We start from the raw sequence: 143,706 nt of genomic DNA on the forward strand, positions 1-143,706 counted from the left end.
GTGACTGCTCGGAGGTGGTGCAGAGACAGTTGCTGGAGAGGTTTGGATCATAGTAATACTGAACATACAAGAGGAGCAGCATCCTTATTCCCACATATCTCTCTGTCTCCAGGAGTTATTTCCATAAGTTTCAAGTGACTTTTGATAACACGTGGTCTGATACCAATCCAGTATGTTTAGGTTTTTTCTCCAAACCAGATTCTCTTACACTGTCTTGCAGCTTTGTGCAGTCACATACCTGGCAGATTAGGGACAGACCATCTCCTCACAGACTTCAAATGCTATCTCAGTTTTAAGAGCAAGAGGTTTCACAGTTAGCAGCTTCTTTTGCCTAGTAATTGCTGTCAAGAGCTTACCTATACTTTCTGCCAGACCAGGGCCATCCTGGGAACACACTAGAAGACTAACCATAGCACAGTAAGGTCTTTGGTGGCCTCTTCTACAGCCTTCATTGCACTGCAAATTTAGGCACGTGTACAGGGTGAAGGCAAAGCTGGAAGAGGGAACACCAGTTGTTGATGTCCTTGCTCCTCCTTCCAGAAGGACTTTTCCATGCATCAAGGCAATGTCACCACTGAATGATATCACACAAAGTACGTAAACAGATAAAGGAAGCACAGGCAGATATTTTTAAGCCTTGTCAAACCAATAGATAAAACAGAGCATTCACTGGTCTTGCTCATATGTTCCTCTCCAGTCACAAGCAAGCACTTCCCAATTCTCTGAAATTCAATTCATGAAGACTCAAATGCAGAAGTAACTTTTCAAATGTCATATTTTGCTGACCCAAAGCCCTTTCCCATGAATTCTCATGTCTCTTTGGTTTTTTTGGTATATGGTCAAAAGAAGGGGTCAGGAACAACAGTGTTACAGAGAAAGATTGTGAAGAAATAGCCAGAAGAGAAAGACAGGAAAGAAGGCTTTGGTAGGAATCCAGAATCAAAGAAATCCCTGTGGTGGAAAATAACCACCCAATCAAGTAACTTGAAGCTACCACAGGGCTTTTCCCAAACTATCATACCTATGATTTTGCCTAGTCTCAGTTTAAGTCATTCAAGCTAAGGAAAATCATCCTTCAACCTGGCAGGTCCTACTACTATAAGCCCTCTCCAATAAGCTAATATGAATTTCTGGGCACCATTCCCATCTGCCTGCATTCCCAGACCTCAGCTAGTGCCTTCAACTCTTCCTCCCTCAAGCTCCACGCTTCTGCCTATACACAAGCCACAACTTCCTCAGACATCTTGAACACACTTGCAACTTGCTGGCAGAAGAAAGAGGAGCCCCTGTTCCTCAGCCTAGTTCCTTTCTCACCCTTACTTTTACATTACTTCTATCCTTCACCTAACTCTAGTTTGGCAGGATGGAGAATCAAATGAGCTTTACAATGCAGACCCTCATAGCAGGAAGTGGATGCATGAAGCTGGGAAGGGGAAAAGCTGGAGGGAAGGAGGAGGAACAGTAGTTTTTGGAGAAGTCCAGTAGTTAATTTGGCTGTTACATGGAAGCACATATTCCCTGTGTGAACCCCATGTGCTTGGCCACATCTGCTGCTCTTGCAACACGAGATCCTCAGCAGAGCTGGGATTGCACTGAGCTTCAAATATCGCTGCTTGCAAAATGCAGGAAGAGCATCATTGTTTTGAAGCGTGTAGCATGATGCAATCTTCTTCCCTCCCATCGCTAAGCAGATGGTCACATTTAACCCACCACTTCCCACTAGGGTTTACTTCCATTGGCAAGTGCCAAGAACTTTCAAGTTTAGCCTGCTGGTGCATTTAGAGTGATTGTAAGGCAGGCTTGATGAGCACTTCTGCTTGCAGGCACAACGCACCTCTGATGGGCTTCCTCAATCCCAAATGCTCTAAGAAAAGATATGGACACAGCTGCCAGCAGCTCATGGAGAGAAAGTGGCAGAAGGGAGAACAACACAGACCCTCAGACACTGTTACCATGCAGGTGGAGAGCACAGTGCCAGCTCTGGCATGCAATCCAAAATGAAATGTCACTGGATTTACATCAAGGAGCAACCAACCTGTCAGCCCTGGAGCCTCAGATCTACCACTTCAGCCAAACGCCAGGTACACAGGAACTGTCCAGGGTTCCCTCATGGATGTTCCCAGGCTCAGAAGCAGGACTTGGAGACTACTAGGGAGGTCTCCGGACCCACACACTCTCATTTGCCATGAAGGAGCAGTAAAAATGAGTTTTCAGTTCCGTTTGATAGATGTGGACTAGGGAGAGGTGACCACAGCCCTCATCTCACCCAGGAGATGTTCCTTATGTCCCTGACCTTGCTGGTTGTCCCCAGCTGGTATTGCAGAGCCTTCATCTGTGGTAAAGCAATTATCCTGCTTATCCTCTACCCTGCAGAATTATGGTTATTTGAAACAGGCTGTTGTATTTTTTTAATTTTTCTTTTAAAATCTGTGTTAAATGGTTTTTGGAAGCATCCCGAGGAGAGTGGTAGGTGCCACAATGAACAGATCACATCGATTTTCTACCATTTCCCTTTTGCCCTGGGAAGTGAGTTGGGCCCACTCTTGGACAGTCTGTGGAAGAAGGAAAGCCTGGAAAGAAAGTGGTGACTATTTCTGCAATGAAGTCTGGTTTTTCCAATAAGAGACCAAATCCCAGTACTCCCTAAAACAAAGGTGGCTGCTTAAAGGCACCTCTTCTGCTGCTGTGTCCAGAACTTTCTTCAGCCAAGCCCTTCAGTAGCTCTCCCACCATTCCCCACAGGATCCCGTGTCTAGGCAAAAGCATCTGCAAGTGGCTTTGCCCAGGCACAGGCTGTGTTTGCAGCTGAAGCTCTCACCACCTGTTTTAGTTGTGCTACTTGGACAGCATGGAGGGAAGCAAGGCCTGCCCCTGTCATTACCATGGGATATCAGGGAAGAAGTGATGATCACCACCCTACCCGGGTTAGCTGGAGAAAGCAAAGCCCTGTCCTGCCCAGGGCAAAGGAAGGGCAGAGCCAGAACCACCCACTGCTGTTGGGTGCCCATTCCCTGCTGCAAACCCACATCCAGCCAGAGCAAGCACAGCAGCCCTGAACATCCTGAAACAGTGAGTGCTTCCCTCACACATGCACCAAGGTCACGCACTGCTGCCTCCCCAGCACTCACTGCCCGAGCTGTCGGTCCCGAGGAGACCTCACGTCGCTTTGCTGCCCCTGCTTTGAACGCCCCTGTTATAGAAGATTGTTATTCACTGGCCAGTGACAAAGACAGACATGCACCTGGGGACTGAGAACTGGGGTAAGCCCAGGAATATTCCCCACCCCAAAAAAATTAAAAAATAAAGCCTGCTGTCATTACAGAGAAAAAGGTGCTATTTAAAGAATGAGAGACTGCTAAGAGTTTGGCGCTGGTCCAGAATGAACATGTTTTAGAGACACAGAAGATCTTGTGGAAAGTCACCTTTCAGCCTCGGAAGGGGCAAAGAGAAGGTGAATAGGAGAGGTGAAAAATGAGAATTCCAGCTGTTCCTTTACAGTCCTCTTTTGGGGACAGATGTAGGATCTAGAAAAGGGGAATTGCCATGTTTAAGAGGTGCACTATGCATTTTTAACATTCACTTTTTTCCAACTCCCAGCCTGAAGGCCTCTTGTAGTTCACAGGAAATGTCCCACAGGGTCTAAGCCAGTATTTAGCTCCAGTGCTGCAGTGCTACCCTTCACAGCCCCCCTGAATAGGAGCCCTCAAACCTGGGTTCATCTAGAAAGGCACATTTTTTTAGTCAGAAAGAATTACCCTTTTTTCCCAGATGAATATGAAGGAAAATTCTGAGTCTAAGTAAATGCTTAACCACAACGTCCAGCACATGGCAGGGGCATGTCAGCAAGCTGCTCCAAGGTGGTACTTTCCAGAAGGCATATCCTGGCCACTGGTCCAAGGCAGCCTAAATTTTCTTTAAAAGAAACACAAAAAAACCCCCCCAGAATGGTGCAACATGGTGAGTCTTTAATTCTTTGCATGGCTTAACATCAGAAGGCTATTATTGCAAAGTGGGAACAATCACACCCACCTCCCCATGCCATGAGCAATGCTTCCCTGCACATCTTGGAGCTGGAGGTGCTCCCTGATGGAGGACACTCTCTTCGTCCACTTGTGGGCATCCCATAGGACTTCCACAAGGAGATCCCTTTGGGATCAGTGCATGCAATCGAGCCTGGAGATTGCCGTTCTCCCCATCCATGGTTTGCAGGTTCTTGCTGCTGGATCATCATCCACTGTCGGTGAGGAGGCCTCAACTTTTTCTGTGGTATATCTCAGATGTCACTTAACTACACTGTGTATCTTTGTTTCATTTTTTAGGAAGCTGAAAGGGTTCAGAAAACTGGAAGCAATGATGAAATCCAAACATCTCAGTGCCATAGTAATTTTTTTGCTGACATAGAGGTGTCCTCCCATCTTCCTGTCCTTTTAAGTGACCCTGCAACTTTCCCCTCTGCTCCTCTACCCTTCAGGCTGGAGTAGAAGCCATTCCTCACAGACTGCAAGACAAAAGTGGGAAGGGTTTTCCCTCCCACAGGCCCAAACCTTAGGAGAGAAAAATCCCGCTTTGCTTTTAAGTATTGCCTGAGTAAATTCAGAGCTGTTCTAGAGAAAACAAAATGAAGAAGAGAAGCAGAAAAGGTCAGCAGGGTCTGCTGTCAGTGTTGAAACACCAGCAGCTTCTTTGCCCACTTCCTTTTCTGCTACTATTTTCTTTACCAGATGCTTCTCAAACTCCATATTTGCAGCAAGTGGCAGAGGAAGAGCAGATATATGAATGGGCATGCCAGAGCAAACCACTCCTGCCCAGCCCTGTGCTCCCAGCTACTTGAATTCCCCCAGGGTCCCACTCCAGCCCTCCACTCTCACTTGCCCCCAAATTCCCCAGGGACTCTGCTCTGACCCAGGTTAAATTTGTGATTGCCCTGAAATCCCCCAGGGCTGCAGTTTAAAAAATACCATTGCTGTCTCTCACAGGCATCCGGGGGGATTTTTTTTCCTTCATGTAAGAGGTGCTGGTACCTTCTGGGGTGAACCTGGGCCCAGGAGATCCAGCATAGAATCATAGAAATATAGAATCAGTTGGGTTGGAAGAGACCTCTGAGATCATCAAGTCCAACCCTTAATCCAACCCCACTTTGATTACCAGATCATGGCACTCAGTGCAATGTCCAGTCTCACCTTAAAAACCTCCAGGGTCAGAGAATCCACCACCTCCCTGGGCAGGCCATTCCAATGCCTGACCACCCTCTCTGTAAAGAACTTCTTCCTGATATCCAGCCTAAACCTCCCTTGGCAGAGCTTAAGCCCATACCCTGTGGTCCTACTGTTGGTTGCCTTAGAGAAGAGACCATGTGGAACATCAAGCGGCTGCTGGTTGTTAAAAAGGTTTGGCCTCCTCAAAGTGCAAGCCCAGCCATGCTGAATCCTGTTTCTTGCTCCTGCTTTGTGCTCCTGTCCCTTCCTCATCCACTGACTAGATTCCCTGAGCCACCTGGACACCACCATCATTAAAAATAAAATATAAAGCAAGGCAACGGGAGCATGAGGCACCTCAGAACACTACACAAAGCAGCACTACAGGACAAAGCAAAGACAAAACCTGGTTTGGGAGAGGTTTGGGGGTCACCAGGGAGCTGAGCTGGGCCACACTGGGGCTGTGGGGAGAGCACTGTCCCCAAACATGGAAGGAGATTGTCTCACTGGAGACAGTCTAGAGAAGCAGAGGCTTGAGAGATACCTCATCACTCTCTACATCTGCCTGAAGGGTTGCAGAGAGGTGGGGGCCACTCCCTTCTACCATCCCTACAGTGGGAGGACTAGAGGAAATGGCCTTAAGCTGAGACAGGGAAGATTCAGATTAGACATCAGGAAATTTTTTTCCATTTTTCGGGTGGTCAGGCATTGCAATGGGTTGCCGAGTGGTTCAGGGACCTCTCAAGAAAAAGGATTTTATGACTTCTCCATAAAGTCATAAGGTCTTTATTAAATTTTAATCAGAACTGTACTAACTTTGTATTTGATATTAATTTTTGATTTTAGCTTGTATGTTAGTTTGTCAGTGATCTTAACCATGCATAACTTTAGACAAAGAGGAATTTAACCCTGTAGCTGTAAGCTGAACTTTAAGAAATAACCCCAAACCTTGTTTATATTAAAGGCCAAGCTGCAAGAAATAAATCAGCAAACCTGCCTAAGTTGAGGTTTGAAGCTATAACATTGTTTAGTTAAAAGGAAATATAGTGCTGCAGATATAAGAGCAGTTCATCTGTGAAAAGTCACCCTAAATATCCCTGCTTAACTTTGGGGAGGGGTTATCAGTTGTAACTAAGGATATAAACCTGGAAACACAAAAGTCTGGTTGAACACGTCTTTGGCGGAATTGTCCTCCATGTTCCCAGTGCTGAATAAAAGCAAGAATTTTGTTCTATTCTATTGGTTTGATTGTTTCTTAAGTGATCAGGGAGGAGGTGGAGTCACCATCCCTGGAGCTGCTCAGGAACCGTCTGGATCTGGTGCCGGTGGATGGCTGGACTGGATGACTTGTAAGTCTCCCAACCTCGATGATTCTATGAGCTGGGAAGCACAAGAGCAAAGGCTCCTGGGGAAACAAAGACAAAATAATATGGCTTAAAATTTAACTACATTGTTGCTAGCTTTTGAATTTGCTGGGACTTTGCAGAATGTAATGTAATGTAATGTAACATAATGTAACTGTTTGCAAGTGGGCAGTTAAGATAAAAAGAGAACTAGAGCTAACTTGAGTATATGCAACCAAGAGGACTTGCTTGAATGGAGAAGCAGCTCAAAGCACATGAGAAGTGCTTTCTAACACAGAGGGGCGGGGGAAGCAGAACCTGGACATAAGGGGGAGCGGGGGATGAAGAACAGCAAACAACGTAAAACATAAACAACAAAATGTATAATTCCATGATGTAAATCTACAGAGTGCCTGTAACAGATAATATTTGGATCCAACTCCTTAAAAAGGGCAGAATTTTGTATACCCGGACACGCACTTGAGGGTATGGGCTCACTGTGTGGCCCCGGCTGTGGCCAGGCTGTAATAAAATTGTGCTTTACTATCAATATATAGTCTTTCTTGACTGGTAAAGGCTGAAGGCTCCGCTCAGGCTGCAGAAAGGAGGGGAAACACAAATCAAAGCGGGTGGGGGGGGTGGGGGGTGGGGGTGGGGGTGGTGGTGTCTGTCACAGAATCATAGAATCGATTGGGTTGGAAAAGACCTCCGAGATCATCAAGTCCAACCCTTGGTCCAACTCCAGTCCCTTTACCAGATCATGGCACTCAGTGCCACGGCCAAGCTCAGTTGAAAAACCTCCAGGGATGGGGAATCCACTCCCTCTCTGGGCAGCCCATTCCAGTGCCTGAGCACTCTCTCTGCAAAGGATTTTTTTCTGATCTCCAACTTCAATTTCCCCTGGCAGAGCTTGAGCCCATCGTGCCCCCTTGTCCTATTGCTGAGTGCCTGGGAGAAGAGACCAACCCCCACCTGGCCAGAACTTCCCTTCAGGCAGTTCCAGACAGTGCTGAGGTCACCTCTGAGCCTCCTCTTCTCCAGGCTAAACACCCCCAGCTCCCTCAGCCTCTCCCCACAGCACTTGTGCTCCAGTCCCTTCACCAGCCTTGTTGCTCTTATCTGAGCCGGACCCTGCTCCTACCCCGGACACGCTCAGCAGGAGCGGGGAGCGCCCGTGGTTTCCTTTCCCCCGTGCCAGGTTTCGACTCCCAGCGTTCGCCGATGACGACACAGCCCGGGAAATGAAACCCAGCGGGGCCTGCGGGCCGGCGCTCCGCGCGCTCCGAGCCAGGGTTGCCAGGGCAGGCCCGCGGCCAGGGGAGGCTGCGGAGCCGCCGCTGCCGGAGGCGCCGCCCCGGGGGGCCGGGGCAGGGCAGGCCGGGGGAGGCGGCCCGGGACGGGGACAGCGCTCCAGGCCGCCCAGCGCTCCGCAGGCCGCGCTGAGCCCCATGTGCCCCGGCGGCCGCTCCTGGCGCCCGGCCCGGCGGTACCTGCTGGCGGGGCTGGCGCTTCTGGCGGGGCTGGGGGCGCTCGCAGGGCTCGCTGTGTAAGTACCCGCAGGCCTTCCCTGCCCCCGCTTGTCCCCGGCGAGAGGGAGAAGCAAACCCCGAGCTCGGGAGTGGGAGGGAGCGCTCCGGCTGTTGTAGCCGGCTCGAGGAGCAGGGCCATGGGGGCCACCATGGCCTGGCCTGGCCAAAGCCGAGGAGCTCAGCATTGCCTTGCCCCATGCCCCTTTTGTACTAAGGGTCAGCCTCACCTTACCCCATACAACCCTTACTTTTGTACTCTTGAGGGTCTGCCTTACCACATACTTACCCCATACATCCCTTACTTCTGTACTGCTGAGGGTCAGCCTTGCCTTGCCCCATACTTACCCCGTACCCCTTACTTTGTACTGAGGGTCAGTCTGGCCTTACCCCATACATCCCTTACTCTTAAGGGTCAGCCTGGCCTTACTTCCATACTTTCCCGATACATCCCTTACTTTTCACAGAATCATAGAATCGATTGGGTTGGAAAAGACCTCCGAGATCATCAAGTCCAACCCTTGGTCCAACTCCAGTCCCTTTACCAGATCACGGCACTCAGTGCCACGTCTAATTTCAGTTTCAAAACCTCCAGGGAGGGGGAATCCACCCCCTCCCTGGGCAGCCCATTCCAATGTCTGATTACTCTCTCTGCAAAGAATTTTTTTCTGATCTCCAACTTCAATTTCCCCTGGCAGAACTTGAGCCCGTGCCCCCTTGTCCTGTTGCTGAGTGCCTGGGAGAAGAGATCAACCCCTACCTGGCTAGAACTTCCCTTCAGGTAGTTCTAGACAGTGACGAGGTCACCTCTGAGCCTCCTCTTCTCCCGGCTAAACTTCTGTACTCCTGACAGTCAGTCTTGCCTTACCCCATATTTACCCTGTACATCCCTTACTTTTGTACCCCTGAGGGTCAGCCTCACCTTACCCCATACATCCCTTATTTTTGTACTCCTGAGGGTCAGCCTTGGCTTGCCCCATACTTACCCCATACATCCCTTACTTTTGTACTGAGGGTCAGCCTTGCCTGACTTCCATACTTACCCCGTACCCCTTACTTTGTACTGAGGGTCAGCCTGGCCTTACCCCAGGGCACAAAAGTTGCTGTGTGCAGCTCTGAGCTACTTGCTTGTGGGCTGCCCTTAAAAAAGTGGAGATCATGGTTGAGGTCCCATAACCTGCACACACTTCTGCAGTCCCATCCATGGTTTTCAATCTTTTAGCCAGGTATGACACATGGTGTTGTCCTGGGCTGCTGCCACCTCCCAGCAGGACATGTCCAGCTGCCCCTGGCCCAGGGCTGGGCTGCCCACGAGCTGCCATGCACTTACCCACAGTGGGTGCACAAGGTCCACGGGGAAGCATGTGCTGTGCAAAAATATATCCTCTGAGTGAGACATGGGTGCTAGGCAGCATATCCAACCTGCTGGAGCTTTGCAGTACAAGCCCTTATTGAACTGGGAAAAATTTTATTTCCAATCTCCCTCTTTTTTTTTCCCCTCTTATTCCTCCCTAGTGTTTTGTACATTGAAGCAATCCTGATGCAAAAACCATGCCCTAAGGAGGTGGAAAACTACGTGGCATCAATGGTGCTGAGCGCAGTTGGTGACACGCTGGGCTACTGCAATGGGAAGTGGGAGTTCGAGTTGAGTGGCCCAGCCATCCACACGGAGCTGGCAGAGATGGGGGGACTCAACAACGTGAGCATCGAAGGTTGGAGAGTCAGTGATGATACAGTGATGCACTTGGCCACAGCTGAAGCCCTCGTAGCTGCCGGAAAAAGACCCAGGTTAAAGCATCTCTACTCTCTGCTTGCAAAGAACTACAAGGAGTGCATGAATGACATGGAGGGCAGAGCTCCAGGTAACCCTTCCATCATACTGTCTGGGCAGGGCTGTGCTGTCGCTGATGTCTCTCCTGCAGCTTAGAGCTGAGGCTGGCCCTGGCTCTGCTTTTGGCTGTTCAGAGTGTTTGACTGTATTTCATGTAAAGGCAAAAGTGTTCCATGCTCAGTACCTGCTTCAGGATGAGCTAAAGAGAACAGAATAAGGCCAGCTGAAGTGGTTTGGGCTTCTCTGAAGTAGGTGGAAAAGATACTGTTTTGCCCACATTTACAAAAGTTTCTCACAGGTGTGTTTGAGGCCCAGCCTTGTACTCAAGGGAAGGATGATGCCTTTTGCACTGGGGATGCCTGTACTCATTGGATAAAAACTGCAAATTCAACCATGTGTAATGTACACCCTCAGATGCTGTGTTAAAGCAACACATTTAAACAGAGAATTAACAGAGAATTTCTTGTAATGAATCCAATAAATTACATGAAAAAATATAGTTAAAGTCACAAAGATCTTTGCTTGGAATAATTAGATTTATTAAACCCAAAGCCTCCTTGTGGTTTTCTCCACACATCTGCTTTCTGGGACAGGACAGTCAGGCCAGTCTTCTTCTCTGAACTCTGTATTTTTATCATTTCTCTTTTCTCTGTATAGACACAGCGGTGCTGAGACTGTCACAGGCAGTGGGCCTGCATTCAGGAAGGGCACCTTCACAAGCTGCAGTAGCCAAGCCATGTACAACATATCCCCCTGTAGCACCTAGTTCACCCAAACCTGCTGACCCAGCTCTTCCCTGAGGGTCCTGTCTGTCCTTGTGCTCATGGTCCAGTCTGTTTTGGATGCTTGAGTTAAACTTAAACTGGAGCTGCTTAGGCTGGACCTCTTAATTTGACTAGTGCAGGAAGCATGAAGTATCCAGGAAACACTCAAATTCAGCAATTCTGTGCAAAGTTTAAACATTGAAAGTATGAGTATGCTTATTTGGAGTGGCCAAAATATGTCAAGAATGTTCTTGCTTGACATTAAACACAGGAAAGACCAAATGCTGCCTTGCCACTGTGCACAGTGTAATAGAACAGTGTAATTTCCAAAATAAACCAGGTTGGAAACTTGAGCAGGAATTTATTCTGCTGACCTTTCCACAGTGACCTCCTACTCATGTGTAAAGAACTAAGTTATCAGTCTTCTTTAACACAGGTAGTTCCAGTTGTTAGAGTGGCCTAATTAATAAAATATTTAGAAGGGAGTAATGATGGATAGCACGAGTCGACAGGTTGAAGTTCCAAGAGACTCACTGCTGTTTTGGCAAAGGAGCATCATTTAGTTTCCCCAGGTGATGGGGTCTGCCAAGGTAGCCTAACCACAGCTGGGAGTGAGACAGTACCTGGAGGGTATTTTCACCTCCACTATCTAAGCTTGGTCACTAAAACCTGAGATGAAAAGAAGAACCTAAAATGTAAATGTTAGTAATTAATAGCTAAGGATAACAGCACACCTATTGCACTCCTCCAGTGAGTAACTGAACTGCAATATGCCCAAAAGCAGTTTCCATTTGGAGGTGAAGAATTTGACAGCAAATTTGCGATGGACACCAAGTGGAGTGACAAGGAAAGATCAGGTTATCTAGCTAAAGAAAGGAAAGCACATTCTCTACGTGACTCCAAGGACACTTCAACATTGTAAAATTTGGGGGAAAGTGTGGAAAGAAATGTGGATAAAAATGGAAGTCTGTTGGGAATGTTTTTGAAGCAGCGTTCTGGATAGTTCCTGATGCAGCCACAGGACAGGCACTCAGTTCTGAGAGCTTAAATCCTGACCCTTAGCAGTTTAATGCCCACTGATGTGCTGTCAAAGGGAGTACCTAATCCATATCCTCAAAAGCTGTCTGCAGTCTGCCAGTCTACATGCCGTATTGATAAGTCCTAATGACAGAAGTTGCATGCCAGTAACTTCTTTTGGCAGTTCAGAACAAATAGATTGTAACTGAGAACATAAACTGTTCTGGTCTAAGTGCTCACTGGGGAATTGCAGCCCTAAAGGCTGAGAATGGAAAGTTGCTGTTGGAACTTTCACCAAACAGAGAAGAGAGTTCCCTAGAACAATGGGGAAAGTCACACTGATTTCCCACGTGATGAGGGAGTCCAGACTGAAACCCAAAAACTTCAGCAACAAAGGGATTCCCACAATGTTATGAGTCAGTGGACAGCCACAGCAGGGTCCCCCAGGGATGCAGCCCTAGGTATGAACTCACTGTCATAATTCTACAAGTTAATACCTACATTCATTATTGCTATCTGTGATGTGCCACAGCCCCAATTTCATTATTCCTTGCAGATTACAAAGCCAGTGAATTAAGCAACATAAGCATGGAGGTACTTGTTTTTTCATGGTACAACTAAATCTGCTTCTCCAGGAAGCGTTCTGATTCAAAACTCTGGTCTCTCAGGCAAAGTCCTTTCCCTGTGGAATTATTTACCACTATGTGGTTGTTCTAACTCACCTTTTTTATGTGTATTGATGAATCCCAAGCAGGTCTATGCTCATAAGTCTAGATAAGTGGAATGGAAGCCAACTGCATAGTGTTTGAAGTTTTCAGGTTGCCTTTCTTTATACACTGCTTTTTGCTTGTATTTCTGCTTTCCTTAGACCAGCACCCTCGTCAGGTTACTTTTAGTTTCCTATTATTAGTATGAAGGATCCCTAACCAGGATTTGTAGGGTTTCCAAAACAATTTCCTGATTTAAAAACTCCTACAGCAGTTTTTTTTAAAACTTGTTTTTAAAAAGAGATCTGACGTGATTCCAGCTTAGTCTTCCTAAATCGGCTTTCAAATGTTTTAATATTTTAACTGTTTAAAAGCATAAGGATAATACTTGTAATACTTCATAAATCCTCAAGAGTCTTATCTGTCATATGCTGGTTTTTTTACACAAATTTTCCACTTGCAAGTTATCAGTAGTCATCTCCTAAAATAATATGCACAGGCTTAAAGCTGCAAGAAAATTGTATAGGAAAATAATCAGTCTTTTTTCAGTCTTAATGCCTTGTCATCTTCCTCATTTTCTTTTAACTACAATTAATACAAGAACAATCTCACTTTTTATCAAGGACTGAGGTGTGTGGTCTCAACCTGCCCCAACATGTCCTGAAGTAGTAGTCAGTATTTCTTCTAAGGATTAGAGAGGAATTTAAGGAAATTGTCAAATGGTGGCTTAAAACAGAAGGAGACACCTGCCATAACAAAATTGTGGGTCTGGTTACCATGGGATGTTAAAGAAGTCTGATGGCTTGCATGGACTCATGCTCAGGAGACCAGTTATGGTGGCTCAGTCTGCTGGGGGTTACTGGTGTTCACTTTGGATCCATCTTCTGACTCAAGTGCTTCTCTGCCTGCTGGAAACCAAGTGGGTCTTTTTAGGAAATGCTGTACTTGCCTCATTTTTTATAGCCTTTTCATAGTTATCTGCTAGTGGCTGTATTTGGAGACAAGCTCGTGGGCTGGACAAACCTTTGGTCTCAGTACAGTTCTTCAGTTTATGGGAGAACAGTAAAGCCAGTTACACAGACCCTGTTGAAGTGAGGGAGGTACTACATTCAAGGCTTTCTCACAAACTTAAACGCCAGCAAGGGAGAGCTGGAAAACATTTCCTATTTGTGAGGCAGTGGGAAAGATTTCTGAGGAGGTTGTCAGGTCTCTGCCTTTAAAAGGTACTATAAATAGGCTAAAAAACTGAACAAGCAGTGTTACTTACTTGCCTTGTGTTAGGGATCCTACCTCCTTTTGAGGGTGGGGTGGGGAGAGAGGGAGAGGGAGAGAGAGAGAGAGAGAAAGAAAAGACAGAGAGATGTGTACACATCTAATCTATTAGTATATGTTTTATAAGTAAGTTATTAAATAACATGAAATGTAAATACAAACAATGCCAACAAATCAGCAGTGGAGTGTTTCTTACCCCCTAGACTTTTACTTCTTGCAAAAAGAAATTTCCAGGTCTCTTGGGGAGGATGCAGGATGCTTCAACACTTTAAGGCAGGATAAGCAGGTGAGCAGATAACTGTTTTTAAAAGGCATCTCAAATCGTTTACACAGAGTAACACTTCCTTCCTCACTAACCTTGCTTGTCTTTCCCTAGCCCCCAAGCTATGTGACCTTGTCTCCTACTGATGCATTTACGTTTGTTTTTCCTGGGCTTTGCTGCTCCTCTCCAGGTGTCACATCTCTGGAAAGCACACCGACGCTGAATCCAGGGCGGCCAGATGGGTGGAGGATCCCGTTCAACCCGCGGGGGGGAGGCTGCGGGGGTGCCATGCGCTCCATGTGCATCGGGCTGCGTTTCTACCGCCCCGATCAGCTGGACACCCTGGTTAAAGTCAGCATCGAGAGCGGCCGGATGACTCACCACCATCCCACGGGCTACCTGGGGTCCCTGACCTCAGCCCTCTTCACGGCTTACGCGGTGAACAGTGTTCCCACCCAGGCCTGGGGGAAGGGGCTGCTGGACGTGCTGCCGCAGGCGAAAGCCTACGTGTGGGGCAGCGGCTTCTTTGTGAAGGAGAACATGGAGCACTGGTGAGCATTTTCCTGAAGCTTGTGTACGACAGGGCAAGCCCTGCTTGTACTGAAGTTTCAGTGATCGCATTATGGTAAACTCCTAGAGCAGCACATGCCTGCTGTGGGGTGGAATCAATTCAGAATACCTCTAACTTGGGGGGAAAAAAGAAAGGCAGGCTGTGTTTGAGTCATGTAGTTGTGACTTTTTTTGAATCTGGTATGAGGTAGGTAGACTTGTCATCTCAAGCAACTGTGATCTGATGAAAGATTTGAAGCAGGGCTTGGGAACTGCATCAGGCTTAGGGCTGAGCTCAGTTTGAAAGTTATAACCAAATGTGTCTGCAGATCCAGTGCGGCTCTGTGTACAGGGGCACAGACAGAGGCAGAGCTACACTGAATTTGGGAGGATGACTCAGTTCTCACTCTGAGCCTTTGAATCCTGTGCAGTGTGACAGCAGCAGGTGCTGGGCTGCCTTCTCCCATGTGGCTGGAGGGAGGGGAAATCTAACTCACTGAAACATGTCCTTGTGCCTCTTACTGTAAATCATGTCCCTAGTTGGACAAATGGGGGACGCCTGCCATTTTGCGGAGCCGTTGCTCCGGGCTCTTGACATGGCGTGTTTTCCACTGGCACTTGTGCAGAGCTCAGGTATGTGCTTCTGCCCTGGGACAACTCATACAGCTGTTCCATCCCATCTCCTGTTCTGCAGGCACTACTTTGAAGTGCAATGGAAAAAATACCTGAAGGAGAGAGGCATATTGGACGGGGTCTCCTTGCCCACCTTCCCCCCAAAGTATGGTGTAGAAGAGAGAGATGAATTCTATTCATCCCTGAGCTACAATGGCTGGGCGGGCAGCAGTGGGCACGATGCCCCCATGATTGCTTACGATGCACTGCTGGGCGCAGGGGACTCCTGGACTGAGCTGGCTCACCGTGCCTTCTTCCACGGGGGCGACAGCGACTCCACTGCTGTCATTGCAGCTGGCTGGTGGGGCATCATTCACGGCTTCAAGGGGGTTCCCCTCTCCCTCTACACCCACCTGGAGTACAAGGAGCGCCTGGAGAAGGTAGCCAGGAGCTTGTACCAGCTCGTCTAGGCAAGAGCGAGCATGGGCACACCTACCCCCTGCCGCCCCTCGCTCACTCAGTTTGCAAACCTGCTGGATTAAAGCTTGTGAGTGTAAGCCAGAGCCAGGCCAAAATTTTCTCTGTGCATGTGTGTTCGCTTCAGTGGGGAGGTCATGCCAGCACTAAGCTGGGGCTGGTGGATGGAGGAAGCAGTCACAAGGTGGTTTGATGGGAGCACACAACAGTGCCTTGAAGAGCCTAGCCCTGAGACATCTCTCCTCTGCTGCAGGGTGGCTGCACATTGTCTGATCCTCAAGGGGAGCAGGAACACCCACTGCAGCACTGCTGGTCATGCTGCAGCAGCAGGACAGGCAGCAAAACTCACTTAGGCTGCCCCAAAGCAGGGTCCTGCCCATACGAGCATGCCAGGGGATCAGGGATGTGCACCTGTCCACAGGGAGTGTGTGTGGGCAGGCAGAGATGCCTCCTGGCAAAGCTGCAGCATCTGGCCCAAGCTTGTCACCTGGTAGTGTCACAGGGAGTGCCAGGAACACGCTGCCGCAGCACTGAGTGTTTGTGGAGCTAAAACCTCTGCTGCTTAGCACAGACCAGAGCAGATGCAGCCCACTGTAACCTACTGGGGGGGGGGGGGGGGGAAGTGGGGATGAGTTTTCCCATAAAATTATTTTAGCAAAGAACATTTTTTTGTTTTAAATGAATGTGGAAAAAACCCCAAACCTGACCTGTGTGAGCAGTGTGTTTTGCACAATTCCACAGCACTTCTGCAATACAGGTGGGAATGCATCATGCTACTTCCCTATTTCAGTCAATGTGGGAATTCAACACTCCTGATCAAATCCTTACTCACAGTAGAAGTGGGTAATGAGAATGAACAGGTTGCATTTTACATCAACTTCTGTAGTGAACTATATTCTTCTGCTTTCATCTGTTACTAAAGATTATATGCTTAACATTTGCTATGCATAATTCTATATAAAAAAAGGTTTTTCTTCAAATCCAAACTATTACACAGCAAAGTACTTACTGTTTTCAGAGCAACTCAAAACCAGTATACCCCATTCAATAAAAAGACCTAACAGGCCTCTTTTAAATGTTAGATTCTATTGTGGTATGAATTAAGGGATGGAAGGAAGAAGTATGAAGAGCCAGAGGGTGCAAGGTGTCTGCAAGCTCCAGCCTACAGGACAAGAGAAGCACTACCAGGGTGGGAGGGGAGTTAATGCATCAAGGAATAGTGGCAGTGGGAGAGGCTGCCCAAGAGGGGAGGGCTCAGCACACCTTTATGCAGGGAGTGCACATAAAGGCATAATGAAAGCCCAAATCTGACAAAAACCAGCAGCAACAGAATTCACAATTTCAACACAGTTTACTACAGCTCTTGGGTGTGTCGTATAAAACATGTTTTAGTGCAACATAGTACAAAGTTTTTTTTCTTTAAAAAAAAATCCCAAACATTTTTCCACATCATGCATGGATAGGGTACTTCTCTTTCTTCTTGGGTTTGTTACAGAAAGTTACAGCAGAGACAGTGGTTTGAAAAGCTCCGCATTAAAACTCGTTACAGGAAGAGTCTGCCTTATAAAAACAGAAGTTTGAGACTGGGCAATGCACTACCAGAGCAATGGAGAAATGTCACTGGCAAGGTACATTCAGGGACCAGTGTGAGAGTCACTTTCTAGGACAGCGTGGGCTCTGTGCAGGAACCACAAGGCTGGGAAGGGACCCATTCCATCCAGGGGTATGGGGCCATGGGACAGCCCTCCAGGAGAACCCTGCTCTGGGGCAGGCAGGTTGGTGAGGAGGAGCATGGTTCAGACACAGAGCAGAGTTCTCCCAGGGAAGAACAGCTCCCGCTGATTTCATTTTCTCTTCTTCCTTGAAGCTGAAATGAGTCGCGGTTCCTGCCCGGGAGCAGTATGTACAGGAGATAGTACATATGAAACAATACCCACTGGCTGCAGCTGCTGCTGTTTGCGCCTCGGTTCTTCGTGTCCATTCACTTCTCATCATACTCTTCTCTTTGCAGACATCTCAGCCAGAAAGGGAAGACAGGTGTGCGGGTGTGTGATACATACATATATAGGAGTGTGATTTTATGCATATGCTGAGGCCAGCAAGCAGTTACATCTTGGGGAGGCAGACTTCACAGGGGACAAGTGAAATTTGGGCTTCCCAGCAGAAGAAATCAATGCTGTTCTGGTGGAGGCACAGAGGTGGCGAACTGCAAATGCCTTAGCATGGGATGATCTGCAGCCATGTGGGTCTTCTCCCAGATGGGAGAGAGGCTGTGTGGTGCAGATGTACCTCAAGCTTCACCACCTCTGAAACACCAAGGCATCAGGGTCTGACTAGTGCTACAGAGCATCTGCTGAGGTCCCCTCTGTTCAAAAAGAGCAGTCCGACCCTCCCGGAGAGGACAGTGGCCGTGGGTATGGCATCTCTCACAGGCAAGGCAGGGGGGTCTTTCAGTTGTGCCTGTCTGCCCCTGGTTGGCTTCAGCCATGCTGCAAAATATGAATGGCCGGATTTGCCAGGAAGACATCAAGGAAGACAACAAAAGGCCATTTTTGGCAAACATTTTCTTCCGCCAGACGTAACACTCAGGCCGTATGGGGGAGGAGGCGGTTTCCTCCACAGGACAGGGCAGGGGTTCTTGGCATTAGGGGTACAGGAGTTCAGGTGCCCCACGTGGGGAGAGCCCTGGTTTGGTTCATAAAAGCCATATCTTTCACAGAAAGAACAGCATTTCCTGCCACAGCAGCTCTTACAAGAGCAGGTGACTTTGCCAGGAGGGGGAGCTTATGGAGAGAGATGGATTTTATCTCCTGAAGTCCCAGAAATTAAAAACGGCAGATGCACATACACATGGAGTAGAAGATTTCTCTTGGCCAAGAGGGCAGGAAAGTCCCCAGAGTACTGATGTGCTGCAGGCTCCTTGGCTTGTCCAGGCTCACACCAGGAAGTAGTGCAAGCCACAGGAAAACTCATGACCTGTGGTGGTTAACTGCACATCCCCGCTGCATGGCATGTTTACTACTGGACTCCTTGGCTGAACCATCCAGGGACTGTGAACATAACCCATGGAGCTCACCCTTTCCTCCTTTCTAGAGTCATTACTTTGGTCATGTTGTAGCCTTCAGAGACTGGATTGAGCCTCCCATTCCCAAATGACTGGGGCACAGAGGGGATCTGCCTCATCAGAGGTGGAAGTATGGACACCAGGGAGGAGCATGACTCTGGTAAGCAGGACTCTATGAGGACTCTCTTTGCTACCAACACAGTCAGGGCGCTTTCAGGTGTCCTCCTTCCTTTGCCCCCTTCAGTTCCTTGAGACAAACCAAACTGCTTTTGTCCTGATCACAAGTGCGCTGAACGTTCAGTCTCTCCAAGACCTGTGAACGCTCTCAAAATGTGAATTGCTCCCCCATGAGAGAGCAGTAAAGTGGAGACAAGAACAGGCTGAGGCTACAGCCAGTCTTTGAAATGAACCTCCCAACAGACAGCCCAGCTAACCCTTCTGGGGATAGACCTGGCTTTATCTGTTTTGGAAGAGGGAGTAGCTAGCTCAGTGCACCTTAGGAAAAGACCTTCTTCACCATGGCACTGAGTCTGAGAAGGAAAAACAGTCTGTTTTGGAAAACATATACATTTACTTCCAAACAGATTGTTCCAGGACCAAACAACCCCTGGGAACTCCACATTGTGTGGAGGGCAGGAGAAGCCTACAGTTGAGTGACTGAAAAAGAAATGATAAAAAAGTAACAGCCAAAAAGATAGCAACTGATGGGAGTCAAATTAGTCCAAGAGGAACATCTGCTATGTACAGCAAGTGCCTCTGTCCATCAGGATGAGGGGTGTATTTCCACAGGTGCTGGAAGAAGCCTCACACATTCCTGCTCCTGCTGGTTGAGCACCCCACAGAACTCAGCCTCTGTATTAGAGCACAGACAAGGAAACAAATGAAACAAAAACCACAAAACCTGCTCTGTTCCTTATGGTTCCCATTGTGTCTGCTTTTTTCCCCTCTGTGTGTCCCCCCAGGTGCCTCTGCCTCTTTAGTCCATGGTTCCCGGGTGGATGCTGAGGACTGGTGGCTCTAGGCAAGTGGGAGAGTAGTTGAGGTGGGGCTCTTTGATCCACAGCAAGGGGACCCCGTTCTTGCCCTCTGAGTTCTTGCTGGAGTTCCGGCTCTTGAATCGCACCAGGAGGATGGTGATGATTAAGATGCCGAAGATGGGGAAGGGATAGAAGAACACAAAGTAGAAGAGGGCATCATTGGAGCAGATGACGGACTGCAGGGTGGAGCCTGGGAAGACACAGGACAGTCACATTTCATGGTTTCTTTGTAATAGAGATATACAAACTTCTTCAGAAAGGTTAAAAACCAGCTTCTCATTAATCTGTGTCAATGTGGGAGGTGGGACTCTATGAAAAATATCCATGTTAAAAAACAAAGCAACAGAACAAAGTTATCACAGGGCATGTTTCAGCTTTAATGCCTCAAGAGTTTAATGAGTGATAAGAGTCCTCCCTACTGATATTTGTAGTATCTTATAAAGCAGGGAGCCTTGCAAAGCCTTGATTCCCTCAGTAGTGCTACACAAAGGCAGCAGCATTCCAGGGTACCTCCCTTAAGGGTCCACAAAACTCTCATGACCTCAGTTATCTCTGCGACTTCTACACCATCCAGTGGCTTCAAGAATTGATGTGAGAAGACCCCAGTGCCACAGCCTGCACCCTTGTGCAGAGCTAATCCAACTTCCAGGGTGTTTACCAAAGGGAAGGGTTAAACAAAGTCCGCCCCTACTGACTGAGATATACCAGGGTGTAACTGCCATGGGGTGGTGCTAAGTGCAGTGTGGATACCCACACCAAAGCAAGAGCTGGGTCATGAGCCATTGAGCTGACTGGAAAAATACTGGCAGACTTGACCTGGTACAGATGAGACCCAGTCCCATTCACTTCTTGGCCTTTTCAATTTGGCTGAACCAAAGACACAGGGGATGCCAGGGCCAAGACCCCAAGGCAGCTGTCACCTCTCCTCACCTGCATCCTGCACGTGAACAGCGACCATCCCTGACTCCTCTTCTGCCAGCCGGTACCACACGCCATTGGGGTCTGCCAGCCACTCCTCCACGCGGCACGAGTAGTTGCCTGTGTCAGCACCACCAGCCTGCAGCACCGTCAGCCGGAAAAGCACCGCCGAAAGCCTCTGGAAACGCAGGCGGCCCTCCCAGCGGCCAGCCTCGGGGCTGAACACGGCATCAAGGCCCACACTCAGCACCTCTTCCCTCTCCTCCTCCTCCTCCTGCTTCATGTGGTCGCCTGCCTCTTTGGCCCGCAGGCTGTACCATGTCACTGCAAAGTGGGATTCTGGGCTGGAGCGGGACAGGATGCTGCAATCCAGCGGGAAGGACTCCTTCTCCTGCACAGTGAGGTTGGCGGTGGCTGTGTCCACCTGCAGGGTGGGATCTGAGGTGATAAAAGGGAAGAGGTGAGCGCTGAGCAAAATGAGGTCATCAAAGCCATCCTGCAAACTGGCTGTCATGACTCTGGTGCTGGGCAGGATCCAAACAAAACCCAAAGGCTTGACGCAGCCTGCCAAGACCAACAGGTATCCCTGCGGTCAACCCTGCAGGAACAGCATCCTACCCACTGCCCATGCAGAGGGCACCAACTGAGGGGCATGTGAGAAAGGACAAAGCTGCTGCAGTTCATCCTACATGCTACAACAATGTGTCAGGGGATACAAAGGTTTGGTGCATGTGCATGTGCTGAGGAGCAAAGTGCTACTCCTCCCCAGCTACCGCTGCAAAGAGCACTGTACTACCTGCTTATTCTTTATTGCTGTAAGAGCACTCAAAGGACTTGAAAATCAGTATGAGAGAAGAGGACAGTTTCCAGCAGTTTGGAAAGTTACTTAGGTAAGAGGTTCTTCCATGGAGATGGCCTCAACACTGACGCAGCAAGGACACTCCAAAAGTCTTCCTCTCTTGGTTTTTTCCTTCCCTTTAGTGTTTTCTCCAAGGCTAAAGAGATGTTTTTACCTAACTGAGATACAGCAGCCAGAATCCAAGATGAGTTGATTAAGGGCTGACTTCAAGAGCAATTAACATCTGGTTTAGTCATCTTGCCAGGGAACACATACTCCAGGGATCACAGTCAGTCTGGATCTAAGCTTTCATTTAAAGATTAAAAAGCCCTTTCCGATGCAGCAGATGAGCAGGAAGGACAAGCCAACAGCTCAATGAAGAGAGAGGTGCTTTCTACGCCAGCAAGGATAGCTGGGCAAGACCTCCCCTTGTGCAGATCCCAGGTGTCCCTGCAAGAGGGAGCTGCTGTCCCCCAGCTCTCATCAACCACAGGGCTGCTGTGCCCAGTGGGCTTCTCATTATGGCATCTGCCCAACACTTTTTAAATAGTCCCATAAGGAAAACCTTCATTAAGGCAAGAGCTCTTCAGGCATAGTCAACTTGAGTATTTTCAGTTCACATCTTCCCCAGGAAGACTCCTGAGCAGAAAGAGAGATGAGGTAAGGTCCTGAGATTTCAGGGACTACTGAGGTGAACGGGGGAAAGGGAAGAAAAGGGCTTGTCAAAATCAAGACTCCTCCCCCATCTCAGCAGGTTAAGCAGAAAGAGCTGTCTGAAGGTGTTCAGAGGTTATTTTTTCCCCCCTTTGCTCATAATTATAGTCCTGATAGATGAGCATGGAGAGCCTCACTAATGAGGCATGAGTCACAAGCAAGATTAGTCATTTTGTTAAGTACTAACTGCTATAAAACAAACAACAACAAAGCACTTTTAGAAAAAAATTATCTTCAATTACCGCACCCCCAAATCCCTCTCTTCTTCCCACTCCACATCCTACTGCAATTCAAAATGAGGCTCAAGGATTTTCAGAGTTCATTCCCCCTCCATCAGGGCCAGCAATCAGCAGACTGGACGGAGAGCTGCACTTACAACCCAGTGTGCATGCAGGGCACAGGGACTGCCTGGGGAGGTGTCTCTCACCAAGCCACTCTGGCCAGCGAAACTTCCCAAGAAAGGACCTGGCAGATAAGAGCTCTGCTCCCATGAGAATGCTCCTCCTCTACAGTACAAATCTCTGCCAGTAATGACCACTATAGCCTTTCCAGAACTTCACATTTCTGCCAGCTCTGCTGCAGTTATGAGGCTGGCACCTCACTGGAATGGGCAGGCATGAAGCACCACAACAGTACTTGCAGAGTCGTTGCTTTACAGGCTCGAAGTACCCAGTAACTGAGAACTCTACTGTAATTTGACACACAACCTTTAAAGGCATACATTTAATCTTGATTCATATGCCTCAAAAACTAGGGATCTGTATTTTCCAAAGTAAACTGCCCTGGCAGCTTATCTGTTGCTAAAACAGACAAAATTTAGCAGAGTACTCTAGAAAACTGCTTTTGAGGGTTTAGGAGTCCATCAGTGCTGGTCAGTTTTAAGAACCACCTTTTAGAAGTACAGAAGCAGGCAATTCCACTGTGTCCTGTCAAACAAAGAGGCCAGAAGAGTAGTTTGGCTGAACAGGAAGTACTTGTGGAGTTCAAGAGGAGAAGGAAATTGTACGACCTCTGGAAGCCAGGTCAGGCTTTGCAGGAACATTACAGAGCTGTGATTCATTCATGCATGGAGAAGACACAAAAGGTCAAAGCTCAACTAGAGTTGAAACTGGCCAGTGTTGTGTCAGCTAACAGGAAGGGGTTTTTTAAGGATGTTAATAGCAAGAAGAGGTCTAAAGAAAACCTTGGACTGATACTTGTGGAAGATGGTCACCTGATTAACAGGAATGAAGAAAAAGCAGAGGCATTCAATGCTTTCCGGTTTCAGTTTTTAACAGTACTGACAGACCCTGGGGTGCCCAATCCCCACCAGTGTGGAAACAGTAACTTTTGATCTGCAGACACTGAAATTGTGAGGGATCAGCTGTATCATCTGAGTGTGCACAAGGCCAAGGGACCTGGTGGGATTCATCCCAGAATACTTTAGGAGCTAGCAGATGTTATGGCAGGACCCTTCCCCAATACAACCTAAAGGCCTTGGGAGTCTGGGGAGGTCCCTGCTGACTGGAAGCTGGCCAACATTAGACCTGTTAAGTCTAAACTCAGTTAATGAAAAAATTATGGAGAATATTATACTGGGTACTATTGAAAGGCATTTAAACAATGCAATAATCATGTACAGACAACATGAGGTCACAAAAATAAAGTCCTGTTTAACTAACTTCCTATCTTTCTATGGTAAAGTCACTCACCCAGTGGATGAAGGGAAAGCAGTGGATGCAGTATTCCTGGATTTTAGTAAGGCTTTTCATACTGTGACTTACAGCATCCTTTCACCTGTTCAGCTGGGGGATGAGTGGGTTCATGGTACACCAGGTAAAGAACTGGTTGAAGGGAAGGGCTCAAAAGGTGGTAGTGAATGAGGCTACATCTGGCTGGTGACTTATCAGCAGGGATATTCCTCAGGGTTCAATATATTTATCAAAGATCTGGATGCAGGACTTGAATGCACCATTACCAAGTTTTCCAATAATACCAAATAGAAGATTCTGTTGACTCTCTGAAGGAACAAGAGGCCTTACAGAGTGCTCAAGACAGACTGGAGAACTGGATTTTGATTAAGAGAATGATTTAACAAGTTAAAATACCTGGAGTTTGCACTTATAATAGAGCAATGTCAGGCATGAATAAAACTGGGAGAGACATGGCTGGAGAAAGGCCCTGCAGAAAGGGATCTGGGGGTCCTGGTGGACAGCAGTGTGCCTCTGCTCCCTCTTTTCATGCCCCCTGGGGCAGACACCTAAGGAAGCACAGGTAGCTTCTTCCATCTTTCTCTCAATCAAAGTGTGTGTAAACTCAGAAGCTTATCCTATCCAACCTGCAAAAAGTGCTGAAAAAAAGTAATTTGCAGATGCAGTGGTGACAAAATCCCAAGCCGATCTAGCTGTGTTTGCAGGACTTACTCTACACCGTTTCCAGAAAAGGGTTCACCCAAGAAGACAAATAAAAAACCATCAGCATGCTCTGTTGTGCAGTGGTCCTTCCCTCTGCCCTGCTGCTGACAGATGGTACCTCATACATTTGGTCCAAGAGGGCACAATGCTGCTCAAAGCTGAGGGCATGAAATCGTCCTCACCTGGCTGCTTGACTGTGAGGATGAAGAGCCCAGAGACATCATCTGCCCGCTTGTACCAGTGGTCGCTGGGGTCGAGGAGCCACTCCTCCACATGGCAGTTGTAGGCACCGCTGTCCCGCACGGTGGCGTTTTGGATGGAGAGGACGAAGAGGCCTGGGGATGGGCTCTCCAGGTGCAGTCGGCTCCGCAGGTCACCCGGCACTGCCAGGTCCCCGTAGTGCAGGGTGCTCTGCCGGCTCAGCCAGGCCACGACCTCCTTCTCTGGGTAGCCTGGCCGCCACACATACCACTCCACCAAAAGCTGGGATGAGGGGCTGGTCCGGTTGCTCACCAGGCACTCCAGGGTCACCCACTCGTTCTCCAGCACTGTGATGTTCTTGTGGGTCTGGTTCACCTGCAGGCGGTTATCTATGGGGAAAGGCCATTAGAAATGCAAGGTGACTGAGGGCTGCAAGGGTCCTCTGTCTCCCCAAAAGCCTTTTGCACAGATACCTTAAGAAGGGAGATTTTAACTCAATTATTTCTCATTTTCCTCCTGGGGCAAGGCAGTAGCCTGATCACACCCCAGGCAGTAAGCCCTCCCTGTTATGGAAATAAGGACAAAAGCAAGGCTGACAACAGACAGCTGATTCTAGGGAACCACCACTGCAAAACAAGAAGTGGCACGAGGGCAAACTGACGCACCGTGTTTTACTGCCTTGGGAATGCCCCTGGTTTTTGCTCCACAGTTTCATTGATATGGGGAGCGGGGTGACCGGAATCAGCTCTTTTATGCGAAATGACATGTCGTACACTCCTACCTCCTTCACAACTCCTTTCCAGGGGCACAGTCTGGACTTCCCTGGGACAGCTGCTGCAGCAAGCAAGAGGCACTACATTTCCCAGAGAGAGGTGAGTGATGCAAAGGAGGGGACAGATCACAGCCTCCCCCTCCCTGATCACCCCTCAGCTGTCTTGGGACTTTGTAGACAGAAATGAGGGGCTGGGACTGGCAGCAGGCAGCATTGCTGTGGCCTGCTGAGCTTCCAGAAACAGGCACCTGGAGCAAGCAAGGACAAGGCAGGCTTGCTCAAGAAGTACCAATGCTCTGCCTCAGCAGCACATACGGGGTCCAGGCTGCTCTCAGAGACAGTGCTTACCCCCTGCCTCCCCTCCCTGCACAAAGGAAGGCTCTGTCCAGCCTGTGGGGGCCATACTCTGTATTTATCTCCTCCATCAGCCCATCTTTATCAGTGCTGTTCGCTGTCACGGAAACCACCAGCAGGGATTTCTCCTTTCCTGACAGCCAGCTCCCCACCTCATTAAACTCGTTATTCCCATCTCATGTGCATAACACAGAGGGAAAAGAGACAAGGCTCCCTCCACCTGACAGGATACAGGCAGAGAGTAAAATTAAACTGTGTGCAAGACATAAAAATGCTTTCCTAGGCAGACACACACCAGTTCTCTCTCAGTAGGTCACTAGTCGACACTATTGCTACATGGATGCTCCTGAGGATAATGAAACCTGGCTGGATACAGTGGCCCTCTAGACTGTGGGGGATGAAGAGCCTTCTTGTGGGGGGACACTTAATGCACACCAGCCCAGCCTAAAGGGATGAGGGTCATATGAAAGGAGGGAAAACACTTCTTTTGTGAAGGGATGTGCAGGCATGTGGATGCAAGGAGAGGATGACAAGGCTGTAATGGAAAGAAGAGCAGAGGATCCTTTCTGCTCCAGAGAAACTTGGTGAGCTCACAAGCTGTGCATGAGTCAATGCCAAGGCAGCCCCACCGGTGCAGCACAGGGTACCTGGCAGCTTGACGGTGACCTCTGTCCGCCCCGACACCTCCTCTGCCAGCTTGTACCAGGCGTGGTTGGGGCTGAGCAGCCACTCCTCCACATGGCAGTAGTAGCTGCCACTGTCTCGGACCTCCGCCCGCTGCACTGTCAGGCTGAAGAGACCCCCAGACGCGGAGCGCTCGAACTGCAGCCGGCCCCGCAGCCCCTCCTCCTCTGCATAGGTGCCATACTCGAAAGCTGAGCTGTGGGTGGTCTTCAGGATGAGCTTGCCATCAGCATCCGAGGGCTTGTGGACGTACCACAGCACAGCAAAGTGCGAGTCTGGGCTGGTCTGGGATTTCACTGAGCAGTTGAGGGGTATCGGCCGGTTCTCCACCAGGGTGATGCTTCGCTTGGACTTGCTCACCTGCAGCTTGGTCACTGTGAGGGAGGAATAGAGAAGGATGAAGAGAGGTGGGCCAGTAACAGAAAAGAAACTCACCTGATTTAGGGTGGACCAGGGAGGTCTTGCTGGGGTCCCACTTGCCTTTAAGGCAAAGGCGTTCAGATATTCTTCTCCCAAATCTTTCCTCTTTCAACCCCTACTCTTCTGGATCCTCCCACTGTGTCCCTCAGCAGGAGGCTGCTTTTTTACAGTTTGACCTTTAGAAGTCTCTTTCTTAACTCACAGTGGTCTCAGGCACCAAACACAGAAGACTACGCCCAAACTCAGTGGGTTTTCTCATGGTGAAATCGTACCACTTGCACCTCAGGGCAATGCACTGTTGACCAATTCCAGAAAAAAACATTTTCACGATGAGTGAATTAAGCAAGACTCTATTGCTGTCATGTGCCAGCCATTTCAGTGAGACGTAACCCACACACATGCAATAGCTAGGGGAGCAAACACAGGCACAACTGGAAAAGAAGAAAGAACACCAGACTGTAAGGGATCAGCTCTGGTCCCACAGCCAGGAGACCTGGCTTCAGGTCCACCACAGACTGCAGAGTCTGGGACAAGCCACAGGCATGTCACCTCCCTTGGCTTCCCAAGCACAACCACAGTTGCCATGTAGGTAGTAGTGAAGAGGTCACACAGTGCTGAGGATGACATGGTGAAGTCACTGGCTCTTGCCTTGCACAGAGAGAGACACACAGGTTTCCAATTCCTCTCTCCCTGCAGGATCAGAAGCTGAGCCTGTGCTGCAGTGTGTGCTCAGGCTGTGCTTGTCACCCAAGCCTTGACTCAGGGCATTCCCACCAGCAGGGGAGGACCTGAAGCCTCCTCCTGTGACACTTGTGCTTGGCGTGCCATGGAGACCTGCTGGCTACGGGCCTGGGAGAAGGGTAGCTCCCACTGAGCCACACACCACTCCTTCCAGGAGCTCTGCCACCATGGTCCTCCCCTCCTCCTCCCCACCTGACATGGCAGCTCCCCTCTGAAAGGGGGAATGCTGTCTTGCCGCCAGCTGAAGGGATTCAGCTGACAAGCAGCAGATTTCTTAACAAAATCTGAGAGAACAGGGCAGAAGTGGCACAACAGAAGTGTGGCATCGCAGGCATGAACAACTGAAGGCTGACAGGGGAGCTGTGCCCATCCACACCCTGGAAACACATCCCACGCATCCTGTATTTGTGAGAAAGCAACGTTGTCGCCTCTCTCTTACTGAGGCATGGGCTCCTTGCTTTGCATCATGCTTTGCCTTCCAGCTTCCCTTGGGCACCAGGGTCGCGGATGCCTGTTGGCACAAGTGATGAGTGATGGTGCCAAGGGAGAGAATGGGCACAGGCAAACAACTTCAAATGGGAGGAACTCCCACCACAGCAACACATCCTGCTCCAACACAGCATCTGAGAGATAGGCATCCTGGTATCACATCAGATGCTCCCTCTGAAACCTAAATTGCCCATGGCTTTAATCAGTATGCTAATAAAGACTCCATGGCTGGGGTATGGCATGCAGACACTGGAGGAAGGGAAGCAGGGAAATCGTCCCTTGTTTTACATCCCTAAGGTCTTCAACCTAATGGAAAGATTCAGCATCACTCTGTTATATTTTTGCCATGCCCCAGACACACTTCTTCCCCTTTGTTTCACTTCAGGACAGCAGCTTTAGCCACCACACCCACACTCATCCCATCTTTTTGGCTCACCATTGGTTAAGAACGGTTATTTTGAGCATTAATCAATTTTCCAAGTCCCTGGGAGATGAACCAATAAAGGGGAAGGTGATTCTCAGCAGTTTCCTTTCTCCCCCAGCCCGTTTTCCAAACAGTTTATTTTTAATTGGTACTGGATTATTTTCTGCAACCGTTACTAAGGAAACCTCTGTTACTATAGCAACTGTGTATGTAAAGTCAGTAGCCCTATATCTATTAAAATGCAGTATATACACACTCTGTGTGTGGTGGGGTTGCTCAATATCAACATACCCACACAGACAAAGCCAGGGTCTGCACAGACCAGAGCTGGTGAGATGCAAGCACCCCTCCGTGCTCTTCCCACATTGTGGCACCTCCAGGGGATGAAAATGAGGAGGAAGGGCATGGAGTAATTTTAAGCCTGGTGTTTGCGGAAACAGATCTGAACCTTCTATGTGACAGATACATTTCACTGAAGAAGCAATGGATTGTTCCCAGACTATAATCACAGCAATTCTCACTGTGTAGAAACAGCACAGACTCCCGAGGTCATCCAAGGACTCTTACATGGCCTCTGTGCATCTCTCCCTGCTTCCACTCAATCCTTAGGAAGAGGTCTTCTTTTGTGGGGGTGAGAGTGATGACAAAGCAATCTTCTTAACTCTGGCAAAAATGAGATCTTAAATTACACACACACACCACAGCCCTCCAAGCCATCCCTGGCAGCCACTGCAGCCAGCAGTCAGGAATTTGCCCACACTTGCACCAGGTCCCCCAGATAGATTATTGATGAGATGATCACTTCTACTACTGCTACCAGTCCAGCAAGCTCTGGCACGGAATTACAGGTCTTCCCTTTCCTAGACTGCACACACTTGCAGAGTTTTGCAACACCGTGCATGAAGTCTTCCCTAAATTAGAGGTATCAGTGATAGGCAATGACATTCCTGGCAATGCACTTTTCATCAAACATGACTTATTTTCCTAACAGGCACACAATGGAAGATCCACGTGCAGGTTTTGCTTCCCTCCCACAGAACAGGACATTCTCAGTTTTCTCCAATCTGTGAATGCCAAATGCTTCCACATCCAGGTGCTGGCTCCTGTATAGTATATACACACCCATCTCTTCTTCATTAACATTTGCACATCCTAAAGGAATAATTCATGTCTTTTACAGACCAGAGGCTGAAAACTAGGAAGTTGTAAATGCTGTGGCACACAGGTTTACCTTGGGGCAGCTTCACCTTTGGGCTGTCAGCTGGTTTGTTTGCTCATGCAGGGGAGACGTCCTCTGCCAGCAGTCTGGTTAAGACATGGGAAGCTTTGTGGGGCAACTTGCACTTCTGCTCTCCAACACGAATGACCATCAGCCACCATTCACAGATATGCAAATTAATCCAAAAGGCTCATTTTGCATTTGGGAAAAATTATTTAAAAAGGGGGAAAAAATAAAATAATTCTGAAATAGGTGGTCCAGGCCAATGGGAATGTGACAATACAATGCCAGGGAGTCCATCTCTTCCCATTCAGCAGTAACTCTGCTCCAGTGCAAACTGGGTCTCTCTATGCCCTGTGCAGCTTGCCAGGTCTTGTTTAAAATTGCTGCCATGACATGGAATTGATTTTAGCTGCTGGTACATGAGTGAGATTGCAAGAAGTCTGACATCCCAGGCACTGAGCCAGCTAAACCTCACCCACCTGACACATGGAAAACTCCCTTTCCTGGCTTGAGGATTTGCCTAGGCAGAGAGCCAGGAAAGGGCTTGGCCCTCAAACAGGGAGTTGATCCAGTCTGCCCCAGGGGCTGGGATTTTGGTGAGCCAGGGCAGGGCTGCTCCAGCCCTCTGTCAAGCAGCAGAGGTGGTGGGGCAGCTGTGTGAACGGGCAGGGTTACATGGCATTTTCTGCTGTGCTGTCAAGAGGCTGATGTTCTCTTAACAGCCTCCTGAACATCTGCTAGTGAGGGAAACAGGTGCATGTGTCTAGGTGAAGTTATCATGCATATCATCTGCAAACCACAATCCTGTTGCCACAATGTCTCCTGGCTCCCTGGAGAGTGCCAGTAAAGAGGATATTGTACCTTGATGTACTGTAATTGGCCCTACACATGCTATTAAGGCTTTCAATTTAGACAGGCAACAAGTCATGGTTACAACCCTCTTAGTTTAAGCCAGCCCGTTCTCCCAGCCCCTGTGAAGCCATGGAACCTGTGTGAGGAACACAGGCGCTGATCCCTGCAGTGCTGCTCTGGCAGGGGCCCAGCAGGCAGCACCAGGACAGGACACACCAGTTCTCTGAGGGCATCCTAATGCAACTGCTGGAGGAGCTTCAGGAGGTTCAGTGGGTGATGATTCATGCCAGAGCCTGACCAGGACATGGGGCATGGCTGTTACATGCTTGTTGGGGTGGAGAGGCTGGCAAAGATGTTTGGTGTCTACAGCAAGCCCATACACTTACTAGACACCTCACCTCAGAAACAGTCCTCCAGCATCACAGTCTCTTTGCACTAATTCCCAGGCTGAGAAAAAATGTTCTTATTCACACAGAGACACCCTTTGTCTCAGGATGGCTGTGGCAACTTCTGGTCCTCAAAGCTTGCACCTCTAGCTGAGGGACCAGGTCAGTGACACCTTATAACCACAGCAGGCTACAACATAACTAGGTCCTCTACCAGCTGATATATAGTAGGGGTTTTCTACACATCATCAAGCAGGCAGGCAGTATCCTCAAATTGAGCATGTGGTAAGCACAGTTATACAAATATTTGGGGAAGGGAAAGCAGTCATCAGGGGAGGAGGACGGAGACAGTGATGTGATTCACAGCTTTTCTGCTGACTTGCTGCTGGCTTCCTCCCCTCTGTTTCCTAATCATCAAGCTGGGGTTACAACACTTACCTTTAGCAAAGCAGTTTGCAACCTGTATCTAAAAATGCTGTCATAAAGAGATGCTCCATTTCAGACTCCTTACTTACATCATCTTGCCTTGTAGGCAGCATGAAAATACAACAGCAGGAGTTTACTTCCCACCTGGGAGCCACTATTACCAAATCCCAGGAATGGCAATGTTTAATTGCAGCTGAAGATACTGTTCTCCCGCCCAAAAAGCCCCATACAAAACCCCAGAATGCTGCCCTGCAGGGAAGGAGGAGGGGACCGCCAGTCAGGGAAGGAGCAAGTAGCCATGGCACAGAGGGAGCGGGCAGAAGGATTGGCCAGCACCAGCCCACAGAGCCCCCAGGGAGCCCTGTCACCACAGCAGGGAGGCAGTGTTCCACTTTGGAGGTTGCTGCCCTCTGGGGAGAGCTCCTCCAGAAGACACTCTTGACTGGAGAGAACTGATGAAGTGTTCCAAAAAGTATTCCTGGGGAATGTCCTACTTTTAAAAAGCCTCCATCGGGATTTCACTGTGCTGAGGTGTGTGCACAGGGGGGAGCAGAAACGAGGCCAACCCAACCTGAACCCAGCCCTGGTTTAACACCATACACTGGGTTTAGGAGGCTGATCAGGAGAGACTCCCTTCCAGGGGAACAGCCCCAGGGTGACTTCCTGCAAGGAACACATCTCTCCCCAACATCCTCAGTGTACAACCTTGAAGGGCACTGGCCAGCTTTTTGGCACAAACTCAGCCATCCCTCCAGCCTGTGATCACAACCCAGACATGCCTCAACTTTTCTCTCACTATTGGCCTGAAAAGCACTCGGTGCCAGAATTCCCCTCAGGGCATGTTTGCCTGGGATTCAAGAGACCAGTGTGCAGGTCACTGCCACAGGTTTAGATGTGTACTAATGCTCAGTCCTCTGCCAGCCCTTCTGCCTTCCAAGAAGCATGGCCAAAGAGCCTTCTCCACAGACACTGCAAGGAGTCCCTCATCAATGACTGTGGGGAACTGGGGCAATGGGAGTCAAGCGAGTACACGTCAGGCTTCTGATTCATCAGGGTGAGAGCTGGGTGAGTCACGTTCATTAGGTTAGTTGAAAGCAAACCAGTGTTCAAAAGGGAAAGATGTGCAAGCCCTTTCAGAGAAGAGGCATCAGAGGAAAGACAGTTGCGGAAGGGAAGATGATGAGGCACTCCTTGGAGGACTGTGCTCATTAGGCTTAACCACGACATAGAAGAAATCACAGCAAAGCAAAGACAAAGACTTCCAGCACCGGGACAACCTTCCCAGAGATGGCAGGAACATGGCAGCAGAGCTCCTGACTCTGGCTATTCTCTTTTAACTGAACACAATTCCTCCTGAAACTGGATTAGCGGGATTGCAAATTGCATTAGCCAACATGAGAGGCTGCTGGTGCAACAGGAGCAGGAGAAAGGAAAATAGCATTAGACTTTTCCTGCCATTATTACTGCCATTATTAACTTGTCACTTTACTGTAGTGTTCCTATAACAATGAATTATTGCCTGCAAACAGGCTGACATGATTGAATTACTGGGAGAGCAGCTCCAGGGGAAGGAAAGACAACATTAACCCCTTCCTGAGAAAGGCTCAGCTGCTACCCCCTCCCAAGCAGGCAGACAAAAGAGCTGAGACTTTGAACACCACCAAGTGACCTGAATTTCAACATGTTCAGCAAGTTGCTGCAAAGTTCACAGCCCAGACACTCCCCAGTTTCCCAACCTGCTGCTGCAGCAGGATGAGTTGGATATTTAACTAGCCGTGCACATCCATGCTGACCATCACCCATCCAGCAGTCCCTGCCCAACATCCTTGAAGGACATTGTACTACTGCAGCTTGGGAAGTGCAGCTTGGTGCACTCAGAGTGCTGCAACAAGGTGCTGTGGAAAAGCAGAACAGGCATCTCTCCTCAAACCCTGTGGTGGACCCACTTGCTCATCTGTAACCCCACCAGCTTCAGCCCCATAGAAGATGAGCACCACAAGCAGCCCTGATGCCCTGCCCCTCCCCACGGCAGCACAGTCAGACTGCAGACCTACCAAACACAGAGGCAGTGGGTCAAGTCCATTGCTGCATGCCTCATGCTGTGGCACAAAGACTGCAGGCAGCAACAAAGACATCTGCTCGGCTTAGGAACAGCCTGGGATTACCAGACATGCCATGCTGGAGCTTGTGGAGCAGTCAGCAAACTAGCAGGTAACACCAACTGAGGCCCTGGGGAGGAATGCATGTGACCCAGAAAGTCTCTTTAAGGCCCAGAAGCCATACATCTGTCAGCATATACAGAAAAGGCTGCGTGTGTAGCTGCAAGGATGGAGAAAGCTGGGAAGCCTACAGCCTCCCAGGTCCAGCCATGGATAAGCCAGAGACCACCAGTTGGGATATGCCAATGGCCTGGAAAAAGCAAGATCTTCCCTAAGGAACTGAAATCACATCTCTGTAAAGGACAGCAAGAAACAAATATAGCCCAAAGCAAAATGCCCCACAAACCTAAAACCAGAAACCTTCCTGCAAAACCCTAAAATGCATATAAAAGTTCTGCATGAGAGGAGGGGAGGGAGGAATAAAAGATTCCCAGCATGAGTTGTGCCTGCTGTCAGAAAACAATATACGGCTCACTGATCACTTGTAAATTAAAATATGGAGATAGGATCACTGGGAGATAAATTCAGTACCAAGCTACAGCCACTGAGGATAAAGAAAGAAAAAAATAACATACCAAGATATTTAATCAACTACTTGTCAGAAAGATTTCAAACAAAGGAGTGCTCTGTCAATTAGGGGGAAAAAAAGTAATTAAATGTACCCAAAGAGCAAGTTGTAACACACACAGCAGCAGCACCACACACCAACTCCCATGCCTCCTGAGAGCTGGCCGTTAACAGCTGGATTTCCTAACAGGGTGTCACAAAAATACTCCACAATTTCATGTAGCCACCCGCCAAGAGTACAACTGCACCCTGTGGTACATGGCTGATATTTACAGGTGCTGTGCTTGACTTGGGCATTTTCAGCAGCTGCTGATGAAACGCTGACTGCTGGGCAGAGAGAGATGAGCTGCTCAGGGCAGTGTGAAATGTCATTTCCCTGCCATCCAGAGAGCAAGCTCTACAGACAGACCTCAGGCAGCATCGACCCCAGGTTGTCAGTGCTGCCCTCCATGCAAAGAGAAAGTCATCTGAGAAGGGCCCAGCTGAATCCATCCAAGCACTAACTCACTCCACTCACCCTGAACTATTCCATTCCACTGGGCTAGTTTCCTGCAGGTTTATTAACTGAGCTGGAACACAGTGGGATTGATGCTGGCACAAGGAATGGGACAGGACCATGCAGCCAGCAGTACACATCAGGGATGAGGATCACCTCCTGTGCAACCAAGGGATACATCAGCTCCACTTGCAGCCTTAATGCTCATGATGCTGCTGCCTCCCTAACAGGTAAATTCTACTGTATGGAACAACCCACCTGTTGCTTCTTAAATTGTCTTCAACTTCTTAAGAACCAAGAAGTATTTCAGCAGCATGGGCTACAGATCCATCACTATCTGCACCCCCTGTTTCTCTGCTACATGGAACTATGGAAATTCTCTTTAGCAGCATCCAAAATGCCTATTTAGGACAGGAAGATGGCCCCAAGGGACAACTTTTACATGTACATATTAAAATAAAGGACAGGTTCACCATGTTTGGGGCCTGCCATTTTGCTGTAAGGAAACAGATCTCAGGTTCAGTGAACCCAGGAATTCAGCCTTCAACCAATGTCGGAACCAGCAGAAACCACAAAATAATCAGCCCCTTATGAACCAAAGTTCTGAACAAGAACATAAATTCATATAAAAACTGTGTGTGTTTATTCTGCTGACATGGCAGTATTAACCTCTCAAGGTAAAATTGCCATGGGAAGAAATAGGTGGGTTTGTTTTATGGAAGTTGCTTTGTCTGTGTGGCCATTGCTGCACCACCTGGTTACACAGGACACTGTCACACTGGAAAGCAAAGCCACGATGGGAAGACAGTTGTGTCCCACCAGCAGAAGATGCCTCCAGACTATCAGCTGAACCAAGAGACAAAGGGTAAGGAATTGGGCAACTGGGGCTGGGCTATCTCTCTGCCTGGCTGTTCAGCACTGTTCTTCTCAAAACAGGACACATTCTGGCTGTGCAAATGACTGATGGGGAATAGGCAGGTTCTCATCCCAGGAGCAGCATTCCACACAATACAAAAGCCAGAAAAATGGTACAGGTCCCATGCACATGGATGGACAGCCAAAATGGCTGCGTGGGCAGGCTGGGAGGGACCCCTGGGCTGGGCACTGCTCTGACTGGAGGGCTGTGAGTGCAGCAAGAGAAAAATCGTGTTGCTGCAGCACTGAGCCTTCTGGCCTGAACCTCACTCACCTTGTGAAGATCAGTGAGACAGATGAGGGGCTGGGGCTCCATGTCTGGCCTGGGGAAGGCGAATGGTGGTCAACACTTGGCTGGAAACCAACTCATCACCAGTGCTCCCTCAAGGGCTGCCCCTGCTGACTCTGCTTTTGAAGCCTTCAAGGACATAAGGATTTACAAAGCTTTAGAGCTGGACACCATCTAAGTACTGTGCACTGCAGAGTATTTTAGTCCAAGAAGAGCAAATAGAGAATCGATGAGAAGCTAAAGTGTGTGGAGAGAAGCTGTTCAAAACAACATCAAAAAAATGGCATGTGCACAGACTGCAAACAGGCTGATGCCGTGGTTTTGTATATGCATGCTGCAAACGGGAGTGGAAAACTGCTCAGGAGATATCAAAGAGAGAAGCAGAGAGTGCTTTGAAATGGAAGTGAAAAAATTGGTCCTGAAAAAGTAACCATGAAGAGAGCCAATTTGAACAGAGCAGCATATCCTGAATACTGTCCAGGTCTCCTGGCCTTGTCAGTCTTGTTTGGGACTGAAAAGCAAGACTGCCTGCAGTAACATCAGTGGGCATATAAAGAGTACACTGTGTCATGTTCGGGTTCCACTACGTGCAAGGATGCCTTCCCACACTCTTCACCCTTGTGAAATGAATGCATCCAAGATGCTTCATACAATAAAAGTCATGCCTTTGGGGGCAGGGATGTTTAGAGCAGAGTGTGATGGCTAACTGTGGAGAAACAGCACCCCAGGGTGCTGGTCTGGGATAAATAACTTTGCCAAGGAGATGATAGCAAATCTCAGTGGGAAATCTGTCCCACAAGACCTGGCAAGTGTGGGGATGGAGCTCCCTGGGGTAAATGGGCAGGGGTAGGAGACCACCAGGAGTATGAAGCGGAAAAATCAAACCCACCTCTGCTACCTGGAAAAGAAAACAGGTTCCAACTGAGTCACTAATGCAGGTCTATGCAAGGGGATAGCCCTGGGTCACTTGGTGCTGAGCCCCTTCATTTTACGTGTTCAGTGTGCTGGAAGCTGACAGGAAAGGCAGAGCAGCAGGTGTTGCCGCCATGCGCTAGTGAGGACTGCACACACCAATGTGATGTAAAGCAAATCCCCAGTTTATTCAAAAACACAGGTATATATGACCTCAAGTGACCCCGCCCCAGGTGCGGTGGTCTGACTCCAATTGGTTGAGGCTGGAAACATGTCCTTTTAAGGTGAAAATGAAACCTGTAAGGTGGTCACTCAGGCCCACCTGAATCGGGCTGCAACATCTCCCCCTTTTGTTTCAAAGAACAAAGCAAAAATGCAAACAACAGAATACACATCATGCATATTGCAACTTGAACAGAAAGGCTGAAAATTTTGAAAATTGAGAAATAACATTTTGAAAATCTCAAATTTTGCTACTTCAAGACTTAACAGGGTATTTGCAGGTTACACATCCTTACCTCCTCCTCTCTTTTCAAAATAGAACTTTTGGAAGGAGGTACAGTAACCTTTGTAAACTCACACAAACTAATACATGACTAAGACATGTATGTTTGGAATTTGCAAACTTACAACTAGTGCAAAACAAGAAACTTTTCTTTCACGCGTGAAATTGTGGTCCTTCCTGTGCAGTCGTCACCACACAGACCACTGTAAACAAACTACAAATTTTATTAAATTCTGTGCATAGTGTCCAAGAGTGCAGAGTGACTTAACTTAGCAAAGAAGCAAGTTCAGTCCAGCTGAACTAAATCTCCTTATGTTCAAGGTCCATTCTCAGAACTTCTGTGTGGCCATCACAGAGGCTTGAGAATGAAGCTTTGATTTTTAGTCACCTTATAGACTCCTGGTAAATCAGTAAACAAGTGTGAATTCACAGAGGAAATTCACAAAGGCTAAACATAACCAACACTGAAAGAGACTAAGTACGCTCTCTAGAAAATGTTCAGCAGCTTAGGGGGGCAGGTATCCTTACCCCTGCAGCTTGCTGGGCAACTTGGCAGTGCAATAAGCTCAAAACTGCACTTTAACTGAAAATTTTACAGAATTTTAAAATATAGGCTAAACAACATGCTCTTGAACTAGACTGTTCTTGTTTGATTGGACAGTTAACAACTAGTTTTAGGCTACTGCTGCTTGTGGTTGTGCTTGCCATATGGGGAAGGCAGCCTGGCTCCAGTTTCCATGAGCTATTTGACCGGCTGCGCCCCATGGCTTGCAGCCCTTCTGGTTTTTTTAGAGGTCCAGCTCCCCACCCCATGTTTGTTAGAGGAGTACCATCCTTTTTATATTTAGAATGACAATCTTGGGCTTTGTGACCAAGCCTGTGACAACGGTTACATTCTCCAGTGAACCTTTGAGTTCTGCTATATTTTGGTTGTGCTGGACAAGATTTTGTTGTTAAATTCCAGGGTCTTTTCCCCCTTTTTTGGGTGGATTGTTTGCTAAGAACTGTGGCTAGAGCAGAAGCATGTAGCTTTGCTTTTTCCTCCTCTTCTACCCAGGGCAATCTGGCACAGGCTTCAATTAACTGTACCAAAGTAGCTGTGGCTGGTAGAGAGGCTATGAGCTGTTTGCATTGAAGATTGGCATTATTAATTACCAGATCTTTCAATAATACTGGTTTAATGTCAGGGGTAATATTTGGAGCAGCATCCAAAGCTTCTGTTACTTTATCTACAAATTCCATGAATGTCTGTCCAGGTTTCTGCATTATTTGCATATAGGGTAGAGAAGGTTTTCCCTTCTTAGGGAGATTAGAGAATGCAGTCAAAGCAGCATTCTTTGACTGTTGCAAAATATGAAAATGTAATGCAGCTTGTGTTTGTGGGTCTTCATAAGTTCCTGATCCCATTAGCTGGTCTAAAGATGCTAATCTTAAGGGATGTCCAGTTTCTAAGTGTATATTTTTTGCCTGTTCCTCCGTTAACTGCTCTTTCCATTTTTGTAGAAATAACATATAAGCAGCAGAAGGTAGAATAAACTCCATTAAAACCTTAGTGTCTGCTGGGATTAGGTTATTGTATTTTATGAAGGCTGTGATTTGGTTTTTTACCAAGGCATTGTCATAGCCGTATTGAAAGACTATACTGTGTATTTTTTGTGCAATTTTCCAATCAAGTGGCTCCCATTTTAAGCCTTGTGTAGTGTTAATCACAGGCGCAGAAACCAGGGGTTGCACGGAAGGTGAGGATGTACCTACTTCTGCAGCTATGGATACTAACTCTTTGTACCTTTGCTGGGTATTAAATGTGAGGTCGCGAGGTGGCTTTGTGACTCCATCTGCAGAATCTGGTACCTGGGTATCAGAAAGCTTTGAAATTAAGTTAACAGCATTGCAATTTCCATCTGCCCCCAGCATGTCCCAAACAGAGGCTTCTTTTTCTTTTGCTCTCCATTCTGGGATACAGCTGGTGGGTGTGGCTGTCGGTGATGGAGGCTGCATGTACCAGGTTGCCGGCGCAGGGGCAGTCTCTACCGGCGCGGGGGGTTCCCGTGCTGGTGTTGGCAGCTGCGGGCTGCGCACGGCTATCGGGGAGGGAGTCCCCGCTGGTGCTGCAGAGCTTGTGTCCTGCGCGACTGGCGCTGTGGGAACTCGCTCTCGGGACCCTTGCGCTATGGATGGCACGCAGTGAAGGGAACGCTCAGGGGGAGCTCCGGTGGCTCCCCTCCACTGGGGAGGAGTCTCTCCTCTCTCCATGACGCGGTCGATCCACGCAGGAGGTGGTGGGGGTGGCGCGGGAACTGATCTGCCCCCGGAGCGGGCGAATTCGGAGCCGACCCCGGCCCCTGCAGGCTGCGGCGGACCCGCGCCTGGCGCATGCGCTGTGATTTGCATGCAGTAGGAAGGGAGGTTGGGCGGTCCTGGCGCCTCGTGGTCAGGGCGCGCCGTTCCTTTGTTTGATTTCGCGGGCTTTGCCAGCACGTGGTCTCTTTGTTTTCCTGGCCACGCGGTTATGCCGGGCGACTGTAGCCCTGCTGGAATGTCTGCCGCGGCAGCCTCCTGCCGCAACGGAGCGACTCCGGCGTACCCGTGGGGCGGCGGGGAGCGCAGCGGCGGCGCGACCCCAGCCCCGAGGTACCCGCAGGGCATTGGCGGCAGCGGCGGCGTTGGCGGCGCCGAAGGTGGATGGACAGGGGCAGAGAAACTCCAAGGGGTTTGTCTCCCCCTCCACATGTCTCTCTCGGCTGAGGGCATTCCCCATCGCGCCTTCTCGGAGTTAGGATTTAAATAAAACTCACTCACGGTTTGGTTTCCTGCGGCGTGTCTCGTGGGGTTCCAAGGTTGCTGCTGAGGTCCGGCCGCTTCTACAGCGGCAGCCGGTGGTCTCATTCGCTGTACAGAGGCGACTTCTTGGCTTTTCGCGGCGACGAACGGCATGGAAAAGCTTTGATTCCATGGTTGCTGTGATTCTGTCGGGTTTTCCGGAGCGGGAGCGGGCGGTGCCGCGTCTGGGTACCGCGGCGGGTGTCCGACGGACGGCACGGGCGGCAGCGGTGTGGCAGAGGGGTACCGCGGCAGCATTTCTGCGAGCGGCGGTGCCCACGGCGGTGCAGAAGGGTGTTCAGGGGAAAAATCGCCCTGCAAAAGCTGACTGTTTTCCGTCCTCTCCGGTAGATCGAGGTTTTTACGGGCTCGTTCTACCTCTAACAGCATTTTCCTTATAGCTGCGTATGACGAAATGTGCGGCAAAAATTCGTCGGGTGCAGTTTGCGCTGAATTCCACAAATCTGCCCCAATTTTTTCCCATAATTCTATGGAAAGCATGGAATTGGCATCTGTTAAGTGCCCTTGCCTGAAGCACCATTCCAAAATATTTTGTAATGCCTGTCTTTCAATGTCCGTTTTTGTTACACGAGCTAGTTTCTCAAATTTATCAAGCAATAAGTTGGTTTTAGACGAGTTGGAATTTCCCATGTTTCTTTAACTCACCGGTTCGAAGGTCGTGGTTCCTTCAGTCCACGTTCTTTCAGCAGCTCTCAGGGCCACTACACAAAACTCCCAAGTTTACAGGAGACAGAAGCTCTCAGGGGCTTCTCCACAAAGCACCCAAAAAAACTGGGGCATAGTAGCTCTCAGGGGCCACTTCTTAAGGCTCTAGGCAGGCCTGCAGGTGGGTTTCATGTTCTGAGACACGTTGGGGTCCACCATTTGTTGCCGCCATGCGCTAGTGAGGACTGCACACACCAATGTGATGTAAAGCAAATCCCCAGTTTATTCAAAAACACAGGTATATATGACCTCAAGTGACCCCGCCCCAGGTGCGGTGGTCTGACTCCAATTGGTTGAGGCTGGAAACATGTCCTTTTAAGGTGAAAATGAAACCTGTAAGGTGGTCACTCAGGCCCACCTGAATCGGGCTGCAACAAGCAGGTCTGACCCCACTGACAGTGAAGGAAAGGAGCAAGTCCCTGAGCACACAGGGAAGAGGAGGTTGCTCTGCACCACAGTCACAGCTGCTGAAGAACAGCCTCGTCTCTGCTGAGCACTTCTTGAACTCCTTCATCACTCAAGCAGGAATACAACTATTTGCCAGATGGAGGAGGAGGCTGTAAAGCAGGGAAGCAGTGCTATTCTACAGAGCAAAACCACTCTGGGATGAAACAAGCCACAAACTTAAGTTTCCAGACTTCATTTCTGTAAGGAAGTTTCCAGCTCATTAACTTTCCTTGTTTAACTTTATTGCTAGACACTGCCAGAAGCAAGTGCCATGTTTTTAAGTAGGCACTTGGTGGCCCTTGAAAACAATTGTTTGAGCCTTCACTCTAGAGTCTGGTCAGTACTCCACTGGCCAGCCATTGTAGAAAAAGCATCTTTCACATTCATCCATGAGAGTATTCCTCTTACATTGCTATAGTGAAGAAATGAAACAGTAGATAGGCAATAACAGTAATATTTGATTTTCATTTGTTAGGGAAAGCATCTCCTTATACTCCACGAGTGTCTTGGTAATTGTTTGAAAATCAGGACTTCTCTCCCAGCATGAAGGGTGCCATAAAGCAGTCTCCTTGTCCAGTTCTCCTCTGCCTTGTTCCCTCCTCATCTTCCCAGCATTCCCATTCTGCACAGTCACAACCATTTCTGGTTTGATTGCTCACTGGTAAGACCAAGAAGGGTTTCTTGGTCTTCAGAGAGAAGGAGCACGATACCAAACAGTTCTCTCTGTGGCTGCCAGGGATGGGCTTGGACTAAGAAGTAAGGGCCCTCCACTCTCTGTTCATTATGTCTCTCTGGCCATTGCTAGCAGGCCACTGTCAGTGGTTTCCTGTGGACAGCAGGAGAGTGGCAGAGCACTCTGCGCCCAACTGAGTGCAGGGTTTCAGAGGAAGCACAGCTCTGGCTCACCCTGCTCCCAAAGTAAGGTTCAGGCAGAAGCCACCTCCAGCTTCTCCAAAGCCAGTTTGATGAGCCTCTACCCCTCCCTCCATGATGTTTTCAACGTGACAGCTCCTAATAAACCAAACTTTAAGAAGCAGCCCCTGGAGAGCCCCTGGAAGCTAATTAATGCTCTAATGAAGAGCATGACTGCCTTATTTGCTTGATAGCTCCCAGGTCAATCAATCTGCTGTAGACCGGCTTGCAAAAAAGCAGCAAGGAGCCCAGCACCCCTGGTGTCTGCTCAGTTATCATCCCCTACCATCCCTCCCCATCCCTCCTCCCATGTTCATTACTGTCAGAAACCCAGCAGCAAGAGAACAGATTTATAGAGGTGATTGCAGCTTCTCCCTGTGCACCCAATCCAGAATTAGTCATAAAGGAACTGGACGAGGGACAACACAAGGACAGGGTGGGTGGGAAAATGCATGGGGAGGTAGGTGTGTTGATGTCTGTGCCCGAGGATGAAACGGGTGAGAAGGTGCTCTGGGGGTGGGAGTGTTGCTTGTGTGAAAGCCCTGATTTTTTATTTTGCTGTTGCCACAGAGAATCCCCAGTGCTCAGAGACTCCAGGCCTTCTCAAAGCTCTGTTGAATCACCCCTTTACTTGTGCTGCAGGGGAATGGCAAGTCCAGTAAAGCACACAATGACAACAGCAATTTAATACACCAGCACAAATCTGCTGAAGCCTGCTTGCCAAAAGAGAGCCCTACCCAGACACCCTGGTCTGGCCAGACTGCAGCACAGTCCCCATAGTGCACCGTGCTGCCAGAGGCTGTCTGCTGCCCTCATCTGAGTCCTGCAGGCTGCACGGACACACACTGCTCCCAGACAGCACCTGCTGTCTCAGCCACTCCATCCCTGAAAACCTGGCAGGGAGAAATGAGATCCAAGGAAGAGATGGGAACACAGCCTGCGTGACAGTCCTCAGGTCTCCTCTAGACCCACATGCATCTACCACCTTCCTCCCTCAGGGAAGACCCAGAGCCCAAGTCCTGTTTCCCCCCATGCTGTGTGAGGAAGGGGGCAGAGAACACCAAGGAGAGCTGGCATCCCAGTGTGAGATGCACTGAGAGCTCAGCCCAAATCCAAACGATTCCAGGGTCATCTGTATTCGAAAGCAACCATCTGTATATCTGCTTTCCCTAAAACCCGAGAGATTTGTAAGTGTCACGGAGTCATCACTCCTGTCCCTTCCAAGGACAGGACTCAGCTATCCTGACAGATCTCTTCAGATCAGCCCTGTGAAGTTGCATGGTGGATGCTTTTCTCCACCTGGAGAGAGACAAGACAAAGGGCAAAGCAATGTCTCTAGAAGGGAAAATGGTGGTGAACCCTCAGGTGTGAAAGGGATGATGGCCTCAGGGATGAAAGAACCAGGTTTTCAGAGGTAGGCCAGATACCACAGTGGAAAGGGAGCCCTTAACACAACATTGCAGGAGGGAAGAAATCTCTGCACTTAGGGCTCACTCCAAATTCTGCTGGACTTTTGTGCATGGTCTCCTGCCAGATTTGGTTTTGGAGAAGCAGCTGGCATGAAGTGAGATGTACTTTTATTGTTCTTCCTCCTCTCCTCCAACATGAACTCACCAAGAAAGAAACAACAGGCAGCATGAGAGATGGAAGTAAAAAGGAAAGCACTGCACTGGAAGGACATCAAACAGCCAGTCTGGTCCACAATCATGTCCAACAGACCCTCACACCAAGGCTGGATTTCAGTACCAGCCTATGGAAGTCAAAACCCAGCACTTGCCCTAAAGCAGCACAGGCGTCTCTCCCTGCAAAGCACACACAGGTTACCTGGGCCTGTGAGCCTCTACCTGTGCATGACCCTCCTTCTACTTTGCAACCCAAGGCTTGTGTGGCACTGAGGAGCAGGCCATGAAAGGGAGCTTCACATCCCATTGCTGCTGCTGGTGAGTTTACATGATCCCTAAATTCTCTATAAGCTCTCACATACACAGCCAGCGCTCTTTATAGGCCATTTCCTCACAATGCCAGCCCTTTGAATAGCTTCATGCCCAAAGGATCAGGAATGTCACACTCAAAAGCCCAAATGTGGTCAGATGTCAGCAAGATACTTGTGTCATCCCACCTACAGACCTTGTATGCAGAGCTGGGTTAATGCTGCTATTGCCTGCCTTATTCACTCCCTCCTTCAGGACCTACATGTTTTGTTTCTCTACTACTGCTCATTTCCTCCTGGGAGTAGGAAAGAACTGGATGTTTCAAGCTGCTGACACTCCCTCAGCCTTATCTGTTGGCCATGAGGTAGCCACAGGTGAAATTACCTTGCAGCCACATTAATACATGCAATTCAAAACCAGCACTGCCACCTCTGCAGTTACTACTCAGTGGAATGACATCTAGAAACACTAACCACTGCAAGAGTGCCAAGGAAAAGACAGCCTGAGCACTGAAACAGCAAATCAACATTCCAGAAGAAGCCCCAGCAACCTATTCCTTGAGGATGTGGGATTTCACAAAGCAAGGAGATTAATGAAGCAATCAGGCAGCCACTATTTTACCTTTCTCATATATTGATTGCCATGTCTGCACCTGGAACCTGTCGAACAGAAAGGTCACTCTTGACAAACAGGGAGCAGAGGTTTAAGAGGAACTAGAATGTTAACATTAACTTACAATCTGGAAACATGCATGCTCCATTTGCCAAAAGACCTCCAGACAAGCCTTCTTGTCCACAGTGTCCCTCAGTGGATCAGTAGTTGGGACAGTTCACCCCAAGCTTACTGGCATATGGGTCAAGGCAGAAACCCGTGGCTAATGGCAAGGGAAAGAAGAAAGCTAGGACCAAGACACCAAAAAGCAGCCTGGAGTTATCTCAGATTAAGGTGCCTGTAAAGGCACAAACAGTGTCCTCAGATGCTCAGTCCTTCAGAGGTCCTGAATGAGCCTTTCTGAAGAAGCCCTGGATATTTTACAGAAACCCAGCTTTATTAGCACAGGTATTACTGTGGGGGCTCTAAGGACATTCATTCAGAAGTGTCTGAGGAAAGCGTATCCCACATCTCCCAGATCCTCTCTGGAGATCATCCAGCCAAACACCTGGCAATGACACAACATGATCTTCTGCAGCCTGCAAAATCAGATGGAACCAAAGCAGTCACTGGCAGGACTGCAAGCACTGCATTCACAGAGAACATCAATCATCTCCTCTCAGAAACTGCCTGGGACATGGAAACAAAACACAGAAAGAGTGCAACCATAATGCTGGGAACACTCTGAGAAGTCCCTCTTCTCTTCCATCCCCACTTGTGAGCCATAAAGCCTCAAACATTACGCAAGGCTCATTGAACTGACAGCTAAGATTTGTGTTGCAGTAGTTTGTTGAGCAGCTGGGAGACAGGGAGAGGTAAAAACCACGGAGACCTGCAAGACTTGTTTTGTTAAGGCATCACTTGACAGTTACTGCTCCAGCAAAGAACAACTGGCTGCCAGAGCATGGTTTAAATGTCCTCCTTGCCACCCAGAGCTATGACACACAGGCTCTCCTCTGGAAGCTGTTATCAAAGATTTCCCTTTCTCTCTCTCAGACAAGGGCTGTGAAGAACCCTATCACTCCAGGGACCACATCCGTTCAATGTTGTTTCCTAGGGAAATAGGCTAAAATGATGAACATCAACCACCTTGACCTTGCAAGCAGTAAAACATGTATTACAAGGCAGGATAATCAAGATAAATGGATAAGATTAACGTGGAGATGAGGGCGAGGAAGAGAGAAGGAAGAAAGATGACGGAGAGCTCATGAGGTGCCTACAGCTCACAGCCACCCGACTTTCTGAAGACATGATAAGGGTAGGGGAAGGTGGAAGAGAATATGGAAATAGATACAATGGGAAAAACACAAAAGCCCAAGCCAGAAGACTGACTCTCTGAAGGAGTCCTTCTGCATAGGAACACAAAAGGAGGACTAACATGCAGCTGTATTCCTGAACCAATAGTCTTGAAGGTGTTAAAAGCCTCACTCCAAGTACCAACTCCAGCTCTAACATTGAGACAGCAATAAACCATTCAGGTCAGTGATGGCCCAGAGCTACTCTGTGACCACGTATCTTTGCACTCTTCATGCACAATAGAGGCACCACCAAAGTATCAATGACAAGGCCTCCACAAGGCACCTCACTCTCTCCACTTAATTTCCAAGGGAAATTAAGCACCTTGTAGGTTTTCTGACTCCCCCTGCCACACCAGGTGTCTGTTTCCTAGCTGTTGTATGCTCTTTGTGGGCACCCGGGGCTTTGGTGACTTCCAGCCAAAAGGACTAAATTTCTGGTGGGGATGAAAGTCACACTCTTTGATCACCCTCTGCTTTTGAAGGTGCACCTGAAAACCACTTTTGTTTCACAAGAACAGTGCAGAGACTGGACTGAGCTTCAGCCACCTCACTTCCCAGAAGAAAAACCCATGAATAGCTAAAAGGAGAAAAGAAAGGGTCCAGTTCCCCAGAGGTGGATAAAGCTCCAACATATCCATGGCTAAAGAGCTGAGCAGTTCCACCTGAGCCAACTAAAAGTATGAGACATCAGTCACAGCCATAAGAGCAGTCCTAGTTCAGGAGAGACCACCACAGTACAGGTATGTACCCCATCCCCACGATATCCTCCCTCAGCCCTTCTCATGCACTCATGGCACTCACCTGGCCGCAGGACTCTGATTTCCAGCAGGTTGGAGGTCCTGTCTGCCAGCCTTGTCCAGCTGCTGTTGTAGTTCTTCCTCCAGAGCTCAGCCACACACTGGTACTTGCCGGCCTCTGTGTCGCTGGCGCGGCTGATGCTCAGGCGCACGTTGTTGGAGGACTCGGCCTTCTCGATGGCGGTGCGGGTCCGGAAGCCTGTGTACCTGTCACCCCACTGCACCCCACCATCACGGGTGAAGGTGACCAGGTCATGAAACTCGGTGCTGCCCGCTGGCTGGAAGCGCCACGTCACCGACACCGGCACCCAGGATGGGTAGTGGGGCTTGATGATGCACTGCAGGTCGAAGGACTCGTTGTAGGTCACGCCGGGGGTGCGGGAGATGGCTGTGACAGCAAAGCCAGCCTCTGTGGGAGAGAGAAAGGGGCTTTGAGAGACATCTGCCTAAGAGGCCCTGCTGTTAGCATGCAAAAGCTAGAGCGTGGTCATCCAGCTGAAGGCCTGGCATAATCAGAGCTGTGCTTGTGCTGTGTTGGCTTCTCATTTGCAAGTGCAACGTGGCATGAAAAGCAGTGGTAAAGACACACTTAAGTGCCTGCACAGTGGTGATGGCCTGAACAGCAGTGACTGCCTGCCTGAGCACTGGCTGTCAGGAGGAGGATTGTGCTCGATTTCTGCCCAGAGGAGTGGGATCCCCCGAGACCAGCCTCTGCAGGTTGCCAAAGCTCCGTACAGAAACGCGGCAGCACAGCAAGGGAGCAGGACCTGGCAGAGCAACTACCCAGCACCAGCCTGGCTGCTCTCAGACCCCATGATTCACATCTGCCTCTTGGGCGGCAGGTCCTACCCCATCCGCCACCCCAGGTCTGGGGCTGGTTGCTGCAGATGAATGAAAAATGAGGAAAGCAAGAGTAGCAGCCTTCATTCATGCATCAGAGAGGTGGCAGTGGTTACAAAACCCCAGAATGGAGGCAAATGAAAGAGAAGCTGGTTGCTCCTGTTCTTCCCACAGCACGGCTTTTGTCCTCTTCCAGATCACAGCCCCAGGACAGCTTTATGCAGTTATCCTTACATGTCTGCCACTCTGCAGGCCGGTCAATACACTTTGACTTGTCTATCACCAGCACTTTGTTTGTTTGGGGGAGTTTAAATCAGCAGTCCATTAGTAATACAACGCTAACATCTTCCCAGTTATGTCAACTGCAAGCCAGTCAGGCTTACATTTTCAGTCAGAATATTTCTATTGCTCATTTGTTCCAAGCTGCAGAGAGAAATGTTTTCTTGTCTGTCACTTCATTGTAGCAGGGACCTTGTTTTCTTCTGGCAACATCTCCAAGAAGCTCTCCCTTCCTGAGAGGCTCTGCAGGGTGTCCCACAGGGGCTGACAGTTCTCCTCCCTCTCCCTGCAGTGCTGACCATTCCAGCTCCCAGCACAGCCTCCGCTACTTGGGGAGACCCCAGACAGTGCTCAGTAGGAACAGGAACGTTTTCTGGATCAGCATGGAGCTTCAGCCTGCCACTGGCTTGCAGTTAAGTCTGAAAGATAAGCCATGAGCTCACTGCAACTCTCAGAGCTTGCTGCTGTGGGCCAGACTGGCCGCAGCATGGACATCACTGTATGTGCACACTTCCAGCAAGTGCCTCTGCAACCCCACGGCGTCACCGCACCAGAGCTCCTGGATGTGTAATTACTGAGAAAACAGGTCAATCTTCGGGATTAAAGCCTCTTGCAACATGTTCAATGATTGCCCTGGAGAGCAGAGTGAGACCCAGGCTGTCTCCCCCGCAGGACTGCTGATTTTTATCCCCATGTGAGCCCTCACTTCAGACTCTCCTGCTCCAGCAAGTGTGTTACCAGGACCAGCTCAGAGCACCACTGAGCCAGTGATGGCCCTAGAAAGACAAGTTAATTTCTCCAAGACCAGCTGACTTCAGCAAGCTTAGTCACCAGCTGTCCTGGGAAAGGAAGCTTCATGAAGGGGCTTCTCAATTGCTGTGTTAAAACCAGGTGTGTTTCTCAGGTCCTCAATTCTACCAACATGGTCATGGCACTTCAGTTACTAGGCAAAGGCCCTTCTTCTTCTGGGCCTCAGTGCAAAAGGCGAGAGAGAAGCCATGCACAAAAGTGGAGGGATTTTCTGTAGAAGCTCTATACTAGAACACAGCACTCTACTGCTCCCTCCTTCTGTGGCCAGCCAGGGACTGAACTCCCTGCCATGCACTTCAGATCCTCAAAAGTTCAGGGACATATACTCTCATTCAACTGCACATCTCTCTTCTGGCTATTGCTTCTGAACCACCCTGTAGATAGATTTATAGGTTTGCACATCATCTGTGCTGGTTCAGCTAAAGAGTTTCGCACCCTGGCAGACTGGCAAATGATTAGACTTTAACTTGAAATGTGAGTGTCACTAAATTTACTGCATTTTTTTAACTAGCAATTTCTGAACCCATAAACCTCTCTTGCTCTTTCTTAGCACCTCCTTCCCTTTGAGTTTCTCAAGACATTTCAAAAACATTGTGCTGAACAAAAAATACCAGACTCAGCAGCAAGGAAACAATACTTGGTAGTTTCTTTATTACATTTTTATGAGCTACTTTAGCCTTGCTAGTTATAGGAAGAGATCCAGGAATTTCTTAGGACTTGACAGAACATGCTCAACAGCCGGTGATTAACTCTGGGATGAAGACCAGAGGATGGGGAAACTGCTGTGCAATTCTGAGCATCTTACATTTTAACAAGAGTAAAAATATTACATTTTAAAATCTCAACATTTCTGCAGGTGGAAGACTAAAGAGAAGGGCTCATACTTGGGACTTGTAGCAGGCTTAATGCTGCTGACCTCATGAGGAAGACACTGTTGAGAAACAAGATGAGAATTTGCCTTTAGTTCTTTATAAATGAACATCCCTACCTGCTTTTGGAATCTATACAGAAAAGATTTCTAGCTCCAGACAAAACAGCCTCTGAAAGAAAGTCAAAAGTGAAGGGGAGGAAAGGAGGAAAAAAGCAAGATTTTAATCAGAATACAATATAACTTTGAAGTCTAGTCTCACATATATCTTGTCAAAGCTTAAGACTAATGCTGCAGATAACCAAAACTAGACAAAATCCCACCTGTTTTGACCTTTCAGTAGAACTCCTAGCATTCTGCAAATCAGTGGCCTCATAGAAGCAGTTATCCCTTCTTCAGCCTCCTGCAGATCACTTTAGAAACTAGCCCAGGACTCAATACAGGAAGGCCGAAGCAGGATCAGAGCAATTCACAATCCATTCAAAAATCCCTAATGCCCTACCTGCCCTCTCCTAAACTGATGTGGTTTCACTGTGTTTGAAATGGAGCAGAGCATCAGCTGCAATGATTCCAGGTACTAGTTCAGCTTGGCCATGGAAAATGCTGCAGTTCTGGGCCAGCAGCCCAGTCCTTCCTTGCAGAGGCAATGAGGACCATTCCTGACTCACGCTTTCTGCAGGCTTCTGATGCTCTCATGGATGCTCACCATTTCTTGTAGCTGAACCAACAGATGCCCAGAAGTTTGCTCTCCTGGTCTGGTGAGCAGAGGGAAGGTTTACCCAGGATAGGCAAGAAGGCTTCGATGCCCACAGGCTGCCAGTGGAGCACCACCCCTCCACTGACCATAGCCTGGCTTCAGTGCTGGGGGGGGGTCATGTCATGGGACTGGCAGCCTCTTCGCTCCAAAGGACGCTGGAAACACTGTCCCTCTACTCAGCCACCCTCCGCTTTGCTTCTGCCAGCCACAGCCACCTCTCAGACTCTGCATCCACACACAATGGTGCAAGCAGGCATTTTGCACCAACCCTACCAGGAGCTGGGTACCTCCATTCTGCTGGCAAGCGAGGGCAGGAGTGCCAAGAGCAGCTCCAGTTATTTGCAGGTGACCTTCTGCAGGACAGCCAGGCACACGGGGAGCATGGCCCCCACACCTCAAGTACTCACCCAGAGCAGTGATGGACACCGGAGTGCCCACATGCCGCTCCCCAACAATCTGCCACTCCCCATCCAGCGTCCGTGTCCACTCAGCCACTCGGCACTCATAGTGGCCCTCGTCCGCCTTGGCGCTGTTGAAGATCTCCAGGGTGAAGGAGCCAGGCCGGACCTGCTCCACCTGGATGCCCCCGTAGCTGCTGCGCTCAGCGTACGAGGGGCCGGGGTGCAGGGTGCCCTCCCGATCCAGACGCACAATTTCGCTGCGCCGGTTCAGCTTGTCCACCAGCTGCCAAGTGACAGAGAGGCGGCTCTGGGGCCCAAAGCCTGAGCGCACGTTGCAGCCAAAGCGCAGGCTCTCTCCTTCCAAGACATTGCTGGCATTGTTGATAATCTCCAAGGAGATGCTGGTCTCTAAGGAGAGAGAATGCATACACACAAGGCAGATGATACACACTCGCCACTTCTCGGGCTGCAAGAAGGACGCTGCTGGCCAGAGACGCTTTCCACCAGGTGCAGGGAACTGCCCACACATTTGGGTCCAGGCATGTCTTAACCTCATGCATGACCACATCCAAAAACAGCTTGTGGGCAGCGAGCTGCTCCTGGTGACTTGCACACTCAAAGCTGGGAGCCTGCGGCTCACGAGACATTGCTGTGTCTTCTGGTCACAGGTCCGCGATGGGTTCTCAGAAAAACTTGAGGGAATTTCTGTTGCTACAATATGCACTGCATGCAACTGGCTCTGCCAAAAAAAAAAAGCTTCCAGCTCTCTGGGCTTTTCAGTTCATGTCACCCTGATCACCATCTTGCCACATCCATTCCTGTAACACTTTTTGGGAGAAGCTCTCCCAAAATTCCACAGCTAGTGACACTACAGGTAGCTATCACTGTTTGGTAACATTTAAAAAATATCTGGTATCCTGAACTTTCCAGAGATGTAAGGCTTTATGGCTGGTTTTTCAGAGATACTGAGTGCTGGTTACTCCTGCTGTCTTCTGTCGGAGTTATGGACACTTAGCACCCTTGAAAAATCATCACATTTGTTCCTAGAGCTGGTGATTTATCAAATGGCAAGAATGAAATCTGTCTGAAGATGGCTGTGACATTTGTCCAGCGCAAGATTTCTAGCTAGAGCAATTTTCAAAGCTAAACAAATGAGACCAAACATGGGTAGAACAGAAAAGAAATAGAATTTCTATGGGAGAAATGAGAAGGGGAAAAAAAAGCTGGAGGAAAGGGCTGCATTTCTCTACAAACCTAGGAAACAAATATGGCACAAAATCCTCTTTCAGCCTGATCAAAGCCCACAGCCAGGGTAGCCTGGGCAACACATGCATGGTTCATCATGCCATGGCTACTGGAATTTCAGAGCAAAACAAGGAATGAGTGAGTGGACCCTCTTCTCTCAGTTCGGTTATTTCTGTATTTACATGTTTGTCTGGCAAACACAAAAGGCATTCAGATAAGACTCCGGCAGGTTGTTTTCACCGGGGCTGGCTGACAAACAGTGACCAGGACAAAGCTCCATGCAGAAGAGTATTGGGGCTCAAGGAGCACACAAACTCTGGTTTCTCCCGGTAGAGCTGTCCTGCAAGACAGCTGAACAACCGCGACTGAACAGTCAGCAGAAACCTCGCAGCTCTTAGGATAAACCAAGGCCAAGCTAGCTTCCCCATTAAGCCTGCTGAGTACTTCAGAGCACACAGCTCCCTGTGGAGTAAGGCAAGGAGTGAGGTGTAAGGAGCAAGTCAGAGGCTGTCACATGTACCTTCAGCTCAAGGGCAAAACTGCCATTACCAAGGTGTGGGCAAGATTCCCCACCTATGAGCCTATGACACATATCGCTCCTTTCCATACCTTCCCAACAACAAAAGGACATCTTGTCAGTTGGAACTCCAAGCCTTCACAGCATGCAAACTCTCATCCTCCCTCTTCCCCACCACCAGTGTCTGGGCACACCATGGCTTCACTAGCTGGCTGCCTAGAATAGCAACAGCCCCAGGAGAGCATGGGCAAGTCTCTACTTACTGAGTGGCATGACAGTGATGGGGATGTTCTTTGGCCGCTTGCTCTCCTTGTCAATGAAGTCCCCTGTCACGGTCTTCTCTCGCTCGGTCACCCGGCAGTTGTACTTGCCGCTGTCCTCAAGGCGGAGGCGGTAGATCTTCAGCACAAAGACATTGTCACTTTCTTTGGCCACCTTGAGCTGGCCCAGGGCCTCACGTTGAGCAAAATCATTGTTGAGCACAGGCACAGCGTTGGGTCCCAGGCTGGCGATGAGGGAGCTGTTGAAGGCCCAGGAGATGGAGAAGTAGCGGTCGGGGATGTTCTGCGCCTCCAGGATGCACCGAAACTCCACCGGTTCACCAACGATGTACGTTCGCTTCTCCGTCTCCAGCCGGACACTGAATTCCTTATCTGAGGAGAGAGACCAGCTTGCATCAGCACGGCAAAGCTTACCACCAGGAGAGCCAGCACACCTCATGTGAGGTGTTTACAACTTGCTACTCCCTGCACAGCCAGCATCGCTTGGACATGCACATCCACAGGGCAAAGGGTTGGGGACTTGCTTTTGATGTGAGAGGCCAGATGGGCCATGCTGTCAGAGAGGCAGCTTCCTGCCCAGCAAGCAAAGAGCTGCAAGGCTTCCTCAGTAACAACCCTTCCCTCCAGCCTTTCCTCCTGGGAGCAGCTCTGATGCGACAGCAACATTCAGCAGCACTGTGGAACATGACCTGGAGCCTAGCCCTACTCACACCCTGCTCAGCTGGAGTCAAGAAGCAGAGCCTTTGGGGATACCGGAGAGAAGAAAGAGCTCAGCTGGATCTTTAGATCCTTAGCAGGAACTGTGTTGTGGGCTAGAAGGGTTTTAACTTGCAAATGGACCTTGTGCAATACCAAAGTGCTTGCTGAAAGTTTTAGTTTTATTTTCTGCCATGTCACTCTTGACTCCTCAATTACCAAAATTCTCAGGTGGTTAGGGAAAATGTTTTAGCTTCTCTGTCAGCCCCAGTTCGCTGGCCACACCCAGAGACATGCAGGCCATCCAATCCCCCTTGCTGCTCTGGTGTCCCTTGACTGCTCTGTGCTGACATCTGCCATGCCCACAGACTTGGGCCATCCATTACCCTGCCAGCAGCCTCCCAAGTGGGGAGAGCAGGGAGCCTAACCCCATCCACCTAACAAGGCCCAGCCCCATTTTCTACCTCCTCCCACTACCCAGCCAAGTGAGAAAAGGCAGAGGAGACACTGACCAGTGGCTTGCACGTTCACGATGGCACCCTGGGACCGCTTGCGGGTCATGGCATACCAAGAGTCATCTGGGTCCTGGATCCACTCTGCCGCCTCGCAGTAAAACTCTCCCTGATCTGACGGGTGGAGGTTGTAGATGGTGAGCTTTGATGTGGTCTCCCCAACCTTGTCCAAGCGGACGTCCCCTGTGGCTTGTCGCTGGGCATAGGCACTGCCGGCACGCAGGACGAAGTCACGGCTGAGGGAAATGACCTCCACGGGCACCTCGCTGCCCCGCTGCCGGTACCAGGCGATGGAGACGTGGCTGTGCTGGGCTGTGCTCTTGGACACCTCGCACTTCAGCTCCAGGGAGTCATGCTCCACCTTGTTCAGTGTCTGTGGGACTGCTGTCACTCGCAGAGAGTCGGGGATCACTGCAGTAAAAGGGGACAGGGAAACACAGTCCAGAGTTAGCAATGCTGAAATGCTGAGCATAAACCCCAGAGGCACTAGAAGAGAGTTGGGGTTTCTTTTTACAGTGAAAATTAATCATTACTTATTATCCCAGTTAACTCACACCTAGCCCCTAAAAAGCAGAGAATCACTCCCAAAGTCCTTAACTGGGAGAGACCATGACCTGCTGCACATAATCTAGTGCAGTGCTTAAATTCCTGCTCACTGGGGCCCAGCAATTGAACAGTTTTCCATCATGCTACACAGCAGCATAGCTTAATATATATATCCACTTCTCATCTAGGCATTTTGTCATGAGCACCCTCCCCTTCACTGTGTGCCCCCCAGCATGCTCTGTGACCCCCCTCTTGCCCACATCCTTCAGCCTCTCCTCGGCCCTGGCATGGTCTTTGCCCTTCATCATTGGTGGGGCCAAACTGAACACATTTAGTTCCTTGAATCTTCCCTCATAAGAAAGTCAGGAGATCCAATTCCCATCTCCTTTGTTTATATCGTTTCATCTTTTAATGACCCCCTCAAGCCAAACGAAGGGGTTTCTGCATTCAGAGGGAACTGACTCCGCTGAGGGCAGCACTGCAATTGCATCCTGACCAATGCCTCCTCCCAAGACACAGCCATGTTAAGGCACCTGGTAATAAAATTGCTGGCTACTTTTCCAGTTGATTAGCCAGAGGAAAGGAAGTACAGCTGCTAAAATCAAGATAGAAAACAAAATTGCAACCCCCCCCATACCTTGCTTGATTTTAGCAAGAGGTTCTACTATGAGAAGGTAAGACTTTTTTAAAAAAAGCCTTTCTAGACTTTGCTGTCTCAAGAAACATCACGTGGAAAGAAGAATGTAGACCTTCTCCCCAGTTCTGCAGACAAGGCAGTGTTTGCAAACCTGTTAATGCCCACTGTTTTGCCACATACCAGTGGAATATAACTAACATATCTCAGTTCAGTTTCACTGACAACACTGGATGGTTTGACAAAATTAGCTGAGCTGCCAGAAGCTGCATCTGTTTCATTCAGGCACTGCTACAGAAAGCAATGAGCTGCAGTGAAGACAACTACTGGGATTATTTATGGCATAAAAGTCAAAAACAGTGGAGAGGAAAAGAAAAAGGGCACAAGTTGGGAGTAAACAAGAGGGAAATCTTCTTGCATCCAGCCTTGATGGGAGCATTTGCTTTTACCACATGTTGACTACCCAGGTTACTGCCCATAACAGGGAAAGTACCTTGTAAGGCTGTTTACGTCACAGTTATTGCCTCTGTCCCTGTGACCACATCTCCTACTCCTTCCCCACACCTTTCTTGCTGAGCTCCCATCCCCTGCTCACTGGCAACAGCTGCTGGCAGACCCTGGGATCCTGCTTGCTTCACCTCTCCCTCTCCCCGTGACCCCCAAACCACTGGTGACAGCAGCAACTAACCTTGCCAGTTCACACCGCCTGCACAATAAGCATTAAACTTCTCATTTCAAACCTTACTGAATAATTTCCAGAGCTGCACAGCTTCTTCCTCTATGCCCTCCAGCCACAGGCTCTTACAACTTTCCTTATGTTATTTAAATAAATTAAACCTGATCATCATGTTGCTGGAGTGATTTTCCCACTGAGATGCTCTGAAGGCAGAGCTCCCTGCTACACCAGCCTCCATGCAACAGCTTATGAGGTCAAAGAGGGTGAAGAAAGTGTGCCTGCTCTCCTTCCCCCAGTCTGAGAGCCCTGCACACTCCACCAGTTCCCTGTGTGTCCCCCAGCCCTACTCAGCAGCACAGCTGCTCTCTGCATAAGCACAAGGCAGAACACAGAGAGCTGCTAATGCCGGGAGCCTTCCTGGCTTTGCAGGACGAGCCAGGTCATGCTCGAGTAAGGGACAGGCACTTGGCTTGCCAGACATGGAGCTGCCCACTCCCTGGGAGTAATGCTGGGAAGCCTGGCTGAAGGTCAGCATGGGTGTCATTTTTCCAGCTGGAACCATGACTTTGTATTTCCAGGTCACAACCCAGCTGGAGGGTCAGCATCTTCTATACCACATGTGCAAGTTATTGCAAAAGGCACTCTTGGAGAAAAATCAGGTGTCAGCGTGCGGTTAAAGCTGTAATTTAACTGTGGTAATGCCTGACATATCGTGGGCATTCCTCCTGCTCTTCTGGTTAAAGAAAGTCAATCAAGATCCTCCCGGGTGGAGGAGTCAGTGAGGCTTTTTGGGTTGCACACAGCCTCGAGGCTGTTGTCTTAAATCAGCCTGGCATGGACACACATTCAGTGTCACCTTCCTAACCAGAAGGATTGGAGACATGCTTGCTAAATGAAAGCCCAGTTTCCAAAGGCTCAGATGATCATGGAGGGACAAGCTTGAGCCCAGAGGTGGCCGGGCCAGAGGGAAGGCTCTGTGCTTCACACCACCACTCTCACACTTGGCCAATGACACGCTAACAACTATTTTATTTACATTGCAAGATGTACCTTGGGTACCAGCTTTGGGGAGGGGGGGAAGTTGGTAGGAGAAAGGAGGAAAATGCTGTTCTCCAGAGGTAGCTGAACAAGGCAGCAGGTTACAGCTCATTGGAGTAGCCTAATGAGCATTTTGTTCAGAATGCTGTGCAGCACTGGGCACTCCCACAGTGGGGACGTAGGGCTGCTGGGACCCACACACCACCCCAGGGCTCAGACCCCACTGGCCCACACCAGCAAGAGGGCTACAGGCACAGCTTAGCCCATCAGGCTGGAACAGACCAGACTTGGAAGTCACAGAGAGGGAAGCAAGCAGGGAACACTGTGAAGGTGCTCACCAGGGTGGCACACAGCTTGTGGGGAGGCGCATTATCAAACAGAAGCTCCTTCCAAGCCAGTCACCCTGTTTAGGCTTCAGAGACAGCAGTTTGCTTATCAGGACATGAGTAACTCTGCATGGCCCTCACCTGGGAGCCCTGGCTCTGCTGCCAGCCATCAGGCTGCTGAGCTGCCCACACTCATCCTGCAGTCACCTGCCACAAGAAGCACCAGGTTTTCTGGGGACACTCTGCAAGCTCAGCAAGTTGGTGAGCTTAGATGAGATTCACACTTAAATCAGAGCCACACCTGAGCCAGAGACAAGAGGGATACTGCAGGACACATCCTCTTGCCCACTCTTTCCCACCAAGGTCCTGCCTGTTTCTCCCATCTTTTCAAGGTGCCACTGAAGCAGCCTGCTTTCCACGTTCCCCAGCATCCAGCCTTGCTTCCTCCTTGTCCTTCAACACACAAGGCCATCTTTGCAGCTGTCATGACCCTCACAGAGGTGTCAGCAGAACTCCCTTCTCTCCAGCATCTGTGTTAGATTTGGCAGCAAGTGGCTGGACAAGGAGATGAGCAACCGAAAAGCAATTTCTGGGCACAAACCTATTGCGCTACCACCATTCCTGATCCAGTCACGGCTGACAGGTTTGGTGCTTACAACACTGAAGAACAAGAAATACAGCATTCCCTATTAGTCCCCAATCCATGGGGCACTGCAGAGAGCACCAGGATAGGTACTTGGTGCTGGGTGGGATGCTAAGCACAGGGTGCTCACAACCACCACCAAGATTTGAAAGCTCCTGAAATATTAAATATAAATATTTCCACTAGAGGGTGTCAGGGACCCAGCCTGGGAGAGTCCCAGGGCCCAGCTGTTAGGATGAGAGGAGGAGCACGCAGCCCAGAGATACTCCCCTTTCACCAGGGCATCCCCCTTAGGAAAGCTGCACTTCCAGCTCCAGAAAAGCCCACCTCAAATGCATGCACCTCAATAACACACAATCAACAAGCACTTGGTGAGATAATTACAGCTAACTTCAGGACAAGGAACTGGCTTACAGTCTCCCAGAAAACAGGTAGAGAACAGAGACAGGACTTCCCAGTTGTGGAGTGGGTACACACCTTAACATGCTTTCCTCTGAGCCACAGGACCGACTCCATTTCCAGCAGCTCCCAGTGCCATGCTGAACTCTGCCTATGCAGACAAGGATTATTCAGGCACCTCCCTTTTCCCCAGGCTGGCTCTGGTTCACCCATGGGCATCCAAAATCCCAACCACCTCCAACGGGTAGGCTATCAAAGCTTTTATGAGCCAGACACAAACGAGAGAGCTACCAATATCTCATCTACTGCCAGGCAAGGCAGCAAACCTGCCTGAGATGCTGTTTCCTTGCTAAGTGATGCAGGAGGAGCGTCAGGCTGGGAGCCAGAGGCTCTCTAGCTCAAGCTGGTAAAACAATGCTGTGAAAATCACTTAGCACCACAGCAGACTTACACTCCAGGCTCTTCAGGAGTAAAACAACTTAGACAGGCTATTCAATACAGCTGGACCACTGTAGGACAAGAAAACCCAGCAATATCTTCCTCCCTTGGATTTCATTGTATCTTTTACTAATTGATAGACTTTAGACACACTGTGGTGCTACCCTGTGTCCCCAGCTGTACACTTCATACTTGCTGGACAGAGCTAAGCTTACCAGGTATCAAGGGTGAATTATTTAGAACGAACACATGTACTTTCTACTCCTAAGGAACTGCATCTGGCTAAGAAATACCACTTTGGATTTTGTAGGAAATTAGTGCAAGAGCTATGTTTCCATCTGCCCCACAACATGTTGTTGCCCCACAGGGATCACAGCTCAGCACCACAAACCTCCTTCGCAGACCCTCTGACTGCGTGTGCTTGAGATACAAGCTGCTCAAGAGGAACAGCAATGCCAGAGCCACCCCGGTGAACCCAGAGGTGAGCACTGGCAGGCACTGAATAGCACCTGATTGGCACCATGGGTGGGAGTTCAAGCCATGGGGACGCAGCTTTTTGTTACCAGCCTCTGCAATCTGCTAACTCTTCCGTGGCCAGCCATGCCATCCCAGGGAAGGAGGGAGGGTCTGCCACTGGAGCCACCCTGATGCCACAGAACAGTTGGAAGGGACCTGTTGTCTCCCAGTCAACACAAGCTCTCAGTGTGCCACGCTCCTTATATCCCTCCTCACAATGCTACTGATTTCCATTCTTTGGAGCATCCAAACGTGAGTGCACACCTGTGGTAGAAGGAAGGGGGTGGTGATAGGGCAGGAACAGTATGTAGATTAGCAGTGTAATCCTCTGAGCCCTCATGCCTGACAATTAGCTGTACATGCTGATCCATACCTGCTGCAGCACACCAGGCACTGCTCCTCCTCATCAGTCAAAAGTGTGTGCAATGCCTTTAGCATGGAGGAAAACACATAACTGTGTTAAGCTGCCAAACTGATGAGGACCCTCACTGTCACCTTCACAACAGGAAAAAAACTGATCACACCACTTCATCCTTCACTTGTCTAATTTTTAAGTATCAGGTAGAAACAGGTGGCTGCAGGCACAGTAAAGCTTTGTTTCTGCTGTTGCTGCTTATAAGGTTCCTTCACTGCCCATGGTCCTACCTGACACCAGACTCTGAGGAGGCAAACCGACCACCCAAAGAGGTACTTGCACTGTGACTAAAGGTGTGGGGTCTCCATGCAAAACTTTCCCTCTTCTCTTCCTTGCCTACCAACATATAGCCACAGGCTCCTCGTACCATGGGAAAAAGCAAGTGTTAATAATCTGGCTGTTTGGGGATTACTTTCCTTCAGTAAAGCCCCATCTGCACTGAAAAATAAGAATGGTTAAAGGCAGGTTTAAATGAAAGGCAGATAAAAGACTACTAATTAGTTAACAAAACTAAGAAAAAAAGAAGTAACATGCTTTTCTGAAATAGTGAATTTCCTTCAAGTTCCTGAAGGGGTGAGCAGAACTTCTACTGTGGTCTAAATAAAAGCAGTCCAAATACACTTTTGATCGTCACGGAAATATTTAAGCCTTATTTTAAAAGAGAAGTTCAACTATGAAGTCATTTTCAGTTGCTACACCATGAAGAAATGCACGATGAACTTGCTTGTATTTGTATCACTGCAGCGTTCTGGGGCAAGAGCAGAATAAAACAGAATACAATAAAATAAAATAAGCCATCCACAGTTTGCATGCTTGCAGCTTTTTAGAAGGGCTGTTTGCTACTGATTCAGCTGTTGGCAGAGGACAAGAAGGGAGCTGAAGAGTTAAGTGAGATGGCATGGCAGTTTTTTCACAGCAGTAGTAATAAATCCTCCGATTACAATGGTATCCTTGTTAGTACACTAACAACTGGCTAGAATGATTATGCCAATAGAAATGAGTTCAAGCAGCCAGTGAGAAAGGGCAAAGGAAAAAACCAGAAGTAACTAATGTAGGAGAAAGGGGAAAAGAGAATCAGACAGAAGATGCAAGAATTGGAAATTAGGTCAGCCTTCCGACTCAGGGCCTGAACTTCTCCGTGCTTGCTGCGGGCTCCGTTAGTCACGCGCTCAGCCTACCCATTTGAGGATGTGGCTGCACTCCCTCCCAGGCAGTGGCAGAGGATCCCACTGCTCAACCTGCTCTGTTTCCATGATGTGCTTTGCAAGAGGAGCGTCTCAGCCAAACTGGACACATCAGCTGTGTCAGACCCTCTAATCGGATGTCGCAGTCGGAAGCCAGTGTGCCCACCCTGAGCACACGGAATAGTGATGCTCTCCTGCAGCTTCCTAAGCCCCCAGAACACCAGTCCACAGGGTCCAACCAGCAACACCCTCCCTGTGAGCCCAGGGTGTGCGTGCAGGGGAACAGACCAGCTCAGCCCCAGCTCTGGCTTGTCCTTGATGGACCCGGGGGGGGGTGAGGATTTCCCAGTCGCCTGTGAGTGCTTCAGCTCCCAGAGAAAGGACACCTGCCCCTCGGCTTTTCCCCTGGGCTTTACTCTGCTGCTTCAGCCCTGCCAGCACAGTGCTGTTCAGATGATATCTCTGAGCTTTCTCCTGCCCAGCGAGTGGTGGACGCTACTCCAAAAATGCTGGTCCCCTTCCCTCGACTGCTTTGGGTGCAGAGTGGGAGATGCTGGGAGTACATACACTCAGAGCCACTGCCTCTGCCCTCAACTAAAGCCACTCTGAGGAACAGAAGGCAGGCAACTGCTAACAAGCTCCTCCTTTATCCACCCATGTCCCAGAGCATCCCAAGCAGCATCTGGTTACTAGGACAGCTAATTTAGGTGGAGAAGTTCAAGTAACCTCATTAAAACGGAAAAAAAAAAAGAGGAGAAACTAGAAAGGGGTGGCAAAAGGACAAGGTGGCACCCAGCAGTGAGTTTGTTTGTTAAGCAAAAATTATCTGGAGCAAACCCTGACAACAGGGAGCCCAGGGAGCAGAGACATTAGGGGAGAGGTGGTCAAACAGCACAGTGAGCTGGGTGTGTGGCAGAGAGCACAAGTTTCTCATCTACCTTCATCTCCCAGCCATGGGAGAGAGGAAAACCTTTTCTCCCTTGCACATGCAAACCTTTCTTTGCAATCCTGCTTGCCAAGGCAAATACTCCCTGTAGGAACTGTGCAAACAAGCCTGCAAGTAAAAAACATAGGCTCAAGGTGGAGGAAGAGATGATATCCAAAAGGACAGAGTTTTTTCCTTTCCTGCAACGAGGAAACTTGTGCTTGGTGACAGACTGGATGCCCCTGCTCTGCTACCTGACAGGACACAGTTCCTGGATGGGCTCTGTGGTCACAGCACACCCATTCAGCAGGCTGGCACTCCAGGCAGACCTGGACGAGATCCAGGCACACTGTGGCACTGCCCTGCTCCCACAGCTCTGCCAAAGGTGATGATGTTCACACACTGGCCTCTGCCTTGCATGACTCTGGCCCTGGGACCCTCCTGTGCTCCAACTGCATTGCTCAGTGAGACCTGGCCAGGCTGCCAGCCCAGCCCAGCACTGCCAAGCACCCACAGGCCCCTCTGAAACAGAGCCTGTGAAGACACCCAGTGAGGGCAGCAGCAGGGTGCAGACCACCATGCACCACACTGACCACTCACCTGTGCAGGCAATAAGCTCCAGCAGCATGCCAAGGTGAGTCAGCTCACAAATCCTTCCTCTGCCTCCCTCCCTTCTACAGTCTCATCTCTGCAAGGGTTTAGCTTTCCCACTGATCCCAAGCACCAGCAGTGACTACTGCAGCTTAAGGCAAGCCTAAGCCACTGCAAACATGAGGGCAGAGCACACCAGCACGCACCTCTTCCACCAAGGGTTAAGCTGATGTGTTTTACTTAACAGCACCAGTGAGCTAAGAGCAGGGATGTGGGAATTTGCTGTGGCTTAAACCAGCACAGGGCAACCCGCTAAGCCACAGCCTCCTGGAGCCTGCAGGACAGCCAGAGAAGGTAAAAAAACCAGGAAACATGGAGTTGAGGAGCTGACAAAGCCCAGGCTCCTCTGAAGCTCTGTCTGCAACACTGTCTTAATGTTTTACACCTCTGAAGCTGAAGTTAAGAAATGACAGAAATGGGAAGCTTAGAAAATCCTCTTTTCTCCACTTTATTTAAAAAGCCTGATTTCATTTGACCTAGCACACTTAGGTAGCCAACACTAACAGCAGAACAAGGAGAGTCGTGGAGTGTCATTTCAAAATGCATCCCAGACCACATTCCCCCTGGACTTATAATAATGCTTGTGGTGCTTCATAGGCAGGTAAGTCGCCCTTCTCAAAAATCAATTTTCAAGGAAGATGCATTCTACTCTACTTCATCTACACAAAAAATGCCAGGAGATAAGAGTGCAAGAGCTGCTTTCAGAGATTAGTGCCCCAGCTTCAAGAGCTCAGCAGAGATCACACAGGAGGTCAAAGTATGCATGTGAGAACTGTTTTTTCCTTCATTTATGCAATAATGAAGGTTTTGAGACCCTGCAAGTGACTTTCTCCCATCTCCTTTTGAGTATCTAACCTGTTCTTGGAGCTGCAAAGCCCAGGCCCAGACCTTCCAATGTCCCCTTCTGGCACACTCCTTAGGCTCAGCAGCAATGATCTATTTTTGCCTACAGGGTAAGACAACACAGACCAAGACACACTTGGGAGATGATTTTTGCAAGAATCAGTTCTTAAACTAATATCTCTAAAGGCTCCCAAACCAAGATTTCCACTCCATCCCTTCCAAAACCCAGTTTCCTGCTGAACATGCAAGAATGGAGCACTTCAATCCTCCCAAGAAACATACCAAAGGAAGCACAGAACCAGGTTTTATTCTCTACCACAGCCCGACTTTTTTGTTCAGCCCAGGTCTCAGTCTTAAGTTCCCATGGAAGATAAAGTAAAAATACTGACATCCTGATGCACAGGCAGGGAAGGAGAGAATCACATCGTTCACGTGCAGATTACAGAGACACAGAGTAACTAGGAAGTAGATAAGACAGTCGAAGAGATGAGCAATCTAAGACAGTGGAAATCTTCCCTTTATCTATCAGTCCCGTTTAAAGTATGGAATTTGTTCATAACACATTATACATCTTCACCAGACAATACCCATCTAGTGAGCCACAAAGTCAGCATGAGCTGGAGGGCTTTCAGGAGGCTGGAATGAAGGATGGTGGCTCTTTTGCATATTTCCAAGCTACCTTTCTCCAACAAGGTTTTGGCAGCTCAGAACAGTTATTCTGAAGCTGGCACTCTCATGATGAATGAAAGGCACAGTCTGGCTCTTGCAGGATGGAGTCCAAGCTCTCCAGCCACGAGGACCACCTGCTCTCCCCTCTGGCACTGCAGACTGAGGAAAGCAGAATCAAGACGAGTAAAGCAAATTCAGCCAAACAGTTGGCAGACTTCTGCAATCTGGTCAAGGTAATACAGATAACACCAGGTAACATCCAATTCTGCAAATCTCTTTTCCTGATGAGTGTTTTTCTACCACACTTTTGCAATTCTGCCTCTCACACATGTGGCTATGGTCATCTCTCCTCTCCAAGCTCCATGCTTCTTGTAGTGGTAATCTGGGTGACAGAGGATAAGTAGAAGGGAGGTGAAATGCTGTGCTTGAAAGGGCTTTTGAGACTGTGAAATAAAGTGTTCTGCTCCCATATAGCAATCAGCCAGTCTGACATGCACAAACAATTGACTTTCTGCATGAGAAAGCTTGGCATCATCTCTTTTGAAATCTTAATAAATGTATTTATTTTTATAAGCATCAATCCGAGCATTTCAAAGCGCACAATATCCTTCCTTTCTTCCCTTTCTCCCATTCCACTTCCTCACAGATTCCTGTGAACTTCTCTCGTTATCACCCCAATGACAGATGGCCAACATCAAGTTGCTCTCCTTGCAAAAAGGCACTGTCAGCAAGGCTCAAACAGTATTCCCATACAGCCTCAGAAGGGGACACCACCTTTTCCCTACAAACCATGCTGTATTTGAAGGAGATGAGGAAGAAGACAAGGTGTGTCAAGTCAGTGAGAAGAGCTGTGAACAAGGATCAGTTGATGGAAATAATGACAGCTCTCTGTCGTGACATTCTGCACTGTCTTGGTAAGGTAAGCGAAGAGAGACTTTTGTTCCCCCAGGTAGGTCTCCTAGGGCACAGTGCTCCAAGTTTTCCAGGACATCACAAATCCTTTGCAGGAGCCTGTGGGCACTTAAAAATAAGCATTCAGGAAATAAATCTCACATTGTAATAAGGAGAAGGTGCTTTTGGTGCACCTATCATTAACCCAGAGGCACTCCCTGTATCAAAGCAGTGCATTAAGAAACCCTCTCAATACAGTAAAGTCACAAAATAAACTAGTAAATAGGAAGTTTCTGTGATGTCTCCAGTGCAGGATCAATAGCACTGACTCCAGCAGAACCCAGGACTTTATTTATAGAGCTTCCAGCCTTCCACTGGTGAAGCCTCTGAGTGAGAGCCAAGCACAGTTGACACGCTGCTGTCCTCAGGTCTACAGACAGCTCCCATTTTCCCAGTCTGTGCTTGTTTCACCGTTGCATCTGAGTGCAAAAGGCTCTGCAAGCTGCCAGCTTCCCCCCTGCTGCTCACTGTCCTGTAGGTAAATGGCAAAAAGGCCTGTAGAAAGCATTTCACTTATGCAGCTGGTTCTCGGGAATGCCCTTGGCAGAAGTAGGCTCCGGAACTGTGACTGACTGAGACATCCAGGGAGACATGCCCAGGAACAGCAGCAGATACTCTGCTGGCTTCTGTCTGCTCAGCACACTGAGGGAAGCACAGCACAGTGGAAAGATCACCAACTCACATCAGCCTGAAAAGACTCTAAGCAGAAGGAGGGAGAGGGAAGCAGCAGTTACAAGAAGAGGGATCTCTAAATGTCCTGGACTCCTATGGAAGAAAAATGAGGGAGGAAGGCAGAAGAGAATGCTTTTAAGACTGCTGAAAGACAGGAGCCTTCAGGATAGGCTTCTCAGCACCGCAGGAGTCTTGGACAGCATCTTCTTGCATCTCTACCTTTTGTACCAGCCTCTGGCTGGTAAGAGTTCTCAGGCTGACCTCCTCCTACAGATATTTAGGCTTCCAGAGGAAACACCACCATCTGACACTGTGGTCTGGCAACCATTTCCCACCTAACTTCAGCAAGTGGTTACTGCTTTGAGAGGGGCTAAAGCTCTCCAAGTCAGAGATGGATAGGAGTTTAAGAGTAAGTTTCGCAGGTTTCATTAAATAGCTAGAGAAGTAGAGGACATACCCACCAGACAGTAGTATTTATCTGTGAGGAGCAATGCAATGTTTGGTCCACGCTCAGACACAAAAGAAGTCACCTTGGAAGACAACCGTGAGGGTACCACAATCAAGGAAAAGCAGTGATTGCACTTTGTCAGATACTTAGCTATTCAACCATGAAGCAAAACCCACAGGAAACCAAGCCTCACTAGCTCCTCTGCTCACATTTATTCTCCTTTCTTTTATAAAAATAATCTTCAAAGTTAGCACTGGTATCAGCATGTCTAAAACAGAGAACCCACTCATCCACTCAAACAAAAAAATCCCACTGAAGGCAGGCTCAGGAGCCTTGTTTTGTGGCATAGCTAGGACATGTCCTCCCTTCCTTGCTTATCAGTGTTTTGTTCCCTGTAACAAAGCAGGACAGTTTTAAAGGCTATCGTATTTCAGATCACAGCTAAATTCCTATAAACACAACCTTCAAAAAGAAATAAGAAAAGAGCTTTAGACTGCTTCCTTTCTTATGTTACATTAAAATGGCATGAAGGATTTTTTTCCCTGTTAATTATTCTGGGGATTTTTTTTTCCTAAACCCCTTGCTCAAGCATATTAGGTATTCAGGTCTCTTGTGCCCTGGCAGACTCAAGGGACACAGAAGAACTAGTGGAATCATGACAGCACAGATGGGAGAGTGGGAAAATCAATAAGGAAAGGGTACTTTGACTCTTACAGCTCCCAAGTCTTGGCTTGCTCCTATTAATAGGCACACTTGGGAAAGAAATTCCTTGGAAAAGACTCACTACCTGTGGCCCCTTACCAGAGATGGCCACACCTGAGGCTTCAAACACCTCCTCTATTCTGGTTCTTTGAAATGCCACCATTTTATAGCAGAACAGATTAGATAGCAACTCTGTACTCCCCAAAAACAAATAAGCAGGGAAATGATCTAACACAGAAAAAACCAAACAGCCTTGTTTAAGAAAAATGTCCATTCTTCTAGCCATCAGTGAAAAAAAGCCAACATAAAAGAGACAGAAAGCTATTTCCTCTTAAAATTCATAGCAAGTTTATTTGAGTACTAGATCATCCTCAGACATTCTGGATCTATTCAGGTCTGGTTTATGCTAGAAAAATCCAAAGTGATTTCAGTTAAACTGAAATCAGCCTCTTAGACTTGCTTGTTAAAACACTTTTGCAGCAGACTTTAATCCGTAGAGTTTACCTTATTAATTTAAGAAATTTAAGGGTATGTTGAGGTAATAGGATTGTGGAAAAGACACACTGGCCAAATGCAAAATTCAGTACCACCTCACAAGTTGCATGTGAAAAGCCAATTTCTTTCATGCCAGTAATGCAAATTCAACTTCCAGGAGTGCCCCAAACCAATATGAGAAATATGTGAAGGTTAAATTCCAAGGAGGTTGACAAACGCTCCTCGTTTATCCACAGAGCTGCTCAGGTGCACACCAAGACACTGAGACCATCAAGAACACAGCCTTCCACTGGCTTCAGTTAAGTCTGACTCAGGAGCTCTTTCCTATGGCCCACAAGATGTTTACACCCTGAAACACAGGCTGAGTGGGCAAGAGGCAGCTGCATCCCTGAACAATGTGCCATGTTCACCCTGAGCACAGCAGTAGAGCTGGAAGGGAGGGTGGATGTGCAGCCTAACAAGGGCTAACAGCAACGACTGGTTTGCTCAGTTTCCTTCTACAGTTTGTTTGTTTTTTACTTTAGGCTATGATCAATTAGGCCCCTGTGACTCCACCTTTTTCCTTTAAGGACAGTCACTTATCTGCTTCCCACCTGTAGAGTCCATGGTGCCTACTGCAGTCTTACCCTACGTGCTGACCAACACAGTGTTCAGAGGTTCTGAGACAGGGCTTCCCACCGAACAGAAGGATTGTCTCCCTCCTGAAAATGTCATCTCCATGGAGGGACTGACACATGCAGCCCCATCTATGCACCCACAGCATGGATAGCAGCAAGACTGTACCTGGTGGGAGTTCAGGCACACCTTAAAGAAACTCCTCCACTGGGAGAGGAGGGAAGGCAAGGTCAGTGAACTCTGTCCTTCCCCATTCTGCTGTGCACAGGTACTCAGAGTCAGTCAGCACTAAGAACATCATCCTGGCATGGGGCAACTATGCTCTTCCACCTGCCTTTCCATGGGTTAGACCTGATCATCCCCAATAATGCACATAACATCACACCTCCCCAAGCACAGTCTGACATGTTTATGCATCAGAGTCATGTCCTACCAAGCCAAAAAACTCCTCACAGTGCCAAGGATCTAAACAGTGACACAAGGTGACCATCTTACAAATCTTCACAGTAGCTCAATAGGAGGTTGGTTCACAGGCTCACAGACTGTTCTGAGTTGGAAAGGACCCCCAAGGATCATCGAGTCCAACTCTTAAGTCAATGGCTCACATAGGGGATTGAACCCATGACCTTGGCATTATTACAACCAAGTTTTAACCAACTAAGCTAATCTCAGGGTCCTCCTTAGCAATCAGGATGCCATAATCCCTCTTCCCCAAAACCACCAACCACTTCCACTGAGACAGCAAAATAGACCAAAACAGGACAAACAGCTCCCCCACAGCCCAACACTTTTGGGTGGAGAATGGCAGGATTTTCCCAAGGTATGATCAAAGTCCCTTTGCCGTGCTGTCTGGCAGGGAGCACTTTGTTTGCTGTGAAACCCCAGGTGAGCACTGAACTCTCTCCAGCTTCCCTGCATCTGGAACAAAAGCCAGCAGCTTCCTGGGATAGTCTGTGCTTAGTGTTGGCAGCAGCAGCTCCTGACATACAGTCCTCCAGGAAGAAAAGGATAGATTGCAACCTGCAGCCTCAGAGACACACAAAAAGAGGATGCTGTCAGCTATACATTCTGAGGAAACTTCACCTTATTGAAAAAATAATTGCAAGGTTTTGGCTATGTTTGTTTTTACAAAGCCCCCAGTACCTGTCACATTATTAGAGCAGATTACAGAGCATCTCTGCTGACATGCTCAATCGCACACACCTGTGAAAACCCCTCATTTTCCTTTTAAATATTTTCCTCCTTCCTGTCTTCCACTTTCTATTATTTTTGTTGTTTCTTTGCAGCCTCATTTATCTTCAGATTCAGCCATTTAGATTTTAATAAAAGGCTTCACTGTCTATTCCCTTTTTTCTTCAAAGGTCCCGATTTATTTTTCTGCCTCTTCTTGGTTCCCCCCAGCCTAATTGTTATTATTTTTAACTCTCAGTAGTTTCCTTTGCTTTCTTCTCCATTCTAATCTCTCCTTGCTCCTGTTTTCCCCTCTTTGTACTAAGCCTCTTTCATCTTCACCTCCCTCTCGCCCCCAGCCAAGCATCCAATACATGCAGAGCAAGCGTAATCAAACATAAATATGAAAGGGATCATCCAATTTCAGCAAAACGCTTGCCCCTATCTATTCAAATATTTAACTTGCAACAAGTAAGTCCAAGAAGATAGTAATTTTTTTTAACAGAGCTCTGCAGGTCTTTAATAAGCCTCAGCCTCCACCTCGATGACAGCTAGGGCTGCAGTTGCTGAGCTGTTTCCTATGCATTAAAGTAGATTTGCTCCAAGGTAAGCGAGAGGGACACACATCTGGGCTCAAATTAGAAGCAAGGAGATTTCATTCCCCAGTTGCTGGTTTATTGAAATTCAATGCCTCCCTCTCACCTGACACTTTGTTGTGCTAACCCCTTCTAGCCAGCCAAAGATTTCCAGTCCCTGGTGAAAGGCAAGCAGCCCAACTCGCATCAAACCCAGGGAACTGCATCCTGCAGGTCACACTCCCATCAGACCGGGGGAACTGGGCCCTGCAGCAAAACCTACGGGTGACACTGCCCCTTGCATGGCACATCTCTGTCACATCACCAAACCTTCTCCTCCTAAAGAGAGGCAGATATGGAGGTGTCACTAAAGGCACTTGGTGGCAGGGGACACCAGACAATGGCCACATCTGGTATCAGTCAACGAGAAGGGCACAGGAAGCTCCTACTGCCTTAGTGGGATATTCTGAACCCCCTATACAGAGCACCCATCAGGGTCTTGCACTTCTACTGCACAAAGCCTTGCTAATCCCCAAAGAGCAGGAACCACCTTTCATCCTTAATGACAAGGAGGAGAGAAAGCCATCTCCTGCTGGTAAAGGTACAGCTCCCATCACATTTCCACCTTCTGAGAAGTACAAGGGCTTGTGCACCCGACAGAGTGGCTGAGCTGGAGGAGCTCAGGGCTGAGCAGCCAGCTGGTGCCTGGGATGCCAGCTACCCCAGCCCAACTCCCCAGGGCCCTGTGCTGCACAGTGACATCTGAGAAGAAAGATTAAACCCCAGAGCATCTCACAGTGCCCTGGGATAATCACATTCGGGAGCCTCCAGCCCTCTTCACCCACTGCTCCGCCTGGGGAAAAACACAGAGGGCACAAGGAGGGCACAGTGAAGATACAGACTAGGAAACCACACTTGGTGTGTAACAGAGCCCTTGCTGGAGTGTCATACTGTACTTTGCAAACATTTCATTAAAAGTAAACACTCCTGAAGGGAAGGAAATAGCATCTTTCTATTCCAAAACAGGGGAACACTTGCAAAAGCTTTATCAATTTTATGTGCCTCTGCGTAAGGCAGTGAGACAGAGCCTATCCTACAAATGCCCATCAAGGAGTTTTGACAATTTTGACACAGCACTGGGCAAAAATCCTGCGTTTGCAGAGTGAATTGAACAAAGTAATCTCCCAACTCTCAATGTCTTCTCCCTGTTTCTAGAGGACCCAGAAGGCTGCTGCAAATCACGCTGAAGACTTCACTTGTGTCCAATCTGGGTGGACAAAGCTGGCTGAAAAAGGAAACAATATATCTGGTTGTGGTTTATCAATATTGTGAAGTAATTCCCATCTAGTCACCTAAGTTTTACACTGGCTATTTATACTTGCCTTCAGCCATGGAGATACTCTCAGGAATGTGGAAAGCCTCGAGTGAGGATTTGCTAGAGCAAGCCTACCATACCCTTCCAGATACTGCTGCCCCACAGCAATGCTGGAAGGGTCCCCTGCCTGCCCACCACACACCCCTCTACCACCAACAAGGACCTCAGGCTCCACAGGGATGAAGGTGCTCACATTTAGCATCCCCACAGGAAAAGCAGGTCTTGCTAGTACAACCAGCCCCACAGCAGCCAGCCATGAGCTCCACAGAGGGAAAGTTTTTAAAAACACACCGAATTCCCCAGCATTCCTTGGGCTGCCTTCCCACAAGGCAGACCTCAAACCAGTCTCTTGCTATGAGGAGATAAATAAAATAAAATACACCCATGTGTGGGCTCATGCAATTTTAATCAAACTAATGTCTGCAAAAGGGAGGTAGAGGGGAGGGGGCAGGGAGGGATTACAGTGCCACTTGTTCAAAGCACTCCTGTTTATTCCACATCTGCGATCCCTTTTGAGCTCCCAACAGCGGCGAGGAGTACGAGGCGTACAAAGTGAGTGTGGCGCGTGCTGAGCTGTCTCTGATCGAGTCACCGTCTGCTGCTCGTGTCAGCGAGAGAGCACCCCGGGGATCCACTCCTCGTTGCTGTGCCAGCTAATTACACACCAACAAAAGCACCTGGAGGGGGGAAAATGGAAGGGAGGAGGAAACCAAGCATCCTAAAAGAACAATGGATAACTTATGTCAAGGGGTAGGAGACAGGGAGTCCAGACCTGCTTCTCACTGGGCTGGGAGAAAGAGTAGCACATGGTGGGGACATAGAAGCATCCTGAGCTCCACTGGGAATGGTCCTGCTACACAGGTGCAAGGGTGCTGGAAGAGGGAAGGGAACAGTATGAGAGCCCTGATCAGGTAGCAAAGCCAAAGGTCAGCAGAGGAATGTTGAAGAGGCAGTTGCAGATATCTCCAGGGGTCCTGGCAGAAGTAGATTGCAACAGCCTGGAGCAGTGCCCTGAAAAGTTTTGGGGATCAGTACCTGCAGAAGTGTCAGGCAAAAAGCTGGAGCCGCAGGAGGGGGAATGAAACTGGTGGCCTGTGGGGGTATAGTGATACTTGTGCAAGCTGCGTCAATGCCTGATGTGTTTCAGAGGTAAAGGAAAGGAGCTCTTGGCAGAGGCAGGAGAAGCAGAGCTCCATCTCTCACCTGAACACGCAGCCCTGTGAGCCCCCATCCTTGTCTCTCAGGGAACACAAAATGTTTAATAACCATTTGGAAAGTGGTCTATTCACCTCAATGCCTCCCTCAGGGATACCTGAGAGCCACCAGCTGTGGGGAGACTCAGAGCTTCTCAGGAGTAGGTTCCTGTGGGGGTGCAGGTATTAACCCACCCCCAGCCCCTGGGACCTGGACACAGCTCCCAGATGGGGATTAAAGCCAGCAAAATGAGAATTTCAAACACACATCCGGCAAACCCTGCAGCGGCAAATAATCAGGTGCCAAGAAGGAGATTAACCCTGTGGGGCTGAAGGAAACAAAGGCGTAAGAGCTGGTCTGTTTAAGAAGCTGCTGCTTCTCCCAGACGAACATAAATCCGCCCAGGAGGAATCCGAGGGCAGTGCCTGCGTGAGAAATACTGATTGCTAGGAAATATAAGCCTCTGATTTCATGCAGATCCACAACCAGCAGCACGAAGATCCCTGCAATAGCTGCTATGGCAGAGGTGGTGAGTCAGGTAGTCTCCCTCACAGGTTGTAACGTGGGATGCACTGCTTTAAGAGTTTATTTTAGCTGGTGGTGAGCAGGCCACAGGGACCCATGCAGCAGTCCCTGCCCTGCTGACTCCCAGGTAGTACACAGTGCCCTTGGGCACCCACTGCCATGTCCTGGGAGATGGGCAACAGCTCTTTGTCTGGGGTCAAAGTGACACAGGCTATTGATAGAGCAGTGGGGCTATGGGGATGTCCTTCACAGGTCCCAGATGCTGATTTTTTTGGGGGACACACACACAAAACAACCAAGCTGAAGGGGTCACTGAACCTGGAGAGCTCGAAAAGCTGTGTCCTATTTCTTATTCAGGGGACCACCTGTTCAAAGCTGAAATGGGGCATCATCCAGCACAGAACCGACCCTCATTTGCAGGCAGATACAGCCAGTGGTTCTTTAGGGAGGAGGCTCTTCCTGCACTCTGCTAGCAAACTGTGAGAGACATTCACAGGCTTTCCACTCAGTGGCTAGCTGTGTGTCATGACAGGCTTCGAGAGACATATCCCTAATGTTCGTGCTGCTGCGGCTGGAACATGGTTCCCAGTCAAGCAGCCTCCAGCAATACTACCTTGGGCTGTGATCTTGTCAGGTTTCATAAGCTTAATCAGGCTCTGCTCTGGCTGGCATACAGGGGTTTCACAGGCAGGCTGGCTGGCTGTCCTACTGCTCCAGTCAGCATCTCTGAACACTCAACAGCAGTTCCATGTCCTGGCACTCAGTAGGAGGATCCACATTTCAGTCCTGACAACTTCAACCAGCAGATAATAAGAGACAGGATGGACGGCCCCTGGGCATCAGCTTACTGGACCAGTAATAGGACTGGGACTGTGGTGGCTGCCTCAAACCCATGACACTTTAGCAGTGATGGAAAGCACCTTCTAGCCTTTCGAGGAGAGATCCAAGGAGCAGAGGGTTCTACAGTGGCTTCTGGGGACACACATGTCATTTAGAACATCTTATTAGTGCAAATTGTCCACAGTTATCCAGCTTGACTTGGCTCTACCAACACATCCTGTGGCTTGAACATACCACAGGAGACAAGCCCATCTTCCTGTACTGATGGTCTGCGACAGGGCTTCCTGAAGAAGCTCATTTCACCACTGCCACAGGGCAGCTCAGCACCCCTGCAGTGCCCTGAGCCAGCACTGTGCTTAAGCTCCAAGGATGGGCACACAGCACACACTGCTCTGGCCACAGACACAAGGGAGCTGAAATGATCTGAGAGTGCTGGGCACCGGCATCTCACTCCCCACTGCTCACCAGTCCCTGTGACTCACAAAGTCACTTCAAAAGCAGCTCCTCAAAGCACCATCGCTGCCTCTGACATTCCAGTCACAAAGGGAGAGGAATAAAGGGTAGGAGGCAGCAGTGCAAAGGTAATTACTGCATCCTGACAGCCCTGATGGAAGACAGCACTGAGATCCCCATTGTCTGCTCTGGAGTCAAAAGCCTGAAACAGCATCTAGGGTACTTGAAGGACAACATGGAAAGCGTAAGGGAAGAGCCTCCACAATGCCCTGGAGAAGGAGGCCAAATGGAGAGGGAGACCCATGTCTCCAGTAGCTTTGGGCCCTCCTCCAACTGCAGGAGGGAGCAGGGACACTCCTTGCACACTAGCCATAGTGCCTCACTGGTCATTCCCACATACAGCTCTCCCTGCCCCAGTACTTCCAGGATGTCACTCTCCTACACACTCTGATGCTTTTCATGGCACAAAAACTCCTCTCCAAGGTCTTCCACCTGCCACTTTCACATTCTCTCCTTTTCTTGGTTTCCCAGTGCTGCTGTTCCTGCTCCCTTTTCAGCTCTCCTCCTTCCCTCTCCCCACCTCTTGCTTGTTTTTAACCCCCTCAACTCCATCTCCTTCAGCCTTGGATGCCTTCATTTGCTCCCCTTCACGTTGCCCAGCACTGGGATGACCACAACCTTCCCTTTCCCAAGTATGGACAGGAGCCCCATAATTCCCCCCAATCCCACTGCAACTAATGGTTTCCATCTTTGGCTCAGCCTACCTTGCACCTCAGGACTCTTCTCGGAGGCAGGAGCCCCTCATGCAAAGGGATGCTTTTCCCCAGGGTGACCTCTGCACCAGTCACTGTTCCCCTCCAAACACACCCACACACTCAGCTGTTGCACAGCTTGAGTGGGGCTTTTTGGATGACAGGCAGTGCTCCCAACTACTCATTAGATAAGCCCTGCAGAGCCACCACACAGGTGAGGCCTGAGTAGCCACCCTGGATAACGACACGTTGTCCCTGGATATGACTGCAAAAGGGAAGAGACTGAAGCATCCCTGTGGCCGCAGTGCATCTTTGGGAGTGTCCCAGAGCAGCTGCCCCTCAGGGTGGCCCTTCTGGTCAGCATCCACAACAAAGCAGCTCCTTCAAACCACAGAGCCTCTCCAAATGGTCAGCTCATGCCTCTGGTAGCCTCACCTCTCCACCTGCTTTCTCTTCCCTGCAGGTGAACATTGCCATGGCAGCACTCCCACCTTTCAGCCGTGGTGCCAGGTGGGCACCCGTCACACACAACTATCACCTGCCGTTTTCCAAGGAGTCCTATCTGTGGACAGGTGGCACCAGTACACCTGAGAGAGCTCAAAATGTGACAACAGACTGCTAGAGCGCCTGTAGTCATCTGTGGCATGCTGATGCAATTCTTCAGGAGACAGCAAGCCCAACATTAACCCTCTCCAATAAGTAACCTGCTGCTTTGGGATCTCTTCTCTTCATTTTCATACAGCAGCACAATGCCATGAAGAAAACTGATCTCTTTAAACCCTCCCACCCTCAGTATGTTTGGCATTACAAGTTACAATCAGGAAATGCTTTTGGTAAGAAAACATTTCTTACTTTATAAAAATTTTGCTCTCTCAAATAGACAGCTAAAAATGACGAATGACAGGGTCTCAGGAAGTTAAGTGCTCAGAGCACATCAAGCCTAGGACAGAGGCATCCCTGTCTGGAAAACCCTGCCTGCCATGACACACTTCCCCAAAGACAGGCATCCCTAGCTCTACATTTCTCTGCAGAGCCCTAAGCCATCATTTCAACTAGTATGCAGTAAGGAATGAAGCTCTAAAGGGCATAATATGTTGAAACACAGTGTCAAGGAACCGGAGCAGGACAGAGCAGGACACTGAAGGGCATCCAGCCCATTAGTACCAACTCAGTCAGCGATCATCCCTTAAGGCAGAGGCTCAGTCAGATTTCAAAAGGGGAGCAGAGCAGCCTCACCTCTGGCATCCGCAGGGTAAAAATGACGCTTCTCTCTGCATTCTAAAGAGCCTTTGTTCGGGTTTGCCCCGTTAGCTCTGGCTTTGCTCTTCTTTGTAGGCTCTCCAGAAACATCTCTTGTTGATGACAAGGGCAAGTGGGGCGGCTAATCCCACTCCATTAGCATCCTCTGAAATACTCCAAGGACTAGGGATGCTGCCGGGGTGCAGGTGGCCAGAAGGCGGCTCTCGCTAAGCCAGCACGACTTCTGGTTGTGTGCACACACATCCAGCCCCAGAGCCGTCTGCCATCAATAAAGCTTGCTGGAGGCAGGGACAGGATAAAGAAACAGCCCACACATGGCTCAAAAGCAGACTTTTCTCCTACAGGCATGGCTTTCCCAATGCCAAAGTTTGCCACTGCTCCTCTTTTCTGAAGGTGCCATGAAAACCTTAAATTGCAGGGAATCCTTTAATGTAAAAACAACTGGGAGTCATCCCACAAGGGCCAGGGAGGGTGGATGAGACATCCCCAGCACCCCATGCTTCTGGGGACTGCAGCAGCATAGCCTCTGGTACCCCAGGGGGCAGATCTACAGAAGCCATCCCCTCCTCAAATGATGACCTAGCACTGCCTGCAGCACTCTCACATTCCTTACAGCCCTCCTTCCCATTACATTTTCCATTTATAAACAGCTGTTTGGCAGTATTACTAATCAGTGCTGCATGGAATAATGTTACGTTTCCCACCACATTACTATTTTATCTTCTTTCCTCCCCACCTCCAGCTGCTGCTTTCCTTCCACCACCCCCAACATGGAAAGAAAAAATACATTCCTTCCTTTTGTTCAGGCTCTACTTCTCTGATAATGTAAACAATTTATTTTCAATCCATGCATAAAAAAAAAGTTTTGTTAAAAATTAAATACTGTTAAACCCACTTAAAATAAATACTTGCTGAAGGAATATCAGCTGGAGACTGCTCTCTGACTTATAATAATCCCACTGCACCCAGGGAAATCCTCTTAAATCTATATCAGATAAAGATTGTAAAACTGTTAGAGGGCTAAACTGACAGGGCAGTCACAGAATCAAGATGGAAAATTTCTCCCCCAGCTTCTCCCTGCTGAGGGGCAGCTCTGCCCCAGAGCAGGTCAGGTTTCCTTCTCAACACATGGAGCAAAACCGTGCACCACCTGGCAGGAGCTGAAGGGTGATGGGGAAAAGGCCAATCCTGCCAAGCGTTTAGACTGGAGGAGGAACAGGATGCTATGGAACCCCAAGCCTACCTCTGCACCACCGAAGAGTTGTGTTCCCTTTCCCACCTCTCCAGGAGGTAGCAGAAGCAGGGCAGAGACCCTCTGGAGCTTTAAATCTACAGAAATCAACACCTTGACCCCAGCATGCTCAACAGCAACATCTCTAAATTAACAGATAAGGATTCCAAATCATCAGAGCTGGGGGTGGGACAGAAGCAGCAGGCTTCTGAGTTTAGTGCTTTCTTATCTGAGAGGACAAAAAGGATCTGATGTAGATTGGTAATGTTGCTAGGATATTTTGGGCTTGTGCTGCTCTGTACTTTGCCTGAGCATTGGCCACCAGTCTGATTTTGTTTGTTTTGTAATTTTTCAACAAAAAGATGTGCATCCACATCACAGTGAGCATGCAGCTTTGTGGCACAGAAGCAGCCTGGCTTAGCAATGGGCACTGCACTTCCCCTCTGCTACATGGGGACTTGATTGTTCATCACCAGACCTACTTTTCTCCAAGACAACCGAAAAAAAAGCCTTGGCATCAACAGCATAAAGAAATGCCCCTGCCCCTTAGGGCAGGAGACCAACAGAAATGCAGAGCAACCAAGTCCAAGGGACTAGAAATATAGAACAAACAAACCAACCCTCCAGGGAAAACAAACTAAAAGAAAAGAAAAAGAAAGAGGAGTGGGAGGAAAAGAAAACATAACAAAAATCTTCCCAGGGAGGTAATATGAAAAGTAGGCAACTTAGAATGTGAAGTTTTGGGTGGTAATCGAATAACGGGCCGCTCCATTGCAGGATTTCTCACTGCTGCAGCTGGCTGGAGCCACGGGGACCGTATTCCACTTTCAGAGTTCACTGAGCAATTGCTAAGGCAGGGGACGGGTGCCATATGCTACCAGCTGCGCTCACAGTCATCGCTTTCCCCATTTAACGCTGAGAGACTGTTTGGAGGCACACGAGCAGGGAAACCTGCACTCTCTGTGCCTCTCCCCCGCCACCCGGTATTCTGGCCAGGCTGCCAGAAATGCCAACAGGCTCTGCCAATGAGACTGAGAGGAGGTCCCCATGCCAGGGAGTCATCAGGCTGTGCTGCCTGCTCAGTACCCATCAAAAGCAGTGAGGTGCAGGTGGAAGGGATGGATGCCCCTCAGCCCCCTTCCAAGGTGGAGGCAGCCCCTGGAAAGCTGCCAAGTGCACAGGAGGTAGGAGGCAGGTACCAGGCTCTGCCCATCCCACATTACAGCCTGCTGGCTCCACCACCTGCCTGCCTGAGCCAGACCAGCTCCTTCTGGCTCTCCTTTTGTGCTCCAGATTTTTTTTCATCTTCCACAGCTTCCCTCAGTTGTTCATGTAGTGAAAAAGTCACCATTTGTGGGAAAAAAGAGAGGTTGGGAGCTGCTCAAAGGAAATGCTAAATTCAGGATGGAAGGTACCATTAAACTGTTCTCAACACCAGACAACGTTTCCCCCAAGACTTGAACAAAGGTGCTGAGTAACCCATTTGTGGTAGAGCAAGTCTTCAAATGCACCAGGATCTCTGACTAAAGATTCTTCTATCCTAGTTAAAAACCTTTGCATTTTTTAACTCCTACCAGCACATAACACCCAGACATGATGTTAATACACAGAAAAAGCCTACACCACCAACCACTCTTCTCAGAGGGACAGACTGAGAGGCATCCTACGAAACAGTACGTCAATTAGGGTTACCAATACCTCATTTTACCAGGAACTGGCAAAGCATATGGGAAGAGCTGACAGGAGAAGCAAAAATGGCATGTGGGTTGAGCAGAGTGTTGTTTTCAGCAACTCCTTTCAGGGCAGCAGAGGACCCCAAGCCTTGCAGCCTCCAGCCTCACTGGCACTGAGGAGGCAATGGGCTTGGCAAAGGGCAAGTGCCACAGTCCCATCCATCTGAGATGTCCAAGTGGAGCCAAGCAAGGCTGGAGCAGACTAGAGGGCACGACTTGGAGCCTGCAGAAAAGAGGCTTTTCAGGAAAGATTGTTTTCGTCTTCAAAAATCACTTTAACTGACTGGTCTGATGTTACTACTCAGGCTCAGCACTGCACAGAAACCCACCCAAGCAAAACACTGCAGCTCTTTACAATCTGAAGGCAAATCAGCATTCCAGATTCTGCGCTTCCCTTCCTGACAAGTAAGGGACATAGAAAGTCTGGAAGAGAGAGGGGCTCATTTTAAAGACCAGACTACATTTGTGAGCAGAGGGCTGTGCAACTGCCTGAGGCTGTATTAATTTACATTTTTAGAAATGCATTTTAGAATAAATTTTTCCTTACAATGCACTGGCACAAGCGTACAGACATGTACAAAAAAGGACACGTATTCTTATTGTAATTCTTCTCCACACACTAGCTAAATTTAAAAAAGTACTTCTACCTCAAAAGGGACAATATAGGAAAAACATATGGAATACAGTGATGTGCCCCAATTGTGTCTGATGCCAGGTTTTTGAGAAAGGGGTAGGTGGATGGCATAAAAAAAGGAAGAATCCATTCCCCAATGGAAAACCCATTCCACAAAGCATGTCATGCCACCAAGTTGCCCATGGTTTTGAGGGACAGGGCAGAAAGGCGAGGGAGGAAGAATAAAACACCCCAAAGAAATGAGAAAGTGGATACAATGGATTATCCATTTTTTAGGCATAGCCTGCCCACAATTTGTTCCATTTCTCCTGCACAGACAGAGGTGCAGAAGTGATGTCATGTAATACAATAATAGAAAAGTAAAAATCTGGCAAGCAATTTCGACAGGAAAGAGATGGCATACTGCAACAAAACAGGAGCAATTGGAAGGGTTTAGCAGGAAAATACAGTAACAGGGGATGAGATAAAGATACACAAAATGAGTGAACCTTGTCTCACTATGCAGGGACACATACAGAGATTTCTCTTATAAGTTATCAGTTATAATCTGAATGCTATCTAAAAAAAATGTTTCAGAAAGCACAAGGAATAACCAGCCATTGGAATTTATTGCTAGATTGTACAAGACTAGAGCCAAGATTTTAAAAAAATAAAGATAAAAAAAACCATACCAAACAAAACCCCCATGAAATTTAAACAGGTCTTGGTGAGTTGTTCCTCTTACTAGCAGGACTTTTAACGTCATGGAGCCTCTGGACTGGCTTCCTGCATGTCCATGCCACAGCAGGCTGTAAGGAAGCAGCCCCTCCTGCCAGTTCCAGAGCCACCAGCCTCAGGGTTACCCAGAGCTCAGAGCTTCTGCAAGGGCAAAACTGGGGAAGCTTAGGCAGCTTTACTTTCAAGATATCAGAAATGACTAAGTAGGACTGGAGATGAATCCTATTCAGCATCATTACCAGGCAAAGCTGGAATATAAGCCTTTGTTTCTATCTCCTGCTATATGAGGAGCTCAAAGCACATCACAATTATTTAGCTTAGACTTTGTGAAAGGCTTGTATGTTATTATCCCTAATTTTACCAGCTGGAAAATAGTGAGAGAGATGGAGAGTGCCATATCCAGGGACATGCAGCAAGTTGGCAGCATGTTAGGGCTCAGTGTCTGCAGCATCACAAACCAGATACTCTGGGGTTTGTTGGTGCAATTCCCCAGTGTGTGTCCATAGGAACTGCCAGAGGTAGATACGTTTATCCCTCCTCATTCCAACCTCATTAACAGACAAACTCTTTCTTCCCATTCATAGCAGAACAGAAAGAAAAAGCAGAGGAGCAAAGGTCACACTTTTTTAAAGGTTATTACAGAGATTTGGGCATGTAAAGAAGGACAGTAAGAACAAAATACCTTATTGTCTAGCTGCAAAGGACCACCTATAAGAAGGCATTTGATTTTTTTAAAACCTCTTTTTAATGTCAGCTAAAGGGTAATTTGAAAGCGAAGGACATTTTTACTCCTCTAGGGAGCTAATTACTGCAACAAGCAAAGCCCAAACAGGCAAAGATGAACGTAATTCACAAAGCACAACACCAATCCTACAGCTTACTTTGGCTAAGTCGCATGGCTTGGCCAGATAGGGCACACACAAGCTTCACAGTGGTAGCCAAGATGTTGAGATGGCCTCAGAGATCAGGACACCTGTGCTTAGGATTTCCAAATTCTACTTTCATATACCAGAGCAGAACAATAAACTCATGCAGTCTCACTAAAGAAGTAAGAACAACAGGAAATACAAAAACGACACTAGAAAAAAAAGAATTCAGGAATGTACAATACGTCTTGCTGTTCTCATCTAGTTGAGATCACCAATGTTATGCCACTATTTAGCACTGACTCTCCAAACTCCATTCTTTAGCATCCTCCCTCCAAACTGCTGCCTAACAGTGGTTCCTACTGCATTGCAGCCAAGCAGCTCATCACAGAATCACAGGACAATTCAGGGTGGAAGGGACCTTGAGGGTCTGTAGTGCAACTACAGGGTCAAGCAGGGTCAGCTATAAGGTCAGACCAGGCTGCTCAGAGCTTGATCTTGTCAGATCTTGAAACCCTCCAGAGATGCAGCCTGTGCAACCTTTCAGGACAGGCTGAACTGCTTGTTTTGATTTTTGCCTGTTGTTGCTCATCTGCAAAAAAGCCTGGTGTCCCCAGGACACAAGCTGTTCATTCAAGTACAGTGACAAACACTTTTCTCTGTCTCTCAGGTGAAGAGGAAGAAAAAGAAAAAGGCAGCATAGAAAGAAGAACCCCCAAAGACTTCTCTTTCAAAACTGGTAGATCCTTGTCTGTGAGATAGCCATCTCTCTCTTTGACACCTCCCTCAAGCAAAGCCACCTCCAGCCCACTTGACAGCTGGAATAAACTAGCAGCCACGAGGTCCACATGCCCCACATGATCAGAAGTGACTGCTCTCACCCTGAGTTCCCACAGGTTCCCAGGAGCAGACTGTGCTCTCCCAAACCCGGCAAAACTGTGGCGTGACTTCCTCCCTCCGCTCTGTGCACAGACAGATCACGTATGGCAGCACTTGACAAAGAAGAGGGGAAGCTGCTGGCGACATGCAGCAGCAGCTGGTATGGCTAATAAAAGTTCTTTTTTTTTTCTTTGCCTGCTACGTGCTCTTTAGCTCTCAGCAGAGAGATTCTGGATGGTTTTGGTGGCAAGTTCAACAAAAGACTTGCTTTGTTCTCTTGAATGCTTGTCTGAGACACATGCAGCTCCTTTCCTTCCAGTGCTAAGTGTCTGGCCTCCATAAATCTTTCTCCAACCTTCCATGCCACCAAAGCCTCTCATATACACCCTAGAGATATCCTCCCTGTCCCAGCCATGGGACACATAGTGGCCAGATAGTTACATGCCACAACTGAAGAGCACAGAGGATCCTTTCAAGACACAATCCTAAAGGCATGGACTGATTACTCGTCTGCAGAGAGAGCTGCAAGTGACTTGGGCAACTCAGCATCAGGAGATGAGACCCCACCAAGGAGAGCCAGAAGCAGCACTGACCTCAGGCAGAGAGGCAGTTGGTTCTTCATCCCACCACTGCCCTTGCCCACCGCCCCTCCCAAGCCTGGCACAATGTTGAAACTCCCCACAGTGGGGCTGCCATCCAAAAACCCAAATGCAGCCCCTGGTAGCCATCACAGCCATACAGGACCAGGGGAACAGGGCAGAGGTCACAGCACCAGCCTATCCAGCATCATGAGATCAGTGAGAAACAGCAGAGAGCAGAAGCATGGCCAGGCTGAGAGAGCAGACAAGGGAGACACTGAAAAGCACCTCGCTACTGAAGCCTCTCTGTCCCACTTTAACCTAAGCCTGGCAGGAAGAAGATGCTGCTGACCATCCCTGCAGGCATTTCCAACTGCACAGCAGCTCCTGCTCACTGCAGAGGCTTCTGTGTCTGAGTGCTCCTTGTTTTTCAAGTCTACACTGAAATTGCTTCTTCTCAGTCTGTGGTACCATGGTCTTTCCTCCCGTCCAAACCTCTTTCATTTTTCTGCTTTAACTTGTTTAGGTTTGATGCTGTACAGCTGCTTCCCCCAAAATAAAGAGTAAAAGAGCTGCCACCCCCTCAAGTGCTTTGAAACCCGTCCTCCTGCTCTATCACTACCTGTTTAAGAAAAACCTCAAAGCTTGATTTCTTCCCTCAAATCACTTAGTCTGAAAAAGAGCTCAGCGTTTTTGGGAGCACAGATGAAAAAACAGCAAGATAAAAGTCTGAAGCTTCTGAAGGGGTTAGACCTGGGCCCCTTTGCTGTTATCTAAGTAAGGGTACAGGCACACAAACAACTTGCTGCAGAGACACAGTGGAGTACAAATCTGCAGTGACTCACGCACTCTGAAGGAACTGCCACGTGCTCAATTTTACCCCACAGCAAAACCCAAGTTTACCCATCAGCATGAGAAGTACAGGCCAGCACCTCAGTTTGCACAGCACCTCTGCAGCCTCACCACCTAAATCACTGCACAGAAAACTCCTCTTTGGAAAATACTGTTGTCCTGTCCATGATCACACTGTGCCTTCTGGGATGCTGCTTTCCTTCACCTGCAAATCCTCTGCAGTCCTTAATCTCTTCAAAAAGTGAATACACAGCACACAAACTTCTCATAGGCAGCAACAAGCAGGTCAGGATCCCAGTACAACTGCCAGCCAGGTGTGCATGGTCCCCAGATCCCCTATTTAATCAATCAAATTTAAGTGTTGTAGTTCCCCTCTTCAGTATGCTGAAGTGCCTTCCCGATTCAATCACAAAGCCAAAATTCCCATCAGTTGCTCAGAAGACCCATGGGGAAAGTTTCACAAAGTAACCAAGTCTTCAGCCACTATTTCCTAACTTGAGTCTAACATCCAGGCTCTTTCTTTAAGTGAACATGGAGAAGGAATGCACTTAATTTAAACAAAGATAGATTGATCTCCAGAGTTGTCCCTCTCTGTCCCCTGATGGCAGATACTGCCTGAACATCTACCTTAGGCAATGAGTCTGATGTCAAATGAGTGGGAGGCCACTTGTGAGATCTTTCAAAAATATTTTCTTCCCACACTGAGTAAAAGAGCATGAACCCGTCTCAGCAATTCTGCGTCAACCTCAAAAAAACTGAACTCTGAGAGCAAACAACAAAGTTGCAGAGTATATATGGGCTAATCCTTTCCATAAATCAATCACAAGGCCATGGTTCCACAATATCCTGAAGAGTTGCGAGTTTCACACTCCCCTCCATTTTTTTGTTTGGGTTTTTTTTTTTTGCCACCTCCTTCAGCACCCAAAATTCAGTCTGACATGTCTTAAACTCTTCCTCCTAGCACACCTCACAGCCCAGGTACAACTTCATCTTCCCAATAACATGGGTCAGGAGGGGATGAGGAGAGGAGCAGCAAGATGCAGAAAGGCTTGTTTTTGAAGCAGCTGAAGGAAACTGAAGACTGGTGAAAAAGATTAAGCCTTGATACACATGCTTGCATGGCAAAAGGCCCTTGAACCACAGGACTGGCCTGATTTCATAGCTTCAGTGAGATTAGCACTTGTGCTGCATGCCTAAATTCAGATAAGAGGCCCACAGAGTGTCTGGGGAGCACTTCTTACTCCAGGCCATCATAGACATCAGGTCCTCAAAGCAGTACTAGACCCTGGCCAAGATCTCAATGAAGGAAAAGGAATCTTGAGTGGAAATGCCAAAAATGGGAGAGGGATAACCAACTGTGCTTGCTGTGAGGTAGACAGAAGTGTACTTTCAAGCCTAACTGGCACATTGCTTAAGCTGGCAAGATTATTTTTTTAGCAGCTGAAGAGCCCTGGATACATGGCCCTCAAGAATGCTCATGATGACAGGAGCAGAGACACATCCCAGCTGCTCTGCTGCAGGCTGAGATGTCCCAGCACAGACAGCAGTCCCATGTGCTGCTGCACCAGTGTCCCATCCAGCTCCCCATCCCAGGGCTGTATCACACAGGCTGGAAAGGGGAGAAACTCTTCCTTCCCCTCTCTCCTCAAACCATGGGATGCAACAGCTCCAAGGTCCCAAAGCAGCAAGTCTAAAATCAACACTGCTTCAAACCCATTTCACACAAAAATGGAGAGAACAGAGATGCGAACAAACCTGTCTCCCTCCAGGCTTCAGGGCTGCCAGAAAAGAGCCACTCAATCTAATGAGTCAATTAAAAATTCATAACTGGATGAAAGAAAAAAAGAAGTTTGGTTCTGTTTCTGAGAAAATGAGAACAAGAACTCTCATTTAGCTCTTGTGTACCTCTTCTTGCATAACCTCTGCAGCAGCAAAGCCAACTTGAAAACCCAGGACCTGTAGCTGAGAGCTAAAGTGGCAGGAAAAAAGAAAGGACACGTGCTCTGTCCTGCCCTGTAGAGAGGAGCCCATTTCCCCAGCGGGACTTCAGGAGTGGGCTAAGTCAGCACTGGTTCATATGAATGGGAGCCAGAGGGAAGGCTCTTTGTAAGGGCCTATTGTCTACAGGTCATTGCAGGAAGAACTCTGAAAAAAATCCCTTTCTGTCAAAGTTTGGCTAAACCACAGAAAACACCTTACACAGATGTGCACATTCGAAACACAAGTGACCCTAAGTTCATTTCTCAAGTGAATTTTCAGAAATGAATTAAGCCAATCCAAATTAGGGCCCAAAATGCTGAGCGCAAGCATCCATGAAGGGGTATAATGTGATTTAACTAATCCCCTAAAAGTTACTCTAGATTAATTTCCTTGAGTATCTCCGACACATGTAAGCCCTGAAGCCAGTGTCCTCAAAGCACTACTCCTGGGTGTCTACAGAGTCTCAAATCTTACATGCTGTGTACCTGTGGCAAGGGTAGAACAGAGCAAAAGTGTACCACTTTATCTCTGGCTGGTCAGCAAAGCAGCTGCAGAGCTGTGGTTAAAACCATGAGTGCCTTGGCTCCCCACTGCTCAGCCATGGAATATGCTGACTGCTGCTTGCCTGCATCCCCATCCCAAACTTCACCCCACACCATGGCTAGCACAGGCACTCTCACTTCATCATAAGCCTCTCCTGTAAGGACTCAGCTCATGGGTTGGTTTGCACAGGGTGCAGCTCCCTGGCAGAGCAATCCAGCATCCAACTCTGACTGTTGCAACCTCACCCTGCCCCCAGGCACTTTTATTTTTTACCGGGTGTTGGTTTCAATTGGCTTCACTCCCTGAGGTGACTTTACAGCAGCAGTGCTGACTCAGTCTTGTTTAAACTAAAGTGGGAACTGCAAATCTGGATACCTGAAGCAAATCATGGAACTACAGAAAAGTAGAGTAATACTTAGGTGTCTACCTCCCAACTGCTCATGGACATCAGGTGGGAAAGGAGGCACCTAAATAAGCACCTGCCCCCCTACTTTGGGGCATCACCTGGCAGAGTGGCTGGGCTGGCCCCTCTGAAAAGCAGCAGCCAAGGCCACACAAGCTGGAGGTAAGAAGCACAACCCAAAGGAGGGCTATTGTGATTTAAATCACACCTTGGCTCCCTTTCACACTGGGTTCCCTGTGTCAACACAGCCGGCAACACCCTCACTGGCTTGCACGGCTCAGTAACACCAAAGGGGTTTCCAACCTGCAGGCTCACAGACATCTCATCTCCCAAGGAAAGCAAGCCTGCTTGCTGTTTGTGGGCTTAAATTTGCTAGAGAGGTGTCTCTGCTGCAAAAGAGCTCTTTTAGGGGTCCTTCAGCCGAAGAGTTTGATGGAAGCTATTTGACTGCTGTTAGCTGAGTTAGATGCTTCAAATAAAACCCTGTTTTGAGATATGGAAAGCAAAGTGATGCTTGGAAAGGTCAAATCAGCTAGTCAGAGGTGCCATGGAAATAACTCTAGATTTTAAAGAAGCTCTTTTCAATTTTTCTAACACAGATAAAAAAAGAAACAACAACCCAACAACCAACCAAACCAACTTCCCCACATTCATGTACAGACAGCTCACTGATCAGTGTGCTGGTTTCAGGCTGCATTCAGCATTGGCCTCTGTTAAGACCCTGAAGACAACCATCTCTCCCTCTTTCCTTTGCATGCTGCTCCTTGACATTCCTCTCTTCCCCACTCTGCCATTTCACCACGTTTAGCACACAGCTCTCCCCTCTGTGGCTTGTGCCATCTGATACAGACTCCCTGCTCCTCTCCCTCTGCACCAATCAGTTTCACATCCATCTGTCTTTCAGACATGGCTTCGAACGTTCCTCTCTCAGCCCAGCTATGCTGCCTGGTGTCTCATTTTTGTAAGGGCCTTATTACTGCAGAAAGCTTGGTATGTCCTACATCTCCATACCAAGATTTCCTGCAATTCATACCACTGTGCCACCTCCTCTCTGCTCCCATTCTCCTCCACAGTTGGTTTTTTCCTTCCTCTGACAGCTTATGCAGACTACTTTGCAAGGGAGATTTCAAGGATCTGTGCCGCAATTGAGTGCGGAGACACCTCATCATCCCAGACCCGCTGCTGGCAGGACAAGCTTACCCACGAGGTTCATCTTGGCGCTGTAACTCCCAAAGTACCTCTCGTCGGTGTTGGGCGTGTGGCACTCGTACTCGCCGGCGTCCCTGTCCTGCAGCTCCATGATGTGCAGCAGGACGGCGTCCCCCTGCACCCGTTCCACGAAGATGCCGCGACTGCGCACGCGCTGGGTGTAGATGGCGTAGGGGAACGAGGGGTCGATGGTGCTGACGATCTGCACTTCCCGCTCGGGGGCCGAGGGCAGGTAGATGGACCACTGGAAGTTCTGCTCTGCTGGGCCCTGGTAGCCACTCACCTTGCACCACAGCGTGACGTGGGACCCCTCTGTGCGGTAGAGGGGTCCCTGCTGCACCGTCACTTGCCGCTGGGCCAATGCCATGCCTGTGGGAGGAGAGGAGCCCAGCGTTACTTCCTGACAAGCAATCCCTGAACTTCACCATAGATATATCCACTCTACAAGCCAAGTCCTCCCACCTCATCTTACAGCTGGCACATCAGTCTCTGGCACATTGCAGCTTTCTTGCTGACTCAGTGGAAGTGTTCGTGAACATGTCTCATGAAAGCAGCAGCGCTGAAGTAACATACCCATTGTTTGGTACCATTAAGAACCCATTCATGAAAGTACTGCACAGTAACAAACCAGAAGCTCAAGGTGACAGGTCTTTGTTTCCAGTACTATGACTTTCCAGCACTATGACTTTCCAGCTCTATCACCCTGTAATCCCAGGCAGAGGTAGATGCCAGAGGGCACTAGAAGGTGTCATGGGTAGCCAGGGAGCAGTTGTTCCCTGGCGCTACTCTGTTCAGCAGTGTCTCCCTATTCTCCTGGCACAGCCCAGCTGGGATTGTCTTCTACCAGGAGACTAGCCAGGAGGCCACACTCCCTCTCCTTTGGTTTCTGGGCCACCCAACTGCAATGCCCCAAGTACCCATCTTCCATCAGCAAAACTGTCAGAGGCTTCAGCTTGTACAAAATCCCATTCTTTTTCCCACAGATCCAGCACACCTTTTCCAGCCTCTGTTATGCTTGTAAAGGCAAACAGAAAGACCAAGTTTTCAGCACTGCCTTTCCAAGTCTATTTGAAAGGTGTGTATTTAGTACATAACAAAATCAATTAAAGCTAATGGAGGGAGTGGGCATATTACACTAAGGCGTACCACCCCTGGCTGCTGAAGGCAAGACCAAGTACAGTGTGTTGTACACACACAAACCTGCGCAGCACAAAACAAAGACAACCCCGCAGCACGGTGACTGTGATCTACTGTATTTTTACACAGATTATGGATGGTTGGCCCTTGGGTTCATGGCACATTACCAGCACAGCCCTCCAGGGGCTGGATAAATTACAGCCATCTATCTTGTTTGTTGCTACATCAAAGGCTCGAGGTCTGGAGACCACGGTGGGTGTTCATCGGTTATTGAGTTACCAGCAGCATGCACACATGGCAAGGCCAATCATCCTGGCTTCTGTGACTGCTTGCTTGCCATCATAAAACAGCAATAAGCCGATTTAAAGCAGGTCCTGCATAATCACGTTTGCAAATTTCATCCTCTCTGTGCGTGTGTATGTTGGGGGTTCCCCCCCTTCTCTAATTTTCAACAACAATGTTCAAGTACAGAGGAAGCATTTAACCTTTCAGAAACTGGTAACCTGCAGGTGAAGAGATAGCCCTGCACCTGGGGATTATTGATTCAATCCCACCCTCTGGACAGGGATGTCCAGATATGAAGTTTTTCTCCACAGCCAGCCTGGACTGGAGCCAGGAGAGATGGTTCTTAGCAGCTTAAAACAAATTGTGAAAAATGGGTTCAGCACATCCACCAGGGCATGCAGCTGAACAGATGGAGTGCAATTCAAACTATTAACTTGGGCTCAGCTTGCTGCTGCTCCAAATTATGCTTCTTTTTATTCTTTATGAAATAATGTGATTTAAGGGGAGGACACAGAAAACCAGCACCTGAAACAAACAGGGAGAGAAACAGAGGCAAACACTCCCCCATTGTTTGCTGTACCAATCTTTTCATCCTAAGGAAAGACACCGCTAGAGACAACTAACACATCTAAAGTGCAGACACAGGCTCTTCTCTCACCCCATAAGGGCCACAGGACAAAAGCAAACACTACAGCCTTTGAAGTGAACTGTTTTTAAAGCAGCAGGAAGGTTAAGATCTTTATTACACACTTAAAGAAAGCTCATAATCCAATTTTGGTATGCACATGTAGCCTTGCTACAGCATACAGATACCCCACAAGCAATGACACAATTAAAATTGCACCACAAATCAAACATGCAGCAGTAAGAACTCAAAGTTGCACACACAACACCCATCCAGGTATTTGTCAGCTAAGTGCATGACCTCATTCTGCAGTCTTTTAATACAGTGCTCGACTTTTTACATAGGAATTCTTTGAGGAGTTTTCCAGCTATCTCATTGAAAAATGTAATTTTATCAGAGAAATGTATTGGCCCTTCCAAAGCTCACTGGCAAGATCGCAACCTTGGGGACCTACAGATCCCTATGCCCTGATGCAGGCAACCTCTTGGCAGATGTCAAGTCTTACCATCCTCATGGCCATCACTAACATGGGCTTCCTTCTTCCCTTGCCAGTGGTTTTTGGGATCTTGCCTGTAAGCCTAAAACCTGGAGTCCTCCTCCAGGTTTAGAAGAGACCCACTTTCTGCATTCCTCCTCTCCTATTCCCTCTTGCACAGGATTGCTGTACCTTCCTAACCCAAGCAAAAGTGAGGAATTTAAGAGCCAAACAATTCCTTTGTTCCCGTTCTGGCTCCAGGAGCCCAAGCAGCTGAGGGACAGAAGAAGACAATGCAGAGAAAGTCCTGCCCAGCTCCAGTGTGGATAGAAGACAAAATAGCCGGGTTTTTGTTACAACTCACAGTAAGTTGCTGTCCCAGAAGTGAGACACAAAGGCTCAGCAGTTGGATGAACAGGCTGGATCTCCAGAGGGGCAGGGAGCAGAACATCCACAGTTCTGTTCCCTATGCCTGGCCACAAACTGCTGCTCTGACACAGCTGGGCACAAATGCTTTTCAACACTTAAAAAGAACTCCACAGAGCAGAAGCTGAGATACTTCTCCAACAAACTATTTTCATCAAGAAAGAGAGGGAGAAAAACAATCAGCCTGAGGCAGACATCCACCACTACAAGTTTTCCTCTCAAACAGTTGCCTTTTGCATGATGTTTGGCATTTTTCAAGCCCTGGGAATTGCTGTATTGACGAAGACACAGGATCCAGAAAAGAACTGCATTTCTAAGCGAGCAAACATTCTGATTAAGAAAAATAATGCGTCTGAGATCCCATTTTAAACTCTTATCTTTCTCTCTTCAAGTGAGAGAAGAGCTCACTGGAGGAGGAGCTGTGCACTCCTCACTTCCCTAGGACGCCCAGGAGACAGTTATGGTGGCATTTGGCTGGTACTGCGCTGGCACAGCTGGCTTTTAATTGCAAATCCAATATACTTTACTGACAACGCAAGGGCTGATATGGAGGAGGTAGTGAGCCAAGTGCTACTTTAAAATTAATAAGAAATTATAGGTTTGTGAGTCTGGTTTTTTGCAAAAGACAGCAAATCCTGCGCAATAAGGAGGAAGCGTTCCCTGATCCTTATCCCCTACAGATGAAGGCTACTGTTGGCAGCCTTTTGAGTTAAGAGCAAGCCAAACAGCCAGGCAGATCTTGACACTTCCGCTGGCTTACCCATCTCCCAAGTCCCATTTGGGAGTCAGGAGGTGCATGGGAGATAAGAGGAGGCAGCAGTGGCAAGAGGGGATGGTGTAGCTGGGTAATTAGACTCAAAGTCATGAAACAAGGGACAGTGCAGGACCCAGGAACCTGCAGATGCTCAGTCCCTGCACTGCCCATACACTAACCTGCTCAGCAGACTCCAGGGCCACAACAAATATCCTGGGAAACAGCTCTGAAAAGCAGGGAAAAGGCAAGGGAGAGATGCAATGTCAGAGTGAGTCATGTGAGTCTCCCATAACAGCCAGGACTTCACTGCTTTCCTGTTATTATGGGCAAGAAAGAAGCATCAAGCATCCCTGCCAGCCAGGCATCTCACCCAAAAGTGCTGCAGCTCAGCTTCCAAGTACACAGTGTTTTTGTAAAATCTGTACCCTCACAGCAACCTCAGATAACTATGGCAAGATCTGACCTTTCCAAAGGGACACACGCAGAGCTCAGGGTTTCCACACACAATTGGTCATTTCAGGTGCCTGATTTAAAGTACCTTGAAGAAGCCCCATTTCAAAAAGTGCCAAACATTTACCCTTTGGGAAGGAGTTGGACTTTCAGGTCCTTTTCAGAAGAACAAGCGTGCAAAATCGTACCTGAGAATGTTGATTCAAGGCTTATGGCAAGGTAAATTTAATGAAAGAATGAATGGCTGAGCACACAGAAACTGCCACAGCATCAACACATCAAAAGAATAAATAGTAACTCATGACAGAATTATGAGGAACCTCTGGCACAAAAAGTCTCCCCATCTCAGAAGAGTGTAGGGTATGTTTGCATCACATCCAAAAGCACTACAACAGCAGTTGCATCAAGGTATCTTAGATATCAATAATTACTGCCAGTAGTCATTTAATCTAAAGGAGAAACTTGAGCTCTTAGGAGTATTATCTTGGGTCTCTAATCACTAGGAGCGACGAAAAAAGTCTTTATTATCTTGGATCTCTAATCACTAGGAACGACTAAAAAAGTCTTTATATTTTTTCCTTATCTTCTGTAAGTGTAGGGTTGACAGCACTGAACACCAAATGGATTATGTAGCTTGAGGGGATGTTTCTACCCCTGCAGCTTTACAGCAGTTCTCCTTCCCTGAGAAGCTCTACAGCAGTATTTGTCAATAACTGACAATACCTAACCATAATATTAATCTGAAATTTCCTGTAAAATTAATTTGTGCCTTTGTCTACAGTTATTAGACAGAAAACATTTCCAAAGAGATCCCTTTCCCTTGCCCAAATACACAGTACACATCTGGGTTTTGCTGTTGTCCATATTGTTTGTTCAATTTACAGGTGCTCCTGAGAATGTCAAGAGAAGAGCAACAATGATGACAAACACTAGGAAATGGCTTCTGTGTCAGAAATAATGGAGCCTGGAAAAAAGACGACTTGAAGAGAAATTGATAAAGGTTTACACTAATACGTGTTCCACGGAAAGGATGGTCAAGAACTGACTATTTACTCTCTCTTCTAGTTTAAAAATCAAGACTGTCAACCAAAACTGGTCAGATCCAGCTTTACAAGTGTGGCAGTTCTTGCAGCTGCACATAGCAAATCCGTGGATGTCCTTGCCAAAGGCTGCTGTGGAGTGGAAAGCTTACATGGGTTGAATATGGGTGGGACAAGTACTTGAAAGAGGACTACTAAGTTGTTAAGTCACACTGGTTTCAGGAGGCTTCCAAAACAAGCTACAATTCCACAGCTGCCTGTCTACGGCTTTTCCAGGCGTAATACCAAGCTAGGTGGAGGACTTAGTCTGAACTGTTCAAAGGAACTGGTTCAGTTGGCAATGCTCAGAGCAGAGATAGTCACACTTCTAGAGAAAAAGCTGGAATGGTGCCTTTTGTAGCTTCTGTTGTAGTACAGCTAATGCACAGGCTGCAGACTAGAAGCAAGCATGAAGAGTATAGCCTGCAATGATGTGGGTTGTGAAGGGGCATGAGGATGGCTGTACCAGTTCAGACTAAGACCTCCACCTAGCTTGGTACCACAGCATTCCAGCTTTTTCTCTAGAAGCGTGGTTATCTCTGCTCTGAACAGCACCAACCAAACCAGTTCCTTTGAAACACCCTCAGCCCTGACATGGGAGCTTGTGCTCGTATGCAGGGAAGGGAAGGGGAGCATGTATAAATCCTATTTGGCTATAACAAACTAGCATCTGCAGCAGACCACAGGACCTGGCAGAAAGTCCCCAGTAATGAAGACAATTCAGAACTAAGTGCTAAAGAGCAGTTATGCCAAAGCGTCAACTTCCTTGAGCTTGAGGGATGTTCTGGGCACACACAACTCCATGAGCAGACACCACCGCCAAGTGCACCACAGGCTGTGGCAACTGCTGCCCTCCTACAGACCTGGGGCTCGCTCAGGCATGAGTGGTGCAAGATCCTGGGCTCACCCAGCTGGCCTTTGCTCTCCCACACACGGGACGGCGCAGTTTGAGGTGAGCCAAGAGCCAGCAGAACTTCCTCCGGCTGTGCTCGGAGCCTTCAGCTCTGCCCTGACACCATGGGAGGCAGCAGGAGCACCTGCCCCATGGGCAAGGAAATGATGCCATGCCCACAAGGATGCTCTTGCTTTATTAGCCTGTGCTGTTAATTTGATGCTTCCCCCCTGCCTCCCCTATACTCACAGCCCACCACAAAGAAGGATGGCAGCACTGCGGGGTGATGCCACAGCTTGCAGCTCATGGGCAGCAGGCCATGGAGAACAGCAGGACAGGCAGAAGCAGCCTGCATCTTGTGTGTTGGCTGCCTTCACAAAGTAATGGGGCGCACTCAGCTAATTGCAGCCCAGCAGGGCTCCCCTCAGCTCACTCCTCCTCAGTGTTTCCACTCCCCCACCCCAAAACAGGAGTATCGAGCTCTGCACAGGTCTTCGCTTCCAGTGAATTACCCAAGGACAGTTAACAAACCTCCAACCTCATATTCCATCTTAATTCAGATTAATTTTTCAGTCTCCCAGGGGACAGCCCTTCTCTCCTTTCTGGCACCCAGGGAGGATGCAGACAGCTCTTGCCAAAACCAGCCCATCACTTAGACCCTGCTTTTCCTCCGGACTTCATAGTGGGGCTGATACCCACGTTTCAAGAAGGCTACTCCAAGCTCACAATTATCCAGCCACTGAGAACACTTGCCCCAAGCAGCCATCACTTTTTTTCATGAGTTGAAGACTAATATGATCTCTGAGCGAGACTCTGCCCCAAGAGGCAACACCAAAACAGAGACAATCTTCTAGCAACACATACGTCCTATTCTGTGAAGTCTCCTGTTAAGGCACACAAACAAAAATTACGTTTGAGCTTAATTCTTGCATAAATGAGTCACAGCAGGGACAATCTCTGCACATTGCAACCTGCTGCCAGATGGAAAAAAACAATGCTATCAGAAGAAAACATGTGGTAACCCTCCTCCTATTACTGTAAAGCCTCATTCTGGGAAAATATAGTATTTTGCTTAGTGTATTTTTAGTCATGCCAAGTGAGTTCAATGTACTGAAAGTCTGGCTGGAGCCACCTGCAGAACAACTCTGTCCCTATCCTCCACTCTTTTGCTTTGATGTTTAAATCATGCAACCAAGGGTGCCTGATTCTCTATTGTCCTCCACTCCTGACACCATCCCACCACTCCCAGCACATGGACCATCCTTCCTGAACCAACTCAAAAAGCAATTCATTCCTCATTCAAATTCCTCCCACTGCTAAGCCAACTAAGGATGGCTAAGTGGAGAGGTCAGCCATGGGCAATTTATACAATAATTGGTATGGAAATATCACAATCAGTGGGGAAATATCAAAGCATGGGCAAATGAGACAGGAGCTGCCAATGAAGCTCTTTGTTCTTCCAACACAACTGCCTTCACTCATGTCTGCTTGCTGCGCTGTCTCACAGCAGCTCACTTCCACTGCAGATGTTTACTGTCTTTTAAGAAAAAATGTTTTCAATAAATATGAAAGAGGTGACATTTCTTTTAATCACTATAGATTGTTGTGGCCTATGACTAGCTTTCCAAGTTCTGACTGCAAAAGAGGTCTTGTACCTCTGCTATAATTATGCATCCAGTCAGACATCCAAACCCTTGCCAACATCAGAGCCATTTCATATCCTTTGGTTCTACTCAGATCTGGTCCTTATACAGAAAGAAGATTTCCTTGCTTTCCCCAATGTGGCACTGGTATTCTAAAGATGCAGTGTGTAATTTGTTCTGCCCTTGTGATTCTCCCCCCTCCCCCTCCCCTTTTTTAAGCAAACCACATCCTATATGGATGTCACATTCCTTTAACTGCTCCTTTCTTACAATTAGGCATGGTAAAATATGCTAGTTTTAACACCACCTTAGAACAGCATATTCTTGAGCCACAGATCATCTGTACTACAACCTTTAAACGTCCAAAAATGCTGAAAGGATGAAAGAATAATTCGTTAACCACAGTGAACACTGAGAAGACATGAAACAGACTTGGACTTGAACAGCAGACATTCAGGTTGCTCATGGGAGCCAGCTACAAATTCAATTTCCCAGAAACAAGGAAAGTGAGGCACCAGAGAAACTGCTTGGTGAGGCTGAGGTCTCTCACACTACAGCTGCCTCTAATAGACAGTTACTTTCGTTAAGGATACCATAGGCATAACCTGTCCCAGGGGATGCACGACATGAGATCTCTCTCTGCTCTTACAGTTCTATGATTCTCGATCATCCCACCAGGAAGTAGATTTAAAGTTACTTTCCTGCACTGAAGTCTGAAACTACTCTTTAATCTAGTACAGCTCTACTTTGAAAAGTCACAGAGCTAAGCATCAAGAAGCCAGCCAGGCTTGTGGTCAGAAAAAAGAGCAATACCCATAATGACAGAAGGAAGGAGGATGGCTGGGCTGAGTTCTGGAGCTCAGCCTCCTTTTACTTCACATGGACTTTGAAGGAGCTGGTGGAACAAGGTGTACCTGATGTAAAAGGTGAGTAACAACACAGGCTGATGTACAAGGGAAAGACTGAGCTGGCTGCCCTGCTGTTTCAGATTCATAATGGTAAATTACTGTTGTGGGCTCAAATATCTTTGTGCAAAACACTCCCTGCCTATTACAGTTTTACTATTTTCCTACAAAGATCCAGAGAGAGAAAAAAAAACCTAAAAAAAAAAGAGGAGTCCCTAATAATGTGCAATCATTGTATTCACAGTAGGCAACAACAGCTTTGATTAACTCCATAGAATGGGAGAGAGCTCCAGTAGCACTACAGGCTCTTTTCTGTACTTAAGGTAGAGCCCATCCTACAAATCTATTTAATCAACTAATTCTCCTTCTCCAATATCAGAACTAAACTTTTGCAGCTCTGTTCCAACTCAGATCAGCATGTTCTTCACATACTACACCACTCTTACCCTTATCATTATGGGAGAAATACACGAGCAGAAGCTCCCTGGCAGATTATACTTATATTGGGAATATGCAGGCAGGAAGTGGTGGATTGCCCACGCAGTGCTTCTAACTTGCACTGCTCCTCGTGTCTTATCCTCAGGAGTTTATTCTTCCTTACAGCCCACTGAATACATGCCCTAGTGACTTATATCATTACTGCTGGTTCCAGGTTTGGTTAAGCACTACAACACACAGCAGCATTTACAGTGGTCTGCTGGAATGCCCAAGGCAATGCTTACTTTTATATTTTCCAATGAAAAGCCATGATGGCTTCATTACTGCCTTCCCAGCCTGAGCTTTGAAGCTGTAACCACAGGTACTCACCATAAGATTTAATGTAGACCTGCATGGAAAGTGAAAAGATTCCCATGTGTGGTTGTTTCTCTGTTCTTTCAGCTCTTAAAACACATGTAAGGACACACCATTTACCCTGGCATCTCTAGTACTGCTCCCAGCAGCACTGCCATGCTAGTACCAAAGTTATGAAGCATCAACAACACATTTTGGACAGCTGAACTCTCAGCTGGTTTGTGTTCCCAGCCTATGAAGAGAAGGAGGTGAAATGGAATTGTTTGAGCAACCAAGCCAGGCAGGAAATTTCTGACATAGTTCATTATGCCCTGCAGCCCCTGTATTTCTTTTTATTATCCTTCTTTAGTCTTCAAGTCCTACATGTTCAACATCCAGGGTCACTCTAAGAATTGTCAAATGTTATTCCCTGTGCGATCACTCACTCTTGGACAATAAGAAACTTCATTTTGTTTCACAGCCAATAACGTTTTAATGTCACTTTTTTTCTGTTTTCCTGCATGCTCTGCAATCCCTCCCAATATTAAACAACAGAATGTCCCTATTATTGCTGTAATTCACCTCATAACATCCTAGATGCTTAAAATACTCTCCCAGGAGAAAAGAGTGTACAGTCATAAATCTCACCTTCACATTATCCTTGCCAAAAGGAAACAGCATTTATTACCCAGCCTCTCATTAAAGGAATTCCCTCTCTTTCATGAACAGATCTCTCAAAATACTTCAGATCCATGGAGAGCCTGGCTCCTTCCCTTTTCTCAAATTCATTTTTTCTAAAGAAAAACAAAGCTTCTTGCTCTCCTCATTTGAAACAGAGGGACAAAGGACAGACACACAGATGCCTTCCTTCAGCTCCAAAATGAAACTCTAGTGTTTTGGCCCATTTTCTATACTCTCAGAAGATGCTTATTTGGCTTCCCTCCCATCCCCTTGCTCCAAGTGATTCCAAAGATTTTGCCTTACTTTGGTAGGGATGACATTTAGGAGTTCAGCACCCTTATTTTCTCTTGGACCTTTCTCTTGCGTCCTTGTGCTTCTGGGCAGGGCCAGAGTATCTCCTTTTCAACCTCCAAACTGGCAGCCTCAGGCAGCCATTTATTAACTGCTTAACCCCAAATCGATTGCCTTCTACAGAGAGAAACTTAACAATAATATGTTAAATATTGACAGGTTGGAAGAGCTGATGACAAACTGCCCTGCAGCACATCCCGCCCGACCTCCCAAAGCACACCATTCCTCCAGCATTCCAGCTTGTATTTCAGGCATGGGTCTGCACCTGCCCCCTCCTCCTTTGGAGCACACAGTTCTGCAGAAATGGCACCGCAGGAAATTATAAAGTGTAATATCTAGAAACGAATGCAGCCAAGAGCAATCTCTCACGCTTCCTTCTGGCATGCTAAAGAAACATTTGTGCCCCTCAGCCATGGCCATTAGCATGAGAGAACATTCAATTTGCAAGGCAAAGCTGCCATCTTGTACTTCTTCAGCAGAATGAGCTTTCAGGTAAACGGCGAATTGACTTATGCCCAAGGTCAAGCATATTGGCTAAAAGTACGCATTTCTCCAAAACAATTTTACCACCCCCACCATAAAGGATCACAAGAATATGGAGCACGGCCATACAACAGCAGAGAGTTTCCATTTCCTTCTCACAAATTCTTCTGTTTTCTTCCCTGTTCCTAAGTAGCAGTAAGATGCTGCCTTTCAAAACCTCTGTGATTCAGTCAGACAGCATCCCTGAAAGACAAACACAGACCCAGGAAGATTCTTCAGCTACCTGCTGCCTCATTACTAATTAAGATGTTACAACTCCTTGTCTCCTTACACTGTAATTTATTAGTTTGACATGCTGTACAGACTATCAGAACTTGTCACCAAATTACCAAGGCTCTCATTTCAAATGGGAGGACAGGTGCTCTCAAGTGTTTGAAAAAGAGGAAAACAAAGATGCAGAAGCATTTATGTTACTTCCAGTTTGGATAGGAGAAGGGTACAATCAATTCCTCAAAGCACATTCATAACACAATACTATTACTAATGACTAAGAAGGACAATCAGACGCAATTCTCCTCCCTGAGGAGGAACAAGTGACCAGCTGGAAAGCACAGGAAAATGCTTTTTATATTAAACAAACTAACAAACAAAACACAACCCACAGTTGTGAAGGGGTGACAGCACATGTGCACAGGCTGTCCAAGAGGTTGCAGAGCCTCCATCCCTGAAGTATTCAAAAACTGTCTGGATGTGATCCTGAGCAACCTGCTCTAGATGGTCCTTCTTGAGCAGGGGGCTTGGACCAGATGACCACCAGAGGTCCCTTACAATCTCAAACCTACTGTGAAGGTCACTCCAACAGGACTGCATTCACCACTGCTATCGGCCGTTCGTTTCTTTAGCTCAGCACCCAGCACCTCCTCAGAGCAGCCTCGCTGTGCCAGATCCCCTTTCAGAGAAAATAGTGGCAAAAACACCCTCAGCCCAGGAGATTCAGTTTAAAAATGTGGTTTCACAATGCAGTTAAGCTAATCTAGGTACCAGCTGCCATGGGAAAAAAAGCAGTCTTGCTTTCCCACTCACTTTATTGCTAGCAACATATGCATTCCTCTCTCCATGCTTGACCCCCATATGAGCTGAAAAAAGACTGACCCAAAGAAAGAGCAATTTGTTTTCACTGAACCAGCAGGAACACCTTTTGGGGGGGGGGGGGGGGGGGACAGGGGGGCAAAAAATCCTTTTCATTAGCAGCTGGGATATGCCACTAGCTCAGCCTTACTCTGAAATGGCACCTCCAGACAGGCAGCAAATAGGTCAGGAGAGGCCAGGGAAGAGCCGAGAGCAAGGCAGCTTGTGAGGAAGTGCCATAGTCTCTCTCTGCTGAGAGAGACTCTGATGGCAGATCTCTAACAGGCTTTGTGGCCAGGCAGCAGGTGAAGCAGCACTGCAGGTGTCACTGCAGGTTACTCCCAATCACACAGAAGAAAATAAAAGGGCTCCAAGCCACCACTTCTAGCAAACAACCATAAGAGCAGGAGACTTAATGAAGCCTAGCTTCCTATGTCTTCAGGAGGGAGGCTGTCTTTGAGACTAATGATTTGACTGCAAGCTTCAGCTGGAGCTTCTCCTACAGCTGGCACAGTCATTTGGAGGCACTGCTAAAGCCCTTGAAGAAAAGGGTCTCCAGTTCCCTGCTGCCCCCCTGACTCAGCTACTTATTCTTCACAAGACTTGCAGGAACTCGTTTATTTCCAAGCTCTCTACTCCTGTCGAATTTGCGTAAAATTGGCCAAAGGGCATCAAGGTTACCCGGAAAGGGGTGGCAGAGGCAGCACCATCAGATAAGTTGTCTTTCTCTGAGAACCCAGCCTGAGGAAACGCAAGGAGATGCAGAGGCTGGGAACCATAAACCACACAGAGGGAAGAAGCACTGAAAAAGACAAGGTAGAACAAGGCTAAGGAGGGCTTTAAAAAGGAAGACAAGCATATTGGATTTGGTACAGCAGAGGAGGAGAAACTAATTCAAGAGTTCAGGGGAATCAGCAGACAATAAAAAAACCTGAACGAATTTCAGAGGCAGAGATGGATAGGAAATGCTGCAGCTTACACTTCCTAAGCAGAAAGACCCAGGTGCATGCACATGCATATAAGTAAGCACCAGAGACTGAGGTTAAGATTTTGATTTGAACAGGAATACCTTGTATTTGAACAGGATGACCTTGTAAAATATCAGCAGAGAGAGGCCAGTCCAATTTTTATGAGTGGATAAAATTACCAGGAGGGAGGGACTGCAGGAAGAGGGGAAGAACATCACAGAATATTCCCCTTTATAGCCTCAAAAAAAGCAAACCTTGAAGCTGGGCAGGGTATACTCATGAGGACATAAGAAAAGCTCTGTCAGAGAGGCAGAAGGTGGCAAAGACAACACAACTTGGAGGAAATTTTTCCAAAAAGAGACCAAAACTGGTTATCACAAGGGCAATAGCTAAGTCAAGGAAGGTAATGCTGGATCACGACTGAGATGTAGAGCAGTGGGGGCTATTAAGAACACCCTTGCAAAGTAAATCATAGAGACAGACTAAATTGGCAGAGAGCTGGGAGGCAAAAGCTCCAGACAGAGAATCCCATGGGGCTTGTGGAGGACAGAGCAGCTGCTGAGGAGGAGGGGATAAAGCAGCTTTGCACTGAGCGAGAGAGGCTGTGAGTAGCAAAACAAATGACAGAGAAGGGAAAATGAGCTGGGACCCTTAAGACAAGCAGAGAGGTTAGAAATCTACCTTTGTGAAAAGCATGGAGAAAGAAGCAAGACTGTGCAAATTCACAGGTAGGCCCTTACTCGTATGCCAGTTCTCTCTGTAGAGTTGCTACAGTTTGAGGAGCAAATCTGAAGGTGGACAAGGGGCTATTCAGGCCTGGGGGAAGTATCATGAGCAGTACTGAGGAAATCAGAACAGCTTGAGTGTCTGAGGAACAAGGCAGAAGGAAGGAGCTGTGCTGTCTGAGACAGGGAGGTCAGCGTGGTCATGCCAGCTCCACACTACTGCATGACAGCAGGAGCAGCAGATGGTGGGGCCAGGAGATGGGAGAGAGGGCGTGAAAAGTGTCCCGGGGTGGGGGCAGATGCCACTGCACTGGGGGGTGAACAGCTATGGGGCAGAAATATTGACCAAAGAAGGGCGGGGGTAAATCCAAGTCCAAGAAAGGCTGCCCCAGGAATGGCAGGGGAGGAGGAAAGAAGAAAGACCCTGAAAGGGAAGAGTGTTGCTGGCTGAAAACCAAGATACACAAAGGCCTAGTTGGCAAGCCAGGGACCTCGTTATAGCATGGCTGATCTAGGCACAGAGAGGAATGACCCTGGACTAACCAAGACCATCTGCTGAACAAGAGGGGCCCCAGGCTTCAGCACCGAGACAAGAACTACACATAACAAATGTGACAGAGAAAGGGTACATGACCTTAATGACTGCAAGTCTCATTTGATGTATGGAGTCTGGAAAAAGCTGCAAGTTGGATTTTTTCAGGATTACCGAATCAGCTCAGCAACACTACACCTCAGGCACAAGTCCAAATGCTCTCCTGCCTCCCAGAGCAGCCCATCCCAACATCCATGTGATGAGATGGGGCAGCACAACTTGAGAGATGCTCCAAAGGCGATAAAACCTGACTTCTGCAAGAGCAGACTTGCCAATTTATAGGGCTGTGAGTTTATCTGGAGGTCTGGAAAAAAAGCAGAGCCTCAGTCTGTATACACAGACTGTGTCTGAGGGTGACTAAACAGCGTTTGTCACTACACAAAAAATGAACTGAGAAAAAGAGGTGGGGATGAGGTAAATCCTTCCTCTGCTGATACACCACACTGAGCATCCTCCTGCCTACACCCCCTGATGAGCAGATGCATGCAGAAGTTTTCATCTTCAGCTACTTACTTACCAGAGCCTAGTCCCCTCTGATCAGGGAGTTAAGGAAAGGCTTACACAGCTACCAGGGAGGGAGGGTTTTATTTATCTGATTCCAACATGCCCAAGTTATCAGACTCTAGAGGAATTCAATTAATGAGACTAAAACTCTTGTTTGATGCAAGTCTGGAAGGGTGGCATGTTTTTTTCTTTTTCTGTAAATAGCTGCACCCCAGAGATTTTTACACTGATTATAAGCCTTAACAGCGATGGACTGATCCAAGCTGAACAGATACAGCAGCCGCACCAAAATGCCACACACGCTCCAGATCTGTCGGGGACTGACAGAGCTGGAGGAGACCAGCACAAAGACAGGCAGAAGGGAGGAAGAGGGATGCAGGGTCAGGAAGCTGGAACTCCACACACCCAAGGGAGCTGCTGAGGCCATCCCTCCTCCTCAGCTCATTGCAGTGGACTGCAAGTGGTGAGGGTTGACATTGGTTGCATTTAAGCACCCACCAGCACAGCTCCATGAGTACCTGCCTGCAGCAGATGTGAAATGCCACCTCCTGGCACAGAGGCAAAATTAAATGCACTGCATAAGCTCATAAGGCAAGGCATGGGCACCACAGACACTTGGCTGCTCCCAGGCGATGTCACAAAGCACGCAAAAACCATCCCCAGTGCTCAAGCTATGGCCATCCCTGGCTGAGGAGGTGCCCCCGTGGCCCTGGGGAATGTGGCATTTTTTCCTGGATTTCCTGCCACCACAGCATCCCCTGGGTCTGCCATGAGGAGGGAGGATGACTCCTGGGGGCAGCAAGGGTGAGGGGACCAAGGCACACCCTGTCTCAGATTCCCAGGTCACTCTGGGTAAGGTGCCAAGTTGTCACCATCTGGGACAGAGCTCCCTCCCTGTCCGGCAGGCTCCATTCTCGCTGGGTCTCTCACCTACTGCAGCAACACGAATAGGGCACAGCTCATCTCCCAAGGGGCTCTGGCAAGCCCAGGGGTTGGCCCCAGCACAGCAGGTATGAAAGGCAATGGATCACATCTGGGCCCAGGCTGACCTCTGGCTCTGCAGAAAAGGGGGAAAGAAGGAATTCTGATGGCAATACAGGCTTTGGAGAATTTTACTCAGCTAATCCTCTCCTAAGGTTGGCTAGCTGGCTCTAAAGGGAACAGACAGGAAGAACACTACAAATCACCGAAACGATGGGAACCAAACACAGGGCACAAAATTCTTCTCATACAAACATTCTTTTTTTTTTTTTAAATCCTGCTATGAAGATAAGCACAGCTCCCAACACCCGCTCTCAGGCGGTGCTAGTCCTGGGAGATTCACCCATGTTTATTCAATGCACATTTCTCTAAAAACTACATGGTATATCCAGCCAGGAAACCAAACAAACATCCATAATTTCCTTTGACACCTCCTAGCTATGCTGTTCTGACAAAAACCACCAGAGCCATTCAGTATCACTGTATGCCAAAAAGAAAAAAAAAATACCAGTTCCCTTACTAAACCCCTTTAACACAGCAAGCCAGCAACAGGGAGGAATCACAGGCTGAACCAGCCAGAACATATCAGCTGATTAGGACAGCACCAATAATCCCTCCTGGCTGTATAGTTGGGAAAGACATGTAGGTGTTTCTATTGTCTACTTACGTAGAAACCTCAGGAACTCTTCCCTTTCTTCCCTAAGGGAGATTCAAGGCATTTGAGGTTTAACAGCTGCAACAAACAGTCTCCTCTTACCAGAGAAAATATTCAGGAACAAGATAACAAGAGACACAGTTACTGAAACAGGATGAAAACATGGAAAAAGCCTCTGGGGTCTAAGTGCTGCCCTAATGACTGCAGACTGCTACTCAGAAAATCTGAATTCAAGTATACAGCTCTCATCACCACTTGCAGATCAAATAGGAACGGCAAGATGCAAATCTTGCTGCCTGCAAGAGAGGTAATCTAAGACACCATTTGCGAGCAACCTGCTAGCAATGCCACAGCCCCTGCAAACACAAAGAAATAAAAAGCTGCAAACGCCCTTGATCTTGCATTCATTCCCCAGTATATTACTGTGCTGAACCCAAACATCACGACTTTTATGTCTGGGGGAGTTGAGGGCACAGTCCCCATTACACTTGAAACGGCAAGGGAATATATTCTCTTGAAATTTGATTGCAGACATGTGAGATGGGTTAAAAAGATGGGTTAGAAGGGAAATAGTTCCAGCTATTCTCCTTTAAAATACTTTTAAGAGCAGTATCTTACTTATTTCACAGCCCAGAGGTAAAGCAATTCTAGAAAGCCAACTCAAAATTAGCAGATATATTTTCCCTGTACACTAGAAAAGAATGCAGATGCTAAACCCATTATATAGACAGTGAAATGTCATCAGAGCAAAGAAGGCAAAAATAGCTAAGTTATCTGTAAGATGACTAAGCAAATGGATTTTCAAAAATATGCTTTCAAATACGACACTCTTTTCTTAGAGCTTCATACATCCGTTTAGCTTTGTTAATTTCTCAATTCCTTCTTTTGATAATTTATTTTTGGCCTCCTGCTAGCATACTTCCCCAGAAGCCTCACTTCACCCTACCCACACTCAAGATTCGCATCCACATACGGAGGATGATTTAGAAAATGATGCTGATCACCCCAGTAACTATGGAGAATCTCTATCATAGCACTTTTGCAATCATGTACATGCATTTCTCTTACATCTGTCCGCTCAATGGAAAAATGAATTCCTGCTGTCTCCCACCCTCATTTCTACCTCTTCCCCATCATCCCCACCTACCTCATCTTCATGGCTCCACATCTTCCAGGACTAATGAACCCTCACTTCTCACATAACCCTTGCTTCCACCATTTTTGCAGGTAAGAAACAATCCACCTCTTTTCTACGCCACCACCAGCACAAGAAAGAGGAGACTACATGTTGGTATCTCATGACCAGCAGTGATTAGAAGAACGGGAGCAGCAGAACTGGGTACTGCTCCTGCAGCCAGGGTGGGACCTCCAGCTCCCAGCACCTCTCCCTCCCACATGTGCTGCCAGCAGTCAGACTTAGTGGCTGCTGGCCACAGCCATGATCCTCTGCACATCTTTCTCTGCAACCAACGCCCAGGTCTGTCCATAAGGAAAATTACCCTTTTCTCAGATTACATCCCTTTAGGGATTTAGTTGGCATGTAAACTGCTGCAATCTACATTTCTGAGGTAACAGCTTGGCCAAGCCTCCCAAGTCACTGCTCTGCCATGCCAAAGCCCTGCATATGGCTGCCCTCCAGCTTTTCCTGATGGTGGGATGGGTACCTGCTGGCACCCTAAACAGGGTGATTAAACACTGGAATGGACTGCCCAGGGAGGTGGTGGAGTCACCGCTCCTGAAGGTGTTAAAGTGCCACTGGATGTGGCACTCAGTACCGTGGTCTAGTTGCCATGGTGGTGTTTGGCCAAAGGCTGGACTCAACCACCTCAGATGTCTTTTCCAACACAAATGATTCTGAGGCAGCTCCTGCTGCCTGCCCTGTCCCCTGTCAGGAACCCAGCCCTCCTCCTCCAGGAGCCCAGCACAAAGTTCTGGGCTCCCCTTCACAGCCAGCAGGTTTCCAAGGCTCAGGCCCATTACACTGAGATCATTAGGATGCTTTTAGTAATGCATCCCAGTGGATCTGCTAGAGCAGCTATGAGGCATTTGAAACACAGCAGATCTTCCCTCACACTATTCCTACATCTTCCCCTAAAACAAGGCATCCAAAAAACCCCAAGGGGACAGAAACAGCTTTGTGATCCAAATGAGAGCCAGAAGGGTGACATGAGCTTAACAAGAAGAAGAGGTAACAAACCTCTCTGAGACCAGCCTCTTGCCTGTCGTATGCCAATCCACAAAGCTCATGTCAGCCTCAGATCACAATCCCCACTATGCTAGAAGGAAACAAACCTCCTTCCCATCACATATTTGCTGCCACATTCTTTCCTGCAAAGGTTGAAAGAAAAAAAATCAGCCTAAACGTCAGGGCCAGGCACAAATCCAAATAACCACTGCAGGATGTGCAGCCCTTCCTTCACTTAGTGGTCACAGGGCAGTGAGGGTCCCCTGCCAAACTCCTTAAGAGCACCCAAGCTAAAGCAAACCTATGGCATCCCCACTGGCACAGCAACTGGCAACATTTGTCCTTTACTTCTGAAAAGTTATTCCATTTAGAAGGTAAATGGGATAATCTCCCATGACTTGCCCCACAAAGGCAGACAAAGCTACAGTTGAAGCAAGTTGTTAGCCTCACTCGTCCCACCCTCAGCAGGAGAGAGAGGTATAATTTCAAGCACATCTCAAGGGAGCTCTCACTATGGAGCGGAAAGGGGTTAACCTGTATCTGCACTGGGACCCTGCAGGCACAACTGGAAAATTCCAGAGGAGTGGATGAGGCATGAGAGCAGCAGAAACCAGGAAAGAAAAAATAAAAACTAAGCATCTCAGGCAAGACTTAAACATACACAAGGCAGAGTCCCTCTATGCTCTAATGACAAGAGCAGTACCTGAGAGATCACCTCCAAACAGCTCTACTCACATCTAGGTAAGTAGAAGGAGTTGGGAGAAAAAGTGATGTGAAATGAGAAAAAGGTGTTCTGGCATCTACATATGAAGATGAGCAGGTAGATTACACGTTCCTTGTAGCCCTTTGGACTCTGGACAATCTCTGCCTGTCTCAGCACAGGTATCCCAGGCCGAACTCTGATCCCTGCTCACAGCACCTGAAGCTGATCCTGTTCAAGTCAGCCTTATTTACAGCACAAAGGAGTAAGTGCTTGGCGACTTCAAGCATTTGGCAGCTACACAACTCTAGATTAGATTTAACTGCCAACTAGCTCATGGCATGGGACTGATTAGACATAACAGCTCCTTACATGCCAGTGACCCACAGATTAACTGCGGTGCTGTAACACTGACGGCTGGAATGAATCACTGCAGCTCCAAGTTACAGTCACATGGGCCATGCCCCACCAGCCTAATGGGGTGGCAAGGACAGCCTGGTTCCATTCATGTAGGATAAGCGAGAGAGCTTGTGTGGGTAACTAACACCATAGAGCTCAAAGTAAAAATCAATTTCCTTCTTTTCCTAACACCAAGAGTGAAATCAGTCAGGGCATAACAATCTCTTCCATCCTATATTTTCTCCCATGTGTAAGAAAAAAAGCAGCCTGTTTTCTTAAGACAGCAAGCAAGACCTCAGCCCTAACACTGCATATTTCCTCTCAAAAAAATCCCACGACACCTTTTAAGCCACTCTCTCTTCTTCAAGGAGCAGACAACAGAGACAGAGTGACTTGCCTACAGTTACATCACAAGCCAGAAGAAAGCACTGGAATTTGCATGCTGAGAGTCCTGCTGCAGGCACCGGATAACACTGCAGGCATAAAGGTCAAACCCTTCAGCAGGAGCTCTTAAGATATTGTCTGCAGGCCACAAGCAGTCAGCAGAAAGCTGGGGGATGGCACAGTGCCAGCCCAGTTTCTCCTGGTATCCATGGGCAGTTAAACAATCATCCCCTGGAAGATGGAGCAAACATCCCTCCTCCGTAATGGGATTAGATGGAAAAGCAGGAAGACGGGGGTTTGGGAACCTCCAGGAGAGGAAAGAAATGCTTGACAGCATACTCAGGAGGTGGAGGAAGCTGAGGACCAAGGACTGTATGAGAGGGGAGGGAGCAGAAAGCACTGAGTCAGGGAGATGGGATGAAATGGCATGGTGAGAAGGGGCAGAGTACTTTGAAAGAGATAAACGCATTCAGATAATTGCTTAGAAGGGAATAAATATTAGTAAGTACTATAATTACCTCGAACGCTTTACAAAGCTGTAAGAAGAAACATTACTAGAAGAAAGGCTGGCACACACACTCCACTGGTTGGGAAGCTCCTATTTCAAGCTACCAAGAAGGAACCTACAAGACCTGACACCCAGGCTGGTAATTTCAGCTTGGCAGCCAGCCAGAGCCCTTTGGCTAGATCTCAGGTACTGGGTAACTTGAGTTAATAAGTGCCAGATTCCAGCAGTATGATTTTGCAGAGTATTGAGCTTCTGGATGACTTCTGGCAACAAACAACTGCTTTCTCTTCTTGCTTTATACTGAAGGTCCAGCTTCCCTTTCAGAGTGATTTGGAACCTGGACAGATTCCTATATTGGTGGTGATGATGCTGAATGGAGACAGAATGATTAATCCAACAAGACAAAATCTCAGTTTCTCTAAGCAGCCAAATCTTGATAACCTTGCTGTCATGAGAGATCTGAGTCCTTCCTTTCCAAAGAAGCAAACAAGATCTTTTTTGGTATTTTGGGACTTATTAACTCATCTTCAAGCCTCCATTTCTCTGAGGCCTCAGAAACCATCCATTTCACACAGCAGCCTGCGTCAGTGCCGAGCTCCTCTCAAACACAGAAGAGATATTCGGCTCTACAGAGTCTGCTGAAAAACGTATCTACCTCACCCCATGTTCCCATCTCCCTTTGACAAGTTTATCAACTTCCATACAAAGCCCAGAAGTCAATCAGGCAGACAGAACAAGGATGCAGCAGGGGGTGGGGAACAATCACCAAGACAGCAAACAAAAAAGAAAACAGCCAAAACCCCCAAATGCATCACCATTCCTTGCTATTCCCCCTGTAATCACAATGACTCCAGAGGGGAAGATATTTGTTGGGAAGAAAAACTACCAGCTTTTGAGCACAGAGCAGGGAACACCAAGCAAGCTACACTAATTCCAGACTCACATCACTAGTTAAAAACCTCCCAAAACTTAGCAGTGCCACAACTATCAAAAAGTATGTCCAACCATGTCAAACTCTGATGAGCTGTTTTGCAAGGGACAGAAAAGCAATATCCAGAACACCAAACAACTGGCATCAGTGTAATGCTTGACAGTGCTAACGGCTGTGCAGCTGCCCCATGTGCTGCTCTGCAGAATACACCCTGGATCCCAGTGGGACCAACATGTAGAAACTGCACAGGAATCTCCTTATTCCTGCGCTTCAGCAGAAGCCTTGTCGCTCCCTGACTAACACAGTCTTAAGTCTGTCAGGATCAGAACAGACAGGAGAAGCACTAGATGACTTTTCAAGTCCCAGATGGAATCAGTATCTTGGCAGGAAAGAAGTCAGCCAAAAGGAGTGGTAAGTACACTGCTCAGGAACAAGATAACAAATTAGGCAGATCCCCACTATCGCTCTTTCTTTCATACTTGGGAGTCTTTGATGCTTTAAAAGCTAAGGCCATGGTGTAAGAGCCAGCATTTAGCAAGCCCCATCCTCCAGAGGCTTTTCTCTGCTTTCCGATCATTTGGCTTCTTCAGCTTCCTCCTTCTCCCACTACTTTCCCGTGGATCATCTCTTGTACAGCCTGGAGCAGAGAAGGCTCCAGGGAGACCTCACTGCAGCCTTTCAGTACTCAAAGGGGGCTTATAAAAAAGGTGGAGAACAAATTTATATATGGCCAGATGGTGACAGGATAAGTGGGAACAGTTTCAAACTAAAAAAGGGGAATTTTAAGTTAGATGTTAGGAGGAAATTCTTTACTCACAGGGTGGTGAGGCAGTGGAACAGGTTGCCCAGAGAAGTTATGGATGCCCTGTCCATAGAAGTATTCAAGATCAGGTTGGATGGGGGACCTGTGTTAGTGGGGGACATCCTTGCCCATGGCAGGGGGTGAGGTGTATTGGAATTAGATGACCTTCAAGGTCCCTTCCAACCCAAACCATTCCATGTGTTTAAATCTTTTCCCCACTCCTCCATTTAACACTGCTTCACCTCCTTCTCTGTGGACCATCATGCAAAAAGGGCTGGAAACGGACCTAGAAACACCAGGGAACCACCAACTGCAGAGTAAAATCAGAAAGAAGGAGCCACAGGAGGGTACAAGCAGTGGCTTCAGCCAGAAACTAGAGATGGAATATTATGCAGGACAGTGCAGGCAGCCTCTGCCAGGAACTGGTAACAGTTAAGCGAGAGGCTGGGGTCAAACACTGGGCTCACCTCACCCCTTCAGAGGGCTGAGCACCTGCTGGCACATCCTTGACCCAGAACTGAAGCCCACGGGCATGGAGCACACACAACCCAGCACACTGGGGTAACCCAGCCAGATGAACTTGCCATGCCCTCCAGCACACCCCCAGGCCCCCATAAACACCTGCAGGACCACATGAAAAGCAGATCTACTTTCGTATCAGACACACGACTCCAGTCCCTTTATGTATTTATTGGGTTTGCCAAGTTAGCTTTGAGGTCAAGTAAGTCCCTCCAACCAGTCCTCATGTGAAAACCATGGCTTGCACCCTCCCTTCCCTGCCAGGCTGGGCAGAAACCAGGCTGAAACACCTCCTTTCAGGAACATACCTGCTTTTCAGCATTTGTTTAAATGCTGTGCACGAATGGTACAAGTCCCGAGTGTCCAAGCATTTCCTATTTGCAAGAAAAGCTTCCCATCACTTAGCTGAGATGGTCTGGTTTTGTCCTAGTGTTCAATTACTTACTGAAATGTGACTTTAGCAGCAGCTCGAAAGGCAGGATTTCCTCTTGCCTCATTGTCATTTGCTAATTAAACCTAACAACAAAAAGCTCATTAACTTACATAATTTGAAACATGTTCTTAGTACACTGATGGAGACAAGGAGAGCAACAGGTTGGAGCTGAAAATGACATATATGCACACAGACATCCTAGACCCACCAAAGGCAGCTGCAGACCCAATTTATTTGCCTTGCAATGTGTCAAACCCTGCTTTGTGAGGAAAGGCTCCATTTTAGCCCTCACACAGCTAATAAGAAACAGATGCTAAACATCTCCTAACATTCTAACACATTCAGACACTGGCTGGAGGGCCTAAACGTCCTTGATACCAGTAGACAAGTCAAATCATGAGTTGAGGAACCCTAGCAACAAGAAGAAAACCCTTTTGTGCTTAAAAATCTTTCCCTTCCTTTCAGGCAATTTTCTTGATGCTTTAAGTTTCTGGGCAGGGTCTGCAGATTGCTAACTATCAGACAGCAAGGAGCACTTTTTCAGGTCACAGCAATCTGATTCATCTAGGGTAAACCAACAAAAACACCTCCGGCTTCATACTAGACTGTATAATCTTTAAGTCAATGGTTGAACCCATGACTGATTTTGTAGAGGTAAGAAGCCAAAACAGACCAAAAGAAAAAACTTTGAAAGAATTTTTTTTTTCAAAAAAGGCAATTTCCTGGTCAAAAAAACAACCTCTACAAGCCTTCCAGTACTGAAGTGATGTTCTCCTTATGACCCTCTCTCTCCCACCCTTTCCTGTGGTCTGCAGTGCTGTTTATTCCGCCTTTCACTTTATATAATGGGTCTGGTAAAAGTGTTCTAAGTACACATTCGATTTACAATAAAAACTGCTTTAATAAAGACATCTAACTTGACGGAAGGTCAACTAAAAGACAACAATTCGCATAAACCAAAACCTCCTGTGTAAATAAACAGGATTTGCAGGAGCCTCAGGATGTCAGACAGTCTGGCCAAGACTGCAGGGAGGGAGTCTCCCCAGGAAGAATTACATTTGGGGATGTGCAGGAGCAGAGCCTGCCAGCCCAGCACCAAAGGCCACAGCAGCCCCCCACCACCCTTGGGAAACCCACAGAGCTGCTGAATGGCATGAAGAGATGAGGCAACAGAAGGGCCATTTGCAGAGTCCTCACCCACCATGTTCCCCAAAAGAAGCAGAGCCACAGCCCACCCCAGCACACTCGGGATCAGCCCAGGTCTGGCACCGCACACCACAGCGATGTAGAGGCAGCAAACACAGGCATGAGGGCAGCAGAACTGGCTTGGAAAACGAAGCTTGCGGCGGAGGACTTTGGGCAGACGCAGATGGAGAAAGCACGATCTTGGCCACTGCTGCTAACAATGCATCGAAGAGCAGATGAGGCGCCAGCAACATTCCTGGGCTGCTAGCTGTGGTAAACAAAAACAACCCCAAACCCCGTGTGTGCAAACACCCACGATGCTGTTTGCTCAGTCTGTTCACCTCCAGCCAAGCATCCTTCAGCTCTGTTGCATCTTGTGTATGAGCCACAGAGCCCCTCAGCCCCGTGCATGGACAAACAGCAGAGGAGCAGGAGGGTGCAGGAGTGGAACACTTGAGGAGCAGCCAACTGCACAGTGTTGGCTTCCCAGTCAGCACCCCTTACCCTCCGGGAGTCAGGCCTGTAGGCTCATCCCTTCCTTCTCCAAGAGTCATCTCTGCATCATTATTTCACTCCAACATGCCATCTACAAGTGAGTTGCAGTTTCAAGACCTTATCATGCTCTGCTCCCCTCTAGGAATCGCAAATAAATCACCAATTACTATGCATGAATAGAGAGAGGAAGAGGGTAATGAGTCTATGTACATATATACATATGCAATGTTTGAACACAAAGAGCCGTAAATTGCATTCACAGGTGGCATTCTGGAGACTGCAAGAGACTCAAAAGCAGAACTATTCATAAACCAGTCACTGACATGAATGAATTCAGCATTCCCCAGAAGCCTATTGTGTTTCCTATATATTACACTATAAATATGAGGAGTATCAGACTTTGCATCCCTGTAAAAAAAGGAGGTAAATCTTGCAACTACACATAGGATTAGCACTGGCTGGCACAAAGTATTAATGGTCTCATCGCTGCATGAGGATTATTTACAGCACTTGCTCTATTTTCCCATTTTGTACTTGCTGTGATGAAGTACCACTTGTTTAAAGAACCTTGTAACAAACACTGCAGCAAGAGGGGAAAAAAACAGCAGAGATCTACAAATGTTACACCCACATGCCAGATGTGGGTTTTCAAACCCTGGTTTTGCAGTTACTTGGATTCTGGTAGGTAGCTAACACTTGATATATTAAATCATCCACCATCTCTTTCCATAACCACAATTTCTCCTTCAGTTATTTTAATGAGTTTGCAAAAGGAGAAAGAAAAAATGATTGCATTTCTTTTTCTGCACATTCAACGCACAGTATGTTACCCCCATATTCGCATTAATGTTACTTGTTTGGAAGCCAGCAGTCCTTTTCTAGCCAGTCAGATATTTATGTTATAAAATAGAGATTTTCACTCCAGCTCCTTCTCCACTAAGTCAAATCATATCTTAAGTTTTACAAAAGGCAACCTAAAATACTTCTGTGTAACTCGAGGCTTTGAGGCACATTCACACATCCCCGGTTTTATTAAAACCAACAGCTGGGCATATGTGCATCAACTAGCCAAAAAAGTCCATGTGAAAAACACCAAAAGAAAACTAACTCCAAGCACACACGTGGTGTGCTTCCTACCGCTAAAAACAGCCTCACGTTTAGCACAAAGAGGCCAGCACAATGTTTTTACAAGCTGGCTATATCCATGGGATTTGGGACCACTGAAAAGCAACCGATCCTCTCAGCAACAGATGACACCTCGCAGCTCATCCATCCCCCCGGGGAGGGCAAAGGCAGGTTAGAGCCAGTTTTAGGTCAAACCCAGGAAGCCTGTTCTGCAAGCAGGGGCTCGGGGCAGCCTTGGCAGCGGGCCAGGTGCCGTGTGAGCACCAACACGGGGTGTGCACAGCACAGGGCTGGTGGGTTCCCCTTCTGCACGGCCGCGGGGATGCCCTGCCCTCTGCTGCTCCTTCGCCGCAGCGGCTTCGGAGCGGCGCGCAGCCAGCCGACCGACCGCTCCATATTAGGAATCCTTAATCCAGAATGGTGTTATTGTTCTTCAACAGGAGAGATTGAGCGTGTGAAGACAAGGCAGCGAGCGAGTGCCCTTCGCCTACACCCTTCTTGCGGGCTGCGACAGGCTGACTGTACTCACGGAACAAAGCCACCCCGGATAAACTTAGCTTGAAGACAGCTTTTTTTTAGGGAACCCAAGGGAGAAAGCTAGTGGTTAGGGGAAGTTTGAACCTTCTCCAAAACCATCTCAAAGAGTTCTCGCTCTTTTTCTTTGCTAAAGAAAGACAGAGTGCACGAAAACACACATAAATTACAGACATAGAAGCATGACTGCAATTCAAGCAAAGATCTTGTTTCCAAATTGGCAGAGCAGGTATGTATGTGACAATTCTCAAGACGGTGAAATTACCAGGCTTGCTGCTTCTTCCCTCAGTAGCATTAATGCCAGCAGAACATCATACCAATGAAAAGGCAAATCAAAACAGCTCCAAGGTTGCTCTGTACATAAACAGGCAGAAAACAGCATGAGGTTGCTGTACTGTATTTTCCACAAATGTTCCCATCAACTCATCAGTACTTAAGCCTGGCACATGGTCTGCCACTAAAAACGTAACAAGCATTTTAATTGTCTTGCATTACGCTTTTCCGAAATTTGTAGGAAGGGATCTTGCATTGCTACAAGCACCTCTCACCCAGCAGTGGGGTCCCAGAAGACTTCACAGAACTGCAAGGAGTCATCCCCTCGGCAGGCACTTGTGCGATGGGACAAAACCACTCGTTTAACGGTTCACAGGGCACAAACCGCGGGCAGAGCGAGGGCACTACAGGAGGACTTCGAGAGACAGCACAAAGCAATCAAATTGCATTTCACGGCAGCAGGGACTGCTTTCCCTCCACATTTCAACGCACTCCTCGAGAGCCAAGCACAGCACTTTGTTTCTGCAGCCTACCTTACCCCAGGCATTTTCTCTGCTTTCATTGTGCAAGCTCAGCACAGAGCTGTGTTACTCCCTACCCTTACCGAGACGCCCCCTGACCCCAGTAGGAGCAGACCCTGGCTGGTCGCTCGCCTTCCCAAGTTGATGCCGGAGCTCGGGCGCGGAGGAGGTGCCCGTCCCCTCTGCTCCCACCGCTCCCACGCCCCGGTCGGACCCCGGCGAGGCGAGGATGGTCACTGGGGTGCTGCAGGTGGACATGAAACCATGATCTATCTTATATACAGAGACATATATAGATACATAAAATATGGATTTATTCTTCCCTCCGACCGCTCAAGCAGCACGGGCAGTGACAACTCCCGGCGACAGGCGCTTGGCGTTTGCAAGGGGTTGCGAGGGACAGCACCCACTTGGGGGCTTGGTAGGAACCCGTTTCGGAGGGAGACCGTTTCGTCTCGCCCCATCCCATCCCGCCCCGTCCCACCGTGTCCCCGGCGGGCACTTACCGAGCAGGAGCAGGGAGGCGAGCTGCGGGCGCAGGGTCCGCATGGCTGCCGGGGCGCGGGGCGGCGGCCGCGCTTACCTCCCTGCGCGGGGCGCCGCGGGGCTCCCGGGGCAGGCGGCGCGCCGGGCCCGGCGGCACAAAGGGAAGGCGGCGGAGCCGGCACGGGGAGGCGCCAAGGCAGGCGGGGGCATCGCCCCCGCAGCGGGGCGGCCGCCGCGCCTCCCCCGGGAGGAAAAGAGAGGAAAAACCCCGTCTCCTGCAAGACGCGGAAAAAAGGAGCGCTGAGAAAGGCGGGAGGGTGGAGAGGGGCGGCACGAAGCGACAACAAAAAGACCCCACCCCGGAAAGTTATAAAAATAAAGCGAGGTGCCGCTTCACCGCCCTCACCTGCCCGCCTGCCCTCCCGCTCAGCGCTGCCGCCGCCGCGGGGTGCCTGGCGCTTCCTCCGCGCCGATAAACCCCTCCCCCGGCCCGCCCCGCACAGCCCGCACCGCCCCGCACCGCCCGAGCCCCCGCAGGGTCGCGCTGCCGGGACGGGGTGGCGGAGCGAAGCTTTGGGAAGGTTGCGGCGTGGGGCTCGGGGTGGTGAAAGAGCTGCAGGGATAGACTGGGTTCTTTTGTTTGAAGGGGAGAAAATGAAAAAAAAAAAAGAATCCTCGGGCGCTTCTCGGAAACCAAGCTTCTTGGGACGTGCATAAATGCGCCCTTTTGTTCCCGTGCAAACCAAAACTAACAGCCGGGCTTGCTAAGTTTCGGCCAACTCGTGACTGTCCCGCTGCGATGCGCTGTTGTGGAGACCCGAATCCAGCGCTGGTATTAATGCCAGGTTGCCAGATGTGAGACCCACCCCCCACGACAATGTGCAGGCACTGCTGCACTTGGGATGCTGCCCAGGCAATCAACGCTACAATGTGTCAATGGCAGAAATGCATTAGAAGCACATCCAGGTAACACTGAAATGCATAAATATGGCAACGCTGTGGACTGGGGTTTTGGTTGTTTATAAAAAAGAGACTAATGAAAAAGCCCTTCTCAAGGGTGCAGATGTTCAAATGTCCTTGCAAACAAAACCCCCAGCTGATTGTTTGCTTACAAAAATAAAAAAAAGAGGCCAGGAACCACAGCAATAGCAGAATGAGGTTCCTTCCTAGGGCTCCCATTCTGCAAGGACTCTATGGGGGAGACCCTTCTGCCTACGCAGAGACCCCAGTGAAGTGTTGATGATGCAAATGCAGGAACCCAACCCTTCCATGCCACAGAAAGGCAGAAACCAGCACAATCCCAAACTGTCTAATAAAACATGCCAAGTCCTTAGAAGCTGTACCCAGCAGAAGTCCGAAGCTGTCTGTATTACCATATGGTCTTGCTTCCCAACGTGGCTGTCGCGGCAGATGCGTTGATAGCCAGCTTCTAGTGACCCAGCAAATTCTGTTTCTGCAGGCTAATAATGTTAAGTGTGCCATTTTCAGAGTGGAAGGTTTAATTTGCAGCTTTGCCATCCTGTCTGAAGAGAGGAACCAAAGAACAGAATAACCAGAGACATGAGACAGAGAGGGTTAGTGTTGTATTTGTACTGAAAACGAAACTCACACTTTGGCCCTTAAGCTTTAATTGCATCAAGACTACCTTCAAGTGAGACTTGGAAAAGCAACAGAAGTAATGATAAGGGTTGGTAGAAAATACCAGCCTATTTGGATTTTCTCTTAGGTAATTTGAGGGTTGAAATGTCATCCAGTGTATTATTGCTGAGCTTGCCCAATATTTTTCATGTGCAGCCTCCTATTTTAAGTCCTCACGGACAAGCCCATGAGTATTCAGAGTAAGCACTGTGGGGCTACTTTGAAGTAAATGTCCAACATCTTTAAATGGATGCACGATAAAGATCATTTACTTTAATGCTTCAAAAGATTTATAACTAGGGAAATAAATAATAGGGGAAAAGGAAAATTAATAAATATAGGGGCACAGGCAGGAGTGACTCAGTAAAAAAGAATCATTAAAGCTTGGTGATACTAAATAGTTTTTCTAAATGGCAAGGAATATACACGACAGACTCATAACATTCCTATATGGACACATTATTTCCATCTTCAGATGAAGAGACAGAGCCAAAACCTGGCATGATTCAGGTGAGCTCCCAGGACAGGTCAGGGACAAGCCTAGTTTCTTGGCCCTGAATACATTGCTTTTGCCAGTGGAGCTTGCTAGAAGATAATTCAAGATGAATTTATGTGTGTATTCTTGCTATTTCCAGGCACTGTGTGACTTTACAGCGTACGAGCATAACAGGAGCATAAAAATGCCCTGCAAAAATGTTATCAGAGATTCACGAAACTCACATCCTCTTCTCAGAGCTCTTGCAAAGTATTGCATTAATGCATAGTAACAATAAAAATATAAAAAGACCATGAAAATGACATTATAGCATTATAGGATTAATCCAATTCCAGTCAAATTAGATTATAATAAGAACTGAGTGTGCAAAAGACTATTAATGGGAACCTGTGTTTCAAAAGCTTCATCACCTTTGCGCGTGTTCTCCTCCCTGACCCCAATAATAAAAATAGCTTGGTGTTCAGGAGAGTGCCCTTCCTCAGAGGACTTCACAAACATCTTCTAGTCTTCTGGGGAAAACACTGGCCTCACTTCTGCATCAGTGGAGAAACTGAGGCTCAGGCAGGACAGCTTTCTGAAGCCTAAAGATGCAGCCAGCCCTCCCTCAGGCTTGGCTCTGATGTTTCACGCTCCCACAGTGGGACTCTGACTTCTGTGGATGTCTGTCTGCGTGGTTTATTCACGCGGCTGAATGGAAATGAACGCCACAGTCACCTCAAAGACCAAACCGTTTCAAGCACAAGGTTACTGTGAAGAGGCTTTCCAGGAAGACAGATCTGAGCTGCCTTGTACTCCCCCTACAACTGAGTCATTCAGGAGTGCCATCCTCAGCAGCAGCCAGATCCTTTTGGTCGGGCCACGCGGTTGCTCTTTGGCAGCGGGTTAGCTGTAATAGCTGGAGGCAGACGGGTGTGACTCAAGCAGAGCTGGTGATACACTCACTAGGTCACAACCCACACTGCCGTCTTTCTTGTTGCTCGGTCACTGCCAGCAATCTGCTTGGATTACTTCTCCTCCGCAGGCAGGGGTTGAGGCTGGACAGCAGGAGCTTGTTCTTAGGGAGAGGGGGAAATGATCCCATGTGCTGCTGTTTGCTGAGCTGCTCCATGCTTATGCCAAGTCTCAGGTGCTTTCCATTGGTCCTGCCTTTCTTTTGCAGGAGAAGCACACAATGGGTGCCTGCAACCCACGTGAGAGGCAAGGCTGGGTGACTGCTGTGTGGCCAAGGGCCATCAGGGTAGATGTATCCCAAACCTCTGGGCTGCCAGAGGCTGCTGTAATACAACAGCTGTGACTGAGAGCTGCGTCCTTTGCCTGCGGGAAGCAAAGTGACATCAACATCCAGGCTCTGAATACGCTGCTTGCCCCATGTGCACAGGCTTCCTGTGACCCCCAGATGATGACTGAAGTAAAACTGTTGTATGGCCCTCAGAGAAAAGAGGTTTGGCAGAAGTGCAACATATGTGCGTTATGAAATAAGAATGCTGGTCCTTCTTCTGGACAAAAAACTGCACTCCCTCAACTTCTGGACTCAGTGAGTATTTGCCCCACTCCTCTGATCAGCAGACAGGGGAGGGAACAATCACAAGAGAGATTTGCATCCTTTAGATTTTGGAGCAAGCAGTAACCTGGGTGTTAATGGTAACAAACTATAGCAAAAAGGGGACTGGGCTGAATCGAGCAATGAGGCCCGTCTTGTTTTCAGCAAGGCAGGAGGCTCCTGACTCCTCTGCAAGCCAGGAGAAATTATTTCCTTTCTGTAGGGGAGGGAAAGAGCTGGTGGGGGGGAGCAGAGGAGGGGGAGATTAACTACAGTTGCAGAAGTGACAGCCTCCCTGAAGGCAATGACACCAGTCCAATCTGGAGAACCAGAAAAGACTGTATGGCTCACAGAGGTGGGGGTGTATCCACATTCCCCTCCTCTCAGAGGCCAGAGCATTTCAGATTGAGCAATCAGAATCAAACCATCCAGAAACAGAAAGCATTTTTTAAAAAATTGTCCTATGTGATTTGCCTAAGATCATGCAACTCAGTCCACAGAACTCTGGGTCTTAAGCCTGAAGATGTGCTTGGGGAACCTCAAAATCAGGTGGCACATTGTGAAAGGGAGAAGAGACACACCTAGAGCTCCAGTCTGAAGTGAAGAGGAATGGCCAGAGCCATTTATTTTGACAGAATCATTGCCTAAAACATTTTCTCCAGACCTTATTTACACTGTGAAGTTTTGAACATCAGTTTCACCCAGAGGAAAAAGAAGATATTTATATTTAATGGCCAGCATTTAAGCTCCTTTAAAATGAGCCGAGAGGTTGCAGTTGGAACAGAAAGAAAACCCTTCCTGCCCTGGCACAAAGCAGCACTGCTGCCAAGGCAGGGAAGCTGGCATATAACTAGACAGTTTTTGGGTCTAGCTCAGCCTAGCTTGCACCCTGGGACCAGCATACCAGTCCATGGATGGCACCAAGGCAGTTCCCAGGCAGTCCTGTGGATTCGAAGGAATTCCCATTCGTGAGATGAGGAGAGGGAGAAGGAGAGAGAACATCCAAAAAAAAAAAAAAAAGAAAAAGAAAAAAGAAAAGAAAACAGCCCTGTGTAAAGATAGATCGACACATTTCCAGATTTTCAGGACATCTGTCACCAAGCCCCAGAGTGTATGGCAGCTAATCCCTTTGCAGATTTTCTTTTAACTGTTGCTTGACAGAAGAGTATGCCAATTTTTTTCATAAATGTACCCATATCTGAAGTTGCACTCTGCCTGAGGTTATGATCTATCTGTGAGGGAAAACATTACGCTACCAGCTTGGGAAATGACATTAGGGAAACATCACTGTGAAACACACAGCAGCTTCAAGCTTTGGAATATGTGCAGAATGAAAGATGTTTCCTGAAGATGAAGAAGGCCAGAGGCAAGGCAGCTACCTGACTAGATACCCCCAGTGTTCCTGCCTTCTCCAACACCCTTCCTGGCTGCTGGCTCTCTCACTGACTGAGCCAGGCCAGTGCAGGGGAGAGGGCTAGTGCTGTCCAGCTGGGCTGATGGTCAACTCTGGCTTCAAATCCCTGCTAGAGCTGCAGGACTTCTCTTGCATGTCCCCTCCAGACACAGCTGGAGCAGCAGTATGCACTTCAGGATCTGCAAGGGCAAAGGGCTGCAATAAGGCAAAGCTTTGTTTGTTCCTGATTTAATTCCCAAACGCTGTGTTTTCCAGTGTTGCATTGTTCATCTCTGAGGACAGGCAGACAGCAGTCCATAAGACTACTCTTCTGTACTGCAGTGATAAAATGCCTTGGTCCTGACACAGGCACACACAAATTACAGGGGCAGAGAGCCCCTTGGTGCCAAGAAGATTGGGCTCATTAAGCACAGATGACAGAGGCGAAGTCCCAGGTAGTCCTTGGCAAGATGTTGTAGGCTCTGCTCAGTGGCCAGCCAAACCTGCAGCTGCTGCTGGGACCTTCCAAGCTTCTGTGGGCTCTGCATGAAGTGCACGCAGGAATGAACACATTGTTTTTCTACTTTCTAATCCTACCTACAAAAATCAAGTTCCAGTCCCAGTTCTGTGATGTTTTGCTGGTTAATATTCAGACCTCTCCATGCTTAGACCATGTGCCAGAATAAGGCATGTGAGTAAAAGGCTGACTCCAAGCCTCATGATTACTGATGGAGTAGAGGTTTATCTTTGTTTTCTTTCCATCCTGGGAAGAAAAGTGACATAGAGAAAGGGGGAAATGGACATTTCCAATATCAGCTTTTTTCAATGGCCAACAGCAAAAAAATTGGTGTTTCAGTAGTAAAAAGAAAAAAAAACCAGCTTTGTCAAATACACACTCAGCCTCTCATCCCACAAGACTTTCAGCTCCTGGTTGCACTTCTCATTTTTCCATTTTCATTTTTAGGAAAGAAAATCTATTCCTTGGCACAATCTAACAATGTGAGACTCTTTGGGTGTGTCTAAATTCTTTCTAAACAGTCCTGGGCAACTGTAAAAAAAAAAAGAGAATAATAAAAAAAGCGCAGTCTTTCAGCTGCTGTCATTTATCTTAAAACATTTCTTTCATTCAGTTAGCTATGATAAGCACTTTCATTGTTATTCTGGAAGAAATATGTTATCATTAGGTTTCGGAGTCCACACCTCCACTTCTGTGACTGAAGCCAATTTGTACCTTTCTCAGTATTGGTCTAAGAGCAAGCTAGCAGCTGATACTGGAAGACAGCAGCAATTCTGCTTACATTTTGCTGTGGGTGTTGGTCACCTTTATGTCAGAACAAAATGGTTTGGGGCTCATCTAGGAGGGAGAAGTCCAGGACACCATGCCCTTACTCTAAGGACTGTTTTGCATTTTACATTTGAGAATCATTATATAAACCTTGAAATATTCATGACAGCAAGAATGAAAGCCCAGGAGACTCACCTTCTACTGAGGTTCCTGAATGTTAAATTATGAGACTTGGTCCCCTGTTTAACCCCTCCCTCGGCCTGTTCTCTTTCTCCCTCAGCATTGCATCTCCCACTCCAAGGGGGCACACCTCCATGGGGCTGCCATTTCCAAATACAGCAGGCTCTGCTATCCTGCTTCCAACCCAAACTGAAAGCACACAGCACAGGCAGCCAGATAACTGCCTGCAGCGTGCACAGGCAATGAATGGCTTCTCTACTACCCTGCAAATGACTCATCGCCTCCAACTTTTCAGCTCCCAGAGTCTCCCAAGGGAGACAGCAGGTTTTGTGCATTAGCACTGCAGCCAGGTGTTTTAAATTAATGCACTGGCAGTGTAAACATTTCCTCTTCTCCTTGCAGTAGGCCATAGGTAGGAGCTTGTCCAAGCATCCCTGTGTTACTCTTACAACACTAGAGGAGGCAGATCTGCAAATGGAAAAGCAAACTTACGCTTCTAGAACAAAATGTAGTTAAAAACCCTTTCCAGAGGACCAAGAATACCTTTCTCCCCCTAAACTCACCCCTTTAAATTCTATGCAAACAAGAAACCATGCCAGGGACAAAGCCATCAATTTTGGTATGGAGCGGGGGTGACCTTTCATGGCTTTTGGTCTTGCCCACATGACAATATCTTGCACTCCCAGGGGCATCATGCTGGGGGAGGCAAAGGGGCCATCCTACTCCAAGGCCTCCTCAGCTTTCTCAGCTGAGCCTGTTGGCAATGTGCTCTTGAAATGTCAACAGCCAGCATGGTTTTATGCCAATTCTTTACTTCCCAATGCTGTTTGATGTGTGCAGAGAAGAGCTTCTCCACCACATGGGTCATGGGATATTTGTTGCTCGAGAATGAGGAAAAAATAACTTCCCAAGTCTGAAATCTCTTTGGTGTGATCCTCCCCAGCACCCTGTCACTTCTCCACAGACGCCCTGGCACTGTGGAGAACGAAGCCCAGGGAAACCTTCTGCTGCTGTCCTTACCACACTTTGTCTCCTGCCCCAGCAGTGGCTGTATCCCTGGAGATGAAGCAGGTGCAGGGTGAAGCTGGGAGAAGAGGCAACATGTTTGCACGATGCTTATTGCCAGGATGATTTGCTGTCCTCAACAATTTCCTACCTGAAAGCAACTGCTGTGACTAAAACTGGCCTCAATACAGATAGTTACCAAATCCTAGGGATATTATCTTACTCCAGCTTTACCCTGATGGAAAAAAAAGTTCAAGTGGCACGACGGGAGAGAACTGAGGTCAGGAGTTCCCCAAGGCAGAACCCAGTCATGGCCCTGTCACAAAGGCCCAAGGGATGCTGACTTTGACTCGCTATCAGCCAAATCACCCTGGCCAGCCAGCACGGGCAGGTTTTCTCCTGCAGTGCTGGAGCTGCCCTGATCTTCCCACCCACATGGAAGTGTGATGTAGAGCAGGGCTGCAAACTGAAAAGCTGAATAGTTACTCTGGTAAAACACGTGCCAGATTCTGTTGCTAAAACCTCCCATGACAGATAATGTGTGACAGAACCTCCTTCCCTAGGGGAGAGGGGGAACCATCACTTGTCCTAAAAAGGCTTCTGGCTCCAGCCAGTGGAGTTCAACAGCTGCTTTTCAAGAAGAGCCGTTTGCTGTGCTTTGTTTTCTTTCACTGTCTGAATTCCTCTGCAGACATGCATGTCAAGCTGGAGCTAACCCTGCAAGGGGTAGCCAGAGCTGAGGAAAGAGGGTTATCTCCTGCCTCTCCACCAGCCCCAGCACCAGCCCCCATCCCAAGGGGGACAATAGAAATGGCAGGAGTCAGTCCCAAGAGATGGGAAGAAGACAGCTCAGCCACTGTACTCTAACTTTATCTTTCCTCCTGTCTTGCTTTAAGATAATTAGTTGGCTAATGCACCCCTCTTTGCCTTGGTTTCCACCCCAGTAGGAAAATGTAATGCGCTCTGCAGTGTTTCATGAATTTTCTCGCAAGCACCCCTGCAAAAGGGGAAAAGCTGCAGTACCTGCACTAGCACTTGGTCCAGGATGCATGGATGCAGGGACAGACCTCATCTCATATGTATGGACAAAGCCAGGAGAGACCACATTTGATATCATCATATTCCCAAGACAAAAAATATCCGAAAATTTACCCAAAGCACTCTGGAAGAAATACAGAAAAATGAGATTTTTGGAAGTGTGTCACAGACCAGTGACAGCACCTCAGAAGGAGCAATGCAAGAGTTTTGCCACCTGGTTGTAAGCTAGCTCCACTTTCACCTCAGCAGCCAAATACAATAGCATTATAAATGAAAGCATGGTGTCATCCTGTTTCACAACTCACATAGTTGGGATGGTCCTTAACATTCATAAGAGGAAGCTTCCTTGTACCAACAGGACATGAGTTGCCCTGCCTGTGGGGAATAGGGTGATTTTGGAAGCTGTCATAGCCCTGGGAGCAGCAGGCATAGACTGGAGCTCCCATACAGGCAGGGCAGAGAAGGGAAGAGGAAATGCCCTGATTCACAGTTATCGATTGGGAAGCAAAGCAACAGCAGATGGTTGTGGATAAAGGAGCATAAAGAAGCCATGAGGCAATGTTAGTCATCATGATTAAGCCCCAAGAGTGTCTACATTTGGAGTTATTTAGTTTACTTGTTTGTAGACACACATGACAGGAACTTAGAGGAGATGTGAAAAGGCATGACAACAGAGTATTGTGCATATCCTCAGCGGGCTCCTCCCTGGCAAGAATGGTCGTTCAGGTACAGCCCAACAGTGTTTGTCTGAAGAACTGTGAAAGAAAGGTTGGCACAGGCCTCCAGGCCTCCCATGTCATTTAGAAAAGGGCAACCCAGGAACAACTGAAGAGCTGTCAAGGCATGGGAAGTCAAGCCAAACAACAGGAAGCCAAAAAACAAGCATGAGGAGGATTACCCAGCCCAGCATCATTCTGACAGATGTCTTCAAAGCTCTCCTGTCAAGGATGGAGGAAAGGGCACAGGCCATTCTGAGATGCTAAGTGTCCAGGTGAGTGTTTCAGTATGCAGATGGCTAGGGAAGACTGCACATCAGCAACACAGTACAGGACAAGGTTGTGTGGATGGGAAGATGGCAAGGCAGCCAGGCTGAAAGGAGCATGTGCACAGTAGTCCTGAGTGCAGGCCATGAGGTGTGTTGTGGAGAGACCATGAAAGGCATCAGTGGGGACTGTGGGAAAGAATAGGCTGGTCTTGCCATTGCTGAGCTTGACCTTTTGATAGCCATCCACAAAGAAACAACATGGAAACAGAATTAAATTTTAATTTGGACTAAAGAAGGTGGATGTAAAGGTAAGATGTGGGTTGACTTGTGTTCAGCATAAAGGTAGTTGTTGGGCTTTTGTTGGTAGATGAGGCTGGGGGACCTGAGGGAGATCCTGTTCTACCCTCTCGAAGAGGCAAGAGAGTTGTTGAGGAAGGAAGATGGCAACCTGAAGAATAGTAGATTTACTCACTCTCCACAACAGTATTTCCACCTGAAGTGCTCTGCAGGATCAGTGGTGAGAGAGGAGTGGGATCCATGGATCCATATTTTGTGTCTCTTTCCTTCTCTCTCTAGTCCAGCAGCAGCAGCCCTGCAGCAGATCCATGCTGAAAAGAACAGCAGCTATCCCTCACCTTCAGGACACAGCAGTCCTGCATCTGCTTGATGAAACTACCAGCCCTCTTGCAGGGCAGCAGAAGCATAAAGTTTTGCAGAATGGGGCCTGGAACAGGATGTAGTGGGATATATGTTAGGAAGGACTCATCACACTGAGCTATCCCATTTGCAGCATGGACCTTGCAGTCCGTGCCAGAGAGAAAGCAGCAAAACTAGGCAGAGCTTCCCAGAAGGGAAACTGCAGTCCATATATGTTTTCTGTATAGGAAATCCAAAAGAAGAAGAAGAAGGAAAAAAAAGAAGCCCTTATCTATATTTATAAGATGAAGCTTTTCCTACACGAATAAACCTCTTAACACATTTTTCTGGGCACTGAGGTTATATATTTAATAGGTTTTTCTGGTATCACTTAAGAGTAGATCACCACCATGCAATGACGCCTGCTGCACTCTTTTTCTGGCATCCTCACTAGCTCCCTTCACCCATGCCCTCAGTAACTAGAGCACCACGTGTTATTCTCACCAAACTGAGAGGATTTTTCCTTTACTTAGGAACTTCTGCTACAGAACTGCTTGGTCATCTCCTTTTTTGGCCCTCCATGCTTTCTTCTTTCCAATTTAACAAAGAACAGCATAGGCACTCTCCAGAAGAGAAGGTAAAGCACATACCCAACTGAAATCCTCCTCCTAGCTCTTCACTAGCATCCTGGGGATGCAGATCAGCTACTCTGCCCTCAAGCACAGATCACAGATAGCAGAAACATGCACAGGCCTCCAGTCAGCCTCACTGCAAATGAGAACTGGCCCCTTATGCCTTGAGCAGTGGGGCTAATACCTATATTGCACCTTCATGAAAGTTTGTAGAGCAATGAAAAAAGAAGTAGCCGCCTTATCAGCATTCCCAGATTTTCCCACTCCCTATTCTTTGACTACCTCCTTATCTAGAGAACAGCTCTCAAGGCTCAAGGAGCCTCTCCTGTGCATTGTGTCATGCCCTGGTGAGTGCTCCAGCACAAGCATCCTTTCGAGCAAGGCTCTGCGAGCTCCTGATGGACATATTAAAGTACACGCACCTTGAGAACTAAACCCCACAGGGCTCTCTCACCCCTCTGCCAAAGCTGCTTTGGTTTCCTTCTTCCTAGTGCCTGCAGTTCTGCATTACAATGCAAGGACCACAGCTTTTGCCATGGCAGAAAATTTTCATGGGAGAAATGTTAGCAGTAGGCAAAGAAAGAAAAAGTGCATCCATCGTATTCAGAGCCAGATCTGTGGAGTAAATGCTTTGTACCAGTACACCCCTGCTTCCCACTTTTCAGGCTTGGCATGTGGACTTTTGTCTAACCTCTTTCCCCTTCTTGCCATCTTGTGGGACGAAGTTTCATTTTGTTGCTTTATTGTCTCTTAGCTCCTTATTAAATACAATAAGTTAAACCCGCTGCCTTTACAGCCATCCCTCAAGAGGAAAGAAGTGAGTTACTGTGATGCCACTCCTGTGTTCCTGACCTAGGAGAAGAAAAATTGTGGGACTGCTCTCTTTTGCCTCCTCAAGAAATAAATATCTTAAACTGATTCTTAAGCTGTATCTCAGTGTAGGCTCTTCACTGTTTCCTCCATTCACTTCCCACTCTTTAGGACAAAATAACTGCCTCTTCATCTAACAGGATTTATCTATTCACTTTCGTGCAAGGACAGAAGAAAACATTTCTTCCCCCGCAACAATGCAGCTAACTCTGGGGTAGAGCTTGACAGCTATTTCACACCACAGAAGGAGTGGCAGGGAAAATGCAGTTGTTTTTTGCCTGCAGAGATGGAACAGTGGATTGGAATGGCAAAACCTGCAATTTAGCTGGAACCTTGAGAAATCCTTCACGGTTTTCATAATTTAACCCAAAGAAAAAAATAAAAGAGCCTGCCTGTAAAGGCTGAATCGCCAAAGCACAGGCTGACTCAAAGGGAAGGGCTCTGTTTAGTGAAGTGCAACACTACCTACTAGGGCACCCACATATTTCTTAAAAGTCTTTTCATCTACCTAGTGAGTAAGCCCATTTCTGCTTACTTGTGAAAATGGACAATCTCAAAGGCAGGAGTACAAGGGTTGCAGGTGAAATAGGAAAGGTGTGGATAATTGCTCCTCAACAGGACCCAGATGCACCTCACAAAGCAGCCATCTCATCTTACCTGATTAAAGGGTGTGATACTCATGTGAGAACTGATCACAAGCACTTTTTCTCCTGGTATTATATCTAACACAGGCATTAACCAACATTTCCCTTTCCCACCTCCCACCATTTCCCTGCCCAAACCTGCTCCAGAAAATGAAAGCTTCAGCAAAACTGCATCTACACTAGAACTGTCTCAGGGACTGCATCTAACTGAGGCCACAGTAAGGTGAAAGTGCTTAGATATCACAGCAATAGGTTCAATAAAATTATGTGCTCAAGACATTACAGATAATTTGGGGATTCTGAGCTTCTGAGTATACAAAAGCACTGGTAAGAGTGGAAGATCAGGACACAGGAGGGTTAGGTTAGTTAAGCAAAAATCAGACTTCAGTAGGATGTCATATATCAATGTCATTCATGTATGAAGTAGTAAATAGAGTAGATACTCTATGCATATTCTCAAGGAGAAATCCAGCTCACAGCCCTGTGTCATCCCTGTCTGCCAGCTTCCTTTTCTGCTCCTTCAGTGGGAGGTGCACTAGGAATTACAAATAAACATCTCTGCATGACACCAGGAATCAGAGGAGGGAAACATGCTCCTCGATTTCTCACACCACCAGGAGTCCCAGCTCCCATACAGCTCAGGAGTGCTGGATGTCCTTGTTCTTCCTGATAACATCTCCATGGTCGAAGCCTCCTTTAGAGGCCAGCAGGAGGAGGGTGGTGAATGTCTCTGCCAGAGCTAATTTTCAGCATGTTTCTCTGCCCAGCAGCTTCATGCAGCACCATACGAGAGCAACTTGGCAGAAACACACCAAACAACAACTTGGAGTTATCATCTCATTCCTAAGCATGGCTATTCTGCTTTTCATAACATGGTCCTGGCTCTTGCAGGGTACAGCACTGGGCCCTGTTAGAGGGCTCCCAAGAGAGAGAGAAAAGATCTGGGTACCTCAGGGACCTGGGGACATTATGAACAAAATTTGATGACTCAGAATGGCAGACATCTCTCCCACTGCCAGAAATCAGCACTAGAGACAGACGTATGATGTAAGTTCCAGTTATTTGCCAGCCACATGTGCCCTCTGTCCAGCCTTGGCCATTTTTTTTCATCATTTGCCTGGAAGTATTTTGCAGCAGAGGTCTCTGAGCAAAAGAGGCTGCATCAGAAGCAGAAGAGTGACTGTTGCATTATGCAGCACCCAGTCGCAACAAGGGAGTTAGATTTTGATCTGCTTGCTGAAGTCTGTTATTTCTGCTCTGGTACCTCGTGGTCAGTTTGTTGCCAACATCTGTATAACATCAAACATTTGCATCCATATAGAGAATGTATAATTAAAGCTTCTTGCATACAACTGTGAAAACTTTCTCATATTCTCCCTAAATTGCACTGCAACCCCCAGATGAGGGCTGGGAGCCAAAATGTAAAAAGTCTGGCATAAATATTTAACTAACTTGAGATACGTATTCTTCAACTATTAGCTAATTATTTTGTGCCAGCCGTAAATGGCATCTGGCTCATTAGTGCAGGACACACAAGGATGCTGCAGGTTGGGCACATAAGTGGGAAACAAAACGTGACTTCATGCTAATTAATATTAATGAATGGATTGAGAATGAGCATCTCTTTGAAAATACGAGCTCAACGGGAGCCCAAGTGTGATTCATTATGATTATTGCTGGGGTGACAGCCATTACCAATCTCAGAGAAGCCTGTTTCATGTAGCATCTCTTCAGGAAGGACTTAATTGGCTTCCAGGAGAAGTGAAGATGAACAGGAGAGGTGGTTTCAGACCAAACTGCAGGTATGTATTTGATTATCACCCTGGAATAGGAGTAATAGTAACAATTCCTTTTTTGTGTGTGTGATGTGGTTACCTTTCTTTGGCTGGTTTGTCGATGCAAGAGCTGTAGCCTGCTGTCGAAATCCTGCAGCATTTACTCCCATCCCTGAGTTCCTCTTCCATCAAACTCAGTCTCTTCTTCCTTAGTCACCACCCACTTTGCTGCTGTTCCAGACTGCCTTGGCAGCCAGCTAGCTCAGCTCTGAAGCCTTGTAACCTGGAGTGTGTTTTTCCTGGGAAGGAGGAAGTGTGTTCTCCTATTTCACTCACTATCTCTCTGGGTTGTGCTCACTATGATACCAGGAGGAAGTCTGGATGTGGTAATCAAGGCACTTTTCTTCCTTGTCTAACATACAGCCATGTGATAGGAATTGCCAAACATTTCTGTTCCCTTCTTTCAAGCACATGCGAGTTGCTCTCCATTCCTGAAGCACACTCAGTCATTAACAGAAATGTTTGTTCTCATTTGGAGATCTTGAACAATCATCATTTGGTAGCTAGTTGCTTTGCTTAGCTGTCAGTCTGTAAACTGCTTGACTCCAGCATTGAGCACCTGTGCTGATAGATCTGCAGCATCAAGCAGGGCTCAGAAAGGAATGCTAGACCCTCGTTCTTTGTTTAAGCTTGTTCAGTCAGGAAAAGATCTCCCAAGTTGGTTTCTGCCCTTGAAGCAGCCCTTGTACTTGCATTATTATATATATTTGGAAAGTATGTTGGGTTTTTTGATTGCATCAATCTTTTTGCTACCTAGGAATTACCACTCATCCCATCATTTGCCAACTGTTTCTCTGCTGTGTTCTCCATTTCTCAGTCAATTTTCTAGTAACAGCTGACTAGTCCACCAGCTAATTTCCCTCTGGTCTTGAACAAACATCAGCAAAAATCAGCTGAAGCTGAAAGCCTGATGCAGCTTTACACTATAATTTTCCTGAATCAGGCAAGTACAATGACCCACCAGGACCCACAATATATCTCCAGAAAGGGTAGAAGACCACCACATCTGAATCAACACTGTAGTTCCCATTAGTAGACCTTAAACACTGCCACTCTTGCATTATCCTCACCCCTCCCTCAAGTCTTTGTAAAAAATCAGTCATGTCACTGAAGACTGACAGAAAAAGAGAGAATGAGCAACTTGTGGTGTGGGCTTGTTACAGGAATTGAAAGCTGGATCTAGGAATCCTTCCCCACGGTAGTCCATCATGTCTTGTGGTTTCATGTAAACCCCTTTTATTTCTTCCCATCTTGCTTAAGACTGGATGGAAAATTGGGTTAACAAAAATGTAAAGAACCTCTCAATGCAGCAGAGACTGCTTCAGAGCCAAGCTTCCCAGGGGAAATAAATGATGAACAAAAACAAACAACAGCACAGCTCAAACGTATCCTCCCCTCACCACAGTCCTGAGATTTCATAATTGCTCCCTTCATGGCCATTTTGGTTTGTAATATGCAGAGTAAAGATTTCCATTATAGCTGTGTTTACTTAATCACTATAATTTTTTTTAAGTGAAGTTCAGGCTGTTGAAAGCGCCAGGCTGCCAGCCCCAAGCAAATTAGCCATCAGCGAGTTGCACTAGAAGCTGTTCTGCTGTGATCCTTAGCAAAGGGTTTGCTCCCCAACAGCCTCTTCATTGTCAGATGGATCACCAACCCTTGGGAAGGAGAAGGATATATAGCATGTTACACCCTTTGTCTTATCACAGGCAAGTTAAGGAAGAAGTTTTTTGCCTTTGTATGTAAAGAACCCCATCAGTCTCTGGGAATGGGATGATCATGTGGACATCTGGGAATAGTCTGACATCCATCAGGGGGAAGCTAGACAACAGAGAAATGTAGAATTCATTTCAGAAAGCAGCAGGACATAGACTGCATCTGCAGCATAGTCTTTCCAGTGAGGTTATATTCAATATTCTCATCGTGCATGGCACAATATCCTGGCATGAATATTTAATCATGCAGGGCAAATACAGGAAGATTGAAATTCTAGGTGATGACAACTTTCATATGACCTGGGCCCAGACTAGAATTTGTGATTTTGGGTGGGAAGGCTCCACCTCCCATTCCTGTCCTCCTGGGCAACAGATCTCCTTTCATGGGAACTCGGAAACAACAGCCTTTATAAAAACACCAACAGCTGCTGCGCAGAGGACTTAAGGCAAATGAGGCAAACACATGGAAAGAGTCAGTACTTGATTTGCTGTCATTTGAGGCAGTTGGCAACATCAGCATTTTCTTAGCATTCTCATGGTTTCCAGTGCCCCAAATCACTATGCTCAAAACCAAATCAGATTTCCATTACTGTTGTCAGGCTGAGCTGCTGGGCAAAGCCACCCCATCCCATGAGTGTGTAAGCTTTTGAAAAGAAAAGAGCCAGCCTCTGAAACATAACTCAGGAGTGCAGTAGATGGTCTTTCGTGGCCCCAGTGGATATGGGGTCCCCATGAGAAATCTCAGATTATCCTAGTGGGCCTCCTTCAAGTAGCTCTTTCTGGCGGTGTTCCACCCTCATCTGCCACGTGTCATTACAGATGAGAGAGAGAGAGAGGGAAGAAAAAAGAAGTGGATGTGCATTGAATCATAGAATCCTTAATGTTGGGAAAGACCTTGAAGACCACTGAGTCCAGCCTTTGACTGTTCACCATCTTGTCAACTAAACCACAGCACTAAGTGCCACATCTAGTGGTTTCTTGTACATTTCTAGGGATGGTAACTTTCCCATCTCCCTGGGCAGCCCATTCCAATGTTTAACCACTCTTTTGGTGAATAAGTTTTTCCTGAACCCTTGGTGCAGCCTGAGGCCTTGTCCTCTTGTCCTGTCACTGTCTGCCTGGGAGACAAGGCTGACCCTCACCTGGCTACAACCTCCTTTTAGGTGGTTGTAAAGAGTGATAAAGTCCCACTTTTAAGGAAAGGGAGTCTCCAGGAAAGCTCCCTAAGCCGCTCCTCATCAGACTTGTGCTCCAGATCCTTCACCAGCTCTGTTGGCCTTCTTTGGACACACTCCGGTTCTTCAATGTCTTTCTTGAAGTGAGCAGCCCATTGGCATGGGAAGAGACTACAGACCAGCTCTATTACAATATCAGGTGCCAAAATCCCAGAGACAACAGAAAGCCCACAGCTCAGTTCTGTGAAGTCTACTGCAGCACTGGGAGCCAGTGCATGATCAGACATGTCTTCTTATTATCAAGAAGACAGGGCATTAAGAAGCTTATTCCTTTCTGTAGTTGGATCAAATTCCTCTAATCCCATGTTTAAGTCACTGTAACTCATTTCATACTTTCTGCTGATAGGAATATAATTCAGTCATTTCAGCAAGGTTGTCCATGAATAGTCCCTGCAAGAGAGCTCCAAGCACTATCCCCATTTCCTAGAGGAAGAGATTCAGAAAGTTTAATATCACCTCTCTTTGCAGAAACAAATCCACATAAAGTAAAGCTATCACAGGAAATTTTAGTGCACTTGTTTGCATCATAGAGAGGTGGAGGGAGGATGCAGAAGAAATTTCACTGTACAGGCAACAGGCAGAAATTAAAATAGTACCAAGTGGCCAGGTGGTGAGGGAACTCACTTCTGATTTACAATTGCAATGATTGTGATGAATAGGGAGAGTCTGTGATTAAAGACATGTCTGAAAATAACAGTAATGATTTCCACTTGTATGCCTTTGATCAGACAATCTCACAGTATTGTATAAATGAAACCTCCCAATATCTCTGTGAGGTTGGAAAGCCCTCTACTGACATGAACATGTCAGAAATAAATAGCAGCTGAATGGTGTTAGACAGGTGATGCCTTAGATAATTCACCCTCTATTGGAAGAAGAGCTTCTAGAGATAGAATTTGTCCCAATTATAAGAGAGGAATAGATCCTTAGTATGAGCTATATTGGACTACATGCATAAATTACTGTGCAAAATGATCATCCAGCCCATTCATTTCTCATTTCCGTAGGTGAAAATGCCAATAAGAGAACTAATCACCTGTCTGTAAGGATGATTTTAAAAGCTGGAGACACTGCTCATCAAGAATACCACTGGGACTCATCAACTCTGTTCAAACAGGCTGCTGGTAAGCACTAGGAGGTAAGAACTGTACTTCCAGTCTCTGTGTCCACAGGATCAATTTGGATTAACCACCTGGAGTGGAAGAATTGTGTAACTGTTACTATGCCCTTGTGCACTATGTTACCTGGCCTAAAATTGCACAGGACCATCACATCCAACCATAAGCCTGACCTGGAGTGCCCCTGACACATCACCCCACCTGGCTGCCTGTAAACCAGGAGGCATCTAGGCAGCTTTTGCACAGGGTTCAATCTCATCCAAAGGCAGGAGACGTCACTGAATATTTCCCTTACAATAGAGGAGTGGACCAAAAACTGAACAGAGTGTGTAGTTCTCTGTGGTAAAGCAATTTTTTATGTTTAGAAAGATGGAAACAGGTTTGATGTTGCTGTAGCACTGAGAGGGTTAAATAGGGCTCAGCACTTATTTCATTTATGATTACGTTCATCCTCCTGTCACCAAGAAACAAAATACAATACATTCTGATTTTCAGATCTGGCTATTTTAGTTTGCACTTTTCTCTGTTATTCAGTGAATATGAAATTACTTTTCATCACTTCAGAAGATATTTGTATAGTATTTTTCACGGATAAATTGTAGGGGTTAGACACCCCAACTTTGCTGTTATGGCTGATAACCATAATTCCTAGTCTTCCTCAAGAGCCAGTAATAAGCTGCCCACATTAATCCTATTTAGATGTTTGATTTGGCTATATCTGTCAGGAGACAGATTATATAAATTCAATGTTTGAAGAAAAAAATCCTCATGCTGTCATATAACCAAGAGCAGTTTTACCCCTGGTCAAGAGAAGGAAAACATTACCCAGCAAATCAAATGCCAGAGATGCTCTCCAGGTGGCCAGAGGAACCTCTCTTCAACAGACAAAGCAGTCCTAGGGCAACATCACAACACCATCCTCAATAACTTAGAATTTAAATATGTTTTGTGGGGAGAGACTAAATCTGCCTGTACTCCCCAAAAGCCTTCATAAAGGAGACTAGATTTAAAACCACTGTGTTGTTCCTCCCTTGCTGTACCCTGCCCTGGGGACATTGTCCTCCGAAGACCCACAACAGCATAGATATAACCCAAATCCGTTCTCACTCACATGCCAGCAGCAGCAGCTGCAGGTTTTAGTGTATACACATGCAACAGTCCAGTCCCCTAAGCTTGCCTGGCACCTCTTTGGCACCTTCCTTGACCTGTTTCACTACAAGAAACCCTGAGGAAAACATGCACTTGCTTTTTCAGGGGTCTTTATCTGCTAGACTAAAGCCCTGAGCAGGACAGATGTAAGCCAGGTGGTTTAGCCAACAGGTGAGCCTCTGCCTGGAGGGGTGCTCTCAGTGGCCCTTGAGGGAGAAGGGCTGATGGGTACGTGGCCCTGGCCCCAGGAACAGAGCAGGTAGTGGCCCTGGCCATGGTGCACAGGTGGGGCTGTTAGGAGAAGCAGATTGGTTTGTCCACAGCAGTGGAAATGCTGAGACACTGCACGGTTCAGAGCATGGTCAGGGCTGCAAGGACCAGGTAGAGCCAGGAGGGGAGGGACAGATGGGCCACATGGCCCAACACCTACTGCCACCTGTATCAGCAGAAGCAGGATGTGCAGGCAGCATTCCTCCCTCCCAACATTTTGGGTGCTGTGGGAGCTGGCTAAACACAGCACCTTTCTGCACACAGAAGGGATAGGGTCAGGACAAGCTGCTTCATGCTCACCTGAAGTGAAGGCTTTCCACCAACAGCAGAAAGGTACAAGCTGTGTGATCCCTCCAGCCCAGCCTGGAGCAATGGCTGCAGGAGCACCTTTGAGCTCTCTGATTTACAGGCAGTCATTAGCAGCACTAGTCTCAATGAGCATCCAAACACACTCAGCTCCTTTTCTTCCAGCCTTCCTCACTAGCAGACTTCATGTGCTCCTCTGTGAGCCCAGACAGGGTTTGCTAGAAAGAGTAAAGTTGCACAGTTACTGCTCTTTCTGTCAGATTCATCCTCTTACTGCTTTCTGTTCCTCTAACAGGTGCTCTGTTAAGTGGATCCTGCTGTGTTTAGTAGTCTCCCCCACCCCCATGTAACCTACTTACATATTTTTGTGAGTCTGCTGGCCTGGTGATATTCCAGTAGTCTGGGTTCTGGCAGCTGCTCCAGGAAGGGACACATGGATCTTGTAATTAAAACAGGGTGTGAAAAAGCAATTTCTCAGCTTACCTAGAGGAAAAAAAAAGGGGGGATGACAGGAAGGAGACCTTTAGCTGCTAAAATTAGGACAAGACAAGGCTTGAAGGTTCTTAACTTAATTATTGACACAGAGTTGCACCAAGAGTCATCAGGCCTTGTGCTATCAACAGATCACTCAAGGAACATTAACAATGATGGTCATACAGGGAAAAAGTATTATCATGTTTGATTACTTCTGGCCAAAAATTCCTCCTTCTCCTTCGCTTTCCTGAAATAACTCACCAAGGTCTGGGGCACCAAGTAGAGACTTCACTTACACTCATCATTGGCAGCCCCAGATCTGCAAACAGCAGAAGCAGTACTCCTTAGAAACATCACTGGGCACAAATCTCAGTTGAGCTTCTCCTGTCAATTTATTATCTGGGAATATGTATATGAATATATATAGGTCTATGGTACTACCACCCTCTGCATTTCTTCTGTGTACTACAACTATGTCTGACCTTGGTGTATGTCAAGTGGAAACTTCTCAAGGCAGAGAAATACACTCTTGGGTAGCACATGCACACCGTGTGTCTCCTACTGGGAGAGTCTGGGAGGAATTACCCAAACACGAGCATTCAGTTTGTGAACGATCCAGACTGGTGTTGTGTCAACATTGTTTCCACTCTCTGTCTCTCCCAACAGGAGGTCCCTGCAATCTGTGGTGCAGAGCAGCAGTGTTTGCAACACCCTGTAAAAAGGGGCTGCATTCCTGAGGGGGTGAGGGCACAGAGAAGGGTGCAACAGCTGGGTTTCAGAAAACTGAGCACTGGGATGCTCTGCTGGAGAGGACTTGGGGCATGGCTGTGAGTTGTGAAAAGGCTGGGAGAAAGATGGCACCTGAGTTGAGAGGGAAAGGTGGGATCATGCCAGAGAGAGCTTTCATGAAAGGGAGGCAGCCGCTGAAAAGGACTGTGAATTTAAAGTTCACTCCAGGATGATGCTGACAGCTGGTCCATCAACACAATGCAAGGGAAACCTCTGTTCCTTAGAACCTGACAATGGGGAAGACGGTCCTGCACCAGGGACTGAATCAGTCAGAGGCACCATTAATATATCTGATACAGTCTCTGTAGGAGTGCTATAGGGTAATTCAGGTTGTGGGTGTCAGAAGTAGTGCATTAGTTATGGGATTGTAGGTTGTAATCAGGAAAAAAAGTACTGGATTTTTTTGCAGGTTGTTATGAAATCACTTAACAGAGCATGTTGCAAGTCATTCTGCTGAGGAATAAAATATCCAAAAGAGAAACTGCGGTAGGATACTGAAGAACTCATATACTGGGTAATTTGGAGAATGGTGCAATGCAAGTTTATGAGTACCCTTCAAGTGACTGACTTTGAGAAGAGATGGAAGCAGAGGCTGAAGAATCAGGAATGCAGAGTCCCTTTTCTCATCAGAGCTCTCTGTTTTCAAATAAGCTTGCAAGTAGTCCATTAGTAGCCTCACAAATGTTAGGTGGCTGAAGCAATGCCACTCTACAAAGAGAGACCCTGCATTAGCATAAAATAAGGGAGTTTGGAGATCTGCACTAAAACATCACAAGCTGCTGTAAAATCCCCAGGATGCCCTTCAGCACTCTATTTTCACTCTACAGCTCTCCTGAAAAGATAGGGACATAAATAATGGACTGTAAGAAAAGGAGGGGTGGCTTTTTGCAACTTCCCTCTGCAGGGAGAGTGTTGCTAGAATAAATCCTGAGTTTGGACATTGAATGAAAGAAATCTGTATCTGGTGGGAAAGATGGTGTTAAGGTTGCAGGCAGATGTTGGTGGAGCCTTCTGCTGTTTTCTCTCCCCCTAACATTGTTTCCAGAGATAGTAATCAGATATTTAAATTTTATTTTGGACCACTAAACTAACCGTGCTGTGAACTCTGGTAATAGAATATGGTCTCTCTACAAAAAGATTTTCAAGATCCCCTTTTTCTTTCCTTTTTTTTTTTTTTTTTTGAAACGAGGCTTAGCAATCTTTTTTTTTCAGTAAGAGTAAAGTGATTCCCAAGTCTTTCCCAGCCAAAGTTAGTTGTGCCATTCCCAAGAGCTGGGACACAAGTTTTACATTTTCCCACAGGGGTTGGGATGCAGGAACATTCATTGCTACACCACGAACAGGGAATTTCCATTCAGTGTGCAGCGAGACAGGCAGAAGCACGGATTCTGATGCTGAGAATAAGTTGTTCATAAAAAGGGACTCTCCAGACTGGTGGAACTGAAGGTACTGTATGTGCTGGACAGACTGGCCCCTATATATAGTCCAATGGCCTGTGAGGCTGAGAAGGAAATTTGGCCATTATTTCTTCTGATAGGGATGGTGGTAGCATGGGGCCCTAGACACTGAGTTACCCATCCTGCCACAATAATTCTTCGAGGAATGCCATCATTCTTGGGGCCATTTAGCATTTTGGCAGTTGTTCTGATCTACTCTGGGCTAATACTTGCTCAATAAACTATAATAAATGTATTAGATAGGTTTGCTGAAGTGAACTGCCAGACTGGGATGGAGTAATTTTTCATTGCATTCGGTTACATCAAAAGTAACAGACCAACAGGAATTAATGTTGATATGATGGAGTGGTGCAGTCTGAAAATGACCCTTTCTTTTTATCCTCACACTGTTCTCTGAAAGCTCTTCTTCTATGGGGCAGAGCTGGTCTGTGTGCCATTGCAGAGGGGTCTCCTCCCCAGATGTGACATGCAGCTGCTCTTATCCAGGTCTAGGAAACCATGCTCTGGCAGTTTTTACATTATAGGCGAAAGAGATTTTTCCTCCTCAGTATCTGAGGGCTTTTAATATCTACAGTGTACCCTTTTCTTTATTAATTAATGTTATGTTTAAAATATAAGTAGGTTCTTATTTCTGCTCGGTACTTATTATAGTGCCCTGTCAGCACTTCAGTACTTGCCTTTCTCTTCCCATCGGAGTTGGGTTCAATCCCTGATGTGGTAGCCCTGGTCAAAATTGTGGCCTGCAACACTGGCACCTGTAGCACATGGGTCAGGGCAACTCATAACTTGGAAAGTGTGCAGATGAGGAGTGCCAGGCCATGCTTTCTTACCTGGTGTTGTATCTCTGTTAGGACTAATGCAATTATTGCAATTTTTGCCAAAAAAAAAAGGGGGGGGGGGGGGGCGGGGAGGGGAGGGTGGTAAAAACATGGAAAGAAATCCTCAGATGAAAGCTGATTCTCTGGGAGGTGGTTGGACTCACTGCACCCAGGCAAGCTGCCAGGCTCATCTGGGCAGGACATTGTCGCCAGGCTGGGCTGGTGTTTAACCACCAGCCGGAGAGGCTTGGGTCTCCTCACTGCCTCTTTTCCAGTGTGGGCTGTGGGACGGAGCAGGTGCAAGATGGGCACAGCCACGCTGATGCACTCTGCATGGTCCCTTCAATCCTCAGTGAGGAGAGACCTCTCGTCAGCAAGTAGGAGACGGGGCAGACGGCGGGCAGGAGCTCGCCTTCCTCCCTTAAAGCACAGCTATATTTAGAGGCAAATTGCAAACAAAGCGACGGTGAGCTGCTGCTGCTGCCCATAAATTATCCAGCTGCGTGGGAAGCCGATGGGCTCACTGACACCTCCCGCTGCTCCTGCGCCAGTGGGGGCAGGAGAGGCGCCCAGAGGGAGGAGATACTGCCTTTCCCAATACTTGCAAGGTTCCCCCCGCATTGTCCCTGGCCCCCATCTCACCCCCACTCCCCAACCAGTGGGAATGGCGGTTCCACAGATGGTTGCCATGGGTTACATCCGCACGATAGATATTCCCTTCCAAAATAGCAACACTAATTGTAAACAGGGGCTCTGCACTGTCATGTCAAGGTTTCCTTTGGCAGGCTCAGAGTCCTTACTGGAAAGGCACTACTGCAGCTCACTCACCAGCACCAGCAGGGCTCTTGGGCCCCAAAACCTCCTCATACCCCAGGTGGCCTCACAGCATCCCTTGCAGGTGATGTTCTGGGGACCAGTTTTGCTTGCCTACAACATCACCTGCCCAACAGAGAGGACCATCCTAGCACAAAGCCTGGGAATAGTGCCAATAGAAGGGGAGAATGATGGAAGGACAGTGACCCTTGGCAGGCAGCAGCCCCACTGCACAAGATGCACAAGGCTGTGGGTAGCAATATCTAAACTATGGAGGTGAAGGCACTGTCCTGGGTTACCCAGGTGGTCAGCAGCAGAGCTGGGAGTAGATGCCAGCTCTCCTGAGCATGGCCCTTTGCTCTTGGTCCTCTGGTGAAATGGTGCTTTTAAGAGGAATTTAGTGAGGCTTTTCCAGATGCTTTGCCACACTGACAGAAACCCGACAGGATGACTGCAGCTCAAGGGGATGGTAATTAGAGAGGTGGGATACTGTAGGAGGTGTGTGATGGGGCACTTCAGGGATCAGTGGTAGACCTCCTCTTACTTTAACCTATTCCATTTTTGGGATGATTAACATAGGATCAGTAAGGCTTGCAAAATTTAGATAGTGTAACCTGCTGCCACCAATTAAGCAAGATATTTCTGTTCTGCAGAGGACTCAACATGTAGCATATACTGTCATTACAGTTAGAACTTCTGCAAGCAAGAAGGAAAGCTGGTCTCCTGCTCAGGAAAGTGCTTCACGCCCATTTCCCCATCTCACTCTCCTTTTCTGTCTCTGTTTCCCCTGCACTGTGAGGAGACTGTCCTTGCCTGGCCCAGGACTGCTCTGAAGGGGCACTCGCCTCTGTTTGGGAGACATGGGGTACGAGTCTCCACTTCAGATGGGGTCAAGGGTAGGAGGGTCTGTGCAGTGCTGCTCTTGCAGCCTGAGCATTAGCAATGCTGCTTCTGCATTATTACACATCTGATCTGTTCAACTCCTACACCAGTAATGTTTTACCCGAGGCCTGCATCACTTTGCATATAGATAAGACTTTGCCTCTAAAGTGGCAGACAGCACATTCAGTGTATCTCTCCTGGTGTGATCCCTTCCAAAGGTTCAGCTCTGCCCTCCTTGATGCCAAACCAAATGGTCTCATCTACCACTGTTTCAGTCTGAAGCACCTCTAGGTTTGATTGTAAGAATCACAGACTATTCTGAGCTGGAAGGGACCCACAAGGATCATCGAGTCAAATTCTTAATAGGAAACTGAACCCATGAACTTGGCATTATTACAACCAAGTTTTAACCAACTGAGCTCACTGTAGGCTTCTCCAAGAGCTTGTCAGAGTTTCTTGGTGTTTTATGTGAGCTTAAAGGGCCATTTGTAAAACTCTGCTGCCAAAATCAGGGCTTAAAGACTTCCTTAGCATCCCTTCTTGTCACATTCCTAAAAACAGGAAGTATAGAAGAGGGTACTTCCATATTTTTAATTTATCAATCATTTTAGTGTTGCACAATCTTGTTGGGAGATTTGGTGCAATCCCGGCATTGCTAAATTATTTCATTGCCCCAACTCTGCAGGCTCCACCTTGTCCTTATTCCACAAACTCCCTACAAGACTTGAAAGAAGTTGTTCTTCAAAACAGAAAACAAACAAACGACCAACAAAAAAATGCTACATCAATTACTCATAAGCAATCTTAACCAGCCCTCATAGCTCCTGCAAGGTTTGCTTTGCTCGCTGCTTGCACAGACAAACTTTGGTGTCTACACTGCTCTCATTAGAAAAGCCCATCAACAGACAGAAAGGTGTAACAGAACCATGTTAGGTTATCAGATTCATTCTGCATAAGGCAACAATGACCTCAGGAATTTGACATCATCTGTGACATCTGGAAATCATCAGAATTTCTGTAGTAAAGGGCAAAGTATTTTGGCAGCTCTGCTGGAGGAATTACACTGTGAGCACAACAGGCAACAGTGTGCTGGACTGTAGAGGCATTATATGATGCACTGGAGGATGACCAGTCTTTCTGTATCCACGTAGGCTGGTAAATACCATCCAGTGTGCTGTACTGTCAGAAAAGTATTATACTACTAGGAAAGCTCAAAGGAGGTTTGACTTAGCAAAAACTGAAAGAGTTTAAGAGGTCTTTTGTGGCCAAACATCAGCTGAGGCTGTATAAAATCCTATTCTACAAGTATCCTAGGAGGTATAATGACCACAGTGGGAGAGTAATTGTGTCGAGAAACCAAAAGGAGAATTGATAAATGCAGCAAGACGAAATCAAGTTTAAAAAAAAAAGGGATAAAGATTTTCCTAACATCAAAATCTGTTGAGCCAGAGAAGAAGGAGCTCCCCTGGTTGAGCCATTTAAGAATAGACTAGAGAACATGGCCCATATTGCTCTCTGGAGCAGAGCAGAAAGTACACGCCAAGAAAGAGATCTTTTTCTTTAGTCACAAGCCCGTCGGGATGGCAGCCACTTTTTGCAGCCACCAGAGAACAAATGGTGGATTTCCACATCTACCTAGCTCAAGTCTGGCAGGACATGCGCAAATCTTAGGGAAAGTAGCCAAATCTTACAGCACAGCATTGTCAATTGCTCCCCAGAGCAATCATCTCTTGCTCTCAAAGGCACACGTTTCAATGTGGAGCTGAGAGCAGCACAGCCACGGCCACTTGGCTGAGTGAGCACGTCTCATTAACAGGGATTCATCAGCACCGCTGTTAATAATACAGGAGCTGCCTGTCTCTGGGGGAGTTCCTCAGCAAAAACTGCACTGCTTCTGTATTTCAGACACAGCCTCCGCTGGTGAGATGGGCTTCCACGCTGACAAAGCATTTTGGTTATTTGTTATTCTCAAACGTACTCTCCATGCTGAGCGGTGACCGAGACGAGAGGTACATCCAGAATAGAGAAGAGCAAATCCAGTCCTCTGCCTGTCTTGTCTATCCCTGTCTCAGCAGGGACCAGTATGATTGCTGGTGAGAGTGCTCTGGTCCCAAGGACATCTTTGGAGAAGGCAAGAGCGAGAGTTCAGGCTGAACGGATATTATCCTCTATTCCAGTCACTCCACTGTAGGGAGACAGGATTAGCACACAGTGGTCCTACTATCTCTGACCTCTTCCCCTTTTAGGATGATCTCCCTGGAACCATCATTGTGAACTTTACATCTCTGCCAGCGCAGGAGAAACTGCAGCTGGGGCCAGACTCTGATATGAAATTGCTTAGTCCTACCAGTGTTGCAGCCCACATAAAGAGTGGACAGATGTTTTAATTCCCTGCTAGAATCACTTGCAAGCCTTATTTTGTCATTACCCACTTGTGTGTGGCAGCATGAGGGATAAGGGATAATTTCACACTGCACAACAGGGATGCTGTACCATGCCCTCTCTAAGGCCAGCCTGCCCACTGCCAGCCCATGAGATTGGGAGTCTCCTGATGGAAGAGGTGCCCTTTAACATTCACCCAGAGAGGAAACCTAAGGTAAGTAACCCAACAAAAGAGCCTATAAATGTCCCCTGTAAAACAAAACAAAAAAAAACCACAAACTGCCCTTTGGCAACTGAAGGTTGTTCTCCAGCCAAGCATCTTTGGACATGCACAGAAGCAGCAATCTCAAAGAAGAGATTGCAAGAGCCTGTACAGTGGAGTTCCCCAGGAAGCATGAACCTCCAGCCATGGCAGCATGCCCATTAAAAGCACATGTTTTGATTGAGGTGAGATA

At 47.8% G+C, this 143,706-nt stretch overlaps 2 protein-coding genes across 6 annotated transcripts; one reads left to right on the top strand and one right to left on the bottom strand.

Annotated features, from left to right (window-relative positions):
* The first annotated feature begins 7,576 nt into the window (after positions 1-7,576).
* On the top strand, positions 7,577-16,620 carry ADPRH (ADP-ribosylarginine hydrolase). Its single transcript, XM_071563751.1, has 4 exons — positions 7,577-8,084; positions 9,580-9,926; positions 14,108-14,468; positions 15,161-16,620. Exons 1-4 carry the CDS (start codon positions 7,780-7,782, stop codon positions 15,546-15,548), a joined length of 1,401 nt encoding a protein of 466 aa, XP_071419852.1. The 5' UTR covers positions 7,577-7,779; the 3' UTR covers positions 15,549-16,620.
* A 267-nt stretch (positions 16,621-16,887) lies between these two features.
* Positions 16,888-116,119, bottom strand: IGSF3 (immunoglobulin superfamily member 3). Of its 5 annotated transcripts, XM_071563777.1 has the most exons (11): positions 116,073-116,112; positions 115,687-115,941; positions 87,668-88,045; positions 54,122-54,532; positions 52,896-53,285; positions 50,877-51,278; positions 46,920-47,324; positions 26,494-26,904; positions 24,702-25,109; positions 20,587-21,012; positions 16,888-19,846 (listed from the first exon to the last, which is right to left on the bottom strand). In XM_071563777.1, the coding sequence occupies exons 2-11, from the start codon at positions 115,727-115,729 to the stop codon at positions 19,596-19,598; spliced, it is 3,525 nt and encodes a 1,174-aa protein (XP_071419878.1). In that variant the 5' UTR covers positions 115,730-115,941; positions 116,073-116,112; the 3' UTR covers positions 16,888-19,595. The 5 variants fall into 5 exon arrangements, with proteins under 5 accessions (XP_071419878.1, XP_071419868.1, XP_071419887.1 ...); XM_071563767.1 differs by having other exon boundaries at positions 115,687-116,119; XM_071563786.1 differs by lacking the exon at positions 115,687-115,941 and having other exon boundaries at positions 116,073-116,107.
* Between the last annotated feature and the right edge of the window lie 27,587 nt (positions 116,120-143,706).

Source organism: Pithys albifrons, chromosome 1 (genome assembly GCF_047495875.1).
Source record: "Pithys albifrons albifrons isolate INPA30051 chromosome 1, PitAlb_v1, whole genome shotgun sequence".
Classification (NCBI taxonomy): Eukaryota; Metazoa; Chordata; class Aves; order Passeriformes; family Thamnophilidae; genus Pithys; species Pithys albifrons.

Excerpts from the sequence above, each read along its gene's own strand:
- ADPRH (XM_071563751.1), top strand. The coding sequence starts at position 7,780 with ATGAAACCCAGCGGGGCCTGCGGGCCGGCGCTCCGCGCGCTCCGAGCC. Across the intron at positions 8,085-9,579 it reads GCGCTCGCAGGGCTCGCTGT|TGTTTTGTACATTGAAGCAA; the intron begins GTAAGTACCCGC and ends ATTCCTCCCTAG. Across the intron at positions 9,927-14,107 it reads CATGGAGGGCAGAGCTCCAG|GTGTCACATCTCTGGAAAGC; the intron begins GTAACCCTTCCA and ends GCTCCTCTCCAG.
- IGSF3 (XM_071563767.1), bottom strand. The coding sequence starts at position 115,729 with ATGCGGACCCTGCGCCCGCAGCTCGCCTCCCTGCTCCTGCTCG. Across the intron at positions 88,046-115,686 it reads CGCCTCCCTGCTCCTGCTCG|GCATGGCATTGGCCCAGCGG; the intron begins GTAAGTGCCCGC and ends CTCCTCCCACAG. Across the intron at positions 21,013-24,701 it reads CCTCACAGTCAAGCAGCCAG|ATCCCACCCTGCAGGTGGAC; the intron begins GTGAGGACGATT and ends TTATCACCTCAG.